Raw genomic sequence first — 144,179 nt, 5'->3', positions numbered from 1 at the left:
CATACTGAAGAGGAGAACTTAAAATGCAAAAACAGTATGTTCTAATGAAAATCAGTGAACATATTGTGATGAGGATTGTCCGCCAAAACAGAATGGCACGCAATCTGCTAAATACTAGAAACTGTCCCTGGAAAATGCTGGCTGATTTGCAAGTGCTTTAACAGACTATTAAATATATATATATATATATATATATATATATATATATATATATATATATATATATATATATATACACATTATATATGGAAGAGGTTCCTCTTCCATATATAGTTAGTTTATTGTAAATTTAAATCAAGTCAATTTTAGACACCTGCTCACAAGCAGAGGTTCGACAAGAAGGAATCCCAACTAAAGCACTTTAAGATGATTCAGGCAATCAGACCAAACTCCAAAGCTAGATTAACAAGGCAGCTGATGCTTCTGAAGCTACAGACAATCTTATAAGATAGGTCAGTGGTTCAAGTGGAAATTTAGAAGTGGCGGTGGAAAATGGAAGTGAATGGAATTTGAAAATTTTTCAATGAAGGCAGTAGGAGAAGTGGCAGTATGGTACAGGAGGGATGTCCTGAGAGTACATTATTTAGAGTATGAATCCTACATTCCTAAATTGGCATGTAGATATATACCATATTAGGTTTGACACTGTATTTGTAACCTAAGCCTATAACTTTAAATCTAGGATAGGAATATGAGAATTACACCCTTAATTCATATTTGCAGAGGGCAAGAATTGATATGTGTAATGATACAGTAGAAATTTGTTAGATATCATAGTAGCCATTTACTGTGTAGGAGCATGGTGGTAATTTGTTGTACAGCTAATGCCTTCATTAGCTATGTAGGAGCATAGGGTGACTTGTTGTGGAGGAGTGTAAGGTCCTGAGAGGAGATGTGCCTCACAGGGCGACTAACTCCTAGTACCTAAAGACGATTCGCGTGGATGACTGGATCCTACCTCGTTCCCGGATCGGGAAGTTCTCTGTACGCTCATGAATAACACCTAAGAGGAGAAACAGAGTTAAACCAAGCCTACCAGGAAAGGGCTGTCCGAGAATACGGCAATGAACAAGGACACTCTCAGTACAAGCCCACTTGCCGCCTCCTCACTTTGCTCTCGCCAAGGCACGGGGGACTACAGGCACTTGAGACCAGGACTAGTCCCGCCTCAAGTACCTCGCATACCTCCCGGTGAGGGCCTACCTGAAAGGGGGAATCGAGCGTGATACTCACCGGGACACTCCCACTTCGGATCCGGTTCTCCTGCACCTCCCTGACACCTGCGGATGACAAGGAACACACAGCCTCCCTCTGCGCTCTCAGTGGGACTAAGATGGGCACCCACAAAACTAAACTGACTAAAAAACAGCGACCCGACCCTAACAACGCTCTAATGGTCGGCAACGCAACTAAGTCAAACAACTATGACTAACTAGGTGTGGTGCACTATCGGAACTGCTCACTAACCACTACGGGGAACACCAGCCAGTGTGTACGGACTATACCGGAGGGCGGTTCCTAACCCCCTCACCCAGGTCTAACCAAGGAAACTGTCTCCTTACTATGGGGTCACCCACGGACCCTAAGGACCGGCTGCACCAGGCCCGACTGAGGCTCGCTGGAACAGCACATTAACCCGCGGGCCGACTGCCGCGCGGAACAGCCGATCAAAACTGAACCACCCGACTGCCTGTACTCGGGTATCCTTACACCCGGAACCACAGGATGACATGCACAGAACTCTGGCTTGGGGACCCTCAACCAGAACCACGGGCCACCCCTGGAACTGCCTCAAGGTGTGCTGCACTGCCACCGACTCACTCAGTCACCCCCTCTGGGAAACAGCGTGACCCCAGGGACGGGAAAACTATGCGTGTTCTTCCCTGACTATGTGTAAGCTGGTAACTACACCTGTCCCCACAGCACGGGTTAGCACAGGAAAACACAGGAAACAAGAGCCTACCTATAATGGGGGCCTGACGTCTTGCCCCTGGACACAATTGTGTAGCACACCCCAAAATACAGTAATACAAACAATACTCGCCGCATAGACAAAATAAATGCAGTATACAGTACTTTGTACGCTACTCACCAGAGCACACAGCTGCTAGCCAACCAGCCAGTTGCTACAGCACCACAGGAGCCTCCGCTCTACTGTACCTCCTAACTCCGTGTGCTCACCTCAGACAGGACAGCGCCTATACTCACAAGGCTCTCACGCCTCTAACACACCACCAGGGCCTTCTGCCCTTCACACCATGGGCCTCTCTGCCCAGCTACATACAGAGCCTTGTACTCTGTTTACGGGCCTTAGCCCCCTCTCTAACTCAGGGCTCTGAGCCCACTAACTAGGGCCTTATGCCCTGCTACCTAGGGGCACTAGCCCCTGCCTACTTAGGCCTTGAGGCCTCCCTCTCTAACTACTAGGGCCTTGTGCCCTTCCTCAACCTATGGGCTATCAGCCCCCTACTCAGGCCCTGTGACCTTCCTATGGCCTCTAGGCCACTAGCTACCTAAGGGCCTTGTGCCCTTGCACCTGGGCCCCTTACACCCCCTACATAGCTAACTAACAGGGTCTTGTGCCCTTTTACAACTATATGGCCTACTGGCCCACTACTTCATAAGGGCCTAGTGCCCAGTTCCTTGGGCCTTGCGCCCCTAATTTACTGCTGCACGGGCCTTGTGCCCAACCGTGGCCACGGGCCTAGTGCCCAAGTTTAGCAGATGTGCTGCGGGTGTGGGCCTGGAAGAGATGTTCCCCGGCAAGGGCCTTACCTGGTGCTGTCTTCGGGCAGCGTCTCCTGGACTCCTTCCCCTTCTGCCACCACTGCTGGTCTCCGCTGGCTTCTTGGCTTCTTATCTTGATCCCGCAGCTCTCCGCGACACATCCTGCTCCTTCTCTCTCCGCCGACGAACTAAAAATGGCGGTGCGCGCGCCGACTTAAATAGTCAGCGACGCGCTGACGTCATCACGTAGCGTCGACGCGACGCTACGCGATGACGTGGCGGGTCCTGATTGACCCGCCGCCGCGTAACTTCAAACGGCCGGGAGGTGAGCCCTGATTGGCTCACCGCCTCGGCCGAACAGAGGGGACCGCCGCCGCCCGAAGACGGACGACGACCCCATCCAGGTAAGTCCTCCACAGGAGCTTGGTGGTCATTTGCTGGGAAGAGCATGGTGGTCACTTGCTGTGGAGGAACATGACATTAATTTGCTGCAGGAGAGCAGGACAGTCGTTTGCTGTGGAGGAGCTTAGTGATCATGTGATATGGAGTAGGATGACTGTCACTTGCTGTGTAGGAATATGATGGCCTTTTGCTCTATAGGAGCATGATAGTTGTAGACTGTGTAGGAGAATGACAGTCACTTACCGTAGACATTTGTCATCAAATGCCACGACACTGCACATCATGATGGTCATCACACAGGGTGTGGGGTTCTATATGGTCATGCATGTATGGTGTAGCTCTTTGAAAAAAAAATTCATTCGGTGTGTATAACCATGCCCACTTCCAGAAAGCCACCCCTTATTTAGGTGCAGTGAATGAAAGGCCCATCATCATTTTCAACTCCGGGCCTAATAGAACCTTACTCCAACACTGTAAAACTCGTACAATTAAAGTACAAATAATCATTAAAAGTGCTGCATAAAAATCAGCAAGGTAACGACTTGTAGTCAGGAACAACCACTATAAGGTAAGTGAATCTACTCCCACGTCCACAAAGGCTCATCTAGTGGTAGGCATAAGAGAACATTTCACGTTCTTCCAAAGGCAGCTCTTCCACATAATGAGAAATGATCAGTCACAAAGAACCATCTGAATAGGGATCAAATTGTGCACTACCAACAAGACATGCAACTAGCACATTTTATCAAAACCTACAAGATAAACATAGCAGACACAGCAAATTAAAACCATCCACCATGGTCATAAAAATCTAACATCACAAATGTCCATCCTGGTTTCTCTAGTTCAAACTCATCTGAGGACATAAGAAAGAGAGTGTGGTTATCAGTGTCCTGTTCTGTTTACCACTAGATGAAACTATCGTACCTGTGTGGTCTGGTGAGTAGATTCACTTGCCTTTCTGGGGTTGTTCACGGCTGTCAGCCCAGGTATGACTGTTGATTTCTTGCATACTGTTAAAGTCTGTTTGTATCAATGAATTGGAACAGAAGGTTGAAATTTATGTTGAAATACAAACATGGAGCACAAAGTCCATCAACCTGGACCAGGAGATTAATATCTGTACAGTCAGATGTCATATATATTTGAATGAAAAAATCAGTAGAAGTCTAAAGTTAATTGTAAAAAGAATGTTAATCGCAAAGAATTAACCCAATGCTTATTGCATTTTGAAATAAGGTAGGTTAAACACAAGGCCATAGCACTAAGACACAGTGGAAATTGGTCATGTTGGCAAATCTGGGGTTTTATGAAAAAAAATGTTTATAATAATAATTGGAAAGCTGGGAAGAATGTCACATCCACTGATACATATGGCAAATAATGGGTGTTTTGAGGAGTTAACAGGCTGTTTAGTGGTTTTGAAACACTCTGCACATCCACAGGGTGGCCACGCTCACATTGTGATGTTGTCATGAGATGTTCCACCATCTGTCCCAATGCAAGGAACGACAAAGTTGGGAGGTAAGGGTAAGTGAATGGATTTGTAGACCAAGATGGCCACATCAACGTTTGCAAAGTTTGTGGGGAAATAGGTAGATTGGGGGGATATCCGTTGCTGACTGTCGCATGAGTGTGTTACTTTTGCATCCACATGCAAAACAAAATTGAGATAAAGTTGTGGAGAGGGAACATTAAGCTGGTGCTTCCTGCTGGGAATGGGTGAGCAAACCTTATTTCCCCTACAGGAGGACTTCATTTTTCTAGGTACCAGAGATGGGGCCTTGTCCTATATGCATTTTGCGCCATCCAGGTGTATGTTTGCAAAAAAGCACATTTCCAGGCACACCTGAATCGTGAGGGATTCATGTAACAAAGAGAGTCTTGGGGGTAAATGTATCAAGCTGAGAGTTTTCCGGCGAGTTTGAAAAACCAATCAGATTCTAGCTATCATTTATTTCGTACATTCTACAAAATGACAGCTAGAATCTGATTGGTTGCTATAGGCAACATCTCCACTTTTCAAACCCGCTGGCAAACTCTCAGCTTGATACATTTACCCCTTGATGTTCACTCACGTTATAATATAAGGTATAAATAAAGTAAATCCAGGCACTAGGTAAGAAGAAAAGTGTAAAGCTGACATTAATGAAGTGTGGTGGTCGAGTATTGATGGGAATCCTTCCCTTACCTTGTCCTCCAGACACGAGTCAGGTTCTTTTCTCTTTTGGATATCCGGTGGTCAGGAGATAAATACTTCAATGAAAGGGACAAAGTTGGTCAAACAACTTGATTTTATTGAGAATGCGGTAAGGATAGTTTTGGTAAGACACCGCGCCACTGACCCCTTCAGCTCAATAGTAATGACGAAATAATGCGTCTGATCAGCATAGAGCACAACAGCATTTAACATATAACATACACCTGGTGAGTATAAGGCAGAATAACGATAACATCTTCAATACACATTGTCTAATAAGGCACACTGGTAATCACAGTTACTACTTTCACGTTAACAGTATCTGACTGGTGATGATGCAATAACCATCAATAATAACCCATCAAGACTCTTACGGTCACTACCGCGCCCACTAGAGGGCTACTTCTTATTCAGGTGTTTGGGGTACCGTGATATTCCCTATGGCTCAGGCGCCCCACTTTTAGCATCTACTGCTGAGTTAACTTGAATTGCAGCGGTACCACTAACACTGAATGTCACACCTTCAATATTAATAAATCAATTCTTAGGTAAATCACATAACATTAACATCATCTAAAACATTTGGTGCACCAATATTATCCCCGGTAACGTTACCATATTTTCCACTTAGTCCTGGGCTGACCTGTGCACAGGAATTTGGGTAGTGTTCCAATGTCCTGCAGAGGTTTCCATCAAGGGTTAAGTATTATAGTAGAAAGCAGAGCTGTTGCTCATTTCAGCCACAAGATGGCGCTGTTCTCTCAACAGTCAATGAATCTCTATCAGCACATGTACTCTGCAGCAGGGTATAATGTCCAGATATCAGCACACACACACACAGGATATAGCTGAAACGACCGTCTTAATTGTTCCCTGCAGCCTGTGTATATGTATGATCTGGGGGGGAAAGCTCTCACAATCTTTCCTTGTACAAGAATGCAATGTCAGTTTTGGATAGATTCTCTCATCACTCTTCCTTCTGACACTGGGGTGTGTACAATACACTGCAGGCTAGGGTTTTACCTGGAGACGGTTCTGCAGTTAGTGGAGATTGTCTTTGGCGCCCCACTGCGTGTCCCCAGCTGTCCTCCGTCCGCTTTGTTGGCAATGTCACAGTTCTGGCAGCAGCTTATCTTCTCTCTGCTCGGCTGCACATCCTCCCCCTTGTTCCTTCTACCATGCTGCTCTCTCTCTCTCTCCTCCTTCCTGCACAACCTCTTCCTGTTACTCCCCCAGCCAATCAGGGCCTTCATCCTCCTCCTGTCAATCACTCCTGGGCACAAGTTTTCAGGAGCACAATTAACCCCTTGTAGCCCTGAATTTTAAAAGCGTTTATGCACTCCTCTGTGCTGTTCAACAGGGCTTTGGGGTACCACAGATGGCTGGACTACGAAGTGACACTTTCACTGTTTATACCATGGACATATTCTGCATCTACAAAACTAGGGGCAAACCGATCTTCCAGGCAGCAATACTAGGGCCGGAAATATATTATGTTACGTTGTTATTAACAAAATATGTCAGCAAATAAATCAGTAGATTTTAAAAAAACTGTTTCAAAAAGCTTGTACAATTTATTAAGAGTAACACATAGCACATCCATATAATATTGCTGAAATAAGAATTAATTAAAAAGGAAATAATATTTGTTAATGTTGGATGTAAATAAAGAATATTTTAACAATCTATTCCCATTATTTATCTTTTGTCAAATATGAGAGTAGTTTATCCTCTTAAGCTTCTAAATAGAGCTTCATGCTGGAAATACAGTGCATTTGTGAATTCTTTGCTAAAGGAAAATGCATTAAAACATATTGACGATTCAGAGAATTTCACTCAATCTATTTTTAATAACTCCCCACCTCACTCCATTTAATTTTGTTCCAGTATTCCTCTCTCTGCAGTTAAATTTACTTCTCCACAGGAAAGAGAACGTTACCTTACCACCACCTTCCTTACTCATTCAGAGGAGCTGGTCGCACTGTAATCACGTAGATCCCTGCATTCATGTGAACACAACTCTCGCTTCTAAGCATTTGCTCCATGACTACTGAAAGTTCAGACACACACTGACACATCCCCTGGCAGCTGTGTGGATGTCAGGATTCTTGCAGAGCTGAACAAGTTATTATATGTTTTAAACATTTCATCATTTTTAATGGAAACACATTTAAAAGCAAGGAATTTCCATGAAAATGTCAGGCTGCACTGCAATACCACTTGTCTGAGATAACATGTTGATTTAAAGGTGCTTCAGAGACCAAACTGTTTAACTACAATTTGAAATAAAGTATTTGGACATAGCATACATCACTCCCTAAAATATCCATCTATATTTTTGGCAACTCAAACATTCCCATATGAAGTTTGCAAATGTTCAAAAGAAGTCCTGGCCAGCAGCCGTTCTATGTGTATCATACACTCTTCAAGGAATAGGGATATAAAGCATGCGTGATACAAGGGAGATGGCTGGCAGCCAAGACTGATTTTAAACATCTGTGAATCATGGGGCATATTTAATTGTTTGCATTATATCCAAAATTAACGAGCTGTGCGCACCATTACCGTCATTACGGTAATAGTGACGGTAAATACCGGTATTACGGTACTTTTCTCGCTGGATTTCAGCTCGCTGAAATCCGGTTTACTATTACCGTAATACCAGTAATAGTTTTTCCGCGGCGGAAACCGCCGAGAATTGAATATGCCCCATGGAGTTCGATAGCAGAAAGCTCCTGCAGGTCCATCTAAACTTACCTTTTCTATGTGTTTTTAATTTAAGTCTTCACCAACACTGCTGGGAGACTATTGCATGGATACATCACCCTTTCCGCAAAACAGTTCTTCCTTAAGTCACTTTTCATTATTTCTCCCTAGAGATTACCAGGGATATATTAAGTGGCAATGTAACCTCCCTCTCCAGGCAATTAATACCTCTTCCATTACAATCAAGTATTCTACTGTCTTTTCCCACCACTGTTTTACCTTAATACCATCTGAAACTGTAACTCTAATGTCTCTTTCCTCTGCTGTTAGCATTACCTCACCATACATTCAGAATTATGCTATAAGAATTTGTGCTCCGTAAACACTATATGGACAAAAGTATTTGGCCACACCTGTTAATTATTGAATTGAGGTGTTTCAGTCAGACCCGTTGCCAGAGGTGTATAAAACCAAGCACCTAGCCATGCAGTCTCCATTTGCAAACATTTGTGAAACAAAATAGGTCGTTCTGAAGAGCTCAGTGACTTTAAGCGTGGTACTGTGATAGGATGCCACCTTTGCGATAAGACGGTTCGTGAAATTTCATCCCTGTGGGATATTCCACAGTCAACTGTAAGCAGGGCTGCCAAGAGGAATTCAGGGCCCCGGTACAGAAACCTCATGGGGCCCCCTGATGCAGGCCAGAAATTTTTTGCCGCAAAAATGGGGGCGTGGCTATGGTGGGAGTGGTTACACAATTGGGGCATGGCTATGCATAATTGTGTCCGGCCCCATGTCTACCAGGTTAAAAGCACTAGTCCACCTTCCTACCGAAAAAAACCTGCATTGCTGCGTACACCATTGGTGTAGCGCCCGCTTGCCGGAGCATGACATATGGGGGAGTATATGGGGGCACTTTTGTGTGACATAAAATGAATTTAGACTGTAAGCTCCAACAGGGCAGGGACTGATGTGGGGGAGTTCTCTGTACAGCGCTGCGGAATCAGTGGCGCTATATAAATAGATGATGATGATGATGATCTGTTTCTCTGACAGAGAAATTAAAACTTCTTGAAGCTCCCTATAATAAGGGACAAATCACGAGGACGATGGGAGGAATTGGAAAAGGACGCACAGTACTTCACCTACTGAACATTTTCTGATTAGAAAATGTTCAGTTAGAAAACGTCTCTTAAAAGTGTCTAGTTTCTGCACCATCCCCTCCCACAGTTCTCTCACACCTTAAACCACTCTCTGTGCTCCATCCCTATAATCCTCTGTTTTGGACACCTATCCTACCTATACTTGTAGTATTTTCAGCACAGTTCCCTTCAGAAGACACTGATGTCTAAGAATATGGTGGTAGAATATTCATTTCCAAAAAGTGTGGTCCACGAATTTATAGAGGAAACAAATAAGGAACATTAATCTTTGCTTTGGATGTGTTACACATAATAATTCTACTTACATTGTTGTTCCCTGTTCACTGCAGCCTGCTCCCTGCTCCCTGCTCCCTGCTCCCTGCTCCCTGCACAGAAAACAGCTTTGACTCGCGCTCCTTACAGGCACGGTCACAGGCTGTAAACAAGTTCCACAAAGTCACGCGAGAGCACAGTCTCACGTGACGTCATCGCATTGTCTGTGCGCCGCGGCCGGCACTACAGTAGCGCAACCCCGAGCCCGAACCCGGACCGAACCCTACCCCCCCCCAACATGGAAAAAGTTTTTTTTTATAAAAAAAAAAATTAAAAAAATCGGCAGTGCAGCCCCGGGCCCCCTGGCATACCCGGGCCCGGGTAAATAGTACCCGCTCCCCCCCCCTCTCGGCGGCCCTGACTGTAAGTCATATTATTAGAAAGTGGCAGCGTTTAGGAACAATTGCCACAAAGCGGAAGACCACATAACGTCACAAAACGGGGTCAGCGACTTCTAAGGCGCACAATTGTAAAGCGCTACGGAATTTGCTGGCGCTATATAAATAAATGATGATGATGATGATGATGATGGTGCGTAAAAGTCGCCAACACTCTGCTGATTCCATAGCTGAAGAGTTCCAAACTTCCACTGGCATTAATGTAAGTACAAAAATTGTGCAGCGGGAGCTTAATGAAATGGGTTTCCATTGCCGAGCAGCTGCATGTAAGCCTCACATCACCAAGACCAATGCCAAGCATTGGATAGAGTGGTGTAAAGCACACTGACACTTGACTGTGGAGCAGTGGAAACGTGTTCCGTGGAGAAACGAATCACACTTCTCAGTTTGGCTGTCAGATGGGCGAATCTGGGTTCGGCGGATGCTGGGAGAACGTTACCTGCCTAACTGCATCATGCCAACTGTGAAGGTTTGTGGTGGGGGGGGGGGGGTAATGGTATAGGGCTATTTTTCAGGATGTGGACCCCAGTGCACAAAGCAAGGACTACAAAGACATGGCTTGATGAGTTCGGTGTGGAAGAACTTGACTTCCCCGTACAGAGCCCTGACCTCAACCCCATCGAACACCTTTGGGATGAACTGGAACGGAGATTGGGAGCCAGGCCTCCTCATCCAACATCAGTGCCTGACCTAATAAATGCTCTACAGAATGAATGGGCACAAACTCCCACAGAAACACTCCAACATCTAGTGGAAAGCCTTCCAAGAAGAGTGACAGATGTTATCGCTGCAAAAGGGAGACCAACTCCATATTAAAGTATATGTGTTTGAATACAATGTCATTACAGTCCCTGTTGGTGTAATGGTCAAGCGTCCAAATACTTTTTTCCATATAGTGTATAGTTTTCACACTTTGCTAAATTTAAGATTCCTCACTTTAGTCCATTTCTCTATTTTGTTTTTGCATTTTCAATACACATTTATACACATTTATTTAACCACTTTGAGTCATCAGCAAAAACACGTATCTTCCCTTGTAGACCACAAATAACATAACCAATGCTTGCATTAAACAAAACAGGACCCAGGATTGCTTCACTGGTTACCAATCCCTTCATTTGTGATTACACCATTGACTACAACACCATCTCCTGTCCTTTAGCTTAATGTTTATCCATTTCATCAGTTAAATCAAACATTTTCTATATTGTGGCAAACTATATCAAGTGCCTTGATAAGATCTAAATAAGCTATATACACTAATCCACACTGATCTATCATTTTATTTGCCAATTAAAACAAATCCATTAGATTTCACAAGATCTCCCCGAAACAGATCCATGCTGCCTTGGATATTGTCATTTGCTTGACTAGCTGATGATATCTTTTTATTTTACATTTATTATGGGAATGTTTAATTTGCCAATATTTCAAATACTTTTTGGAGTGGTGATTGCTATGTTCAAATTCTTTGTTTAGATTGATGGAAATGTCTGACGGGAATAATATATATTAGAGATAATGGGAGGAGGTAGTGTTTGAGGATTAGATTTCTAACTGCTTTGTTGTAACTATTCCCATTTTTCTTCTCTCCCTGTTATACGGATGTCATTGTCAGTCAGATTCTTTCAGATCTTTTTGTTTTACATCAACATCTTTACCTATAGCTTTCATTTATTTGAAAAGGGCATTTTAACCATATACTGAGAATATATATAAATATATATGTATATATATATATATATATATATATATATATATATATATATACATACATATATATATATACAGATGGATATAGATATATATATATATATATATATATATATATATATATATATATATATATATATATTGGTCAAAGTGGGCTTGCATATGGTGCTGCTGCCTTCATTGTAATATATATTTATACATATACACACCAAAATAAAGCCAGAAGCTCAAACCTTTAGCTTGATTGAAAAATAAACCACCAGTAAACTCAAGTTATTTGGAAGAATGTTATAACTGACCAGAAGCATGTTAAATTCTTGAATACATTTAAGACAATAAGGAATTTACATTGGAACCAAGAAAAATCTTATTTCATGAGGACTCTTGAGTATCGCCTGCCTTGCCCAAAAACTCCCCTGTGGTCAGTACACCTTAGACATTCATTGCCTGTCCCAGACAAGTCTAATCCACTGTGCTTGTATAATAAACACATATTTACAGTGCTTTTAGTTTTGTCTCCGGAGGCATCTGGCCAAAAGCGTCAGGAAAGCATCTGTGGAAGGTTTTCACCAGTGGGTGTTTCTTCTTGTACAGAGTGGGGTCCCTGGCGTTGACAAACATATGACATTTTAAAACATGTTGGGGGTGGTGTAAAATAGATATATCTAGCTTTCATTGGTTTTAGGTTTTGCCCTGTAGCATAGTACATAAATCCTGTACTTACTGCAATAATCCAGTCTATTATAGTAATAGCAACATAATTAGTCTGTTCATTTTAGTAAAAACATTTCATTTCATACAAGAGGAAAATCATCTACAAATAGATTTTATATTTCATGCTGTGTGTTTGTGTTACAAACACATTATTATTCTTGGTTGCTGTTTTTTTATTTGCTTTCTCTAATAAAATTAAACATTTCAGATAGTGTGGAACTCATATTTCCTTGTGGCAAAATGAATGAAAATGCAACAGACTGTCTGTTTACTTAACGAGAATTTTCTTTTTCTAAGAAATTCTATACTGGCAGCTGCTGTAAATAGTACATGTTACATTGTGAAAATTTCAACCTATGTTGCCCACCGTGGGCTAATTTACACCGGCCCATGGAGCTGAGAGGGGATGAATGCAGATTGTTTCCATAGAAACCGTCAATACAAAAGTGAGAACAGAGGCAATACATAGTCGAGAATAAGCTTCGATTTTCTGAGTCATATGCTCTCCAGAAATCCTATGTTACATTTGTCCCAAAGGATCAGGTATGTACCAGAGAAGCCATGAATAAAACACCCCTCATGGTTCATTTTGGGAAATTGTTTGCACTGCCGGATCGGCACTGTTTCCAGAGCTTTTCCATAGTTCGCCTCCAACTACTGCTCGAAAGGACCTCCTGAACTCTTCATTCTTCCAGGTGTAGATGAAAGGGTTAAGCACAAACAGAAGACAAAGCAAGAGCCAGCTAACAGTCTCAATGCTTTGGGGTAGTGGTTGGAGCAGGCCATAGAGAACTGTCCATGCAAAGGGCTCTGTGGTCACTGTGAAAACACAGCAGACAATCAGGACGTAAAGCCCAAGACGTTTATCTTTGCGAGGGCATGAACAAGGGAGATTGTGAACTACTTGGAAGTTCAGAACGCTCACCCGCTTCAGGCTGACCTGCACTTTTCTGAAAATGCGGAAATAACAATGAAAAAGGATTATTGTTTGACTTAAAACTGTGACAGCAGAAAGGATGGCTGTATAGAAACTGGACACCGGGACCCCATGACCCCAAAATACATAAAGTTTAAGTGTTGGGCATGGCAGGGTAACTTCAAGTGGCCTCTGTCCAAAGAGCCAAGGAAGAAGAAATGCAAGAGGCAGTACCCAAGCCATGGCAATCATCCACTCCGTGTTCCTCTTCTGATACACAGTATGGTATACTGTCGGCACTTTGGTGATGAGCACAAAGCGATTCAATGCAATGAGAGAGTGCGAGAGGAGAGAAACTGTCATCCACAGGAAAAATACCCCCTCCATAAACACCCTGTAAGTGGGGTTCTCCAGGCGACCAGTGGAAATTAATATGGCTTCTTGAGGCATCCAAAAAGCGCAGACTAAAAGATCAGACACACATCCATTCACAATGAATGCATTACTAGTTGTTTTGAGCTTCTTGAAAGAGCAGACTAGGTAAATAACCAAAACGTTGGCCAAAGTCCCAGAGACAGAGTAAACAGAGTAAGCCGCAGCCACCAAGACACGTGTCCCCAGAAGTCTTTCACAATGGTCCAGGGGAGACGTGATGTTGGTCATCCTGCAGAAAATGGAGTGGCCATCCCCACAGCAGACGCACAGGAGGAGAAAAGTAAAAAGGACACAGAGGGAAGGTGGATGTGTGAGACAGAGCAAGAGAGTGAAGCAAGCAGCGAGAGAGGGAGAGCGAATATGAGATTGAGGAGGGAGGGGGTGACAGGGCTGTGACAGCTCTTAGTGTTATACTCTCAGCTCACTTTACGTCTTTGTGACATTATACTCTTAGAAAAAAAGCTTTTGTAATGGATTATTCAACAGGTTCTGAGGTAGAGAATGGGGAGTTGATTCTACAGTAAATGTAAAATGTTTCTGTTCTGTATCTTTCACAAGAGCAATGTGTTCAAATGTAGATGACAGGAAAGCAACTGATCCACAAAACATCCAACGATGCATTTTAAATAATGACATGAAAAAATCACTGAATAAAACATGACATTTATTTGATAATTATTGCACATATTAATAGTTTATTTTTTCTATATGTGCTATCCTCTTTCATTGAAAGATGTATTCTCATTAATCCTGTGGCTTTTCTATTACTTTTTTATTATAATGAAATACTTTAAACTGTAATAGCCTATTGTACATTTATACTCTTATAATTGATGAATATTTATGGCACAGGTTAGTGGTTGCTGAGCAGTGACATTACCGCTTCACTATTTAAACTCATTTAACTCTTTCAGTGCCACTTTAAAAGTAATAAAAAATAAACTAGTGAATAAAATAAATACACACACACATACACACACACACTGAACAGCCACAACATTAAAACCACTGACAAGTGAAGTGCATCATATTGGTCATTTTGTTACAATGACACCTGTCAAAGGGCAGCAAGTGAACAGTCGGTTCTTGAAGTTGATGTGATGGAAGCAGGAAAAATGAGTAAGTCTAAGAATATGAGCAACTTTGAAAAGGGCCAAATTGTGATGATTAGACGCGTGGGTCAGAGCCCAAAAGGGCAGGTCTTGTGGGATGTTCCCAGTATGCAGTGCGTAATACCTACCAAAAGTGGTCCAAGGAAGGACAACTAGTGAAACGGCAACAGGGTCATGGGAGTGAAGGCTAGCCCGTCTGGTCCAATCCCACTACAAGAGCTACTGTACTGTAGCACAAATTGCTGAAAAAAGTTAATGTTGGCTGTGATAGAAAGGTGTGAGAACACATAGTGCATCGCAGCTTGCTGCATATGGAGCTGCATAGCCACAGACCAGTCATGCACATGAGCACTAGAACTGAGCTATGGACCAATGGTAGAAAGCGGCCTGGTCTGATGAATCACAATTTTTTAACATCATGTGAACGGTCAGGTGCGTATGTGTCTTTTACCTGGGGAAGAGGCGGCACCAGGATGCACTTTGGGAAGAGGACAAGCTGGTGGAGGCAGTGTGATGCTCATGGCAATGTTCCGTTGGGTCCTGGCATTCATCTAGATGTTACTTTGACACGTACCACCTATCTGAACATTGCTGCAGGCCAAGTACACCCCTTAATGGCAATGGTATTTCCTGAGGGCATTGGCCTCTTTCAGCAGGTTAATGCGCCCAGCTACATTGCAAAAACTGTTCAGGAATGGTTTTAAGGAGCATGACAACTCGTTAAATGTGTTGACTTGGCCTCCAAATTGCCCAGATCTCAATTCATTTGAGCATCTGTGGGATATGTTGGAAAAACAAGTCAGAGCCAAGGAGGCCCCACCTCGTAACTTACAGGACTTAAAGGATGTGCTGCTAACGTCTTGATGCCAGACAGCACAGGACATCTGTGATTTCAAGCTTCCAGCTTCTGCTCCTCTGTGTTATATTGGGAGTCTGGCACTGGACTGTGACATCACAGGGCCACACTCCCAGCCTATCACGGTAATTGGAAACCACAAGCTTCACAGATGAGTAGCGCACAGGGTGTGCTCAAGTTGATATTAGTAATTAAACACACACCCTCTTCCTCATTGTCAACCAATGATGTCACTCATTTAGTGTTTTATATACCCATTGGAGTTCTAGTTGACTTCCTTAGGATGCCTAATGGTAGCATCAGCCCTGTATATTTCTATTTACTTCATTCACTATATAAGGTTTTTAATTTTAGATGGCAGGTACTTCTGAAAGTGCCAGGCAATTCTACATCAGTTTAGACATCATTCCTGTGAACATATCCTCTTTACACATTAGGATCCTGATTTAAAATTAAACATAACATTTTAACTTTATTTACAAGCAAAACTGTGTTCATATACTTACCTCCCTGCATCTGTATTGGGTTGCACCTATTTTATGATGCGTGCATTTTTAAATCGAGCTAAAAAATGTATAAGCTATCATCAGTAACTTTAAAACAAAGATACAAGTAAGTAAAAATCAGATGCATCCCTAGTGGGCGTGGTTAACTTGCATCTCCACGACCCTATTGTACGAAACTTACATGTGAACGCGCTTTCCAATTTTTCCAAGATGAAGTTGACGCAATCATGAGAAATACAGCCATGTGACAAATTTTAGACAAATCAGATGAATATTTCACAAACACTCTAATAGATCAAAAAAAATCCAACAAGATCTTAAATCACACATTGTTTTGAGTACCATATATATAATTTTACATGAGTATCCATCCTGTTAAATGGGCAAAAATTTAATGATACAGAATGTGGTAAGTGAAACAATGCGTCACATGGTGCACTCTTGCTGGCATGTAGGTGGCATAGGTTTTGTTGCAGGTCGCAGCTAGTCACTTGGGGAGCGTTTCCCACATGAAACAGTGGAAATCATTGCTTGGGGTTGGTGTCATGGTTGCAAGGTGTGTATATTTGACAGCCTCGCTGCTTGGGGCGGCAGCTGTGTTGCTCCGCCCCAATACGTGAAGAAACGTTAATTTAAATACCCCCTCACCCTTCTCTGCATTTGGGGAGACATAAACAGTTTGTTATTTTAATTCTAATGTACATTTATTTATTTTTCTGCACACTTTATAAAAACAAACAAAAAACATATATTTTCCTTAATTCGGAAGTGCTTCCATCCCCATTTTAGTGGACATGGTATGCCGTTTTTTTTAGTATTTCATCATAGAGATTTTTTCTCTGATTCACTCACCCCTAATGATACCGAGACCTATGATCAATTCCAACCAGCCCCTCACCTCCTCCTAATATACCTAGAATCCAGGGGTTGGCACTGCCAGGGTTATTAAAAGGAACATTACCAAATGAATCCCCTACCCGTTGAGTTGTATTACTGTAACAGGTCTATTTGTAATGCCGCATTTGTGCACTGTTAATGGGGAGCCACTAGGATATATTAAGTGTTGCTAATGTCATAAATAATTATTCCCCTGTAAAATAATATATTAACATTGCCCCATTAAGAAAATGATATGTTAAAATTGCCTCCTTAAAATATGTATCAATAATGTCCCCATAATAAAAGTATAAATTAATTTTCCCTCCATGTTGTCTGAAAGACCAGATGACACAACATGCTGTTCGACTATATCACCTAATAGAGCCCTGTCTAAAAAGTCATTTTTTTAGGTATTTGAGAAAGTTAGGGTCAGAATTCTGTTTTTTTTTAAAATGGGAGTAATCACTGCATGCTTGAATAGTGATGGAAAGTTACCAGTAGAAAGAGATAGATTACAGATTTTAATTAGAGAGGGAATGAGCACAGGAGACAGGGACCTACTAATTTGTGAGGGAATGGGATCAAGAGGACAGGAGGTAGAGTAGGAAGATGAGAAGAGAGTAGAAACTTTCTCTTAAAAAAAAAACATACTGGTAGTTTAATTGGCTGCTAACAAATTGACCCTAGTCTGTGTGTCAGTCTCTGTCTTTGGGCGTGTGTGTGTGTATGTTAGGGAATTTAGACTGTGAGCCCCAATGGGGCAGGGACTGATGTGAGTGAGTTCTCTGTACAGCGCTGCGGAATTAGTGGCGCTACATAAATAAATGGTGATGGTGATGATGATGATGACATTGTATGCAGAGTTTTCATCCTTAAAACCGCATTTCAGTAAATTGCAAATAAATGCACTTTTTTTAGTAAATTTCCCCCTTAATATGATCATTAATGTGTGGTATAAATGGTTCTGTACATCACTGATCCCTATATGGCTCCACTTTACGCACGTTTTCATAACGTGCGAATGATAATCTGACGATGCATTGTGCACCATTTTGTTCTGCTCACAATCTGCCACCAAGCTCCATGTGTAAGAACTATTTTCCCAGAGCAAAGTATGTAATGTGGTTTTGTATATTAAAAAAAAAATCACATTTTTAATGGTATATTCTGAACTCTTCTTGCTCTATTGCAGGCATCAATAGGTTAATATGTGAGGCAGCAGACATTAATTTGCTGTGAGAATGAAGTCTCTGATCACACAGGTGCATCCCTAGCAGTTATACGTGCTCTGTACACCACATATTGCTAGGTCCTCTGATCTGTACTGCTGAGGTGAAAATTAACCAGCTCTCGCTATGTGAAGTTGATTGAATAGAGTATTATTGAAACAGAGGCTTGTGCCTGTGCCTCTAATTATTTGTCTTGCTCTTTCATCATGATATCCTATGGTGGTGACTTAATTTCTTCACTTTAAACTTCAGTTGAAATCGGGCGCTGCCAGTCTGCAATACTGCCTCATCCCCCATTCACCGCAATGAAATTAGGTTTCTCGGTTATGGAGGAGATCTTGGTGAGAGACTCCAACTTCTAAACTGGCAGTAACAGGAACCAATACACCTGAAGGGCCTGATAAATTAATGAAAGTAAGGCAAAAAAAGGAGTAAATTTTCTCCTGGGCAAACCATGTTACAATGCAAGGGGACATTGCACATTAGTAAAATAGTGGCTGTTTGTTTTTCTTTTCATATAACATAACAATACTTGCTAACATTATGTTTACACTGAAATGTAAAATTGGCCAAGGACATGCCCTATCCCAACTATAAATCTGCCATTGCATTTTAAATTTACCTTCCCCTCCAACGCAACATAGTTTTGTCCAGGTGCTAAGTTACTCCTTTTTTTTCTTTTAACTTTCCTTAATGAATCAGGCCCCAAATGTCTATTTTTTTCTCCTACCTCTCAAGCTGTTTAATAGTCCTCATTGGTAGTAATGTGTCATCCCATTGAGCAACTATAAAGGGTCATCAAACCCCTCATAGAGAGCAGTAGTTGTGGTAGTAATTATATTTATTCCCCCTGAAACCTTCATGTGTTCTGGGACAGCCAGTGCTGTGTCATCTATTGAATTTACAAAACAAGAGTGTCAAATGTCCCCAAAACCTTTAGAAAATTCTCCCCCAATTGCACAAGGGTGGAAGATAATGGGGAATCCTGTATACTGGCACAATCAAGTATCTTGACAAAATGGAACACAAAACTGCCATAATATAAACCAATATTTTGTAGCGCTTGTATGTTCTCCCCGTGTTTGTGTGGGTTTTCTCCAGGTGCTGCAGTTTCCTCCCACACTCCAATAACATACTAATAGGTTAATTGACTGCTATGAAATTGACCTTAGTCTCTCTCAGTCTGTCTGTGTGTATGTTAGGGAATTTAGACTGTAAGCTCCTATGGGCAGGGGAGCCAAGAGCGGGGGAGTGGGTAGAATTTACCCGGGTCTGGGCCTGCCTAGGGGACCCGCGGGCCCTCTGGAGCTCCATAGTTATAAAAAAATATATTTTTTAAAAAAATAAAATTTCGACCGCGGGTTTCGCATGTGAGTGGGGGGAGGGGGACGACCATCTACCTTCCATAATCTTCTAATCATAATCATCCCCCCTCCCCTATGTGTGCCCTGTCAGTGAGAGCCCCTGGGTCACATGTGTGAATTGCTGCGGATTTAACAGGGTAAGGGAAGGGGGGGATGTTAATATAGAGTGTGTGTATTATGTTAATATAGTGTGTGTGTTTGGGGGGGCAGTATGTTAATATAGTGTGTGTTATGTTAATATAGTGTGTATTATGTTAATATAGTGTGTGTGTGAGCAGCAAGTTAATATATTATGTTGTCCCACTCCGAGGACAGTGGCAGGTGGGGAGTTTGACTGGGGCGGTACACCTGTCAAACCGTAATGAAGATGTCCTAAGGCGAGCTCAGGGAGGACAGAAACCTCCCGTGGGGGCAGTATGTTAATATAGTATGTGTGGGGGGGGGGCAGTATGTTAATATGGTGTGTGTTATGTTAATATAGTGTGTGGGGGGGAGGTATGTTAATATAGTGTGTGTGGGGGGGCAGTATGTTAATATAATAGGCGAGAAAAGGATGGGTATTAATATAGTGTGAGAGGTAGGCTATTTAATGGTGGAGTGAAGGTGGGGGCTAATTATTTAATGGGTGGTATTTTAACTGTCGGGTGATGGTGGGGCAATTTAATTTATTGGTGGAGATATTTAATTTAATAGTGGGGCCTATTAATTTAAGGTGAAGTGACGGGATCTTTAATTTAATGCTGGGGCAGTTTGGGACTATTAATTGAATATGGGGCTTATTTTGGGATGGAGGACTATTTATTAAATTTGAATATGAATTATTTAATGCTGGGGATGGTTTTGGGAAATGGCTATATTTGTTAAAGGTAAATGCCATTTAATTTATTGCTGGGGCTGTTTGGAGGGAGAGAAATAGTGTGAAGATACCGGGTTTATCTGGCCCAATGCCAGTGGCGGATCCAGGGGGGGGTGATCGGGGCAATCGCCCACCTACCATGGGCTTGCTGCCGACAGCTGCACACTGTGCAGGTCAGTTCGGCAGTAACAGTGTGCTGCCCGGCTGCTCTGATTATGTCTTAAACACCATCAGAGCAGCGGGGCAGCACACTGTCACTGCCAAGCGGACCTTCACATACTGTGCAGCCGCCAGCAGCCTTAGAAATCAGAAAGGGGGCGGGGCCTAAATTGCCTCCTCCCCCCCCCCCTAAAATCGCCCCGGGTAGGACAAATGTCTAGATCCGCCCCTGCCCAATGCTACCCACTTCACGCTGGCTGGCCACCCACGGGTGCCTTCCTATGCCAGGGAAGCCTACCCAGTACCTTCTGGGATTCGTATTGTCACTCAGGCAAATGCAGTTATAAAAATACAACAGTATATTTATTGTCATACAAATAACACTAGAATATTATGTACACACAGTAAATAAATGCCAGGCAGATTTACCACATCATCTCTCCCTTACCCCACTAATTTAAGGAATTATAGTCACCTGGCTGTCCAGACTTCACGACCCATGGATCTCTCTCAGCTGCATATATAGACTCTAGTTAGAGAACGACAACTCAAAACTCGATCTTGCATCTTCATGAATGAAATCCCAGAATGAACACCCCCTCCCCCTTGGAGTGGCTCCTTATATCTAGGGTCTAATTTCCACAGTGTTTTCCCCTCCCTAGGCAAACCCCTGGGTCTATTCTTCTTAACCATTGGTCAGTGCTGGAATAGGGGGGTTGGAGAGGGCAGTGAAGATGAGCTGTCCTTCCAGAGAACCTCCCCTGTTAGATAGCCTGTCTGTACTAGCCTGGTGTGAACAATGGACACTAATTAGTTTTCCTACTCCAGCACATGGCAACCTGATCCCTACCCATAATCCCCCTGGCTTCACTTTAAAAGACAATGAATAACCTTACTGCAAGTCATCAATATATAATACACAATATACATATTTACAAAGAGCTACAATGTCCCCTTAGCCACATGTAATTGGACAATGCAGTTGTAGTCTGGTAAGCTGGGGAACAAAAGCAAGGGCTATAAAAAGTACTTGCTATAATCCACATTATGTGAGAAATGAGAAACCGAATGCTCACAGGGTTATCACACTCATTTCATCACAAATAGGTTTATATATTAAATGAGAATACTATTAATTTAATGTTGGGGCTGCTTGGAGGGAAATAGGTCTATTTCTTAAATGTGTTTGCTATTATTTTATTCTCAGGGCTGGTGGGGGGGGCAATAGATTTATTTAGCAAATGTGAATATTATTATTCTAATGTTGGGGATGAAGGGAGGCATAATTATAAAACGTGGGTGCTACTGATTTAACACCAGGGCTGGTGGGAGCTTTCTAAATCTATCATGTACCCATTTTTTTCCAAATAGGGCATCCAACATTCCAGGATCACGACAAGCAGCCACAGAGCTAAAGATAGAACCAACAGCCACAAGTGGTGAAAGTGACAAGAACAGGAAGGAGAGAGTAGGACAGTCTACCAACTGTCCTGAATCTGGTGGGACAGTCCCGAATTTGGGTGACTGTCTCGCTTAGTCAGGATTTGGTCTGACAACAAGGACAGTTGGTAGATATGTCCCGCTTTACACTGTACTGCTCATAAAGGCAGAGCTGCGTGCCCCTAGCTAACAGTATAGCACATAGTATTGCCTGTGTATCGTATAAAATTTGTTTAAAATGATAACCATGTTACATTATTAAAGCCCCGTGTCTAAAGTGCCCCAGGCCCCCCAGAGCCCTAATCCAGCTCTGGGCCAGGGTGTCAGATTAACACCTAGTGCTCTTCCCAGTACCACCCCTCATATTATTTACTTCAGGTTAATCCTCTCACATCAATTGAATCTCTCTCAATATGTCATGCCTAAAGAAGTGCAGCTACGCCCCGTGTTGACCATGCCCCCAATATGAGGACATGCCTCTTTGGTGACGCTGAAGCTGCACGGCGGCATACAGCACTCTTACTTATCACCTGGGGGGGGGCAAAAAGTTGCTGTACCGGGGCACCAAATTCCTCTTGACAACCCTGCCTATGGGGCAGGGACTGATGTGGGTGAGCTTTCTGTACAGCGCTGCGGAATTAGTTGCGCTATATAAATATCTGATGATGATGTTGGCATGTCTGCAGGAATAGCAATTTTGATAACTTCAAATTTTTATTAAAATTCAACTATTTTAGGGAAAAAGTTTAGTATTATAATATGCAGTATATTGTTTATTTCACTGTAACCTGTTTTTAATTCACATATTTCCAAGCCAAATTTTTAATGAATATCAGTGATTTAATCAATGTGTCAACCATGCTCATGTACGTGATTAAGTACATTTATCTTAATTTAATCTGGGATATCTTTATAACATAAACTGGAGTAGTCCTAGAGTTGGGGAAGCTCCTCTTAATAGAAGATGAATAGAGATATCACAAAGCACCTGTTCCCCACTTAGTAGAATTACAGGGAATTAAGCAGCAGGAGAAAAACAGTACTTTACTGTGCAATGTTTGTGGCAGATTCATCCATTGTTCTGTTAGAACTACCGTTATTTAATCTCATTATATGGTAATCATAATCCATTAGACTAGATGCACATAAATGGAAGTGCAGAACTATTTCACGCCCACACTTAGGGAGATGAAAAAATGTCAAACATATATATACTGTGTGTGTGTGTGTGTGTGTGTGTGTGTGTATGTATGTATATATATATATATATATATATATATAAACATAAATATATATATATATATATATATATATATGTATGATTTTGCATAAATATATATTAGAGATCAGTGGGTAAATGTATCACGCTGAGAGATTTCCGTTGGGTTTGAAAATCCAATCAGATTCTAGCTATCATTTATTTAGTACATTCTACAAAATGATAGCTAAAATCTGATTGGTTACTGTAGGCAACATCTCCACTTTTCAAACCCGCCGGAAAACTCTCAGCTGATACATTTACCCCAAGAAGTTCAGATTCTGAGATATCCGACAGATCCAAGATTTGGGGTTCCAAGTACATACAAAACACGACTCGATTCTTTGCGGCAAAATGGGATTTGAAAACAAGGCAAAACATCATGTCCAGGAAAATATGGAAATATGGAACAAAAACTTGTGTTACACAGGAAGTACTTCATTGCTCTTCCGGTTAGTGTGTTCCCAGCTGGACCGCTTACCGCCAGAGTGTGCATTTGATAATGGAGGTGCGTTATTGTACTTCCTTGGTACATGTCTTAGGTACTCATGGGGGATACGCACCTGCTAGGCAGGTGTCCCAGTGACTCACTTAGGAATCGCTGAGTTTGGCTGTTATAGTGAAAATCCGTTTATGTTCTTCCGGCCTTGGTACTTCCAGTTATGCATTCCATGGTGGAATGCATATTGTTTGGAGTGACTCATAGAGAATACAATTGCCTCATATATGCAGGCTATCACCTTTTGATTATTATTATTATTATTATTATTATTATTATTATTATTAATATTTATTTATAAGGCGCCACAAGGCATCCACAGCGCCGTACAGAGACAAACAAAATCACAATACAATGGGAGACAGCACAGTACAGTAAACACAGCAACTCAGTACGCTCAATGCACAGCTAGAGAGGGCGGGGAAGGGGGAGGGAGGATCCGCAAACGACGGGGCTCAAGAAGGAGGGCGCGGAAGACAGGGAGACCCCCAGGGGGGAGGAGGGAGCGAGAATGGACGTGGGGTGGAGGACCCTCGAGGAGGAGGGCTAAGTAGCTGGAGAGCAGAGTTAGAAGTGGTGGAAACAGGAGGAGAGATGGCCCTGCTCAGAGGAGCGTACAATCTAAGGGATTTTATGATTTTGATGAATCATGAGCTGAAGACAATCTGGGAATGCATAAGAAGTCAGGTAACTATATGTTTTTTTTTTAATATCTGTCTTTTTGGTTGTTCTATGTGGTTGTTGGTCTTGAGAAAAGTTCAAATGTAGGACCAAAATGTTGACTTACAATGTTACATATGAAATTAAATATAAAGAAAATGAAAGCAGAACTGGTGATTGCATCTTTTAGTAAACTGCCATGTATTTTTGCCGCTACCCTGTTAGGAATTTTAGCCAGCCAGCTTGCTGCAATCTTTGGTCAAAATTACTGAAAATTTGGGCAGTTCTGTAGAGATCATTAGAAAATAGACTGTAAATGACTGTAAATCAATGTTAATGCTCTAAATAGTAATATAGGAGAAAAAACAGCAGAAAATCACATAATTTTACCTATTTTTCACCATTTTTAATTAAATCCAGATCCAAAACCAAAACCTTTCAGGATTTTTGGGCAAAACCTGTAGCAAAACCAAAACACGAAGACAGTTTAGAACTAGAGATACTCACTGACCCCCGTGAAGTAGTTTTGGTTTTGGCTTTGGATCTGGATTAGCTTCGTGTTTTGGATTTGGCAATACCACCCTCGTGTGTTTTGGTTTTGGTTTTGGTTTTGGATCTGTATTTTTTATAGAAAAATTGCTAAAATATGCTAAAATCACATAATTTCGGTCTTTTATTGATCCTACATTATTATTAACTTCAATAACATTAATTTCAAGTCATTTGCAGTCAATTTTGGCCACCTCACAGGTCACGTTATTATTTTTATACACTTTCGGACAAATACTGCAGCGACCTGGCTGGATGCTAAGCGACAGAGCAATGACTCAAACACACGGCAGTTCCTAGCACATCTAGGACACATTGACACAAAGCAGTGGCAGAAAATAAAAATGGTGCAAGATGGAATTGTCCTTGGGACCTCCCACCCACCCTTATTTTGGATCTTAAAAAGGACATGCACACTTTAACAAACCACACACTTCAGCCACAAAAGTTCCACTCCTTGTGGCTAAAGTGCTTGGTTTGTTTGGGCCCCCACACAACAAGGTAACAATGCCTTTAATCCACCTAAGGTAACAGTGGTGTTAATGAACTCTACTGTGGCAAGACGTTGTTGTCATCATCCTCGGCTTCAGTTGGTACATGGGTCTCCAAATTCCCCTTTTTTATCTCCCAGTATGTAAAGGGACTATCTGATGTGTCTATTTCTATGCTGTCGTAAAAATAATCCTCCACCATCCTTTAGATGTTGATAGTAGAATCAGGTGGAGTTACGGTAGAGGTTTCACGTTTTTTGGTCAGTTCTTTTAGACCAAACCAGATGTCAAAATTTGGTGCAGAGTCATCTGCATCATCCCTGGGTCTCTTGGGAAAGCTAAGCTTTTTCCGAGCAACAGTTGAGTGAGAACTGAAGGAGGAGACGCCGTCCTATCACGTCCCACTTGAGCTGTCATCTTGCTCACCAGGAGCTCCTTGCTTCTCTTCAGATCTGGGTCAGTTGGAAACAAAGAGAAGACATAGGTCTTAAACCGAGGATCAAGCACAGTCGCCAAAATGTAGTGATCCGATTTCAAGATTTTGATAACTCTTGGATCCTGGTGAAGCGAATAAAGTACTTGATCTACAAGTCCAACATACTTAGTGGAATTGCTTTGTTTAATCTCCTCCTTCAGTTTCTCAAGCTGCTTTTCCAAAAGTCTAATTAAGGGAAAAACTTGACTCAAGCTCGCAGTGTCTGAACTCACTTCACAGGTGACTACTTCAAATGGTTTCAGCATCTTGCACAACACGGAAAGCATTGTCCACTACGCTTGACTAAAATACATCCCTTGGCTTGTGGAGTAAGCGTGGATGGATTTTCGCTGTTCCTCCATCCGCAGAAGCATATACAGGGTAGAATCCCACCTTGTCACCACCTCTTGCTTCAGTTGGTGGCTAGGCAAATTTAATTGCTCTTGCAGATGCTGCAAACTCCTACATGCTGTTGCCGAATGTCGCAAATGTCCAGATATTTTACGGACCACAGACAGCATCTCCTGCACGTCCCTGTCATTTTTTTTTATATATATTCTTTATTTTCCTGCAATTAGTTAGATATATTAGATGGATGCCCACGAGAGCAAAATGGTAAGGCACAATGTGACAATTGAACAGATTGAACAGCCATTTGTTACAAAATCCATCATGACTCTTTTTGCATTATTTTTAAATGTCAAGATAAGCATAACATCAATTACACTCCCCAAAGAGAAGGGAGACACTTAGAGTGAGAGAAAGAAAGCCGATAAGTAAAGAAGGGACACATTAGGAAGAGGAGGAGGGGGGCGGGAAGGGGACTGTGACTTTAGACCAATGTTGAACTTACATATTTAAAGTCATCTGAATCTTTGAAATCTATCCAGGAAGACCAAGTGGCCGTAAATTCAGAGTATTTGTCATTAGCAGAGAAAATAATATCATCCATGGACATGTATTAATCAATTCTGTTGAACTACTCCATAATTGAAGGAGGGATTCGAGATGCGTTATTAAGGTGTTTTAATAAGGAATTGTTGTATTTAGAGGATTGGATTGAGGAAAAGGATAATATCCAAAAACCTGGGTCCGATGGCACTTCTTGCCCTACGATGATACTAGAGATTCTAATAACTTCACTCCAGAAGGGAGAAATAGTTGAGCATTCCCACCATATGTGTATTAATGATCGCACAGCATTGGAGCATCTCCAGCAGGAGGAAGACAGTTTAGGATTAAATTTGTGTAGAACTGTAGGGCATCTGTACCACCTTGTCAAAAGTTTATAGTGAGTCTCGATTACAGAAATGCTTAATGAACATGTGTGAGTGTTAGTGTATATCTTCTGCCACGGTGCTGAAGTTATATGTGGAGCTAAATCACGTTCCCACGCACTTACAAAGGGAGGCGGGAATCCAAACTGGTCCTCCATCAAAAGTTTATAAATCTCACATATAGCATGACTCGGAGCAGATTAACAGAGATTTTCAAAAGGAGAAGGAGGTCTATCGAGAGATCTGGGTCCACCAATAGAAGTTGAGGGCAAGGAGAATGCGGGCTGAAGATCTGTGAAGGGACGAAATTTACCATTCACCACCAGCTGGCCGAGGCCTATAATCCCTGCCCGGGACCACAATCTAAATCCCACCCCCGATAAACCAGGAGGGAGATCCGGATTGAAAACAAAGTGAGTGATAGGTGAGGGAAAAGCTGAGATACTTTCCCCCGAATCGAGTTTTCTTCCACATCTGCAAGGTAGGACCTATGGTGGGATGATGGATTCTGGGAATCTTTGGCAGCCAAGATATGACCCTCAGCGGAGTTGAATTAAAATCATTCTCAATCACCACCCACTGTTTTTTGTCACCCCCTCTGGTCCAATACAAAATCCTGCTTAGATAAATTGCCTGCAGATAACTCTGGAACTTTGGTAACTGAGCTCCACCTTGATGTTTTCGTCTAAATAAAATCGAGTGCTTAAAGCATGGTCTCCCCCCCCAAACAAAGTTTCGAATCAAGTGCTGGAGACTATCGAGGAACCTCTGAGGGATGGTTGCATAATATATAGGACCTTGTTTCAAGATATTAATTTTTATGATATTCACTTTGCCTAGCCAAGAGAATTTGGAGGAAGACCAGATAGACAAGTCCCTTTTAATTTTGGATAGTAGAGGGGAATAGTTTAAATGAAATAATTGGTCATTAGATCTCACAATGGAAACCCCTAGATATCTGATGTGTGACTCCTGCCATTTAAATGGGAACGCTGTTTTGAGACCCTATATCATTTGATCTGGGGTCGAGATATTAAGGGTAGTTGATTTAGAAAAATGTATTTTAAAGTTGGAGAGCGTGCCAAACTTAGTGAACTCTGCCATCAAATTAGGTAGTGAGGTAATTAAGTTGGTGATGATAGCTAGTAGGTCATCAGCAAATAGGGCAAGATGCAGTCTCCCTTACCAATCTGTAGACCTGTAATGTTAGGGTTAGAACGAATAGCCCTAGCCAGAGCCTCCATACACAGGACAAATATTAGGGGAGATAAGGGGCATCCTTGTCATGTGCCGTTAAAAATGGTAAAAGAGTCTGAGAGGGTGCCATTTGCTCTGATCTTGGCAGTTGGGGACTTATATAGGGCCACAATTCTCTGAAGGCATGACTGGCCAAGACTCATGTGAGAAAGAATCCCTTTAATAAAACCCCAATCCACACTGTCAAAAGCTTTCTCAGCATCGGTAGACAGAAGGACCGTGGGCATATCTAGAGAGGAGATGTGATGTATTAAATCTATGATCTTGGTAGTATTGTCCTTAGCCTCTCTGCCAGGAATAAACCCCACTTGGTCGTTTGAGATAAGCTATGGGAGAAGATACTTTAGTCTATTGGAGATCAGTTTTGCAAATAATTGAACATCTATGTTCAAAAGAGATATTGGGTGGTAACTAGGGCATAATGCTGGGTCCTTTCCCTCCTTAGGGATGACTGTTATATGCGCCTCCAGTGACTGGGATGAAAACCCAATCGTATTAGATACGTCATTAAAGGCGTCTAGTAGGATGGGGCATAGCTTCTCCATATATGTTTTATAATATGAGATGGAGAACCCATCCGGGCCCAAGCTCCTTCCAAGAGGGGAGGACTTGATAGCCTAATTAAGATCAGTAAGAGGAAAGGGGGAATCTAAAAGATCTCTTGCCTCTTGTGAGATTTTTGGAAAGTCAATGTCTCGTAAGTATTTTCCTATTTCTTTATCCGAGAGGGCTAAATCCTCTTCTGATACATGAGGGCGAATATGATAAAGATTTGCATAGTAAGAACGAAAGGCCTCAGCAATAGACCTGTCTGTGTGCTTAAAAGTTCCACTAGAATCCTGGATACTATGTATGTATGAGCAGGTACGTTGGGAGCGTAGGGCTCTGGCTAATAGACGTCCCGGTTTATTGCCCCATTGATTGAATTTGTTTTTACAAAAGCGCCAGGCCTTCTTCATCCGATCGTTTAATAGGGAATTAAGTGAAGACCGTTTCTTGTGTAATTCAACCAACGTTTCTGGGGACAAAGTGCTTTTATGAGTGGTTTTCAGTTTTTTAATGTCTGCTAGAAGAGCTTCACGAACCTCTTCTTTCTGCTTTTTAAGATATGAGCCTAATTGTATACGCTTCCCTCTTATTACACATTTGTGAGCCTCCCAGACTGACAATTTGGATGTCTCACAATTATCATTAATAGCTATATATTCGTCAATTGCCACACTCAATTGTCATTTGCAATAAGGGTCTTGTAATAATAATTCATTAAATTTCCAAGACCACTGTCTAGGAGAGGAGGAGACCAGTCTAATAGTCATATATACAGGAGCATGGGCTGAGTCAGTTTTTTGACCTATCCAAGTGTCATCTACAAGGTCAAGATACCTATGGTTTATAAAAAGATAGTCTATGCATGAGTAAGAGGAGTGAGGGTACGAGAAAAAAGTGTAATCCCTATCTGAGGGATGTAAAATTCGCCAGGCGTCGGTCAGCTGGTGGTCGTGCAATTACCTCCGAACATTGCACGCATCTCTAAGAGATGTCCTAAGTGCACCAGTAGAAGAATCAATTTGAGGAAGTCAGGCCCAATTCAGATCTCCGCTCAGCATTACCACCCCTTTAAGCTGATCCTCTATCTGAGATAGAGTTTTGGATAAAAAGGGAACTTGAGAATTGTTGGGGGCATATATACGTTAACCAATGAGAATTGTTGATCAGAGATCTTAACTTTAATAAGCAATACTCTACCCTCTATAATTACCCTCAAAGAAATTTCAGATAGGTGGAGGTGCTTAGCGAATAAAATTGCGACCCCCCTAGATTTCGTCATAGAATAGTGTATAACGTGTGTAAGAGACGAGAGCATTTTTGCGGAACATTTAAATCTCTAACATTGGTAGAAATAAATTTTAACTTAATCATTGAAGGTCTGTAACGGACTTACCCCGCCGCTCCGGAAGCCGCACTTCCGCATCCAAGACCACGTGACCGCACCCGGAGGCGGTCACATGACCTCAACCTGGAGGCGGAGATTTTGAATCCCTGTCAGGATAAAAACCTTACTCTGACACTCGCTGAGTCCACATATCTGTGGTTAAGTGTACAGTGGGTAGAATGGCATTTTTTCAGCCCAATAATAACTTTTTTACGAACCTGATGAATAGCTTTTCTACTGAAATGGTGTCGCGATGGAATTTGGTAACGGGGACATCTAATACGAGCATAGTCGCCATGGCGTCTGTGATCCGACTGAGTGACAGCTTTCATACTTGCTTCCTCTTGCAAAGGATTGTTTAACAGTCAATTGTTGTAAACTACTAGTAGTCTTCTTTTTTGGTCTGCTCCTGGGATGAAGATTCACCCCCAGCAGCAGCAAAAGCAGCAGCAGTGGGACTAATGCTCAAGAATTCTTATGAGGAATCCAGGATTGTGGAGGAGTCATCTAGCCTTAGCAACTTGGATGCAGGACTAACTCCGATCGCTACTGAGGATATTGATGAGAATGGTGTTGTGGGTGTAGATTGCAGGCGTCGGAAGGTAGGTGAGAGAAGGGTCTTAGCTGATGATGGACTGCTTGTTGTTATTTTTTTACCATAACTTTCTGATTTTCCCAACACCTTGCCATGAACTCGCGTCAAATGGCGTAAAATGGAGGATGAGTTTCCTAAATGGTCAAGGTCCCTCTCTCGTCTGACTGTGGCTTTACATACACTACAAATGGCTAGACAACTGTTGGCAGGATTTGGGTAGAAATAATTCCACACATAAGAAGTGGCTTTTTTGGTCTTATGCCTAGGCATGACAATGGCCTTTTTCTTATCACGTGCCAGAACTGCTGTCACTGGTGCAGGAATTACACAAACAACCTCATCAACATCCTCATTAGCGCCCTCATAGGCTACACAAATCTCCCCCTCATCCTCTTCTAATTCCAAAGTGGCTTTCTCAATTGGTGTATCACTGGCTACACTCAGGCTGTTCAGGCACACATCAGCAGAAATGCTGAAAAGGGCCTTCTTTAGGGGTACACTATCAGAATGGTCACGATTACACATACCACTCGTGGATGGACTCTCCTCGGGAATTGGTGTCATTTCTGATTCTGAGCATACATTTTCCTCTAATGCGTTACTGTTTTCTTGCAGCTCGGCTTTCACACGTAACAGTAGTTGTGCACCACTTTTGGACTGTGAATTACTTGGTCTTGCTTGGTCACGAGTGACCATACAAGAAGAAGCCTCAGTAACATTTTTAGATCTCGCACTAATAGAGAAAGGTGAAGGCCTCATTCTTTCTTTGTCACTGCGTGTGTAGAATGTTGGCAATTTATTTTTTTATCGGCAATTAACTTTTCCTCAATTACAGCTCTTTTTCTCTTCAATGCGGTAAAAGGGTTTTATTTGTGTGGTTTTTTTTCCCTTACTTAAAAAGACTATGTACTTTTACATAGGCTTTACCAGATGATGTACAGGGAAGACTACCATCAGGACTGGTGGCAGCAGTTGCTTGCTGATCCTGCTCATATGTGGACTGCTGTGAATCCATTTTAATGAGACCCAAAACACTTGTAGTGCAAATTCATAAATATATAGTGCTATTTTCTCTGCTAAATGTTGATGATGATGATGAGGATACTCTACTTTAACAAACTCACTCATAACTTTTAGGGGGGAATTCAGTTCCCTGCATTGTTCTTTAAAACAATGCAGGGTGCGCACAATTACCGTTAGTGTGGTAATTGCTGCACGTTATTACTGTTACTGAGCCGAGAGCAGAAATCCGTGTTGAAATTGCTGCACTAACGGTAATAACGTGCAGCAATTACCAGAACTATAATTGTGTGCACCCCGCGTTGTTCCTTAGAACAATGCAGGGAATTAAAGAGTTTGAACTCTTTTAGCACTGAACCTGAAGTAGCTGGTAAGTGTGTAAGAAAAATAATAAGCATCAAATGAAAGTGTATGGTTTACTTTTCTTGTAGCTACATGCACCAGATGGCATGGACAACATTCTGCAAAGACTAAAGGATTCTTTTCTTGAATTAAAGTATTTACACACGTGAGTCTTCCCATGTTGACAGAAGCATTATCCGAACACCAATGCAGTTTTTCCATGGAATAAGATGTCTTTGAAATATCCCATGAACTATGTTAACAATATTAATGCTCTTGGCATTGTTGCAGACAATAAGATCTAAAAGCTTGGGCTTTACTTTTCCATCAGTGTCAAAATAGGACACCAATATGGGAAAATTTTTCTCTTCGCATTCATTTCCACCATATAGCGCCAAAGTAAATTGTAAATGCTTTAATGCTTCTATAACCAGTTGGGTGCAGTGTGGAGCGAGAGCAAGATTAATAATTGCAGATAATTTTGTTCTACTGCAACCATATTTTTGCACTGCAGCCTCACTTGAATTTGGCATCAGAGCTCTCATCAGTTTTCCTCCATGAACCATGATCAGAAGCCAAAATAGAGATATTGGACTTTGTACCTTGGCAAAACCATGTTGCATTGGAGGGGGATTTCAATTTAAAATGTGATGGCAGATTTATAGTTGGGATAGGGCATGTCCTAGATCAACTTTACATTTCAGTGTACAAATAAAGCTATCAAGTATTTGTGTGCTACATGAAAAAGCAGCCAGTATTTAACTTATATGCAAAATAATAAACTAATTAGCACCCCTTGCATTGTAAATATGGTTTTGTCCAGGAGAAAACTTACTCAGTTTTTTGCTATACTTTCCTTAATGAATCAGGCCCATTATGGTCAATAAGAAATCCAGTAAAAAGCTGTTCCGCACGAATTACTGCATTTTCGTCATGTGAAGAATTAAGTAACTATGAATTTTTTGGCTTGTATTTTCACGAGCTTCTGATATTTGTCGTGTTTTGGAACTTCAGTATGGCGTTTACAGTCATTCAGATCACCATGCTTCTGTTATGGCTACCAGCTATTATCATAAGCTTACAGAACTATCAGCAGAGATCTTCTTCCTGTAGAGCTAGATATGCTCACAGGTACTCAGATGCCCCCAGGTCTTAAACTCAATGTAGTGCAAGCTTATGAGTAATGCACGGGAATAGGATGTGATGACAGCAGGCAACGTAGTCAGGAACAAGCCAGGGTCCAAAGGCAGGAGAAAACAGTGAAAACATGTTCAAGCAAAGATCAGGGCCGGCAGCAAACAAGGGTTTCCCCGTCACAAACAAAGGTCAGGGTTACGAGCAAATAATCAGAAATCCAGGAACAAAAGCCAAAGGTCATACACAGAAAGAAATCCAGGAAAACAGAGTAGAAAGAAGCAGGTCAGCAGCCAGGAACTGAACACTATAACCGGCAGGAAGGCTAAGCCATCCCTGCCTTATGTAGCGACATAGACCAATGAGAAACAAGAGGACCTGAATAGTATATGTCTCAGTACTTGTCTAATTAATTAGTACAATCCTTCTAATGCCCAGGAGCAGGCCAGACTGGGACAAAAATCAGCCCTGGCATTTAAAGTACACAGGCTCACCTCAGTTCCAGCAGGAAAGAAACTGTGCGCCGCCGCTGCATGATGGCACCAAAAAGGGCATGCCCACATTGTGCTGTGGGTGTGGCCAACATTGATACATACATTATAAAACATTACATTTATCACACCCTCTCAGCCACATCACACCATTTCCCCAGGCACACTATGCTTCTGGTGCTGCTGTCATCCATCAGGGTGATAACTTCCTATAGAGTGAGCAGGGAAGCTCTTAGTCTCACGAGATTACCAAATCTCATAAAATTTGGTAATCTGGTGAGACTAAGTAGCCGATAGCTGCTCCCAGTGCCTGGATAGTGTCCTATCCAGGCACTGGGAGCAGCTATCAGCTCCCTCCTGCTAACCAGAGCTGGATTAGCACTCGGGGGGTCCAGGGTATTTAAGACAGGGGGCTCCTATTATGTAGCATGGTTATCATTTTAGACAAATGTTAGACAAATACACAGGCAATACTGTGTGCACTACTGTTAGTTGCACGCAGCTCTGCCTTCACAAGCAGTACAGTGTGAAGAGAGACATACCTCCCAACTGTCCTTGCAGTTGGACCAAATCTCACTAAGCGAGACAATCACCCAAATTCGGTACTTCCCTACCAGATTCAGGACAGTTGGCAGACTGTCCTTGTCCCTCCTACCTGTCTTGTCACTTTCACCACCTGTGGCTGCTGGTGTCTTTAGTTGCTGCTTGTCTTGTACCTGGAATGTTGGAGGCCCTATTTGGAAAAAAAAATGGGTACATGTAATTTAGAAAACTCCAACCAGCCCTAGTATTTAATCAATGCAACCCATGTTTTATAATTAGGCCTCCCTCCAGCCCCAACATTAAAATACTAGTATTCACATTTAATATAAATAGCTGCTGCTGCTGATAAATAAACATATTCCCCTCCCTCCAAACAACCCCAGCAATAAATTAAATAGCATTTACGTTTAATAAATATACCTATTTCCCGCATCCATCACTGCCATTAAATTATTCATATTCACATTTAATAAATATACATTATTTTTTTCCCAAACAGCCCCACTTTCAATTAATAGCCGCCAAACCACCCCAGCATTAAATTAAAGGTCCAATCACCCCTTCTTACATTTCTAGGCCCCAATATTAAATTAAATTGACCCACATCACCCCACAAATAAAATAGCATTAATTAAATAATTAGCCCCCACCTAAACTCCACCATTAAATTAATAGCCTACCTCCCACATTATATTAACATTCTCCTCCTTCCCTCATGTCTGAGTATGTGCCCCCAATTGATATGAAGCCACCATAGAGCCCAAAATCATATTATGCCATACAGTTGTGCCTCAATATTATGCCACAATAGTGCCCCAGTTCATATTATGCCACAATAGTACCCCCAAATAATATTATGCCATACAGTAGTGACCCCAAATCATATTATGCCATACAGTAGTGACCCCAAATCATATTATGCCATACAGTAGTGACCCAAAATCATATTATGCTATACAGTAGTGCCCAAAAATCCTATTATGACACAATTGTGCCCCTAAATCATATTATGCCACAGAGTGAACCTATTAACAACACTAAACTATATTTGTATAACCTTTGAGTTTCTATAAATATTCATTAAGAATACTTATGGATTATACAGAAGAGCATACTAACTGCAATATATAAGTATACGTATTAAAAGTGAGCTTGGAGCTCTGTAACCTCATGGCTTGTGGCTCCTTTCATGTCATAGTAAGTCCCCCATTTTCTGTGTGGCATCCTTTCACCTCTCCCCCCCCCCTCCATTTTCTGTGTGGCATCCTTTCTCTTCTCCCCACCCCCTCTGTTTTCTGTGTGGCATCCTTTCTCCCCACCTCCCTCTCAGTTTTCTGTATGGCATCCTTTCCCTTCCCCCCCCTCCCCTCAGTTTTCTGTGGGCATCCTTTCTCTCCCCCTCCCCTCCGTTTTTCTGTGTGGCATCCTTTCTCTTCTCCCCCCCTCCGTTTTTCTGTGTGGCATCCTTTCTCTTCTTCCCCCCCTCCGTTTTTCTGTGTGGCATCCTTTCTCTTCTCCTCCCCCCCCCCCCTCCGTTTTCTGCGTGGCATCCTTCCCCCCCCCCCATGTTTTCTGTGTGGCATCCTTTCTCTCCCCCCCTCCATTTTCTGTGTGTGTGTGGCATCCTTTCTCTCCCCTCCCCCTCCGTTTTCTGTATGGTATCCTTCCTCTTCTCCCTCCTCCACTGGCTATGCAGCCCCATACATTGCAAGCTGTGATGCACTGTGTGTTCTGACACCTTCTATTATAGCCAGAATTACCTTTTACAGCAATTTATGCTACAGTAGCTCTTCTGTGGGATTGTACCAGACTGACTAACCTTCGCTCACCACGCACATTAATGAGCCTTGGGCGCCCATGACGCTGTCGCCAGTTCACCGGTTGTCCTTTTTTGGATCACTTTTGGTAGGTACTACGCACTACATACCAGAACATCCAACACAACCTGCCATTTTGGAAATGCTCTAACCCAGCGGTTTAGCCATCACAATTTGGCCCTTGTCAAAGTCACTCAGATCCTTACACTTGCCCATTTTTCCTGCTTCCAACACATCAACTTCAAGAACTGACTGTTCACTTGCTGCCTAATATATTCCACTCCTTAAAAGCTGCCATTGTAACAAGGTAATCAATGTTGTTTACTTCACTTGTCAGTGGTTTTAATGTTGTGACTGAACGGTGTATATTTAGCTACAGTTTAAATGGCTACTACAGAACTGATATATTGATCAGATACATAAAACCACACTTGGCTTATAAACAAGCTAAAATATTTATTACATCCAACAAAAATGTTCATTTATTAAGGTACATTGAAAATATTTGTTTAAATCACATAACCAGGGTTCCTGTGAGAAGGGATATGACAAGAGGTATACCATACCATGCACCTACAATGTGTCCTTCAAAAAAACGGCTCCCATACTAAAGGTAGACATGCTTGTAAGTGACCCGACAGTTTGAGTGAATATTGATTTACTGAAGCAGCAACCGGATTTGGCAATTTTTTGTGGTAAATAGTTCAGGTACCTGTGTAAATCTGTTATAAATGTAATTAAAATTAAATACATTGTTTTTGGGATCATGGTTGGAAGACATGACGTTTTTTTGAATAGGTGGAGGCCCCATCAACATGTTGCTACAAAACTCAAATATGTCTAGTTATGCTCCTGGTATAGTTATTGGTGAACCTATGCATCGTATGTAGTACTAATACACTGTATTCTTTGATGGGTAATTGCACAATTTGGCCTGCAATGTCTTCGTGAGATACAAAGTCATCCTCTGTAGTCAAAGCACAGTAAGTGGAACTCCACTGAAAGCAGATGATAATGTCGTCTCTGAGACAGTGAGATAATCAAGGTCTTCTGTACAGTGAAACCTCAAACCTCAAATATTGGATTAACAAAGTTGCTGTACCTTGTGCATCTAACCAATTTACCTTTCACAGCTTTGCCATGCAGCTTGTGCTTCATTGTGATATGATAATTACCTATATAGGATACAAAGCCCATGTTGTCCAAAGCAGACAAGGGGGTAAATGTATCATACTCCGGTTTCTTCAACTCGCAGGAGTTCGGCGAGATGACAGCTAAAATTTAAGGCGGTGCTGCCTTGTAAAGGGAAACTTGCCTTTACAAGTCAACGCCGCTTTAAATTTTAGCTGTCATCTCGCCGAACTCCTGCGAGTTGAAGAAACCGGAGTATGATACATTTACCCCAAGAACTAATTTTCTACTGCTTTATAAGTGAGCTCGACTGACACTTCCCTATATTAGATATATTGGAAACATGTCTAAATACTTTGGTGTCTGGGGCAATAATTATGTAACTCAGATATTTAAAAAAACTGTTAGCAAAAACAATTTATCTCACCTTGAAATAATGTGTCTACAATTTTAGTTTATCATCTGTAATAGTATAAAATAATCCTAACTAATAGAGTTTAAAAAGGTATATAAATGTGTCGTATATGTGAAGAGAGGTTGAAGACATATGTATTGTACTTAACTGCAGCTTATAAACTCAAACATTATTGTAGTTGACTATCTGAACCTGTACATTTGCAGATATTATCAGTATGTATGATCAGCTGTTTCTGACAGTGGTTCTCTAGCTAAACTCAGATGCACACAAACCCAGTGCATGACAAATAGAATTTTCAAATTAGCCAAGTAGTAATAGGCACAATAAAACTGCAGATAAGACATTAATTTACATGCAATAAGTTATGCTCAGTTTTTACAAGGTATATTTGTCATTTAAAACATTTTTCTTTTTGGGAAAATTAAAAGGGAAGAAAAACACATATTTTTCAGCCACGCAACAAAATCTATTAATCAGATTACATTTCCTGTTAATCCTGTATATTAATCATGGAAATTGTCAGCAATTTACTATATCCACTATATTGTATATAATTTTAGAGACAACGATCTAAAGATAGTCCAGAGCTGTCCAGCTTCAAAGGGCCCTGACTACTTGAGAATCTCTAGAGTCTATTATATAATATTACTGGTATCTGACCTGGATGTATGTATTTCTGACATATTGAGTTATTTAATAACACAGTAATGGGAGTCTGAACCCAACCAACAACCAGTCAGATGTCAGCCCTGCTTAGTTTTACTACATTAGACTACTAAAAGGTGATATCTGATTGGTTGCTATGGGTTACAGCAGATCACCGTTCTTTGTACCCTGTTATTATATAAACACAATGTAGCGCTTTACATGAAAAACTTGAACAGTGACATTGAAATATTCCATGCTAAATTTTTCCAATGGGGTTGTTTTCCTTATTATATAAATTACATTGCATACTACTTAAAAATCTTATGATTTATTTAATGGGGCCAGCTAAGCATGCATTCATTAATTTAACAGTTACTATGCAGTAAGAGTGCCACATCAATTCTTGCAAACAACCAGATTAATTGATATATTGCTTACAGGAGAGATAAAGATATTGTTCGCACCAGTGAACGGTATCCATGAAATCCCACATATTAGTTATTAAATTCAAATAGTAGTGTTCCATAGACCGCAATAAGTTCCCAGGGGTATATTTACTAAACTGCGGGTTTGAAATAGTGGAGAAATTGCCTATAGCAACCAATCAGATTCTAGTTGTCATTTTGTAGGATGTACTAAATAAATGATAACTAGCATCTGATTGGCTGCTATAGGCAACATCTCCACTTTTTCAAACCCGCAGTTTAGTAAATATACCCCCCAGTCTTTAATTAGAGAGATTATTCAACTTCAGAACGATTTTAAGTTTATTCTTTGTTCATGACCCCATATAATTTTTTACTAAACATCTTTATTTTTCATGTTTCTTTGTTTTTTATTCCAACAAATCCTATATGATCAAAAATAGAATTATTTATTTTAGTTGCCCTTGGATCCAACACAGAACTGTTCCGTGGATACACCTGCTTCTGTGTGTAGAGATGAGCATGGCCAACAAAAGATAGTTGAGAGAGATAGAGAAATGTACTTAGTAAAGGTTTCAGTAAGGCATCTACATATCAGTAAATTAAAGTTATTGAAAGGTTTAAAACCCCTTTAAATTGTAAAATTACCTTAGGTCATGTTACAATGTACAGATCTTCATATTATTTACATCATTTCCTATCAACCTAGCAAAATACCTACAAGCATTGAGGTGATTCATTGTAAGAGTACATTGAAAACAGCAAAAAACTCAAATATGTTTGAAATATAAGGAACAAGATTTATTAATATATTTTCATAAAATATGCTTAGTATTTGAGTGTCATGCTATGCTGTATGGAAATAATTTTTCAAAGACATCTCATTTGTGTTCACCTTATTATTGGTTATTACAAATTAAAACAAATGATAGTGAATTCATTTGTAAGAGCAAGTAATCAATTGATTGCAACAAATACATTAAATTTTAGCTTTATCTCTTCTTGGATTAAATGTAATAACATTGTGTGAACCGACCAAATGTGCTGTAACCAGTTACATCAGTTTTCACTGAACTAAGCTGTTCCAAAATGAAATGTAATTTTTATGCTATGACAGAGCCCATTTGCACCATGTTATGAATACATGTTGGGGTATATTTACTAAACTGCGGGTCTCAAAGAGTGGAGATGTTGCCTATAGCAACCAATCAGGTTCTAGCTGTCACTCTCCAAAAACATACTGGTAGATTAATTGGCTGCTATCAAAATTGACCCTAGTGTGTGTGTGTGTGTGTGTGTGTTAGGGAATTTAGACTGTAAGCTCCAATGGTGCAGGGAATTAGTGGCGCTATATAAATAACTGATGATGATTATTCTGTAGAATGTACAAAATAAATGATAACTAGCATCTGATTGGTTGCTATAGGCAACATCTCCACTTTTTCAAACCCGCAGTTTAGTATATATACCCCCTAGTCTTTTTAAGACAAAATTTTGTCAAAAATATAGCTGCAATGAAATGAAGCAGAGATTGGAACCACAGCATTTTACTGGACCACATCTCTCATGATGCTCATCAGAGATCTTGATCAGCAAAACCCTGGCTATCCAAGTGCCTAAGTCCATGAAATCCAAAATATAAATTCTGTTAGTAAATAAAGATTGCATATATATACCTCCTACCTCCCCTACAACAAGCAGTTTCTTTTTCAGTACAATTATGCAACAACCCCAAATTTCAGGTTATCCAAATATTCCACGTTTTATGTTTAGTTTGCACAAGAACACTCCCAGTAAGAAACAATCTGCCACGCAAACATTGTTACAAAAATATCATCCTAGACAGAAAAATATATCTTCTGATTTTTGGTTACAAAGAAATCCTAATGTGAAAATATATTCTGTAATATAACACATCCACGCAAAGTTATACATACATATATATATATATATATATATATATATATATATATATATATATATATATATATATATATATATATATATATATATATATACATAGCCATGCATACATACATGCATATATATGTGTATATATATATATATATATATATATATATATATATATATATATATACACACACACATACACACACATAAATATATATATATATATATATATATATATATACATACACACATAAATATATATATATATATATATATATATATATATATATATATATATATATATAAAGACAAACTTGTTCTTCTTTAAGACCTTCTATATATACAAATCAAGATGGATTTCTAGAAAAAAATAAATTCATTATAAAATTCTAATTTTTAAAATAAAAAATCATCAGAGATGATATCAATAGAAAAAGAATATTCAGTCAGTAGCAGAGCAGTTTATGTGAATAGTAAGTAGATATGCTTCGTCTGGGTTACAGCAGATTTCCTGGTTTGTGGATAGAAGAGGCTATCTGGACAATGGGTTCATTCTCTTTGTCTCTCCTCCATTTCTCCACGGTAAAGGATTTACGACCGGTAAAGGGTTAACAGGAGCGTGGTCACCTTTAGAACTCAGCAGTGTCAGACTGAAGGGACTGGAAGGAAACAAATGCATAATCATTTTCTAGAGCAGTACCACAAACAGTAATGATGGGGTCAGTACTTTTAGGTCATAATACTTTGGTGGAAAGGAGTGGAACAATGACAGACACTAACTTTATGAAATGTAAAGTGAAATTTCTACGTTAAACCTTGGGAAGACATTTTTAATTACAGAGGTTGATGGAACAAGAATAGGGGAACCTCTTCTCCTCTAATCTGACAAGTTATGATGTTATACGTAACATAGGTAGAACGAAAATAATTGAACCAATGACCAGTTTGATATAAGAACAAAGGTACATGTAATATTTCCACCACGTGACATAAAGTGGGGCTTGTGCATTTCTCCTTTGTTATTGTTTTAGACAAACGGAGAGGAAACACAACACAGGACTGCTCTGTGGATATAACGTTTTCCAGCATATAGAGATGAGATGAGTTTTGTCTTCAATGTGGGTAACAAAAATAAAACTCCTCCTCCATGTAGATATAAAGGCTATGACCAACAGAGCATAGCTGAGAAAGATAAAGAAATGTATTCAGCAAAGGTTGCAGTAGGGCATCTGCAGCAAGAGATCATTGATCCCTATAGGAAAGTAAAACAAGGCCATCTAACCAAACTGAAACGCTGAACAGGGAAAGAGGGAAATAGTATATGCACATTTGTCTACATATCGGACCTCCCGCCCCGGGAAGTCCTGAAGGTCTAATGGACCACGTGGATCCCCCCCGGGTTAAGAGAATATGCTCTCATTTATTTGGCACTTTGGCAAGTAGCTTTTTTTGCCCTCTACTAGCGACTCTCCATTGGAAGGCTGTGAGTCCTACCTAAATATATATCTCTCCATTGCTTAGCTGTCAAAAAGGGAATACTAGAGAGAAAGATTAAAAGATTCTTATGTGCACATTGGGGATAATTTTATAAAAGTGGAGGAAAACTATCTTCAAAATAGGTCTATTAACTCCATATTCTCTATATAACCATATTTTCCTCTAGTTTATACCACTCCTATTATAAACTGGAAGTACAACAGTGTTTTTATATTTTTGAATATGGAGTTGATTTACTTCCTCCAATTGTATAGAGTACTCCAATAGTCTTAGCATATTTACAGTGAAAAATCTTCTTTTGAGATCCCATGTGAAAAGAAATTTCACTTTTATCAATTCAGAGTAGAAGGTGTTGGTATTAGTGGAGGGGTGCCGCTGTCCGCTCTGGGTAGCTGGTTGCCAAGCAATCTTTCCCTTTGTTTTGCTAGCATCTAGTCCAGTGGATCCCAGACTTTCTCAGTTTAAGGCACCCCTATGGTCTCCATCATTTTTTCAAGGCACCCCTAAGTCAAAATATTTACCAAGTAGTCTCTTGCCTTGCTTACCACTGGCCCTGGCACCCCTGTGAGATCACCGCGGGACCCAAGGGAGTCGCGGCGAACAGTTTGGGAATCACTGGTCTAGTCAGTTGCTAGCAAATTTTGTTCATTAAAGTCTCTGTACCAGTGCAGTTAATAAGGCTGTGCTCCTCTCATTGGCTCCCAAGTAATTCAAAACTTCCTATCTATCACCGTTACTGGTGATAGTTTAGGCTTAGCTAGTGTGCTAGGAATATTCTGTTTGAGTTGATCTGCTGTTGTGACCCGGACAGTTATTTGACTTTGCCGTTTTGCTCCTACCCGTGACCATCGCTCCCTATCTGTATTTTGTTTTTGTCCTCAGCTTGTATTAGCGTTATTTCTATTGATCACAGCCAGTTCTCTGATCTCAGCTCATTTCTAGATTCCATTATACATCTCTTCCTTGACTTTTGGTCTGTGTAATGCACTGTACCTAGCTGCTCTCGCTACTATCTATAACTCCTTTCGTGTCCTTGTTCACCCCATTCAGCAATATTGTATTTAATAAGCCTCTGCTACCACGAGTTAAGACCTGGGAACAGCCGAGCGCTCGGGAACATAGCGCGTTCCTTGGAAGACTGGATGCTATAGGCAGATACTTTGTGAAGATGGTTCTATTATCTCTTCCGATATTGCCATAACAGAAAGTTGCTGAGAGAGCTCAGGCAAAGAAGTCTAAGAAAGGGTTTGGTCATATAAGAGTTGTAGAAACAAACACTATGAGAAAATCTTTTGTATAGCTCCTTATACAAGCATGGTGCCCACTATGAACCAGAGGCTGCAGTGCATCTTGGTAAAATAAAGTTCACTGAATTATCACAGATTGTCCTTCACTGGTCAAATGTGAGTGGTAATCAAGTAGATCTTTCACCCTTCTCCAATTGTTTATTCACCTATTGCTTACGGCTTTCATGGTTTTTCTTGCATAATTTACACCAGTCTATAAAATATGTTGTTTGATAATCAGGAAAGTCAGCACAGTTGTGGTAACTCAAACACACAAGACAGAAAACATTAAGATAAGCTTTTGCAGGAATGTGGAGAATCAAACTGTTAGCAGGCTGCAGTGTGCATTATGGTAGTTAGGGTGCAAACAATGTCAGGACACTTACAGGAATAGAGCGACTCAGGTAACGTGCAGTGGAGGTGAGGCTGGTGTATGAGGGTCGGTAGGATCCATATGAGTCATTGCCAGCAGCAGATACATTCCAGTTACGGTTGTTGTTGAGTTCGCCTTGGCTTCGGCCATGAGGACTGGAGGGGTACAGGCTGGAAGGGTTAACCGGGGAGTAGCTGGGGCGGGAGGGAGAGGAACTGCGGGTGCTGTCTAAATCTTCCAGAGCAGAGTTGAGATTCCCAAGCGAGCCAGCAAACCGCGTATTTACAGAGTAACTGAGAGGAAAAAACACGAGGGGGGATATGACAGACTCTGAGCACTGACAGAACTTATGTGCATGCAGGAAAATGATAAGCAACCCTCTAATAACATGCATATACAGTACATGCTGGAATGTGTAAACAAAGGATACATAAAGCATGTACAGATAGACGTTTACACACAACTGTATGTACAGCACAGAACATTTAACATGCAGAACCAGCATGCAATTCAGTTTTACTGAAACTTTACCCACAGCTTACAATAAAACCCACCACCCATATATTGCCTATCCAATCACTAGGAACTAGTGACATCACAGAGGCATGACACAATTCGCTAAACTGGCACTTTGCTGAACTAAGCTGAATTCTCAGGAATACTGACTCAGTTCACAAAATTGCTTTAATAAAGTTAACATATGAAATAAAATTGAAGGACTGTGTATATAATGAAACTGCAAGGTACATATGTTGGCATACAGTTACAGTTGTACACATCTACAATTGCTTCATTCCTTGCGGATAATAAATCAATGTGAGGTGAACTTGTGCTTATTTAGATACCAGATGCTGTAATAAAAAATCCCTAATCTGTGAGACTGAGCAGAGGTGGATTTTCCTAGTCATGTGGGAATTTCCAGTTAAAGGAAAGGAGTGAGGCAGAGAGCAGTCTGAGGCTTAGGAAGCATTGTCTTGCATGGCACAGACCCAAGTGATTGTTATGTGACCCCACTTCTACAGAGCACTGCCGGCTCTATCAGGTCACTCTGTTCAACACTATAGATGCCACAGTGCATGACTGTGAAATTGTTAAGCAGCTGTGCACTAAACAATTTTCAATTGCATTAAAGTATTCATTTGTAACCTGGAGGAAATATGGTAATCTAGTGCTATGACCAATTACAATACTACTACATAAGCTGTATGTACCGTTTGAAAATACAATGTAGGTGGTGCAGAGTGTTTGAACAGGTAGCAGATGTAGGGCTGCTGGTGAATCTACTCATGGAAGAGACTAACAAGGCAGAGCCTCCCCAATTAAAAAAGACCATGCACCAACTAAAGTGAGGTTTAGTCCTCTGCTTCTATGCAAGTAAAAAGTATGACAACATTGTGTGGACCTTCTGCTGTGAGGGTCTTAATGGGAATGTGCTGGTCTGGAGTATATTGGGGCAGTTTCTTTTTATTAATCCTGTATGATGTAAAATAAGATCCATTTATAGTCCCCTTCCCCCAGTGTATGAATGTGGCAGATTACACTGCTGACAGAGTCATTAGTACAATGACATAATAATGTTGTCACATACAATAATAGTACATTATCCTACGCAGAAATTCAGAAATCAGAATCCAGAGCGATAAAAGGTGTTAACACCTTCATTGCCAGCCACTAGTTGATGTTCTTTTTATTGCTTTTCTCTCTACCCAGATTGTGTATTACTTTTAATCTGACTGGGCATTTGTCTCCCATCTCCAAAAATCATCTCAACTATCTTTTGCAGTTCTTTCCATTTACATGAAATAAAACACACCCACATCTCGTTCTCAGACATATCTTATATCTCCCTTCATATGGCTTCAGCTTTTTATTCCATAGTTCTTGTGCCTTTATTCCAACCATCATAAATATACCCTATCCATAGCTTCTGTAATATCTATCCCCTATCTATATCTATCTGTGATAACCCCCTATGAATATCAATCTGTGATATTTCTCCCTAGCACTGTGAGACAGTAATTCTAACCACTGTGCCACCCAATATCTATTTATCTAATATCTATCTATCTGCCTCATATTTATCAATCTATTTATTTAATATCTATCTATCTCACATCTATCTATCTATCTATCTATCGCACATCTATCTATCTTACATCTATCTATCTTACATCTATCTATCTATCTCACATCCATCTGTGTCATATCTATCTATCTATCCATCTCACATCCATCTGTGTCATATCTATCTATCTCACATCTATCGGTGTCATATCTATCTATCTATCTCACATCTATCGGTGTCATATCTATCTATCTATCTATCTCTCTATCTATCTCACATCCATCTGTGTCATATCTATCCATCTATCTATCTCACATCTATCGGTGTCATATCTATCTATCTATCTATCTATCTATCTCACATCCATCTGTGTCATATCTATCCATCTATCTATCTCACATCTATCGGTGTCATATCTATCTATTTATCTATCTATCTATCTCACATCTATCTATCTATCTATCTCACATCTATCTGTGTCATATCTATCGATCTATCTCACATCTATAGGTGTCATATCTATCTATCTATCTATCTATCTATCTATCTATCTATCTTTCTATCTATCTATCTACCTATCTATCCAACATGTATCAATCTCATATGTATGTATGTATCTATCTATTTATCTATCAATCTCATATGTATATATCTCATATCTGTCTATCATGTACCTATCTATCATGTATCTATCTATATATCTATCTATCTATCTATCTCATGTCAATCTCATATCTATCTCATATCTATCAATCTATGTCATATCTATTTATTTATCTATCATGCGGGGATTTTCAGATAAACTAAATCTGTCTGTTCGTTACCATGGCACAGTAGTTAGCATTGCTGCCTCAAAAGGCTCAAGCCATGGAGTCTGACCAGGGTTTAATTTGTGTGAAGTATGTATGTTTTCCCTGTGTTTACAGTAGTAAACTGAGATTGCTATTCCTGACATATGTGTCCCTTAGCAATGGAACCATAGGTAGAATGGCAATGCATTTTATGTAGGAAAGAAATATTTTTTTAAAAATGTACTTTAATACAAAGTAATTGCTTTTAATGACAAGACCTTCATTATTTCACACCTGTCTCCATGTTAAGAGGAAGTGACAATAATTTGTAATAATTATTATGGTTTTATGATGAAGACTACATAGTGGCATGATTCACATTAGATACTTCTTTCCTCCCTGATTTATAATCAGGAGCCGCAGTGAATCTATGCAACCCCCTAATGTACTTTCTATGATTTTACTTTTACCAAACTTTATAATTTTCTTCATGAACTCTTCAATCCCTAATACATTTGGATGAACACATCTACCTCAACTTACACAACTCTCATTTTACAGATGACAAAATATTCATATACATTACATAGTACGTACATTAGTTCTTCTGTAGTTGTGTAATACTGCAAGTGTTCTGTACAGTAATGTGAAGGTACAACATATATAAATAAATGATGATGATGATGATGATGATGATGATGATGATGATGATACATACACTATATAAATATGGATATGTTTGCTAAGATAAGTTATTTATTTTCTCAAGTTAACTCTTTTACTGTTAATATATGATTTTGTTTATGTGCTGGAAACAAACTATTCAGCAAAACAATACAATGAGTTAAAAACATGCTTGGGTGTTTTTCCCTTTACTTTTGGGTTATTTTTAGACTTTTAATTCATTGTAAAGTTTCCCGGATTTTACACCAATATTTCCAGTCCCTTGAAAAATGTAAAACGGGAGTTTCACTGTTGAATCCAGAAGAACATGTCATTATATTCCACCCCTCTATATTCCTGGCACTCACCTTTTCACCTTGCTGCTTGAGGACCCCGAACTCTGCCCGACCCTCTTGGCCACTGCTGATGTAGATGCAGATACTCTAGAGGACTTTAGTGGGGACATGGAGCCCTGTGCGCTATTAGAGGCGATTATTCTACAAGGGACACAATAGGGTTTGTCATAAATCTGGACACATTACAGATCAGACAACTATTGTTTGCTATAGCATGCTTAATCTAGGACATTACAATTGTTACAGACATCCTGGACAATATCAATATCAACATCAATAAGAATATCATTCTTTAATATGTTTATGGACCACGTTGAGACTACAAATTCTTCCAATGAAGGAATGTGATAAGCAAATCACCTGAAAGGCTGTGACGTAGATCTCAAGTGAGGTTTCATTTCATCTAGCCTGCAATCAAAGATAGAATCTATCAGATTCAAACTGAGGGTCAGGGAAATGTACAGTAATTGATGAATGTTGGCAAAACAATGCTCTGTCCCTAGTCATTAATATTATTTATTTATATGTTACTAATCATACTGTACAGAGAATAAGTAGTCAATGACAACAGTCCCTGCCCCATTGGAGCTTACAGTATACAATTTCTGCCACACACACAGACAGACTAGGCTCCATTTAATCTACCACTATGTTTTTGGACTGAATAGAGCACCCAGAGGAAACCCACGCAAACACGGGGAGAACATTCCAACTCCACACAGAGAGAGCCCTGTTCGGAAGTGGAACAGGAAATACAGAAAGAAGGAGAGAATGCTTCAATTGGAGGTTAAGAAGAAATGAGAGCAGTCTAGGTCTGCCAAGTTTTCCCCCGGCAGAAGGAGTGGGAGAAGGACACTGCAAAACATAGTATGCCTGTTTGTTCAAAATACTTAAGTACTCTTACCGTAGTGCTCCTGTGGTAGCCGACCTTGGCTGTCTCCTGCTCTTTAAGGCACGTAGTTTGTCTCCCTGTGTCAAACCATTTCTCTGATCCAACTCATCCTCAGAATTATTCTGCAGGTGAAGACATATTTTACTGAAAACATATAGGGTAATACCAGTGCATAAGCTTGTAAGCCTGTAAACATGACAAAATAGCATCAAGAAAATTAACTGAGGAGAAGAAGCAAGCACAGTAAAGAAAATCGAGAAAGCAAGTAGAGAGAGATTGAGAAATAGGAAAGGAAGTTAAAATAGAAGAAAAGGAATAGAATGAAGTAAAGGAAGACAGAAGAAGATAGTAGAGTGAGTCAAGTGAAATAGCGAAGGGGTGCGCAAATAGTGAAATACTCAGTAAGAGAGGAGAAATAGTCAGTAAAATTAAATACAAAGCGAGGAGCGGTAAACTAGTAAATAAAAATAAAGGAAGAGAGGCGGGCAAGTAGAGGAAGACAGGTTGTGGGGTAAGCAGAGAATGGAGAAGGAAGAGGGGAAGATCTAAGAAGAACAATTAGAGGAGGAGTGGAGAGAAAAACAAATAGAGGAGTGGTGAGAAAAGCAAGAAAAGCAAATCAGCTAAGCAGAATGAGAAGGACAATGTAAGAAAAGAATGGAAGGATAGAGACGTAAGAAGAAAAGTGAGAAGAGGAAGTCATAGAGTACAGGAAACATACTAAAAGGAACAGCAAGAGGAGGAGAGATAGGAATAACTATAGGAATCATACTAAGGGGAACAACAAGAAGAATAGCAAGAGGAGGAGAAATAAGCAGGTACATGAAGCATGGTGAGTGGAACAAGAAGGGGAGAAGAAATAGGCAGGTACAGGAAGCATGCTGAGCGGAACAAGAAGAGGAGGAGAAATAGGCAGGTACAGGAAGCATGCTGAGCAGAACAAGAAGGGGAGAAGAAATAGGCAGGTACAGGAAGCATGCTGAGCGGAACAAGAAGGGGAGGAGAAATAAGCAGGTACAGGAAGCATGCTGAGCGGAACAAGAAAAGGAGAAATAAGCAGGTATAGGAAGCATGCTGAGCGGAACAAGAAAAGGAGGAGAAATAGGCAGGTACAGGAAGCATGCTGAGCAGAACAAGAAGGTGAGAAGAAATAAGCAGGAACAGGAAGCATGTTGAGTGTAACAAGAAGAGGAGGAATAATAAGCAGGTACAGGAAGCATGCTGAGCGGAACAAGAAGGGGAGAAGAAATAAGCAGGAACAGGAAGCATGTTGAGCGTAACAAGAAGAGGAGGAATAATAAGCAGGTACAGGAAGCATGCTGAGCGGAACAAGAAGGGGAGAAGAAATAGGCAGGTACAGGAAGCATGTTGAGCGGAACAAGAAGAGGAGAAATAAGCAGGAACAGGAAGCATGCTGAGCGGAACAAGAAGGGGAGGAGAAATAAGCAGGAACAGGAAGCATGCTGAGCGGAACAAGAAGAGGAGAAATAAGCAGGTACAGGAAGCATGCTGAGCGGAACAAGAAGAGGAGGAGAAATAGGCAGGTACAGGAAGCATGCTGAGCAGAACAAGAAGGTGAGAAGAAATAAGCAGGAACAGGAAGCATGTTGAGCGTAACAAGAAGAGGAGGAATAATAAGCAGGTACAGGAAGCATGCTGAGCGTAACAAGAAGGGGAGAAGAAATAGGCAGGTACAGGAAGCATGTTGAGCGGAACAAGAAGAGGAGAAATAAGCAGGAACAGGAAGCATGCTGAGCGGAACAAGAAGAGGAGGAGAAATAGGCAGGTACAGGAAGCATGCTGAGCAGAACAAGAAGGGGAGGAGAAATAAGCAGGAACAGGAAGCATGCTGAGCAGAACAAGAAGGGAAGAAGAAATAAGCAGGAACAGGAAGCATGCTGAGCAGAACAAGAAGGGGAGAAGAAATAAGCAGGTACAGGAAGCATGCTGAGCGGAACAAGAAGAGGAGGAGAAATAGGCAGGTACAGGAAGCATGCTGAGCGGAACAAGAAGAGGAGGAGAAATATGCAGGTACAGGAAGCATGCTGAGCGGAACAAGAAGGGGAGAAGAAATAGGCAGGTACAGGAAGCATGTTGAGCGGAACAAGAAGAGGAGGAATAATAAGCAGGTACAGGAAGCATGCTGAGCGGAACAAGAAGGGGAGAAGAAATAGGCAGGTACAGGAAGCATGCTGAGCGGAACAAGAAAAGGAGAAATAAGCAGGTACAGGAAGCATGCTGAGCATAACAAGAAGGGGAGAAGAAATAAGCAGGAACAGGAAGCATGCTGAGCGGAACAAGAAGGGAAGAAGAAATAAGCAGGTACAGGAAGCATGCTGAGCGGAACAAGAAGGGGAGAAGAAATAGGCAGGTACAGGAAGCATGCTGAGCGGAACAAGAAGAGGAGGAGAAATAGGCAGGTACAGGAAGCATGCTGAGAGGAAAAAGAAGAGGAGGAGAAATAAGCAGGTACAGGAAGCATGCTGAGCAGAACAAGAAGGGGAGAAGAAATAGGCAGGTACAGGAAGCATGTTGAGCAGAACAAGAAGAGGAGAAGAAATAGGCAGGTACAGGAACCATGCTGAGCAGAACAAGAAGAGGAGGAGAAATAAGCAGGTATAGGAAGCATGCTGAGCGGAACAAGAAGAGGAGAAATAAGCAGGTACAGGAAGCATGCTGAGCGGAACAAGAAGAGGAGAAATAAGCAGGTACAGGAAGCATGCTGAGCGGAACAAGAAGAGGAGGAGAAATAGGCAGGTACAGGAAGCATGCTGAGCATAACAAGGAGGGGAGAAGAAATAAGCAGGAACAGGAAGCATGCTGAGCAGAACAAGAAGAGGAGGAGAAATAAGCAGGAACAGGAAGCATGCTGAGCAGAACAAGAAGAGGAGGAGAAATAAGTAGGTATAGGAAGCATGCTGAGCGGAACAAGAAGAGGAGAAAATAAGCAGGTACAGGAAGCATGCTGAGTGGAACAAGAAGGGGAGAAGAAATAGGCAGGTACAGGAAGCATGCTGAGCAGAACAAGAAGAGGAGGAGAAATAAGCAGGTACATGAAGCATGCTGAGTGGAACAAGAAGAGGAGGAGAAATAAGCAGGTATAGGAAGCATGCTGAGCGGAACAAGAAGAGGAGAAATAAGCAGGTACAGGAAGCATGCTGAGCAGAACAAGAAGAGGAGAAGAAATAAGCAGGTACAGGAAGCATGCTGAGCGGAACAAGAAGGGGAGGAGAAATAAGCAGGAACAGGAAGCATGCTGAGCGGAACAAGAAGTGGAGAAGAAATAAGCAGGAACAGGAAGCATGTTGAGCGGAACAAGAAGAGGAGGAATAATAAGCAGGTACAGGAAGCATGCTGAGCGGAACAAGAAGGGGAGAAGAAATAGGCAGGTACAGGAAGCATGTTGAGCGGAATAAGAAGAGGAGGAATAATTAGCAGGTACAGGAAGCATGCCGAGCAGAACAAGAAGGGGAGGAGAAATAAGCAGGTATAGGAAGCATGCTGAGCGGAACAAGAAGAGGAGAAATAAGCAGGTACAGGAAGCATGCTGAGCAGAACAAGAAGAGGAGAAGAAATAAGCAGGTACAGGAAGCATGCTGAGCGGAACAAGAAGAGGAGGAGAAATAAGCAGGTACAGGAAGCATGCTGAGCGGAACAAGAAGAGGAGGAGAAATAAGCAGGAACAGGAAGCATGCTGAGCGGAACAAGAAGAGGAGGAGAAATAAGCAGGTATAGGAAGCATGCTGAGCGGAACAAGAAGAGGAGAAATAAGCAGGTATAGGAAGCATGCTGAGCAGAACAAGAAGAGGAGAAGAAATAAGCAGGAACAGGAAGCATGCTGTGCAGAACAAGAAGAGGAGGAGAAATAAGCAGGAACAGGAAGCATGCTGAGCGGAACAAGAAGAGGAGGAGAAATAAGCAGGAACAGGAAGCATGTTGAGCGGAACAAGAAGAGGAGGAATAATAAGCAGGTACAGGAAGCATGCTGAGCGGAACAAGAAGGGGAGAAGAAATAGGCAGGTACAGGAAGCATGTTGAGCGGAACAAGAAGAGGAGGAGTAATAAGCAGGTACAGGAAGCATGCTGAGCAGAACAAGAAGGGGAGGAGAAATAAGCAGGTATAGGAAGCATGCTGAGCGGAACAAGAAGAGGAGAAATAAGCAGGTACAGGAAGCATGCTGAGCGGAACAAGAAGAGGAGGAGAAATAAGCAGGTACAGGAAGCATGCTGAGCGGAACAAGAAGAGGAGGAGAAATAAGCAGGAACAGGAAGCATGCTGAGCGGAACAAGAAGAGGAGGAGAAATAAGCAGGAACAGGAAGCATGTTGAGCGGAACAAGAAGAGGAGGAATAATAAGCAGGTACAGGAAGCATGCTGAGCGGAACAAGAAGGGGAGAAGAAATAGGCAGGTACAGGAAGCATGTTGAGCGGAACAAGAAGAGGAGGAGTAATAAGCAGGTACAGGAAGCATGCTGAGCAGAACAAGAAGGGGAGAAGAAATAGGCAGGTACAGGAAGCATGCTGAGCGGAACAAGAAGAGGAGGGAAATGTAATAGGTACAGGAAGCAATACGGGAAAAATTAAATCCATGGCTTACACACTGTTTCATTTTTTGGTTCATTTGTACTTAAGAGTCAACCCTTGTTTCTACGGCTGTAAACAGGTCAGAGTTTAGTCTAAACCTCCTTGAGGCAAAATTAACCTGACATTATTGTACTTGTTTTGGTTATTCCCCCTACAGAAAAGCAGGGGTACAAACACTTACAAAAACTAGCAGCATAGAGGAAGAAACCAAAGGTTGAACCGGATCTGATCTAGCAGAACAAATCTTCAATGGGCAGAAAAGAAGACGAGTGCAGCGAGAGGAGAGATGGAGATAGCTCAATAATGGGAGGAAGGAAGGAAAACAGCTTTAAGAATCATAAAATGAGATCAACGAGAGGGCAAGATGTATATTTGCAAGAACGTCACAGGATCAGTCAGTAGAGCTCTGGGAATATCTGTCATTAATAAGGATAATGGCTCCATTATGTTACATCGGAAGGAAAACGCTGCTTGTCAGGACATAACACAAGTGATTTGTATAAGAGCATGGGGAACTTTCACAAAGAGTGTTCTCTGCCCCCGCAGAGAACAAGTGTGTGGAAGTCTGTTAGAAGGCAACAAATGCTGAAATAACTGCAGCATAACCTATGTCCTTTCTTAGCACATACATACTTCATCACTCAATATAACATATTTGCTGCTACTAACTGTAAAAAAATTGTTATTGTAGTTGTGTTATTAAGTTCTCAGTAAGTCAGCTTGTAAAATTTGCATGGCTTTAATTTGTCACAAATTATTGTGCTTTCAATGAAGAGGTTTTAAGGGGTAAATGTATCATACCCCGGTTTCTTCAACTCGCGGGAGTTTGACGTCTTCGTAGCTTAAATTTAAAGCGGCGCTGCCTTGTAAAGGGAAGTTTCCCTTTACGCCGCTTTTTAATGTAGCCAAAGCCCTACAATTGACTATAAAATAGGTACAGTATGTGCTATATACAGAGCCTCATAGAATGGTGCTGTCGTTGAAGCACATTCCCAAGGGCATTGAATAGCTATAATTGTAAGCTAAACTGCAAACTTATCACCAGTCTTTACAAATTATTTTGCTTCAAATGTCTGCTTGCATGGATAAACCTCTATTTGAATATGTTGGTTACATACATAAATATTAAATTGAGGAACTTTTCTCCTTTTTACTTGACACGGAGGCCAATAAATATTTAATTTGAATGAAAGTTGCATAACCCAGAATATAAATGATGAGTTCATAGAAATGGCTAATAATTCAATCTACTTATTTAACTCCTACCCTGGAAGCAGCTGCCATAGAGTGGACTCATTCCATAATGTTTATAATTGGTAGTAATAATTATAAGTATGTACTCAGAATGTTAGATGAACATATGTAGGGCAGGTGTGCCTGGCTGTGGAGGGCAGCACTCTTGTAGGTTTAGAAAGGTATAACAAATCTACAAGTGGTTTTAGGACCCTGACTGAACATTGATTGGCTCAGATAGGCTACACATCCAAGAGCAGCACTAAGAACCAATCAGAGGAGAACAGATTCTGTCATTTCAAATAGTCAGGTAATTCTCTCTCGCTCACTCTTTGTGTGGCTCTGAACGAACTCTGTAGAAACAAGATTCTATTATAACAGTCAGTTTTTCCAGGGGTATGTGTATGTTCACGGTCTGATAATTTTGCATCGAGATAAATACAGTTTGCATTATTTTGAAAGAATGCTTCATATATTTGGCCTTCCTGCACGTAGGTACAAAAAATATGGTCTATGCCAGGGTTTCCAAAAAATCAAGTCCTCAGGGAGCCCTAACATGACTCTAGTTCTCAGAGAGCCCTAACAGTGCATGTTTTCCATATCGCCTTGCTTGAGCACAGGTGTATTCATTACTGACTGACATAGGTGGCACTAATTATGTCACTTGTGACCTGGAAAACTGCACTGATAAGAATCTACACCTCTGGTTCTTCATGGGTTTTATATTAATAAAGCCAAGGCTGGGTGCCACTGAATTAAGCAGAAGTAAGAATGATTATCTCATTTTTCTACTTTGCAGTGGATAAGTCTATTTCTAAGCAGTAATCAAGCGCACCTTATTTTTAAATTCCTCAAACTCCAAGATGTTTATATCATATCACAGTACCACAGATTACCATCTGTCCTGACTTTGGTGTAAACCCCAGTCCTAATGCCCAGCTTTGCAAATAATGTAGCACTGGCCTTTCTGCAAAGGTCAAACTGGCACTGAAGTAAATATGTGTATGGATATTACTTGGCTTTAAATGTGTCTAGCTGGCCTCTAGACAGTTTTATAGTATATATCCTGTTTATGATTTGACATTGTAATCTTTGTAGCTATATAATAAGCTGTATTATTTGTAGGGATGTGCACCGGCCACTTTTCGTGTTTTGGGTTCTGATTACCTTCAGGTTTTGGGTTCTAATGGGTTTTGCCAAAACACCCCCCTCAAGGTTTTGGGTTTTGGGTTCTGATTTTTTTTTAAAAAGCATAAAAACTGCTAAAATCCAGATTTTTGTTTTTTTAGGGGTGTTTTTTCACTCCTACGCTTATTAACCTCAATAACATTCATTTCCACTCATTTCCAGTCTATTCTGAACACCTCACAATATTGTTTTTAGGCCAAAAGGTTGCACCGAGGTAGCTGGATGACTAAGCTAAGCGACACAAGTGGGCGGCACAAACACGTGGCCCATATTGGAGTGGCACTGCAGTGGCAGACAGGATGGCAGTTTGAAAAGCTAGGCCCCAAAGAGCACATAATGCCAAAAAGAGGTGCAAGATTGATTTGTCCTTGGGCCCTCCCACCCACCCTTATGTTGGTGAAATAGGACATGCGCACTTTAACAAACCAATAATTTCAGCGACAGAGCCTACAAAACTGTGGCTGAAATGATTGGTTCGTTTGGACCCCCACAAAACGAGCTGGCAAAGAAAAAAAAAAGAGGTGCAAGATGGAATTGTCCTTGGGCCCTCCCACCCACCCTTATGTTGCGGAAAAAGGACATGCAGACTTTAACAAACCAATCATTTCAGCGACAGGGCCTACCAAACTACTGTGGCTGAAATGATTGGTTTGTTTGGGCCCCCACACAAAAAAAGCTATTCATCTCTCCCTGTACAAACTAAACTGGCTCTACCGAGGCAAGATGTCGTCCTCATCCTCATCCTCTGATTCCTCGCCCCCTTCAGTGTGTACTTCCTCATCCTCACACATTATCAATTCGTCCCTGCTGGACTTCACAATCACAGGTCCCTCTGTAGTCTCTGGAGGCCATTGCTGGTCTTCATTGAAGAATTGATAATTCATTTTGATGAACATCATCTTCTCAACAGGAAGCAACCTCCTTCGCCGCTCACTGACCAGGTTCCCCGCTGCACTAAAAACTCTTTCGGAGTACACACTGGAGGGGGAACAACTCAGGTAAAATAGAGCCAGTTTGTACAGCGGCTTCCAAACTGCCTTTTTTTCCTGCCAGTACAATTAAGGACTGTCTGACATGTCTACTTGGATGCTGTCAGCAAAGTAATCCTCCACAATTTTTTCAATGGTGACAGAATCCAATGCAGCGACAGTAGATATGTCAGCAATCGTTGGCAGGTCCTTCAGTCCGGACCAGATGTTCTCTGCATCCCCGCCAGCGGGTCGTTTAGGAAATCTCAGCGGTTTCCTCGCAACCACAGGTGTGGAAGAAAATGAAGGAGGAGCTGTTGGCATGTCACGGTCCTCTTCAGATGACAATCTCCTGATCAGCAGGTCTTTGCACCGCTGTAGACTTGTGTCCGCCGGAAACAGAGACACAACATACGCTTTAAACCGAGAATCGAGCACGCTGGCCAGAATGTATTCCTCTGACTTTAAAAGACTGACCACCCCCGGATCCTGGCAAAGCGTACGAAGGGCTTCATCCACAAGAGCTACATGCTTTGCGGAATCGCAATGCTTTACCAGCTCCTCCCTCACTTTCTCCAGCTGCTTCTGCAACAGCTTGATCAAGGGAATCACCTGACTCAAGCTGGCAGTGTCGGAACTGACTTCTCGTGTGGCAAGTTCAAACGGCTGGAGAACCTTGCACAACACGGAAATCAGTCTCCACTGCGCTTGACTCACTCCTTTGCCTATGTCGTAGGTGGCTGTGTAGGCTTGAATGGCCTTTTGCTGCTCCTCTATCCTCTGCAGCATATAGAGGGTGGAGTTCCAGCACGTCACAACGTCTTGTTTGAGGTGATGGCAGGGCAGGTTCAGGCTTTTTTGATGGTGCTCCAGTCTTCGGTAGGCAGTGGCAGAATGCCGAAAGTGTCCCGCAATTTTGCGGGCCACCGCAAGCATATCCTGCACACCCCTGTCACTTTTAAGATAATGCTGCACCACCAAATTTACTGTGTGGGCAAAACATGCCACGTGCTGGAAAATGCCCATATGTAATGCCTGCAATATAATGTCAGCTTGAGATAATATTGAGCTGCAAAATCTGATTGAGCAGTATTAAATATCAGCAGGCTATAATATAAGAAGCTGTTGCCCAAGTAGGTAATGTCAGCTCAAGTTGATGTTAAGCTGCAAAGTCTAATTGAGCAATATAAAGTATCATCAGGCTATATTGATCTAAAGCGGAGGTAGCGAAAATTGGAGGAAACTGAGTAACAAGAATCGCTGGGGTTATGTGAAATACCCTACCTAGTAAAAACTGGTGAGCGATTCTTGATTGAAATAAGAGGCAATGAGGATAGGTGAAACAAAACGCCAACGCTTCTAGGCTTTTTCAAGGCAAAAGTCTGAAAGCTGTTTTCAATCCAAGCTCCAATGCCCGAGTGAAGATGGCGGTGGGCAGCGGGGAATAATATTAATCCGGATCTCGCGAGATCCGACGGCGGGATGATGAGGTTTTGCCTCGTTCTGAGTTTTGCGATCGGCGGGAATACCCGAACAGTGCTCGGATCAGGCTAGGATCGGCACTGTTCGGGGGTGTTCGGATTTCGGGAATCCGAGCCCGCTCAATCCTAATTATTTGTGTCTGAAAGCATGCATGTTTCTGGAAACATGAACAGACATTACATAAGGATGATACTTCACACAGGGCTGTAAAAAATGTAGCAGGTATGCAAACTATGTATATCGCCCACTGCTGTATCTTTCTAGGGGGTATCTTATATAGTATCTATAAACATATATTTCTTATAAACTATTCAATAAATGTTGCAAATATGCACAGATTAGGATGTTGCGTCTTCAAAATCTCAAGCCTGTGTTCATTTGCCATGCCTGCCAGCACTAGTAAACAGATTGACTATTTTCTCTATTTGGATCATTCCTCCAGTGATAACTCATCTGAACATATGCTACAACATTTTATTTCATTACTCATTTCTGTGTATACATTGATAAAGGGGCGTCATGGTGTAATAGTGTTCAGTTCCAGAATCTTGTACGCTTTTATTGCAATAATTAAAGGATAATTGCATCTTGAAATAATATCTGTAATAAAGCTAATATTTACCCAAGAATACTATCTGTGGTTTTCTTTTTATTATTATGTCCCCAGAAATACATTTCTGTGAATCCCAGTAGCAGGTTCTGGATTTGTATCTTTTAAAAATGCAGCCTTATAAGGGGGAGGGCAGTCTATAAGAGATTAACAGCTCTGCTTGCAATAAACTACAATTCCCATCAACCATTACATGCATGCTTCCAACAATAACACTAAATACATACCTCCCAACATTTAGAATCCTGAAAGCGGGACAAAATGCACCCACCCCCGATCCGCCTAACTGTTGTGAGGTATGTTAAATATGATCTTTATCTCCCATGAGACATCACCAAGCAGCCTGTTGTCTGGGTGCATTATCAAGTGTTTGGAAGTTGCATAAAATTAATAGCTGCAGAGACAGAAACATAAAACAGTTTGGGGCATATTCAATTAGCTGCAATGCTGCACCCATTTGCAGGTACTACAGTACCTCAACTTCGCAGATTTTTTACTCGCACCTCCATAGAGAGGCGAAGATAAATCCGCCACGGAGTGCCTTTTCGCGATCGCTCCGGAAGCACTCCGCGGCTAATTGTATATGCCTCTTTGATTCTAATATATTTAGTGGAAGCTACTATAAACATATCCTTTACATGTGCTGTGGTTTTTAAGGTGTGCCTAAGAAATGGTGGAAGCAAAAGAGTGTGCAAATGTGGCTATGCGATTTGTGCCCACTGGCAAAGGAAAGTTGTGTTTTAAAAAGAGTAAGGCAGATAATGACAATAATAGGTTATAGGGCTATTGAATATTGAAATAAAACAAATGTGCAGGATCTATTTCAATAACCGTCAGTGTAAAACTATTTATTGTATTTAGCATTAGCACACTTACCTCTCCTGATCTATCCAAACTGTGGTGACGACTTAGTCTGCTGCCCACAGACAAATCCTCAAATTCAGATAGGATCCGGTTCACTGTTCCGTCTTCCAGCCGAATCTGTTTCTGTTTACTTCTGTGGAGATCACCCTGTAGCCACAACCAGGTCTGTTTCCTAGGAAGAAAGACACATAAGACATATATGATTTTGTATTACACTCAGTTTAGCGTAATGAATAAAAAAAATGCAACTTGCTCCCTTTTTACAGCAAAGAAGGTAGAACTGAAGATTTGGATCTGGCTTGTGGTAAGCCATGCACTCCTCATGCACTCCACGTCTATAGAAATGTATTACACAATTTATCTTTATGATGGTTCATTGTGAATATTCCCCAAAACAAATCAGGAAATTTGGTATAAATTAAAGTTGCTTATATACTTGAATATATTTCCCAAAGCATATCATTTGCTCAATTAGGTAGTCATGTATTGGCTCATCGTTCAATGTCCCTGTGTATGGATCTACATCAGTGGTGGGCACATTGTCTTTGTGGATAAGCATCAGATAATTTTTTGAGAACAGAGCATACAGCTTTGAGCATTGTCAGGCGCCGTCCCCGCTGTTCCTCTATGAAGAGGGGGCGGCCGCCTGATAGTTCCGGTTGGGGACGTGCTGTTGCTAAGCAATAGGCATACAGCATCCTCGGCTGTCCTCACGCTGTCAGGCGCATGCGCACTAACACGTCCCGTTGCTAGGCAATGTGACATTTCCTTGCTCCGGCATTCAGCCCCTCTCCCCCTCCAATCACAGCTCGGCTGCGTCTATTTAAAACCTGCTCTGGCACCATTTGGGTGCAGAGTAATAGGTCTCCTGTTCTCCAGCATTATTGTATGTTCCTGCTCCCGTTTTGGCTCTGACCTGGTTCCTCTGACTTCTCTTCTGAAATGTGCCTGTTTGTCTCTGTTGTGACACCGGCTTGTGGACCATTCGTCTGGATTTTGCTATTTTTCCTATCCTTGTAACCTCGGCCTGTCTGACTTCTCTGTGGATCTCTCTTCAGTACAGCTTGTTCCTGTATGGTTTGACCCAGACCGTTGTGACCACTCTCTATCACTCCTCTGGTAACTGTCTAGGAGGACCTCAACCTGCTTACCCTTTGCAGCTAAGCCCAAACCTCCTTGTGGGGGTGCCTGGTGAACACCGGGGGTACATTAGTCTCCACACCTCCTAGCTTAGTGGCGCTAATACCAGTTAGCGGTTTCTGAGCATCCTGAGTCCACAGCGCTATTCGAAGCCTGACAAGCATACAGCTTAAACAAATGTATTATTATTATTAATTCTTATTATAGGGCACCACAAAGTATCCGTAGCTCCGTACAGGAACAAACAATAGGGGTAAAACAGAACGGTATAATAAACAATAAACACTATAACTTAGGTAGCTCAAAGCATAGCTAAAGAGAAAGGCTGAAAGTGTGAGACTGAGGGATATTCAGCACAGGCTGGAACCTGTGCCCAAGAGGGTGAGCGAGGCTGACAGGTTAAGAGATACTGAAATGTGCAGAGAAAAGCGAGAGAGAAGTCAGAGGGCAGAAGACCCAAGAAGGAGGTGGACTGAGTAGCTGGAGAGCAAAGTTAAAAGTGGTGGAAACAGGAGGAGAGAAGTCCCTGCTCAAAGGAGCTTACAATCTAAAGGGAGACCAGTCAAACCGCTGTGAAGACATCACCATTACCATGGACTAACCTGCTACATAGGTTGTATGGTTACACCAATCTCATTTTTGACATCAGAATCACTAATTGGAGGAGCAAAACCAAGACATTACTCTGGTGAAGAGGACCTAAGTGACAGCTGTTTGTTGCCCACAAATGACCTAAAGTTAGCATATAAGACTCAGCAAGCAGAATTTTACATTGAGCCTTTGTAATAATACCACCTACACATGACAGTACATTAATCACGTAAAAAACAGAAGACAGAAGCTTCCTTCCTTTATGGCCGAGACACTGTTTTTTAAGTTAAGGGTGCGTCCACTTTGTCGGAAATTACTATTCTTTTTTTTTATTTAACCAAGTAAGTCTTTTTTTGTTATATGTATATACAACAATCCTATGGTTAACGATTTACTGTCCTAGCCTAAAAACAGTAAATAAACTATACCATGTATTAATATTTGTTCATATATACAATGTAGAAAGTCTAAATATTAATAAAAGTCTAAATATATCAAAAGAGTGACAGCTATTTGCTAAGCCAGTGTTTTGGAGAGTTTTAATCTAGCATTCCATCTGAAGTGGATCCTTTTCTGTACAAGGCCATTTGTACTATTAAAATGTTGGGTCGTGTTAAGCAAAGATCTGTCAATCATCTAGCTAGGACGGCTTTATCAGCTCTGGTCCTCAAGTATTGTAAGCAGGTCATCTTTGCAGCCATGGGACACTGGCATTTTAGAATCTTGTGGCTTTCTAGTTACACTGGATGAGAAATTAAGTTCCCATGGGATACAGGAGTATGTTCACAGTGTTTCAGCTCTCATACGACTCATTGGGGGATACTTGATGACCACAGTTGAGATAGGTCATTGAAGATATAAAAATATGATCAGCTGATTTTAGAAATTTGTACATAGGACTATTACATTATAGCAGGGGCGGATCTAGGCAACTGCTCTACCCGGGGCGATTTTAGGGGGGGGGGGGGGTTTAGGCCCCACCCCCTTTCTAATTTCTATGGCTGCTGACGGCTGCACAGTATGTGCAGGTCCGTTCAGCATTGGCAGTGTGCTGTCCCGCTGCTCTGATTGTGTTTAAAACACAATCAGAGCAGCCGGGCAGCACACTGTCAATGCTGAACGGACCTGCACAGTGTGCAGCCGTCAGCAGCAAGCCCCTGCTAGGGTAGGCGATCGCCCCGATCGCCCCCCCCCCCCCCCCCCCCCCCCCCTGGATCCGCCACTGCATTATAGTGGACATAGATTTTCAACTAAGACATTTTTGACTATTTTGCAATTATTTATGGCACTAAATGTGTAATAATTTTAAATAATCAAACGTCTGATTAAAAAGACTTTTTGTTATATTGCTTATTCAATGCTAAAACACTTTGCTGTGAACAAGCCTTATATTCATGGATTTAATCTAACATTTTTATTCAGTAGCCTGAATTTGTGTTATGTCATTGGCCATCACCTGTACATGGCTTTGTCTTGTACTAACCGCCATCACTTGAATGTGCCTGACTGACAAGGAGCAGGACTATGACAGACTGGAGAATGGAATGCGGTCAGGATAAAAGCAAGTACACATTCCATCCCTTCAAATCACCATGACCTTCACAGTACAACTGATGATGACAACCCATGCTAGCTGGAAGGATGGTATAAGCAAATCACTGCAGCTCATAATAGACAAACAGAAATACACTTAACAACAAAGTAGAACAACTTTTAGTAGGAGCCAAACTGAACAAGCAAAGGATGATGCACAAATAGGATTAACTGGGAATCCAGGGTATAATGAACAGTGTTCTCCACAGCAGCTATTTCCTGGGTGCTCCACCCGGTTGTTATTACTTGCCACCCGGCTCTTGAAGCACAACAGGCTCCTATTATAGTAGAATAAACCATTGTTTCTCCTATTAGAACAGGCACTATATGAGCACTACAGCCAGCAGTGTGTGTTAGATCACGGACTACCAGTCCTGGCAGGTGAGTGCAATAAACTCCAACATTTTTGAATATTATTACAAAGTATTACAACTGTCCCCACCCACCCGGCTACTTCTTAACGTCACCCAGCTGGCAAAATCTTCTGGGGAGAACACTGATGGACAGGACCTGTCACTGTTCTTCTTTTTCCATAGATGCTGTAAAGCTATGAAGGAATTCCACTGATAAGCAGAGTGTGTTTTACTGTACAAAGGTGAGTCAGAGAAATGTTACTTACTCCTCTAGAAAGTGTTGCTGGGGCCCGATGATGGAACCAGGTCGGCATATTCTTATCCACGCTATGGCCTCCGAGTGCGTGAACCTGTAGTGCTTCATGATGTAACAAGCGATCAGGGTACCGGTTCTGCCTAGGCCAGCTATAGCAGACAAGATAAGGAGATTTGTAAGAAGTCTTCAGGGTACGAGAGTGTTAAAGGTTTATGATACAGAATTCTATATACTGCTTACTGTTTTATTATGCAGACAAAAATTACAGCTGTATGTGTGCAGTTGGGCACATTCAGGTTATGTACTCACAGGTAGTTGACTATGTGTGTATGGTATATTGTTCTGCACACAAAACGTTGGTGTATATTTACTAAACTGCGGGTTTTACAAAGTGGAGATGTTGCCTATAGCAACCAATCAGACTCTAACTGTCATTCTGTAGAATGTACTAAATAAATGATAACTAGAATCTGATTGTTTGCTATAAGCAACATCTCCCCTTTTTAAAACCCGCAGTTTAGTAAATATACCCCTTTATCTATACATACTGCGTGCTGGATAGACATAAAATAAGCTGCTTTTAGGCCCCATCAAGATTTCACTGAGTATAGACAAACCATCCCTTATTGTAATAACTAGTATTTGGAGGTACAGCTTCCAGTGAACACAGTCCAGAGCAACACACCTCAGGTGCATATACAAACACCAGTGAGTACAAGCACTAAATTATTATAGGTTAGCTAAATTAATGTGGATTAAGTGGGACTACATAAAACAAAATTAGGAGTTAACTAAACACAACACTGGTATATCTTGCACTACTCCCAGTTGCTAAGCAAACCTGACTTCCAATTTGTTTTCCATGTTTGCCCACCATTCATATCAGCTAAACAGACTACTGTGGGCATTCCTTAATCTTGTTTTTGCTTGCACAATCCATAAAGCAATTCTGAGCACAAGGTCTAATATAGTGGTAACAGAATTTTTAAAAAGAGTAAGCCATTGCACTCAATACAGGCACAATATCACATTACAAGAATAAACAGAAACACAAATAGGTAAAAAATGTGGTGGAACAGGACAGTATAACACTAAAAAAGTTGAAGTTATCTAAATAAGGAGTATAGACAATTGTGCATCACAGATGCGGTGCCAATCATGACACCTTAAGCCCAAAGTTAACTGTGACTACCAAGGCCCAAGTGGCAGAATTGTAGGGGCTGCAGAGTGCCCTATTAGTTTCTGTAGGTAGTTTGCCATTCAAAATTCTTTATTAAGTTATTGTTAATTTTGCTGTTGAAGCAAGTGAGCTGGGGCATCATGCATAAAAACCTAACACTATTTTTAAGTCATGGTAGACTAAATTTGGGGTGGTGTAGAAGGGAGGGCAGTAAAAGGGTAAGAAAACATTAACTCAACAATACAGCTACTGTTTTCACAATAAGTAAATAAAATATGTATTTTGTCTTTATGGTTTATCCATTTTCTGCATTAGAGATCCACTTAATCTTAACCATAAAAAACGGTCAAAAATATTTGATTTGCTTTGATTGTCACTGGAGAGCAATTCATTGCTTAGCAGCTAAGGAATTACAGAAGAGTTCTCTGTTCCAGGGAGATTCTAAAATAACATACACATTTACTCTCCAATGGTTATAATTACATGACTCCGAGCCATGGAGAGTTAAAAGCACATTAATTACTGTAGTATAAATAGAAATATTTACATGAACGGTCTCTGGAGTCAACTAATAGAATGATATGTGTTTGCATTTGTATAGTGAGGGTAAGCAGCACTTCCTGGTGGACACAGGTGGTATAACGGCATGTAAGAAAGTGATTTGAAGGTGCTATGAAGGTAATATTCAAGTGTGCGATACATTTACATTTGCTCAAGTGCTCCTAAAAGTCTGATTCGTGCATAACAAAGACCACGTCAACAAAACATCTACAGTCATGTAGATATGTTGAGTTACTACTGATCTAATAATACTCAGTGACATTACGTACCATGGTTATCTCATGCTTACACTAACTTGTTAACTCACATTCAGTGGAGTAAAGACAAAACTCATTTCTTTTCAAGCTGCTTACAAACGGACATCAACTAAAGATGAACAAATACAATAAGCATGCCTACAAAGGGGAGACTAGTACTGTTGCATTATAAAATATCTATTTAAACAGAAAAATATCTAGGCCAAGTATAAATTAAGTTACTATTGTACATAACTAGCCCAGGGTAAGTATGACAAATGGAAACTACCTGAAGATATAGGACTACCTCTTTGACTAACTTAATTTTTGTTATATGTAGTTTTAAGTGATATTGTATTCTACACCAGTTTCTGTTTTCAGTTTATGCTTGCTTTTTATACAGAGTAAGTATACCATTAATGAGTGACACAGTGTCTACTTACCAGTATTGTATTAATGCTGCCTCAGGACAGTATTGTCCACTTTGGGATTAATACTTTCTAGTCTTTGTTTTTCAACAGTGTTGTGTTGTTGCAGCTTCAAAGCTAACTCTGGCTGTTAATACCTCTGTATGGTTAATTTACACCAGTAAAGGTATTATTTTCTAAGATCTTACCTAGTTACTGTAGCCACTCAAGATGCTGACACTTTTAGTTCTGTGTAAAGTAGCTCTATGGTTGAATTTGGCTTTCCTTGGTTTCCACACAATGTACCGAATGTCCCTCTCTGCCCTCTGACACACCATTCAGCAGGTGTCAGGATAACTGTCAGCGCTGGAATTCTGAATCCTGGTGACCTCGGATGGTTGATGTGCGATGAGTTCCAGGCTACATTTATACCAGCCATCAGAATGCTTTCTTCTGGAATTGGCAGATCAAATTCATCCACAGAGCCTTTGCACAGAACTAATAAAGGCAGGATCTTGAGAAGTACAACATCCAGACAAGTGCTTTAGTTAAAATTACCTTTAATTCTGAGTTTTGTACAACTTTTTTTTTAAACAAATAAAAAAAGCACTTTACTTACTATCAGTGTAATTGGGGGCTCACATTCCTGTGTGCTGCTTTCACCAGGATGAAATAAATCACCCCACACATTATTGCTTCGATTCTGCCTGATAACTAATAACATATGTGCCAATAGCAGATATGTTAGGTCTTTAACATGCCATAATGTTGGCAGGTAGAAGTGGCAGTTACACTGTGAAGCCTGGAACAATGTATTGCTGGGCTACTAACACCGCAGATTGCCTTGTGGAGTCTTAATTTCATCATAGATCAGTGTCCCAGTAAAGGGACCCCCACAAACTGGAACAGCAGGCTGGTAAGTACAAAACTGGAATTATCCTTTAACAAGTCACGAGCCAGATGTAACAAAAAAATGGCTTTGAAAAATACGTGTTATCCCAGCAATGCTCTCAGGTAGCATCTCTGCCACGGTTACATGTCAGCTCAATGTCCCCATGTGTAACCATACCTTTGCAGTGAACAGCAATAGCTCCGTCCGTGTTCTCACACAGATTCAGGAACCGTCGTACTATGCCATCACTGGGTGTGCTCCCATCCACGAAGAACAGGTCGTAGTGATCAAACCCTGCATCTGTAAACCGCTTGGCATCGTAAATCTTCTTGTTGAGCCGGATGACAGCAGTGATATTGTTTTTTCTAAAATATGGGAAGTAAGCTTCTGGTGCATGGAGTGGGTAACCTTCAGGGAAAGATGGCAAAAAAAAGTGAATGAAACATTTGACAGTGGTGTAAAAAAACAGCTAAAATGATCTGAAATAAAAGTTGCCTATGATAAAACAGATACTATTTATAATTACAGATGCACGTTATTGGGGAGCTTATCGGAATTGAATTTGATTGAGATAAAGTGAGGGCTATCTGTCACTGTACATGGTATAGTTCATCTTATGATATGACCGTTTCCGATAAAATGTCAGATATTGTCCTATGTAAGAATAACAAATGATCAACTCCTTATTATAAAACTTATCTCTGAAATTGATAGGGGAATATGGAACATTTGCACTTGGAAACCAATGGGATAGATGTATGTAAATGGGAATGATCAAGTACTGTGCATTTGTACTGAAGGAAGTCTCTGGTGGTAAGTGGTCTACCAGAGAACAATTGTACTTTGTATGGGGTTTAACATTCGGTTTTAGATGCATGATCATCATCACATTGTACAAACTTTATTTAACAATGTACGGTGACATTAGGATCACCTAGATGGGATCTTTGTATATTTTGTAGGGGAACCTTAAAATGACTGTACAGCCTACCTGAGTGTAAAATGACTAATAACAGGACAACAGCTTGCAGTAACATACATAACAAGATTATATACACAGTCATTGTAAAGGCACACTAATTACTACTTGTATTTTGCCTTTCGATTTGTCTATGTGAATATTGAGAACTGATTGTATAATAATACACACATCACATGTATTCTCCCAGATTCTATAAATGTTTTACTAAATTAACATGCACAGTTTAGATTGCTTAGAGAATCTGTGTGCTATAATCTACTTATCTTCTCCTAAAACCCTTCTGTCAGTCTTATCCATGTGTGATACCAATATAACAGCCAGGGGTCGTGACCTACTGGCAGAGGAAGGACTGTTGTCATTGGGGCATTGTATGATGTCATCTTGGAAGTTAAAAGGACTACAAAAACATAAGCTGGAAAACGTAAAGCATAAAATCCTAAACTTGCCCAGAGCTTCTACAAAAAGATAATAATAAAAAAAAAATGCATATATATTACATTACAATAAGTATACTTATGCAGAGAACATATTTAAGATTAGAGCACTTATAATACCTGTCATAGTATAGAAGCTTTTTCAATTAATTAAATGTCACACTGCGCTTTTTCACCTTGATCTTAGGTGTAGTTTACTTTACTTAGTGTTGTTCTCTGTATATTACCGATTTAGGATCTTGATGTGTACAATGGAGTATGTAAAAGAGCCTTTCACAGTAGTTAGCACCATGTAGTGATCTCTCTTCCTCTCGTCACACAAAGGTAGGGCCACAAACTCTGGCTTAAGGACATCACTCTAAGCTTATTATATGGAAAATGCTACAGAGAGAATTAAGCAAACAGTAAAATAACTGTAGACATAAGCACAATTTAATTTCACTTAATCAACAGATGTCTACGTAGTTATTGATATCTTTCATATGAACTAAGTCCCATACTACTGTAATTTGCAGTAACTTACAGGATAATAGTGTTGTGAATATAGTGTTGAAGTGATAATGTGATGACATTTTACGGACTTACTAACCCTTACCATTTTCAATTTTGCTTTTCGGATGAGGGCCGCTGAATGCCAGAAACTTCCCTGGGACGATCCAGTTGAAATCTCCATTTTCCACCCTCTGTGAACAGAAGAAATGTTCTAAGAAGTCTGAGTGCGCCACCTAGTGTCCCACCCAAGTACATCTAGATGTGTCAAAAAGGGCCTTGCCACAAGACACGACACATACTTGTGTAAATGCCGTGGTTAATCACACATGTCCACCTGATTGAGTCTTTATATTGCTTTTACAAGGTATTACCCACCTCGTAATGTTCATATTCATCCACATCAAAGCTTTCAAAGTTAAAGAACCCGAGGTGCAGAGCCTGTAAAAGAGACAAATATATCAGACCTTATGAAAGGTACATTATGGGATTATTCAAATGTTGTTTAGGAGTGTATTTACTTGTAACTGACCTATCTGACAACAACATGAACCAGTGTGAAATGAGTCACTGGTATGTGGTATCTATGGTATGTATAGTACGATTAGCAACACATAAATAATACTCATCGGCTTTTGAATGTCAGGTCACATGCAGGGTTCTATTAGAACCCAATAAGACTCGATTATATTTTTACACGTTAATGTCTGATTTATTCAATACATTTTTAATAAATATTTTCTCTGGCACCTGAAGTGTACCCAAAGTAAGACAAATATGGACAAACACAAAGGGGGGAATTCAATTGGCCGCGTTACTGTAAAAAGTAACACAGCCTGCGCACTATTACCGACGTTACGGTAATAGTGTGCGTAATTACTGTTAATACAGTAATTTCAACGCCTGCTATTTGCTTGCGGCTCAGGGAGCGCGAGCAAAAAGCAGGGTTATAATTAGCGTATTAACAGTAATAGATTTAGTGCCGCGTTACTCGCGGCACAATTAAATTCCCCCCAAAGGGCACTACAGGCGTCCGGAAGATCCCCCTTCCCCTTTAGACTATAAATACTGACCAGGTTATTTAAAACATGAGAAAGCAAAAGCCCTCCACTGCTAGCACCTGAGAGGTACCTGCACATGCTCTTGTATGCAGTGCAGGGCAGTGTAATTTGTAGACTTGGCCAGGTAAAGTAAATGTAATGCTTCACTACTATATATATTTGTTTAACATCTGCAATCTGAGCAATGTGACCAATAATGTTTCTGGCAATGTAATTTACAATGAAGGTGTCATTCTCAGTATCGGCTTCTTCTGTAAATATGGACAACAGCATAGTGTATACAACACTCCTATACAACATTTATAAATGATTTATTATACTATAGTGGTCATATGGGTGACAGAAAAAGGGAATGTTTCCTAAAATTTTGCAGGAGGGCAGGGGAAGACGTACAAACTCCTAGTTACATCTCTGTGTGGCTTCAATCTGTACAGTAAATATGATAATATGGGTAAATATCAGAAGTAGACACTCCATGGGACAATCCTACACTTGCTGATGTCTGTAGATGCTGCAAGTGTGTGAATATATCACAGTAGTAGTAGCCTACGGGGCAGATTCAATTCTAAAACAAATCACTGCGATGTGTCCCGGGACAGTACGCGGCGATTTTGTTTTAATGAAACTATCACTCACTTTTGCTGGCGCCCCATTGAGGTGCGAGCAAAAGTGAGTGTTACTTTTTACTGTATAAACGGCAATAAAGAGTGGCCAATTAAATCACTCCTATTTCTCATGTCTGTACTATATGTCTCATGTCTGCCCACTCCTTGCCCCTGTATTGACTTGTGCTGTATTGTTTGTATGCCATGCAATTTGTTCTGTTAAATTTATTATTCTGCTCATCTATAGACATTGTTCTTATCTGTATGTACTTAGGTAATTTTGCTGTGTGTTGTAACCTCCTATGCACAGCGCTGCGAAAGCTTTGTGGCGCTTATAAATAAAAGATAATAATAAGAAGAAAAATAGTTATGTTCTGCTTGGCCAGTTCAGATGGTTACAGTTTGCCACCATCGTCAATTGCAAATAAGCAGACTGGCTTTACACATGCTGCGGAAAACTGTATGGCAAATTAAAGCTAGCGCCATATTCACTATTAATGTAGTGGCAATTCAGAAGCATCAAAATAGTTAATATACAGTATGCAAAAAAAAAAGATGCCTGTCTGCACGTAGACTTAGGGTTAGATTTACTAAGCTGCGAGTTTGAAAAAGTGGGGATGTTGCCTATAGCAGCCAATCAGATTCTAGCTTTCATTTATTTAGTACCTTCTACAAAATGACAGCTAGAATCTGATTGGTTGCTATAATAAGAAACATCATCACTTTTTCAAACCCGCAGCTTCGTAAATCTAGCCCTTAGTGTGAGTTACAGACACATACCCTGCTGACTGAAACACTGGCCACACTTTAAAAATCACGCAGGCATCAGGATCATTGATCAGTGTCTGTAGCCCTCCCTGCTCATCTGAACCAACTCTTATACCCGACTGAACACCACAGAGTGTGAGTTAGAGGTTAGGAAATGTAATATGCACTGTGGTGTTCTCAGGCAACCCAGCGCTGGCATCCAAGAGACAAAGAAAGAACACAATGTGTTAAACACACAACAACCAATCAAATACCAATTTTTATCAGGGTGGTGAGGATAAAGAAAATTAACATGTGGCTAGCATACTTACCTACTTTCTTCAGCTCCCTTCCGGGAGCCAGCCAGTGGAGGGGGGCGTGAAGGGGCGGGGTGGCCGAAATCGCGTCATTTCGGCCCCGCCCCCTGTGACGTCATGTCGCAAATTGCGTCATTTGACAGCGGGGGCGGGGCCAAACGCCGCGATTCACCGGGAATCGCGGCGTTTGGGATCTAATTCTGCCCACTTCACTAGGAAGTGGGGCACTTCCTAGTGAAGTGGGCAGAATTCGGGAGATTGCCACACTCGCCCAGGAGTCCGGGAGACTCTCACAAAATGCGGGAGTCTCCCGGACATTCCGGGAGAGTTGGCAAGTATGGTGGCTAGTGGGCACAGCATGTGTGTTATTTGCACTATTTTATTCAATAAGCTCTGTAGAAGGAATAACCTTGCTCGGCTTTCAACAGAAGTACAACACTTTGGTATAGGCTTGCCTGACACAGATAAATCAAGATAATATGTCTTGTTATTCAGAGACATATACACCCAAGCTATCTCAAGTATGAATATCACTGTTTGTTTCCAAAACTATATGCAAATTGCTGGAGGAAGCAATTCTGGGAATTACATTTAAACAGCAATCCTCCGAGTCAGTGCTTAATCCTAAGAGTATTCAGAGCATGTCATGAACAAGTGCTGAGACAGAATACCATCAGTAACATACCTTCCAATATTTTTAGGGGGACAAAAATAGACAGACTGTTTTGGTCTGTATGGGGCTCAGTCGTTGCAGAAGTCCTCAGCATGTACAGACATCTTTGCTGAAACATGGATTAGGGAGCCTACAGCCAAGGCACTATTCGCTCCAGTTTATATATTATATTGTATACAAACAGGGTAATGTGACTTTAGCATTTACTCCAAACACTGTCTCTACACTAGGAGTAAGTATACACACTTGAATGCCTGGCGCAAATACTAATGTTTTTTAGTTGGATGCAACTTGAGATGCTTCTGATTCAACATATACATGTACATATGCTGTGTACATTCCGTGGAACTCACGTTTGCGACCAAGATAATCCTAACACCACTGACATCGGCAGTAAAATTCTGAATGTTGTAATACAGACCTGCACTCAATTCCAACTAAAACTAAAAAAATGACTGTGAACAATTCCAGCATGAGAACACAGCGTCAGTGACATTCATGTCACTTGGAAGCTCGACTGTTACATTTATGCTTTTAAGGGGGCAATGCGAGGACCCGATGGGTGTCTAATGCAGAAAGTGGCATGGGGTCACAATGCAAATCCGTGGCTTGAGGTGTACTTGGCCTGATTTATGTTACTTTCACGCAAAAGTGTCTGGTCTTTATTCATAGTTTTTTATCTTTACATGGTTATCTACCTTTAACTTGCTTTCATAGAGAGATAGTGTTTGCAGTGTATGCTTTTAAGGGGGCAATGCAAGGACCCGACGGGTGTGTAATTTGTTTTAGGAAGGGCTGGACAGGAGACACCCGTCGGGCCCTCCCATTGCCCCCTTAATAGCATAAATGTAACAATCGGGCTTCCAAGTGACATGAATGTCCCTGACGCTATGTTCTCATGCCGGAATTGTTCACAGACATATTTTTAGCAAGTCGGAATTGAGTGCAGGTCTGCATTACAGTATTCAGAATTTTAGTGCTGATGTCAGTGGTGTCGGGATTATCTTGGTCGCCAACTCCTAGCCCACCCATGTACATTCACTGTGCAAATATGTCTAATGGACAGTGCAGTGGCACAGTGGTTAGCATTGCTGTCTCACAACGGTGTGGGGTCATGGGTTCAATTCTGATCAAGGTCCTGCCTGTGTGGAGTTTGTATGTTCTCCACATGTTTGCATGGGTTTCCTCCAGTTGCTCCTGTTTATTTCCACCGTCCAAAAACATATTGGTAGTTTAAATGACGGCTGATAAATGGACACTAGTGTATGTGTATTTGTACACGGTATGGATTTTAGACTGCAAAGTCCAATAAGACAGAGACTTACATATTGTCTGTACAGCGCTGCATAATATGATTGGTGCTATATAAATAATAATAAGTATAAATGCGGCCATTTGTGTGTAGGCTGACTTCTACCACAGTGCGCGCCAGGTTCTGGTACTCAGTGGGTAATTATGGATTAGTGCTTTAGAAAAAATAATTCCAGGATTTGCAGTAACAAAACATTAATCGGAAGAAACATTTGGAAACTGTGTTAGGAATAATGATAAAAAAATACATGCAGTATACCATGTGTTAACAAATATCTTTATTATATTTGTATATTAGTTACCTTGCGTATCCCCTGCAAACAGTCCTGTATGGTAAGGTTATAAGTGCAGTTCCCAAATGAAGCATCTCTGAAAAGAGGGAGAAAATATGATTTATTTTAACAACTCTTTTGAGAGAAGGTAGTGTTACAATTGTACTACAGAAATCCTAATGACAACAAACAAGTATTCACTTTACTTAAATTACTTAAAAACACTATCCATGCATGCCAAAATATTTGGGAATGCTGTTAGAGGCAAAGTATAGTAGATGCATGAAAGCAAGTTAAAGGTAGATAGAGACACATATACAGATAAAAAAAAACAACTATAAATAAAGACCAGACACTTTTGTGTGAAAGTAACACATTTCAGGCCACGGACACCACAGGCCACGGATTTGCATGACACTTTATTATATATATTATTATATATATGGTGAGTATGAAGCCAGAGGGCGTGACAGCAAGACCATGCATGTGACCCCATGCCACTCTCTGCATTAGACACCAACAAAATGGAAGCAAACAGATAAAGCTGACATTAATAACACCAGTCTCACTGTGTTCCCAGCTGGCGGCAGGAAGAGGCATTGCAGTGATATGATGTTAGCATAGGAAACAGCTCAGGAAATAGGAGAGGAAGTAATATTGTTGTGTTAGAGTAAATATTACATGGTGCAGAGGAAGCAGTGACATAAACATCCTTTGTGGCACATGTAATATTTCATAACTTACTCATTTCAATGCACATTTACAACCTGTTAACCTGCACTCACTATGGAAAATGAAACAGCCCACATACATATAGATTGTGTTATGACATTCCTAATACCAGTATGCTAACTTAAAACTAAAATATAATCCTTCTTCGAGTATAGGTATCTATGTTCCACTGTGAAATATACGTGAGAGGGTTTCAATGTATCGTAGTCCATATTCCACATTTTTACAGACACGTCATTAGGTTTATTCTGATACATTAGGTTATTTATGGCCAAATCACAGCCAAGCAAGATGAGACAAGCTGCACAGGCAGAACAGCTTTACACTGCAATGCTTGTTAGAGGCTGGGAGCTAGGCTGGCCGCAGGTGGAGACTTATGAAGCACGAGTCAGGGGTGATGATAAGGAAACCGATATAACCTCGAAAACAAGAATACTGAGTGACACCGGAGATTAGTAATCCTTATGGAGGGTAAGGGATCCCCTGTTGTACAGAAGGAATCCCCTGTTGTAGGCTGCTCATGGCCTACCTATTTGCATACTTGCCAACACCTCCCGGAATGTCCGGGAGTACTCCCGAAATTCGGGTAGGTCTCCCGGGCGAACAGGCAAATATCCCGCATATGGCATCTGCTCCTCAAAATGACGTGATTTGTGTCATTTTGGCCCCGCCCCCGTGACAAAATCGTCATTTTGTTGTGGGGGCGGAGCCAAAATGATGCGCATTACTGCACCCCGCCCCTCCCGCCCACCAACCACGCCCCCCCTGCCTGGGATCTCCCGGAAGGAACTTAGCAAAGGTTGGTAAGTATGCTAGCAAATATAGATAGAATAAACAGCGCAGGCTCTTAGTTTCAAAGCTGCCTATGTATGGTAACTCCTATCCACAACGGAGTTAAATCAAAGATACAATGGTTAAAACATAAATACCACACATCAGACGGCGCTAAAAAACAATCCTAATTTAAAGTAAGTAATCACATATATTGTAGTATGTAATTCCCTTTCTAGAATCAACATGGAAGTCCAAATTATCGGTATATTAAGAACCGAGCTAGCTACAATATTCAAAGATAGAGCAGCAATATAACTCCCACAATAGTAGTCACTTTCAAATAGTACGTGGATCAATTCTTCAAAACATCACGGTGTCCCCTTAGGGAATGCACTCACCAGACCTCCGTGATCAAACTGCAGGAAATCTTTCCACGATGACGGCTTCACTCCAGAGTTCACTCTCCAATGCTGTCACTGTTATCCGAGCTGTCCCGCTACTTCCAGGACACGATCTGAACGGACACACTCACCAAGCGGAGATGAGGCTCCCCCAATCAGTGATTAATCAATATCGCAAAAAGCTCCTGATGTATAAGAGCTGACCGGAGAGCGCCGCCCGGAGTAACCTACAGCTGATCAGCATGGTCCTAGTGATCCGGTGCTAGGTGCTTCCTATATAAGACAGAGACTACACCGAGGATCATCAGCAACATTTATAGAGCGCCAGCAAGTTCCGTAGCGATCATATAGATTGCGGAACTTATATATGTGGATTTGAGGAAATACAGACCGAGAAAGTGGTTACAAGAAGAATCATATGGTCGGATACTAGCTCTTATACATCAGGAGCTTTTTGCGATATTGATTAATCACTGATTGGTGGAGCCTCATCTCCGCTTGGTGAGTGTGTCCATTCAGATCGTGTCCTGGAAGTAGCGGGGCAGCTCAGATAACAGTGACAACATTGGAGAGTGAACTCCAGAGTGAAGCCGTCATCGTGGAAAGATTTCCCGCAGTTTGATCACGGAGGTCTGGTGAGTGCATTCCCTAAGGGGACACCGTGATGTTTTGAAGAATTGATCCACGTACTATTTGAAAGTGACTACTATTGTGGGAGTTATATTGCTGCTCTATCTTTGAATATTGTAGCTAGCTCGGTTCTTAATATACCGATAATTTGGACTTCCATGTTGATTCTAGAAAGGGAATTACATACTACAATATATGTGATTACTTACTTTAAATTAGGATTGTTTTTTAGCGCCGTCTGATGTGTGGTATTTATGGTAAGTATGCTGTTGCCTAGATCAGGGACTGTCAACTTTTTATTTAACATGTACCACCTTGTGATGGTAAATACTTCTAACACACACCACACCTCCAAAATGTGTTAGCTTATACATTGCACCCCATAATGTGTGTAAATATATATTATTATTTTTTGTATTTAATGGTTTAGTAATACCCCTTCTGATGAGTTTTGTATATTTTGCATTCTTTACTTATAAATTAATGTAATTTTCAGTCACATTAACCCTGAATCTGTGTGACGTAGCCTTTGGAGTATCCTAGGTTGATAACCTGTGGTCTAGTATTATTCCTAGTGTAAGAAGGTGTACGAGTATACAAGTGCTGACAGAATATTGCAGTGGATTGTGGGTACCCCCAAGCACAGCTCCTGACTCATATAAAACTTCTCATCTTCCCCATCCACATATCTCACATTCTAGATGCACGAGTTGAAAAGTTCATGTGTTCAGACAAAGCTAGGGAGGGAAATGTGATCTGTATAAGCTGAACCCATGCAGTACCACAAGGCAATGAAAAACATAGAAGGCTACATTTAAACTGGATCTGTCCTAAACAAAAACCTGAACCATTGTCTTTACTGTCATCAAAGGCACAGGCAACGCCATTGTTTCAGAGGTAACTTACCAACATGGACCAAAGTAGCAAATATGCATTAGGCCACAGCAACCAATCAGAATAAGCTTTATCTACCTAGTTCAAGGCAGACAATGAAAGCAAACTCCTGATTGGTTACCAAGGGTTTCTGAAGATTTCCACTATTACAAAATCTTTGTATATTAGCCCCAGTGCATTAAAAATATTTGCAATTATTCATATCATTGTCTTTATATCATCAAAGCAATGGGAGAAAATTTATTTTTAAATTGCTTGAATGCAGGTTGTTATTACTGTAGTGCACAATGTGTATGATGTGTATGATTTACATGAAAAAATATATTTTTGAAATGACTAGAATGTCTGTTGAATGTGTCTCCTGCTTTTCATTAGCAAGTAAGGCCACTGACAGTATAACAAGGGAGATATAAGGTCTGAGCCTTTAGGGAGAGCAAAGCAAAATAAAGGAGTAACTTTGCACCTTGACAAACTCATGTTGCATTCGAGGGTGAGGTAAATTTAAAATGTGGGGACAGATTTATGGTTGGGGTAGGGCATGTCCTAGATCAACTTTAAATGTCAATGTAAAAATAAAGTTATCATGCATTTGTGTGCTACATTGAAAAACAGCCAGTGTTTTCCTTACATGCAAAATAATAATCTAATTTGCACCCCTTGCATTGTAACATGGTTTGTTCAAGATCAAATTTACTCCTTTTTTTCCCTTGCGCTGCTTAATAACTCAGGCCCATACTGTATATCATTTTTTGAAGATATGTATAATTGGGTACGCAGATCATTTGAATTCACGTTGACACATTTTATGAATTAGGACATTTCTCATTCAAATCTAAATAAAACATGATCTAACATAAGAGAGATTTGAAGAAAAAAGACAATAAAATGTAGAGATAATAGTGTTGTATCATCATATACTGATGCATATTCACACATAGATAAATTTAGAAGTTTCAATGGAACAATAAGCAGTCTGTTCAGATAGTCAGAGTAGCATGGGAAAGAAACCGCACATTCACGGGTGTTATAAACACTGATTTTATACAAGAAGAAAATATGTGTATTAGCAAGAGTGAACAAGTTGCCAATGTATTGCATGATTTGGATACATGGAACAGTTAACTTGTGGTAAAGAATCCGCCTGCAGTGTAAAAGACACGTGGATAGAAATCTTTGTGTAAAGCTGGGAGCAAGCATTGCCTGTAGTATCTGCCTGTCAAAGCCAGTGGTAGAGAATGCATGCACAGAATGAGGAACAACTATAGGCCAACTAAAAAACCTTAGACGGTACATAATCAGCTTAATTCAAGCCAAGTTTAAAATCAAAACATATACAGAGAGATTACAATGTCTTTAGTATACTGGGTCGTCAGCAAGACTACTTACCTAAAAGGGAGATACTGAGGGCTTGAGCCACTTAGCAGTGCTCTGTACGCTTCTTCTGGAATATTCTTCAAATAGATCACCTAGATGCAAGACAGAAGGGAGCATAATTACATTCATTTTTTAGTAATATTGAAACCGATCCCAGTGGCATAGTAGTATTGACAGGCAGTGCTGACTGACCAGCAGAAGAGCAGTGATTAGTGAGCAGGTCACAGTATCTGTGAAACATAAAGGGTCTGATTCATCAAGGCACACATACTGAGCGCAACGTGCGTTTGTTTTAAAATGCACATAAATCAGCTCTACGCACTCCCGAATTCAACAAGGAGTGGATCTGCAGATCTGTGCACTGATGAACTTGGGTGTAGGTCTACTCAACTATAGATGACACTGCAGGATACATCCAATACCTATGTGGGATATACATTCTCAAAAGAACCAACATGAAAAAATAAAGAGACTTTAAAAAAGATATATATTTTTTTCCCCATGAAATACATTTATTATTTATAGGATGTTCTTAATGTCTACTAAAATATATTTTTACAGTTGCTCCTGATTGCAAACACATGTTATAGCATACATACGAGACTGTCATCACTAGTACTCAGGACTTAGACTAGCCCTGTAGCTGGAGCAAGAGATACGGCATAAAAACAAGTAACTCTGAGATGCCCAAAGCTCGATTTAGACATGGCTGTATGCACTTGAGTTTGCACGCCCTTACTGTACATTGACTACAGACAAACGCCACTTCCCCGCCCTGTTCACTCCCAGAAATTGTAGGCTGTAGTAAGTGTTCTTTGTGTACGTAGACGCAGTGAACATTGCTGGATTTATTGGCGCATGTCCCAGATTGTGATGATTATGTAGTATATCTAATGACTGATTGTTATTTCTGTTGAATTCATGTATGACAATGTGAATATTTTATATAACCTCTCAAGAGTATGCTTTGCTGACTGACCTAAGTGCCCTGTGCAATTGACCTAGAGTCTTTTGAAACTAGCCAGGGCCAGAGAGATAAGCATCTCGGAGGAGTTTGAAGGCCCAAAGTTGTAAACCAACTAGCTACTCAAGCAGAGCAGAGGTGAGAGATTCTCTGAGGTGCCAACATATATCTTAGTGATAGATACATTTACTTTGAAAGCTCGGTGTTATTTTGGGAATCAATGTGACTTAATCTAAAATGTAATTCCTAAGGTAGGGGTGAAGAGCCTGTAATAAGGGTTTAAAATCTTCTGCTTTAGACATTACAATGTGCATTTTCATGAGGGGGACTATCAAGACTTAAATGTCCCATATTTCATAAATGTGTTCCCTCACACACACTAAGGGGTAAATGTATCAAGCTGAGAGTTTTCCGGCGAGTTTGAAAAACCAATCAGATTCTAGCTATCATTTATTTAGTACATTCTACAAAATGACAGCTAGAATCTGATTGGTTGCTATAGGCAACATCTCCACTTTTCAAACCCACCGGAAAACTCTCAGCTTCATACATTTACCCCCAAGTCTTAACTAGTAAGTAGTGACTCTGGTTTTATTTCCTATTTTCTTTTTGAAACTTATTTGTGCAACTTAGTGTATGCCTTGTTATTAACTTTTTTGTAACTAAGCCTTGAAAACATTTTTCAGATTAAATAAATTTAATTTAGTGTATTCTCCGTGATTCTCTGTGAACTTACCAAGCCCAGGGAGGCTCATGCTACATGTGTATGTGATTAAAGTGTGAAACATTAATAAGTGGTTTGGTGAACGTAAGGACGCCATAGTAACTCCTTTGTGGTGGCAGAAAAACTGTATTCATTAGTAAGTGACTAAGGTGACGCCAGTCACGGCCAGCTGTTCAGATTGCTGTATCTGAGACAGGCTGGGTGTTCGTGGCACAGATAAACAGGTTAATTTGCACAAATTGATGCAGTGTGGGGATGCAATTTTTTCAGTTCAGAAATGACCCCCATTGTTATAAAGTCTTCCGTCTTTCTGGTAAAGTAACTGTATAGGAAATAGCACAAATGTATTTGGCAACACTTTGAGGAACAGGAACAGGAATGCATGCCCAGAAGGACTCTGCACTGACCTGGGGAACGGTAAGACTCTTTGGCCAGTCAGTGTCGCCGAGGAGCTGATAGGCAGCGACAGGAAATCTTCACTTTAGAAGGGTCTTGTTAAATAGACCCCATAACATAATGGGGTACCGTTTTTTTACTCCACATTTAGACATAAATACAGTATTTTACCACTCTGACAGCTCTTGTGCATATTTTTTAGCATATTATATGCAAATATAGGCCTTGTCATTCTGTTGCCCTTTTTATATGTTACTATACAATTGATTTAAAAAATGAAAAGAACAACATTTATATTGTTTAAATTATTCCTACATTTGGCTCCCCTAATATGCACCTATATCAGCTGAACCAGACTGAGCCCACCACTAACCAAATTTAAACCCTGCTAAGGAAGAACTGTATAGGTAGAAAGCAAATGTATACTACAAACATCTTCCTCTAAAACAGGTATAATTTGCAACATTACTTACGTGGCACCCTGGCAGAGTGATTTACATTACGGAGTAAGATTTTGGAGTATTTTTTCTATAGGTTTAATAAGAGCTATTTTGGAAAGATTTTAACTCAATGACATTTGTGCCAATCTGCACTTTTATATGCTTAGATGCAGACAAATAGGGGCCCCAGACTCCCAGACTACTAGGGCTTATTGATTTTCTGTAATACAACCTCTTCAACATTATAGTCATGGAATAGTCTGACATGTCTTTGAAACCACTATCTGTAAGCTCCAGGCATTAAATATAACAGAACTTGTTCAGCCAAACTACAGCTCGTAATGTAGAATCTGGGTCCAGATAGTTCCAGTTGTCTCTATTGACAAACTAACACTGGCTAAACAGCAGACAGTACTCTCAGAAACTGCTTTGTTTGCTGCACACGGCATGATGTGCACCTGAAGTTCACAAAGGCTGAGCCGGACCCTGACATATGAGATCCGCTCTATTTATTTCTGTCCTGTCATAAAATATTAACAAGGCAGAATTAGAACCTGTCAGACAATGAGAGGGTAAGATCAGAAAAGAAGCTGCAGCAGGTCAGGAACTTAACACTCTGCTCACACACGCAGGAGACAAAAGACAACCTCATCTCAGATCCAAGTAGACTGTGAACAGTAGCCTTCATCATCATCATCATCATCATCTATTTATACCCTTTTCTGTTCACCATTAATAAACACTCACCGCATATGCTCCAATCAGGAAAGCAGCATTGGCTCTTTTTCTTTGATCATAGCTGGTATAGTGAACTATCTTCTTTCTTGACAAACTGAAAGACTGAAAAACACAAAGAAATAAATAATAGTAAACATATCGCCCTTCATTCAACAATTTGCACATGGAGTCACATTTGTAAATCACAATTATAAGTAAAACACGAGCTTATTCTCAAAGATAAAGCATTTCATAACTTTAAAAATAGAATTTATAATAGTCTTCCGGTCATCTTATCTTGAAAGTAAAACAAATTTTGCATGTGAATTAAAAAGCTATTTTGTTTCAGACTTATTATAATGAAACCCATGAGCATGAAGGAGGAAACAGCACTAAGCACTGAGTGGTGCTTACACCACGAGGTTACCCTAGGTGGAAGAACCATGAGATTTGGTCCAGAATTCCTGAAATATCCCTGAAAACCCTGAGCCACACATTCAAACTCTGACAGTTACCAGACAGCCAGCCACCCTTATCAAGCTGTGGAAGTCAAATAATTGGATGTGATCATTTCAAATTAATATGTCAATCTGATTGTCTATGTCTGAAATTATGCGAATAGCACGCTACGGCGTGGTGGAGCGTAATAAACCGCAACACGTGCGAACACTTATACACACATTTACACAAACACATACACTTGTATTTAGATCATATAAAAATAGTTTCAACACATAGTTATTTGTAATGAAATGTAGTAGGCAGTGTCGCACGCAGGGGGGGTTTCTGGTTCTCCAGAAACCCCTCCCCTCTGGGAACCAACGATACTGTACAGCAGCCGCGGCGCTGTCAAAGAAGCCCCTGCGGTAGTGCTGTATTGTAGTATAATACAGCACTGCCGCGGATGCTGCTTGACAGCGCCGCGGCTGCTGTAGAATTCGGACTCGCTGAAATGGAGCTGCTCTCTCTCGCTTTATCTTTAGTTTTTTCGGGAAGGGGGGGGGGGGGCGGAAACCCCCCTTTCTAAACCCTGCATTCGCCCCTGGCAGGGTTTATAGTTAAATAATATAGTTATATACACTTTAGTGAGATCTAAGGTTCAGGACACAGGAAACATATAATGTCTGGTATCATTCTAATACCCTATTTATCCGCAGACATCCAGTTCAATCGCCTAAAGGATCGCTCCTTGGGTATGCTAGATATGGGTTATAGGGAATAAATAATAATCATGAATGGTATTGTGTGTGTAATGTAAATAGACCAGTTTGAACTAGTTTTAAGCGGGAAGATTAGTATGCATCTTCTGGAGAGCTAACCCCCACCCTTTGAGGGCATCGTTTGAACTGGCCAATGACCTGCATTAGACTGGACCTTACTGAAGTCTGAACCTATGGAAACATGCCAAATCATCTGTATTGTTTTCACTGCATCACTGACTGTATATAAGCAGGGGTTCTGGGATCAGCAGACAGTCTCTTTGACCACAGACTTCAGGACTGAATGACTGTATGCTGGATCCAGGGCGCCTGCGAACGTAACGACTGTACTTATTTTATTTAAATTGTCACTCTGCTGCTTTTTGCTATTAAATCGCATTGTACTTTGGAACCACATAACTGGAGGTGGACAATCGTTATTGGATAGCGACTAGACGTACATAACAGAACCTATAGGCAGCTGGCTCTACATAATATTTTATATAAATGAAACTCATTTTAATGAGACAAAAGGCAATGATCACCATTCGCATGTAATCCCACCCCACTTGCGTTGAAATATAATGGAGGGGCAGCGCTAAAGTCGGTTCTGGGATCAGTGGTTGAAACACAAATTTGTATAATATTAGGAAACTCACTGATCATAGTGGTACTACCAGCAATTAGAAGAACAATTGAAGTAGAGTTTATGAAGCCGATTAGGTGTAAGATAACTTCTGGACACCAACTTATTAAATGATTTCATGTGGGAGGAGGGCTGTGAGAAGGTGCACAACTGAGTAAATAAATTTGACCCAACCTCTGGGCTAAAGCCACACTTTCCTTTTCTCCCAGAATGCCTGGGACTCACAAATTTTAGTGAGTGCTCCAGCAGAGTAGGCCACCCTCCCAGATCCTACCTCACTTTCAAGTGGGTGGGTCCTTGAAGACACGAAATGCATAATTACGGTAAGTCCCCTATGCTTGTCCCTTGGATCTTCCCTCCAGGATCTCCCACAGCGGAGGTCCATAAAGCAGGCAAGTATATCTAAAACTACAGGTCAAATCTAATTCCTACATCTGAATAGAGTGAGTCGTCTGAAGAGAGGGTGGGTCAATCAAAAAATTATACTGTGTAGAGATTGCAACCCTCATAGGGGGCTTGGTTATTAGTTTATGAATGGTGAGGGAAAGGACATTAGGTGTGGGGTGAGGCACAAGAATTGAGTTTAGGCAATGTCTGAACTGAAAGATATTTGTAAAAATCATATGCGCAATCATATGTGTAGATTCGAGAACAAGGTTACAACGGACACGTTGCCAATGTCACTCAATTTATATAAACCTTTTTAACCCAGTCTGAGAATGCTATGTCGGTATTAGACATTAAAAGGTTGTGATTGGAAGGTATGAGAACAGAAACTGGTAGAAACATTTCTCATGGTTTAAGCAGTCTTAGGGGTATATTTACTAAACTGCAGGTTTGAAAAAGTGGAGATGTTGCCTATAGCAACCAATCAGATTCTAGTTATCATTTACTTAGCACATTCTACAAAATGACTATAATCTGATTAGTTGCCATAGGCAACATCTCCACTTTTTTAAACCCACAGTTTAGTAAACATACCCCTTAGACTTTCAATAAACTAGGTAGAGAATGTGGGGGGCTCGGTTGTAGGCTTACTGTATTGATGTAGTAGCTTGTGGAGTGCCTGGAGGAAAGACTCCAACTTTGTAACCATAATCGAGATGATGTCAGCCAAGAGTTTGTGTAGATGGTTCTGAAAGCTGATGCCGTAAATGTCCCGATTGGCTCAAATTGCTGATGCTGTGGGTTCCAAGGTTAGTGTGAAACTAAGGTGGGGGCATCCCTGTCTGGTACTGTTAGTAATTGGAAAACTATAGGAAGGACTGGACACTCTGGAAGTTGTGTACAGAGTACAACACTAAAATAGATGTTAGGATATGGCTTCGAAACCCAATGTATACAGAACTACCATCATATTAGACTAGGCTCATTCCATATCAAATCAACACAATTTTAGAAAAAATTCTACCTTACATTCTCTAATTTAAATTAAATTTGGTATAATAAATGCTGCCATGGGTGTAAAGAAAACCCCCAAATCTTAGGCTGATATGTACACTGGATTTGAAGTTATAATTATAGTTGAAGTCTTTAAAGCTGCAATTTTTAATGAAAAATTTGCTTTTAACATTTTTTTAAATTGCATTTGTAGCGCACCTGATTGAGCTAGAGAGTTGGACAAGGTCTCATCTTTTTATGGGCCTTCATAGGATATAACACAGGATTATATTTCAATAAAAATTTAAATTGTACAATTTTCAAAATCAAAATTTAGATTTTCTCAAAAAGTTATGTTTTTTTTATTTTTGAAAAACATTTCAAAACTTGTTCATACTGTTGTTAATAAATCCCCACAGTTTTGTTTTGGGATCATCTGCTACAAGAGCTTTCATTTTCGAGTGTATTTATTGTATTTACTGTATTTATTGAGGCACTATACATCTGAGAAAATCAGCAAAATATTATTTTTCCCAGTTCACTTTATTAGAGGAATGCACTTTCCCCTTCAGGTGTGTTTAGGGACAAGATTTTACAAACAGCACCTGCTTCCACTTGTGCACAAGCGTGCAAACTTAAGTGGAAAGATACTCCTTGTGGAAATACACTTCAATCGTGTTGAATAGGCTTGAATTTTACAGGGACAGGTTAGGTTTGGGTGAGCTTTAATAAGTGATGAAAAGCCTCTAGGTCACTAATTGTAGCCCACCCAACCCTGGACCGTTTCTGTCACATTTGAAAAAGCGGAGCGTTTAATTACAGTAGTAGTAGTTACAGTAGTAGTTACTGAAACTGATCAAATGCCTAAGCGGAGTACAGTGAAAAGAAAAGTAATGGAGTGGAAGTGGACGACAAATGCACTAGGAGGTTAGAGATACTGTTGTCTAGAACTTTGTGACTATTGATAAATCCCATCTAGTTAAGGTGTATAAATTTGGGTAGTAGAGACTGGAGTCTAGGCTATTAATTTAGAGAATATGTCAGGGTGAGTGTCTAACAGGGCTATTGGTCAGTAATTGGAACACATTTCTGTGTCTTTCCCCGGGTTTAGAATACTTCTGTGGGGAAAGCCATTGTTAAACACCTTCAATATGTTTAAAGTTATTTCTTCAGCGAAGAATTTGTAAAATGTGCTCTGAAGTCCATAAGGTCCAGGAGACTTCCCTGCAGACAAGATGTTTACAGCAATTAAAACTTTAATCGTAGACCACAAACAATTCACAAAAATGTTTATTGGGGTAAAGTTCAAATCTGTACTTGCCAGCTTCTTTTTACTTCACTCCGGGAGATCTCAGAGTGTAGGCGAAGTGAAAGTACTGAGGGAACGGGTTGCTGTATAATGTGCCATTTTTACCCCATGACGCAATGCCGATATTGCAATATTTCACCTTGGGGCTGAGCCAAAATCAGGAGACTATGACTAATAAATTGAGTATTTGAAGCCCTGATCCCACCCACTTTACTAGGAACTAGGCAGGATGCGGGAGAACGGCCTGCTCCCCTGGGAGAACTACCCAGATTTCAGGGGGTCTCCTGGACATTCCAGAAGAGTAGGCAAAGGTTGAAGAAATTTGTCAAACAGTTCAGGGGATGGTTAATGCACAAGTCCATCATTCCCAGGTTATATATCCAGCATAGAGGTCTGCAAGACATCTATTATTATGGTAGGATTGGTTTCCATCCCTACTAGTTTATTTCAAATTGAACATGTTTTGAGTTAGAAAGCATATTCCCCAGCTTGTTGTTAAGCTATTGATATAGCTCCACTAATTCAGCAGCGCTTTACAGAGAACTCAAAGGTCGGTAATCTAATTCATGACCCCCGTGCTGTGAAGCAGAAGTGCTAACCATTAACCACTGTGCTGCCCCTATGGCACTGTCAATGTAATAAAATTGTAATGTGTTTAATTCACCTCTAAGCTTATTATGAGGTGTTTTTTTTATTTTGTTGGTAGAAGTTTGTAGGCAGTCTCCAGAGTATGTACTTGAGATAACAGGATTTTATTTTTTCTCCCTCAGCCTCTATACCATTGTGCAGCGATTTTTATAAAACTTCCCCACTAAAAAATTATTTGAAAATACACTTCATATCCCCCCGAAAATTATATAAATTGAACAGAACATAGCAGGACCCTTGCTACTCTCAGTTAAATTGCTGACTGCACATAACTTTCCTGGAGAAGATTGCCAGAACTCTATACTATTGCATACTTGCCAACTCTCCCGGAATGTCCGGGTCAGTCTCACGGACTCCCAGGAGAGCAGGCAAATCTCCCGCATCCCGCTACTGTCGTCCCTAAATGACGCGATTCGCTGTGAATCGCGTCATTTTGGCCCCACCCCCGCATCAAAATGTCATTTCGACACGGGGGTCAGGGAAAAATGCTGCGGTTGGCCACGCCCCACCCTCCCGCCACGCCGCTCTCCCGGAAAGAACTTGCCCAAAGTAGGCAAGTATGCACTATTGTGAAATGAAAACTTATTATGTTAATCTTCCCCCATGAAAAGCTTTGGACCTCTGAATCAGAACATATAGGGATATGACACATGCTACTGTTTGTATAAGTGTAAATACTTCATGGGCAATACTTGTACCCGGACCCTCCCCTCCTTCTTTTGTTTGTGTTCCTTTTACCATACAATATAAATGAATACAAAATAAATGAATAAAAAAAGCAATATAACAGAGGAGCAGATTTATTTCTGTGCCATTTGTGACATGAGAACGTGCTACAGCTGTATATAATTATAATATATATGTAAAGAGAAAGAAGACAAAATAGAAATACATTTATTGCAGAGCTTGAACCCTACCACAAGTTTCACTCTGTACAGCAGCACAGAAATCAGATCATTTTCCATGATTGCTAGCACTGATTCTGTGTCTTCCAATGGTCCAGTTTTAGGTATGATGAAAAGTTAAACTCCTCCATTAGTTCCTAAAATAGTCTACATGACTATTGCACCTCATTTACAACAATGTGCACTTAATGCTCAGAGCAAAACATTTGCTTTGTACACGTGAGCCTAGATGGTCCGCCCCGTGGACAGGAATGTGCTGGGCTACTCCCCAATCTCAGGAGATGCCTCTGTACTGCCTAGATGTGAAACATTATGAAGAAGCCAACTCTGCAAAAGTCACCAAAGCACCAACTTCCTATCACTTTAAACCCACTACTTGGATTGTATAACACTTTACCTTCTATATGCTAAAGTACTTCTAGGATTAGATTAATTCATGGCTTAAATTAATCATTACAGAGAGGAAACAAAGGGGACGGTCTTTATTACATAGGGTTATTTGTGACTAAAATGTGCTTCCCCATCAAAGAGCAACCAGAAGTTGCAAAATACCATTGTAATAATTTCTGAACTACGGAATATTTTGTTTGTAAATTAAATCATCTGGAGTTTACTCCATTTTTCAAACACACTATTAATTAATCTATTTACTATTATTTTATCGTGATTCTAGCTTACTTTATTGCAATATGTAACCCCTTCATCGATGAGACTTTTCTCACTCACTGCTGAGCCTATTTTGGCATTTTCAGCATTTTTGGGCTAATAACATTCCAACATCAATTATCAGTCATTTGTTTATGCAGTAACCCCACAAATTAAAACTTGATTATTATTTTTTTTCAAAAGACTTTGAATCTTCAAAAAATTCCATTAGTTTGCTTATACTCCGACAGGGCAAAGAAAATGTACCCAAAATCGTCAAATAATTTTATTTATTTTTTATATTGATCACCAAGAAATACATCGGGGTCCTTGCTTTGGCATCAATTCACCTTTCCAATACAGGAGCCAGGATGTGGGAGATCTGCGCTATCCTTCCCTGTGCTGCTTAGTGTTAGCGACACCAAACAATTACTACTAAGGGGCCACATCTATTGAAAGAATAGACTCCCCACTGTCAAGTGAGGGCACCCCTGAGTTTGCTGAAGCCAGAATGGGGAATATCCTCCCCTATCCCTGGATTTCTTAATGATTTCTGTAGTATAGGGTGATAGTGATAGTGTAGTATAGGTGTCTGGTGATCACACATGATCAACAGACAATAACTTCTAAGGGGCCACATCTTTTGAAAGAGTCCCTCTCGTCCTTCGTACTGAAGAGGTTAAACATTGGTATTTCAGAAAAATAATTTTGGCCATCTGTGTTACCACACAAAGAGGCTGGGAACCCTGTTACAGAAGTTAAATAGCAACATTGGGACCTCTGGAGTGGTAACTGTGATATTCCAGGGGCCCCAGTATAGTGAATCTCTATCCCTAAGACACCTGCCATTACACCAAAAAGAAGATGGAAAAAAAAACATAAGCACACATACATAATATTGAAATAAACTAACTGAATTAAAAAAAAACTTTTGGTCACCACTTTATCATATAAAAATCCACATAAAAAAGACACCACCACCCACACACAAGAACCGCCACTACCAAATAGTCAAAATGTGATTCCCCAAGACTTCCCTTCACCATTAGCCAATCACAAGCATTTTCCAATACTATCCGCTTGTGACTGACTGGCGATGAGGGGAGCCTCGGTTACTTTCTTATAGTCTACTGCTTGTGAGATCGTGTGGGCCATTTTTGGTGGATTTTTTGAGAAGAGAACTTCTCGCTTTAGAAACTATTAATCCATATTTATGAAAGTAGTGAACAATGGTTTTGCTGAGTTGTTTATTCATTTTATAATAGAAAAAGTTTATTTGAAATTCCTGTGTGTTTTTTTACGCTTTTGGTATTATGAGCAGTGGTCTGTCTATTATACGGTGACCACTAGGGTGGTACAGTTGCTGTTCCAGGTGTTCTAATCTTGTTAATTATCCTGGCAGCCAACATCTCAGGAGAGCCAGGTAGAGCCCTAACAGCCTGAGGGAAGGCAGCATACAATTCCCCCCAAACCCTAAGCGGCACTAGCCTGGGGCTAGCTTTCTCTATAGCAGGGGGATCCCACGCTTGTAGAACTCAAACTTTATTGACAGAACTGCACACCTCTGTAAGATGGACTATTCCACTGTAAAACACGATTTGCCCACGATTTTGACACAAGTTCACTCATCTATAGATAGACACTTTATCTGATCAGTCACTACACTGTAAGCTCACTCATGAGCACGGCCCACCCTACATTTTATTTTCACATCTACATTTATTCAGTCTACTTTGTATGTCCCTGTTTTATGTATGCTTTGTTTTCCACATTGTCAGGCACTGCGGAGTACTGTGGCTCCTTGTAAATCAACGACAATAATAACAATCTAATCATATTTACAAAAAGAAATTTATACAAAAACACACCTGTGCTTCCATATGAACATACCCAAAGTTATGTGTGTATACACAATCACAGAACACCAAATCATCTTATAGATGTTTACATATGAAAAGTTTACATTTTCATTAAACAGGATACCGGGCTATAGTGTTTATATAGCTTTTATTTATCTTTATTCAGATGTGATGTGTCGCTCGCTCTTGGTATTTCCTCTGATAGAAGACTCTTCTTCCTCTATTTGTTCATGAACGTACAGGTCTCTGTGTCCTGACAAATAAGTGCCTAATGTCTCTTATGATTTACATATTTCCTCAAATTGTATTGTTAGCATTGCTACCACTAACTTCTTGTAGGGTGTACTTGGTACTATCTGCTAGTCTTGTGTTACAGTAATGGCCACTGCCATGTATATCATTAGGCCCATACCTATAAAACACCTCCGTTGTACTAGACCACCAATAATACATTGGAACTAAACCTCCAACAAATATTTTAATTTGCTGTAAAAGAAAGAGAACTTACTGTACTAACTTGTCTTACCTTAGGTGCTAGGACATTGTGCTCCCGGAGATGATCATCTAGAAGTTGCTCAATGCACATATTACTTGTATAAATAGATGCACACATTACTTGTATAAATAGATGCACACATTACTTGTATAAATAGATGCACACATTACTTGTATAAATAGATGCACATGTACAAATAGATGCACATATTACATGTACAAATAGATGCACACATTACGGACCCAATTTAGAGTCGGACGCAAAGTCTATTTAAGAAGTGCAGGAGTGGGAGTGCGCCGCAGCTTGGTAGGGTATTATGAGTGGCAAGCAACCCCAGTTACATCCCACTCGTAATACCCTATCGAGCTGCGAGCAGTTCCGGCAGGAAGCTAACGCTTGCGCCACCTAATTCCTGCCGCACAGCTTTAGCCCTGTTTTGACGTGTGTTGCGTCTGCGCCTCACTGCGACTAGGATGTATTTACATGGTCACGCCTTCACAAATCCATGTTCACCCCATTCTCTCGTAGTGAGTCGCAAGCTGTCGCAAGTGTTAAGTGTTTCCAAGATGCAGGCGGATTTGGGGCTTTCTGCACATGCGTGGTAGTGTTTTTTGTTGGATCCGCCTAAAACGAACTATGCGTCCGACTCTAAATGAGGTCCTACATGTACAAATAGATGCACACATCACATGTACAAATAGATGCACACATCACATGTACAAATAGATGCACACATCACATGTACAAATAGATGCACACATCACATGTACAAATAGATGCACACATCACATGTACAAATAGATGCACATATTACATGTATAAATAGATGCACATATTACATGTATAAATAGATGCACATATTACATGTACAAATAGATGCACATATTACATGTATAAATAGATGCACATATTACATGTATAAATAGATGCACATATTACATGTATAAATAGATGCACAGTGCTGTCAGATATATCAGACATTTTAATTATTTCAATCATATAGAACAGTAATTATGTACAGCACTCAGTCAAGAAAATCTGACTTTGTAAAAACTACCATCAGTGAGTATAAAATATCTGTTTCATATTTTTACTTTCCTTTCCACTAAGCTTCAATGGTATGGAAAGAGAAATAAAGTATATACTGTATATACTGAACAAACCAAAATATCGAATATTATATATTCCATGTCCATCATACACAGCCCTATGTCCATAAAATGTAATCCCCTGCCCAGAGGGCCGGCGTTGGCATTTCCAGCTCCCCCCTCCGGCAATTTGTGTATGCACCATAACATATTCCGACTTTTGCTTATCTCCCATCTCCGTCATCTGCAATGTGCAATGTCACAGCAGTGATGGCGTCATCCAGGCCCCCCACTAGGGAAGTGAGCAGTATGCGGGAGATCTGGGAGACTACGCAAGTATGACAGTACTGTAGGAGACAAAATGTGATGTGTGAGATTTTTACTCTTTCCTCCTATTTTGGACTCCGGCACAATGGCTTTACAGGTGCAATTTACTGGAATGTGTTCATGCACCTTGTTATGTGTGAGGCATAAAATGAGACATATTTGCACAAGATGAAATACTCTGTGACCCCACGTTTTGCAGTTTGTAAATGACCTTTGTGTGAATGCTGTAACTGCGTAACATACACTATCTGTTGTCCCCCCACACACCACCCAAGCTACAAGTACCAAATGTGAGAATATATATACAATATACAAACATCATGTTTATAAATCATGATTGTATACTACATAACGTAGCACTTGGAATTCTTTTGTTTTCAATATATTAAAGGGTTTTTCACGGGGAGGGTGTATTTATATGACAACTACACCTTACTCTGGGAACTTTGTTGTTTTTTTTTGCTTTTTTTTTTTTAAACTCACCTTGATGCTTACAAAGCTATGCAGCTGACGCAGTGGTTGAAACAATAGGTGCCCTCCAACTGAACAAATCTCATGGCCATCCAAGAAATTGCCACATTTAAACCATTCGGTTACCAAATACGGTTACCAAATGTCGTGCCAATCACACAATAAACAACCCTTAGGCCCGATATAGTAATAGTGTGTATGCTCCCACGATCATGTTTTATCGTACACATCATATCGCTTGATTTGATTTTATAAACAGATTAAAAATCTCTATAAATGTTGGAACAATGGCAGGCAAATTTTGCAGTGTGTCTGCGCTCACGACCAGCAGTGTAGGCAGATCTCTATAGAGTCACAATCTTTTCAGCCGATGATATGCCAGCTGAAGAGCACAGATCTGAAGGTAAATCCTGTAAAACGTGTAGTGTGTGCACATGAATCAACATGCTGATCGGGACTCTCAGTCATTGGTAAAATCATTAAACATAATGCATACTTGTCAACTCCCCTGGAATGTCTGGTAGACTCAGGGATTCCGGGTAGGTCTCCCCGACTCCCGGAAGAGTTTGGCAGCCTCCCGCATCTGCCCGCTTCACTAAGTGGGCAGAATTAGATCATTACGTCGCGGGGACCGGGCCAAAATGGCGTGATCTGCATAGCCCCGCCCCCAAAATGCTCACCTCCCCCATGCAGCTCCCGGACGCCGACGTTTGAAAGTCGACAAGTATGAGATGCTGCATGGGCAGAAATTTTCTGTAATGTGTATCCAGCCTAAGATATAACTGTGTAGACCCCATGACTGCCACAATGGCGGAAATTCAAAGACATACAATCCAAAAGGTTTTCTGATGAATCTCATCTAGAAGACTGTTCAGTTCTACATAGTAAATATTTTGTCACATTCTCGGTAGAGATTAAAATTTCAGGAATTTGTGACATAACTGCTGTACGCTGGTCTGTAACACTTACTGCTGCACTATTGTTCTCACTGTAAATATAAATATTTATAGTACAACAGACATAAAAATGACTTACATTGTCCATGCCAAATCAATCACAGTAAAATGAAAGAGATATATAACAAGCCCATAAAACAAGGTGATGGATGAATAAACAGCCGCTCTCACTGTTAGAGACGATTATGAATTTTTTAAATTGAGCAATTATAGTTTACTGGGCTACCTGCTCTTTGATGCAATATAAATGCTTCACAAAGTTATAAATGAATAAAAGTATTTACAATATGTGATAGGAGTCTTTGTGAAACTAAGAGTGTAGCAACCAATCAAAGATTGTTTTGGATCTACCGCTATCAGATATGTCCTTGGCTGTTTACCCAGTCCCAGAATCAGGAATAGCAAGAGGTAACCTTAAAGCGTACCCATTATGTCAGCCCACAATGGAGGCAGCATTTTTAAGCATGTTGCCTAGTAATTGACAAGGATCTAGTGACATCATTCAGATGTGAAGTGATGTCACTGATTTTTTACAGATTTTAAAGTGCAGCCATAATGGACAAAAGCTTTATTACCCCATAATTTATTTGCAGCTTTAAGGCTTGTAGCGGCATTAGAGATATTAACAATAAGAGATTACTTTACTGAGCAGACAAGAGCTGCCAGTCTGTATATACACAAAGCATGCCCAGTGTAAAGGGACAACACCACTGTCACGCAGCATGCTAAGGGCACATAAGCAATCACACATGAGGCATGCTTAAACCGGAGATATATTCCGGATGTCTGTACACAACCCAGATTGCAGCACAAACAAACATGACTGATGTCAATTACTACAGACGGGGAATTGTGTGCAAGCTTAAAATCCCAAACAGTTCCCTAGGCACTGCATGCAGAGGACTCTTATCAGCGGCTGCGCTTCCTCCCACCCCTCAGGGTTGTGACCACACTCTGCCCCATTTCCTTGGTGATCTCCAGGCAACACACAGAAGCCAAGCAGCTTTCAGAACAGAAACTTTACCTTAAACTTCCTGATCAAAGAGCAGCCTCCCCAAACACTCTGCACAATAAGATAGAGGATCACACACTGCTGCTTTCTATATCAGTCATCAATCTGCTGTCATTCTGTTACTTCTTACACCATGTCATTACAGCTTTTTGGTTTTGCCTGAATTCACATTTTTATAATCAACAATAGTGTCGTCCTTCTTTTGCTTAGAGATCCTCACTGACCCCCGTGTTTTGGTTTTGTTTTTGGATCTGGATTACCGTCGTGTTTTGGTTTTGCCAAACAGCCATTGCGTGTTTCGGTTTTGGTTTTGTTTGGTTTTGTTTTGCTATTTTGTTGAAAAATCAATGTTTTTGGGCATAAAGTAACCAAATTTAGTGCTCCACCTGTTTCTTGGATAAGTAATGTAATTGTAAAGCTAAGAAATTATCCAAAAAAACTGTTTAATTCCTGGTAGGTAGGCCTTCATTAATTCTACACACAAACCAGATTGTCTTCCTCTCCATCTATGCATATTGGCAATGCAGCCATCGTCTTTGGGTGTATATTACACCCTACACTTATAGTTAAATATGTAAAGAAATGGACAAAGGCAGTTTGGTTTCTGTCTCTAAAGCCCCCCCCCCTCCTCCCTCCACTTGTAGTTGAATAGAAAAATAGCCGACTGCATAGACTGAATAATATACAAAATAAATGGACCAAGGTAGTTTGGTGGCTGTCTGTGATACCCCCGCCCTCCACTTGTAGTTGAATAGAAAAAAAGCAGCCTGGATAGACTGAACAATATAAAAAATAAATGGACCAAGGTAGTTTGGTATCTGTCTGCATCATAATCATCAACATCATCATTAGCGCCCTCGTCGCCTACACAAATCTCCCCCTCATCCTCTTCTAATTCCAAAGTGTCATCCTCACTTGGTGGATCACCGGCTACACTCAGGCTGTTCAGGTACACATCAGCAGAACTGCTGAAAGGGCCCTTCTTTATGGATACACTACCAGAATGCTCACGATTACACATACCACTGTTGGATGGACTTTCCACAGGGATTGGTGTCATTTCTGATTCAGAGCAAACATTATCCTCTAATGCCTTACTGTGTTCTTGCATCTCGGCTTTCCCGCGTAACAGTAGTTGTGCACCACTTTTAGACTGCAAATTACTTGGTCTTGCTTGCTCACGAGTGACCTTACAAGAAGAAGGCTCAGTAATATTTTTAGATCTGGCAGTAATAGAGAAAGGCGAAGGCCTCATTCTTTCTTTGCCACTGCGTGTGTAGAATGGCATGTTGGCATTTTTATTTTTTTTTAATCGACAGTTAACTTTTCCTAAGTTACACTTCTTTTTCGCTTGAACACGGTACATTTTTTATGGGTGTGTGTTTTTTTCCTTGATTTAAAAAGACTATGTACTTTTACATCAGATTTCCCCGATGACGTACTGGGAACACTACCATCAGGACTGGTGACAGAACCTGGTTGCTGATTCTGCTCATATGTGGACTGCTTTGAATCCATTTTAATGAGCCCAAAGTACTTGTAGTGCAAAATATTGTATTAGATAGATATTGCTGACAAAGATTACTTTTTTTGACAGCCAGAAAAATTCAGTGTAAAACACTGGGGAATATGAGACACCCCCAAAAGCTCTTGGAGTGCCCAAAAAAATAATAAAAACCTCCTCTATCCTCCTCTAATAATTGCAAATGGTATTAATATTGTAATTGTAGAGATTAGGATAGAAACAGTTATGTGTACACTAATTGCTCTGTCCCTGTGCTAATACAGCCTGTGACCTAACCCTGCTCTCTCCCTCTGTCAAATGGCGATGGATTGCTGTGGAGGCTGGTATTTATTCTTTTCAAGTCTCGCGAGAACCGAGCTCAGAAATACGAATACGTCACAATGACGTTTTGCCTCGATATCGATTCCGAATGGGCGGGAGAGTACCGAGCGGTACTCGGATAGGCTAAATTTGGATGGATTCGGATCTCGGGGAACCGAGTCCGTCCATCTCTAGCTCTAACAGATATTGCCCAAAAACTATCATCACTCAACTATGGGGCAAGAGTGATTAAATTGGCTAGCCATGCTCCATATTAAGTTAATATTGAGCATTGCTAGCCCATTCAATCGCTCTTGCCTCATAGTTGAGCGATGATAGCTTTTTACATTCTTCAGCACACTGAACGTTCATTAGAAGCAACAGATGCTGACAAACTGAGGAAAATGTGCAAATAAACTCTGATGTTGGGAAACACCCCAGAAAGTTCTAGGATTTCTGTAAGAAGTTACTTTGGCTTGCTTTCCAACTTAAAGTTTCTACTATAAGATCACTTCAGGAAAGTGAGTGTGCCACTGAAATCTTGGGCAATATCTTTCTTGTATTGTTGCTGAAAGTTTTCAGCTGCAGAGCACAGGTCTTCAATACTTATTTTGTTGAACTCCTAAAGAAACTTAAACAAGTCACAAATTACTTCCAATGAAGTAAATGGAGGATGAAAACCAGAGAGAATGGAGTCTACAGCTACATAGAAAACGTTGACCATATAGTGCTTTTTGGCATCGGATTGAGTGGGTAGGTGACGAATGGTGGGTAAATCTATGATGATCTCATCCCATTTATCTCATATCTGTTCAATGTTTTTGAGAAGACATTAGATGTTGTCCTGCTCAATGTCCAATGGAGCATCATTGCATGCTACAATACCGAGGGTAGTGGGGAACCTATACCCAGTGATGGTTACTCAGTGAACCCGTAGGCTGTGGAGGCAAGTCGTTGGCATCTTACCACCTCACTTCACAGAGGAGTACTTACTCTACATGCCTGTATTTCATCAAGTGGAGGTAAGTGTACATCCACACATCGATTGGGGAATATATGCGAATTTGAAGCTTGGCTCGTTTTAGTGTTTTTATCCAGCTGTCATCAGGTAATAAATAATATGATTTTACTTTGATTTGTGTTATGTCACATACAAAAAGAGTGCTTCCATTATCAATACATATGGATATGGTTTTCTGGATTAAGAGAAGACTAATGATTAAGCATAATCACCTGTAAGAAATTATTGTGATCAATTTATTTTCATCTCATGGTCTGTTTTTTTTCTGACATTTACTTTTGTTATTGACTGGTAGCAAATTCAGTTATTTTAGTGTCAATAAATTTACTGACAGCTGGAAACCCTGGCTGTACTTAATAACCCTCCCACTACGTGTAGGTCTATTTAAACTGTTTTTCACACCGTTTCCAAACATATGTGATTGTGTTGACAAACCAAATATAAAGCTTGCTTCTTTCTTCTCCTGGAACATATATTTCAGTCACCTGTTTTATTGTTGCTGTGAACGCAGATGTTAATGTTTAGTGTGACCCTTATGACTGGTTAATTGGCCACACCCACATGACAAATTGACAATGTCACAAAAATTGGCCAGACCACACCCAGACCCCACCCATATGACATCATAAGTAGTCTCAGGGTATAAAAGTGGGGGCTGGGAGCCCACAAGTCATCTGCTCCTGGCTGAAGGCAAATTGGACACCACAATGGCCTATCAAAGAAAACAAAAGAAGGGCCACCTGCCCAAAACTCGGGCAGTGACTTCCCGGAAGAGGAGACGGTACACAAGGCAGAAGAAGCAGGTGACCGTTACTAAAGGCACAAGGAGAGGTAAATATATATGTTCCAACTAATGTATAAATTACAGTCTAGACCAGTGTTGTACAAGATTTCCTCAACAAATTCTGTCTACCATGAAAAAGTGAATCTTTAACTTAATAAGCTGTTATTTTTCATTGTTACAGGTTACAGACGTAATCGTCTGACGTTTTAGAGGCATAAGACGTGACGATGACGGTGACCTGCTCCACCTGCCGGAGTCACCTCACCCTAAAGAGCATTCAGAAAATGCAAAAAAAAAAAGAAAAAAAGAAGAAAAGGAAAAACAAATAAGTTAGGTTTAGACAAGGTGCAAGGTTTAGACACGCTGACAATGGTAATGGTCCCAATGCAGAAGAATTCGGGTCAATCTAAGTGCAAAATGGTAATGGTCCCATGCAGAAGAATTAAGGTTAATCTAAGTGCAAAATGGTAATGGTCCCAATGCAGAAGAATTAAAGTTAATCTAAGTGCAATTAAGAAGCATTACACCAAGTTGTTTAGCATTTAGGTTAATCTAAGTACAATTAAGAAGCATGAAATAAAAAAATAAGACGAATTTGGTCTCCTGTGATCTTTTAAGTATTAAGGGGATTAATGTACATGTTACATGCACGCTGCACAAATGGTGCAGAATGAACACACCTTTAAAAGCCTTAAGGCAAGAAGACTAAAGTTTAAAGATAAATAAGGAATACATAAAATATATAATTATTAGAGATGCTCACTGACCCCCGTGTTTTGGTTTTGTTTTTGGATCTGGATTACCGTCGTGTTTTGGTTTTGGTTTTGCAAAACCACCATTGCGTGTTTTGGGGGTTTTTTTGGTTGGTTTTGTTTTGCTATTTTGTTGGAAAATGAATGTTTTTGTGCATAAAATAACCAAATTTAGTGCTCCACCTGTTTCTTGGATAAGTAATGTAATTGTAAAGCTAATAAATTATCAAAAAAACAGTTTAATTCCTGGTAGGTAGGCCTTCATTAATTCTACACACAAACGAGATTGTCTTCCTCTCCATCTATGCATATTGGCAATGCAGCCATCGTCTTTGGATGTATATTACACCCTACACTTAAAGTTAAATATGTAAAGAAATGGACAAAGGCAGTTTGGTTTCTGTCTCTATAGGCCCCCTCCACTTGTCGAAAATACCCAAAAATTCAGCCATTATAGACTGTACAATATTAATAGAAATGGACAAAGCCATTTTGGGGTCACTGTGTGTATGACACCCTACCCTTAAGGATAAATTGCCCAAACAGCAGCCTTTCAAGACGGTATGTGATATGGAAATGCCCCAAGTCCCTTTCCTCTTTGGGGGTAGATTGCATCCTAGACTTAAATAGAAAGTTTTAAAAAGATGTTATCGTCATCATCTGGAGCTTCATCCTCACCCTCATCAGTGTGTACGTCATCATCACAGACTATCAATTCATCACCGCTTGAATCCGCCATTAGAGAACAGTCAGTGCTTGGATGTCTTTGATGGTGAAGGCCTTCCTCGTGGAAGATGTAGATCATTTTTATAAACATCATTTTCTCCACATTTTTGGGAAGTAACCTTCTACAGCGATCACTGACTAAGTTCCCGGCTGTGCTAAACACTCGTTCAGAGTACACACTGGATGGTGGGCAGCTAAGCTATTGCAAAGCAAGTTTGTACATGGGTTTCCAAATGGCCTGCTTTTCCTCCCAGTAAGGAAAGGGACTGTCTGACATTTCCATATCAATTACCTCTTGAAAATAATCCTCCACCATCCTTTGCATGTTTATACTCGAATTGGATGGAGTTATGGGCAAGGTGGCACATTTTTTTGAAAAATCCTTCAAACCAGCCCAGATGTTAAATTGTTCGGGTCTGCCCCCTGCGTCTTCCCTGCTTCTTTTTGGGAAATTAAATTTTTTACGAGCAGCAGCAGCTTGAGAAAGTGAAGGAGGACACGTCGTCAAGCCGAGTTCAGTTCAGCAGCCAACTTGCTGAGCAATAGCTCCTTGCAAGAGTTGACATCTCGTTCATTTTGAAGCAAAGACTCAATGTAGGTCTTAAACCTTGGATCAAGCACAGTGGCCAAAACGTAGTGATCCGAGTTCAAGATCTTAATAACTCGAGGATCATTGTGAAGCGAATGAAGTACTTGATCGATAAGGCCAACATACTTTGCGGAATTGATTTCATCTCCTCCTTCATTTTTTCAAGCTGCTTTTCCAATAGTCTAATTAAAGGAATGATTTGGCTCAAACTAGCAGAATCTGCACTCACTTCACACGTCACAACTTCAAATGGTTTCAGCAACTTGCACAGGACTGAAAGGATTCCCCACTGTGCAAGAGTGAAATACATGCCCCCTCCTTTCCCAATGTCATGGCTTGTGCAATACGCTTGGATGGCTTTGCACTGTTCCTCCATCCTCTGCAGCATGTACAGGGTTGAATTCCACCTAGTTACCACCTCCTGCTTAAGTTGGTGGCAGGGCAAGTTAAACTGCTCTTGGAGCTGCTGCAATCTCCTACATGCTGTGGCCGAATGCCTGAAATCTTACGGGCCACCGAAACCATCTCCTGCACCTCACAGTTATTTAGTAGGAAGCTCTGCACCACCAAGTTGATGGTGTGAGCAAAACAGGGAATGTGCTGGAAATCACCCAGCTGTAATGCTCGCACTATATTGTTGGCGTTATCAGAAATGACATATCCTTGGGAGAGTCCAAGTGACATAAGCCATGTATCAATCACATCTCTTAGTTTGCGTAACAAATTGTCAGCTGTATGCCTGTTAGTGAAACCGGTGATGCAAAGAGTGGCCTGGCTGTGACAAATGTTACGTAGTGGTGTACATGCTGCTGCTGTTCCTGCTGGTGAAGGTGAATGACCAACCCAGTGGGCTGTCACAGTAATATAGTCTTTGGTTTGACCACTTCCACTTGTCCACATATCTGTGGTTAAGTGGACAGTGGGCAGAATGGCATTTTTCAGCGCAATCTCTACATTTGTACACACTTTTTGGTATAGTTGTGGAATAGCTTTACGGGAAAAATGGTGTCGCGATGGAATTCTGTAACGCGGACACAAAACCTCAATTAACTGTGAAAAACCAGCTGCGTTTATTGTGGATATTGGACGCAGATCTAACACTAACATGGCAGCCATGGCGTCTGTGATTCGCTTGGCGACAGGGTGACTGTTGTCATATTTGCTTTCATTAGCAAATGATTGTTTCACAGTTAATTGTTGAAATGTAGGACTGCTCTTTTTCTGGGACTTCCTCTGGGCTGACGATTCACCACCAGCAGCAGCAGGACTAACGCTTTCTTCAGAGGAATCAATAATAGTGCAGGAGTCATCCAACCTTAATAAGTGGGATGCAGGGCTAACTCCGAGCGCTACTGAGGATATTGATGAGGATGGTGTGGTGGGTGTATTTTGCAGCCGTCGGGATGTCGGTGACCGGAGGGTCCTAGCTGATGATGGAGTGCTTGTAATTTTTTTCGAAGAACTTTCAGCTTTTCCTAACACTTTGCCATGAACTCTCGTCAAATGGCATAACATAGACGAGGTTCCAAGATGGTTAAGGTCCCTCCCTCGACTGACTGTGGCTTGACATACACTACAAATGGCTATACAGTTGTTGTCTGGATTGGGGTAGAAATAATTCCACATATAAGAAGTGGATTTTTTAGTTTTATGGCCTGGCATGACAATGGCCTTTTTCTTGTCACGTGCCAGAACTGCTGCCACTGGTGCAGGACTTACACAAACAACCTCATCCTCATCAACATTCTCATTAGCGCCCTCGTCGCCTACACAAATCTCCCCCTCATCCTCTTCTATTTCCATAGTGGCATCCTCAATTTGTGTATCACCGGCTACACTCGGGCTGTTCAGGCACACATCAGCAGAACTGCTGAAAGGGTCACTCTTTCTGGGTACACTAACAGAATGCTCACGATTAGACATCCCACTGTTGGATGGACTCTCCACAGGGATTGGTGTCATTTCTGATTCAGAGCAAACATTATCCTCTAATGCCTTACTGTTATCTTGCAGCTCGGCTTTGACGCGTAACAGTAGTTGTGCACCAATTGTAGGCTCGGTAACTTTTTGGGATCTGCCACTAATAGAGAAAGGTGAAGGCCTCATTCTCTCTTTGCCACTGCATGTGTAGAATGGCATGTTGGCAATTTTTTTTTTTATCGTCAGTTAACTTTTCCTCAGTTACACTTTTTTTTCGCTTTAACACAGTAAAAAAAATTTTTGGTGTGTGTTTTTTGGATTGATTTTAAAACACCGTGTAGTTTGACATCGCCTTGCCCAGATGACGTACTGGGAACACTACCATCAGCACTGGTGACAGAACCTGGTTGCTCATTCTGCTCATATGTGGACTGCTTTTAATCCATTCTGAGCCCAAAGCACTTGTAGTGTTACAAATTGTTTTAGATACTGCTGACAAATATGACTTTTGACAGCCAGAAATATTAATGCAAAAGAATGGGGGACACCCAAAAAGCACTTGGAGTGCCAAATATTGAAAAAAAAAAGACTCCTCTATCCTCCTCTCTTTATCGATTGTTATCACAATTGGAATCAGAATTGTATTGTCTGTCCCTGCTCTAATTAGCCTGTGACTACACCCTGCTCTCTCCCTCTGTCAAATGGTGATGGATTGCTGTGGAGGCAGGTATTTATAATTTTCAATAAAAATGTTGCATGAACACTGTGTGGTTTATTCTGGGTACTTCACAATTATAAGTTAATAAAGGTTAATAGAACTTTAATAGGTTATAAAGGTTAAAGTTTATAAAGAGTAAATATGAATACATTGCCAACATAGACGCAAAGGGTAATAACACACGTGCTTTATACAAGTGTAAAGGTCTGCAGCCAGACAGGTGCAATACACATCGATACAAAACACAAGTCAGTGATGTGCGGATTCCGCACCACGTGGGACTGGGACAGACATAAAAAAGTTTACATACACACGCCCCCCAGGTCGAGGAAGTATCGGAGGATTGTCGTGGATCGGTCGGAAGTTTATACACACTACACAGCGGAAACGAGATTGTAACGAAAATTTTAAACGGTACGACCAACCAAATGAGGCGACAATTGTCCATTTAGGGCAGACTTTCGACCATCGTGTCACTGCACACACTGACCCGACTTTTGAACGAGCGGTCGTATGTCGGCTGATTGAGCCGATTATTGGACGAAAACCGTGTAGTGTGTTCCCAGCTTAACTAAACTTTTGTGACATGGCTGTTTGTACACAGCCCTACAAAAAAGCAAATTAGTAATCCATACTAATGGCTGGCAGTGTTCTGTGTGATACATATCAAAGTGATGCACTGTAGTTAGCAGATTAAGAACAGAATTACACAAGTGAAGCTTTACATATAAATGGTTCCCTACAACAGTTTCCAGGGACATTCTGTTGCTGACCCAAAGCCAAAAAGCACTGTCTTTCTGAAGACTACAATCACCATCACGTCGCCTTTACTCAGTGTCAATACAACATACGTTTTTGCATGTTATAAGTTACTATTTATTGAAAATAAATATCTAAAGTCCATACCAATCTTAAAATTAGGGGCATTTCCATGGACAGATTTCTTTAAAACGAGAGTATATTTACTAAAGTGCAGGTTTGAAAAAGTGGAGATGTTGCCTATAGCAACCAATCAGATTCTAGCTGTCATTTTGCAGAATGTTCTAAATAAATGACAGCTAGAATCTGATTGGTTGCTATAGGCAACATCTCCACTTTTTCAAACCCGCAGTTTAGTAAATATACCCCTTGGACTGTCCCTGAAAATGAAGGACAGTTGGCAACTAAGCACATGACCCAAGGGCAATTACTGTCACACTGGCAACGGCTGATGAAGAAGTAATGAGGTATGTCCTAAAACTAAGTGTATAATAAATGTACAATTCTCGAAATGGAATATCATTGTCTTGCAGTCTGTGGTGGTAATTTACTAACATAATTGCAAAGTGCAGAACTGCAGTAAGTATACAGAACACCGATGCTCAACCAAGATAGATCTTACACCAGAGTAAATGGGAATAACGTAATGTATTGTCAGATATGGACCTCAGAGTGATTGATTTTATTTGAAGAGTGCTAGAGTTGGAAACTCTCTAGTTCCATGTCACAAGTGCAAAATCCAGGCTACAGTCCAAAAACATAATGGCCGGTTAACTGGCTGTGTGTGTGGTAGGAATTTAGATTGTAAGCTCCAATGGGGCAGTGACTTATGTGAGCAACTACATATTCTCTGTACAGCGCTGTGTAATATGAATGGCGCTATCATCATCATCATTTATTTATATAGCGCCACTAATTCCGCAGCGCTGTACAGAGAACTCATTCACATAAGTCCCTGCCCCATTGGAGCTTACAGTCTAAATTCCCTAATATAGACACACACTCACACACAGACTCAGACAGACAGGGAGACAGACTAGGGTCAATTTTGATAGCAGCCAATTAACCTACCAGTATGTTTTTGGAGTGTGGGAGGAAACCGGAGCACCCGGAGGAAACCCACGCAAACACAGGGAGAACATACAAACTCCACACAGATAAGGCCATGTTTGGGAATTGAACTCATGACCCCAGTTCTGTGAGGCAGAAGTGCTAATCACTACGCCATAGACAATAATAATAATAATAATGATATGGGGAGCCTGTGTATGATAGACAATGACTGCACTCACAAGCCAACCACATTGTTGGGCATGTCCCAAAAAAATCCAACTTATTTCAATCAGATCGTTGTTAGGCATCCCTACCTTTTTGGGACATCACATTCAGCTATACAGATCCAGTTTGCCGACCTATCTGCATGTGTAGCCAGCATTTTTTATTGTTGCTATGTATTATTAAATTTATGTACTTTTACATTATTATGCCAATCTCAGCTAAGCCATATTGAAAACTGGGGTTTATTGGGCATTTACTGGTCATTATTCTGCATAGGGAACCTTATTTCTCTTCATATTTACATTAATTCTTATAAGTAGGCGCTGCTATCTCACTTGCTCTGAAGATGTAACATTTACTGCACATAGACCAGTACATACCACACTGTGACCATATTATCATGGGCCAGGAAATACATTTTGAACACCGATCTTACAGGTATTGTCTTTGTATTACTCAGCAGTAAGCCATACAAAACATAGTTGGTTTCCTAAACTCTTATAAATCCATTTCAGAGGCTGCTTGTTATCGTAAGTACCTGGTCAAGAAAGACGGGGCCCCTGACAGGACAACGGGCGGGAAGGCGATGTATTCAGAAATATTTACAAGCTGGTTGTAGTAAGCTTGTTAAAGGGATTCTCCTCAAATTTCCTAGCTCCGACGCAGAGATTTGTCTTTTGTGTAGAGCACACGGATCTCAGATTCCTTGCACAATCAGAGCGAAACAAGGAGGGGACAGATTATACAATGGGGGAAGGGGAATTCTAACACTGGCTCATTTCATTCCAAGAGAGTGGCCACCTTATTCGCACTTCATCTCCTGGATACAGTCTGACAGACTCATTAATAGGAAATGCTGTACACTATGTACAGTGAGGCAAGTCTGATCAGGTGTGCAGAAAGTTAATGTCAGGTCACTGAATTGTGAATCTAGAGTCTGCAAGCAGCTCTCTTTAACCTTGTACACTGATCATCAGAAATCAACTGCAAGCTCCTCAGGTCATGTGTACATTAATTAGCATATGCCTTAAAAGGTTATTAAAAATATAACACTGACGTTTTATCATCAGAGTAAGGAACACCCCTCCAAATGTGCCAATTTGCGGTTGGATGGGGGTTACCTGCCAGGGACTGTACATAACAGATGGCTGCATGTGAAAAGGGCATTTCACTTTAAAAAATGTCAGTTATAACATGAGAGAAAACCAAGCATTACCAGTAAGAGTTTGAGCCATATTAGGCTAAGGTACACACTGGCGTTAAAATTCTGCATTTAAGCGTTTATGTGTTTCCTAAGCAAGTTAATCACATTTAAACAGATGTGAAAACAAAAATCATTGCACCAAATGGGACGGTACATATTTGGGTTTTTACATGAATTTAACTCATACTTGCCAACTTTGGAGATCTCCTCCTGCCGAGTCCTGGGGTCGTGGCCACGCGAATAGTCATCCTGGCCCCGCCCCTCTGTCAAACTATACCAATTTCAGCCTATTACAGCAGGTGGCGGGGCCAGGATGACGTGGTTAGCTACGCCCCCACCCATTTCACAAATTGGACAGGATGCAGGAGGTTGCCCTACCCTCCCGGGAGACCTCTCAAAAATTTGTGAGTCTCCCAGACATTGCGAGAGAGTAGGCAACTATGATTTAACTTGTGTTGCACTATTTCTTGTTCCAGTTCAGTGCCTCCAATGCAGGTCGATGCAATTGAAAACTTACATTCATCTCAATGGGAGCGCATTTTAAATGCAATGATATGCAGTTAAGAAGAGTTCACCTAAGCATTTCTACATGCAATTGGCTTGAACAAGATAACAGGTTCCTGTTTTGTCAGATGCTTGTTTACGCAAATTGAACACTAAATGCATACCAAATGCATATAAAACATATACACAACGCTGTTTATATGCATTTTTTACTTACATTTTAACATGTGATAAAAAAGGCATTACACACGCCAGTGTATATATTGCCTAACTAACATGTCAGCAGAATAACATTGGAACTATATTATAGGATGCCCACATAGTGAAAGAGTATTCACTCACCTTGAGCTTCTTGTTGAGTTTGCAGCAGTACCTGTAGAGCAATGCAAGGTTCAGGGGACCAAAATCTGCATAGAAACTGAAAAAAAAAACTGTAATTAAACACTATGCGCCAGAGTTTTTTCAAATGTAGTGCTCTCACATTACTGTAACATTAGGGACACTGTTCATACAGATGTTATCCTACAGGCATCTCTTGCCTTGACATCAATATACATTCACCTCCACCTCTCCTGCAACTCAACAGATTGGCATCAATACAACTCTTACACATTATTGTCATGAAAAACAAACTGGACAACATTACTGGATTTAGGGATTATGGGGTCTATTTATGACCCTTCGTTTTTTTTACTTGATACTTTTCAATCCTTATCTCCTTGATAAGGATTGAAAAGTAACGGCTATGTAATAAAAAACTTCTAGGGATAGCAGTGTCGATAATCTGCTGTCCCTGAGAAGTGACTCACCTGATCATCGCAGTCTTTTCTAATTTTTCAAGGCTGCGGTGATCTTCTCTTTTTTTTACTTTTCTTTTTTTTGTTAGTGCGCATGCACCGACCGAATAGATGGTGCATGCGCAGTAACATCCTGGCCGGCAAACTGCAGGATGATTGACAGGGAGGGATCACATGATCCCTCCACACATGCGCTGTCCAGCTCTGCTCTTCAGAGCAGAGCTGGACAGCGCAAAAGTTTTCAGATATGTTAATGTACGCCAGCTTCAGATGGCGCCAGCTTCAGATGGCGTACATTAACATGTAAAAAAAGAGAAAAGTTTCTCTAGTTGAACTTTCATACATAGCGGTTCTGAGCACTTCCCATACACTGTTATGGTGAGTGCTCAGAAAACCGATAGGAAATGCAAAGCAGCAGATATCTGCTGCGATGCTTCAATGGTACATAGTGTTGTTTTCGGGTGTTTACCACAGGAAAAATGCTTGGTAAATAGACCCCTATGTGAGCTAAAAAAAAATAGTAACTTCAGATGGCTTAAATACGTAAAGGAATAAAAAAATGAACCAAAATAAAGAATTGTTTCAGATGAATTTTCATCATCCTCTTCATCAGTTACAGTACATAGTGCCACCAATTCCGTAGCACTGTACAAAGAATATTTGTTTTTCACATCAATAATTTATCCACAAATACTAACCTGCCCACAATATATCACTGGGGAAAAAGAAGGTTTAAAGCTTGATAGAAAAAGAACAAATTACTAGTGGAGAAAGCCCAGTAATTCATGGGTTCCTCAAACAGCACAATGAAAAGCTGTATAGAACATTTACACTAAATGCTATGTGTAAGAGACTACGGTTACCTGACCAGCTAAGTATTATAAGTGTTACTAATTACTCCACAGAAAATCCAGATGCTCATCTGAAAATCAGCAAATGACTTATGTACTTGTAGGTAATGGAGAATTCCTGTAACATTCCATTTCCTCTAATGCAGTCATTTCAAATTCAAATGAAACAAAGGGAAAATATTAGTGGGTAAATCCCAATGAGGTCTACACATTCTCCTGTTACACATTTTATTATAGGCTGCATTCATACTTTCAACACCTACATTATAATCTGCTACACCCCCCATAGAACTGCTACACAATCTACAAAATAACAAGGAAAGGAACAGGATGCTTCATTAAAAGTCATAGCAGAGGCCAAGGGCTCCTAACTAGATGGGTGATAGACACATGTGGAACATATGATATTAGTTTAGACGCAGGAGAGGAAATGGGGAATTAATAGAGGTTTGGAAAAGGGGAGGGATAGATGAATGGGAGTTTGGGAAGTGGAGAATAGGAAGTATTATAAGATCAGAGGTGGGTAGGATCTGCTACCTATTGTGCAGTTTTGGTTAACCATCATTTGTTCCACTATTCACTGCCCAGGAATGCATTCCCAAGGGTCCCTCACACAGACTTGTCACTGTGTTACAGAGGCACAATGAAAACCTGTGGATAGGAGAGCTGCAGCTAAAGTACACGGTACACCTCTAGTCCAGCCTTCAATGTGTAAATTAAAGTGGATAGGAGAGCTGCAGCATAAGTATACGGTACACCTCTAGTCCAGCCTTTAATGTATAAATGAAAGTAGAATCCCAATCATGTGACCCGGATGACCACATGATCCGTTTGGCTAATCAGGATACAGCTCAGTAAGCTGTAGATACAATCTACACTAGAAGATATAAGAAACTTTACTGCACATATAAAACAAGTTACCAGACTCATAAATCTCAGTCTTACTGGCAGTAAAGCAGTTACTTTACATCTGTGGGTCTTTATAAAACACAAGTGACCATATGGTGACATGGGGATCTTTCAAAGTCATTGTTTCACTGTCAGGGCCCCTAATTCCTAAACCACACTATTTCTCAAAAGTATTTATGTCTCCAGCTGCATTGATTTGAAACAACTGGTAAGCAGGGCCTAGTTCCCATCCCTGAACATCGGTCTCTTTTTTGCATTTATATCATCATCATCATCACCATTTATTTATATAGCGCCACTGATTCCGCAGCGCTGTATAGAGAACTCATTCACATCTATCCCTGCCCCATTGGAGCTTACAGTCTAAATTCCCTAATATAGACACACACACACTCACACACACAGACAGACAGACAGGTAGAGACTAGGGTCAATTTTGATAGTAGCCAATTAACCTACTAGTATGTTTTTTGGAGTGTGGGAGGAAACCGGAGCACCCGGAGGAAACCCACGCAAACACAGGGAGAACATACAAACTCCACACAGATAAGGCCATGAAACACACAAACCATTTACCATCCAAAGCTCAAATACTTTGGTGGCAATATATAAAATTATTATTATTATAAAAAAAACAGTACTTGTACACACAAATATGTTAAATGCATATGTGTTCATACAGTAAAGCAAGACAGTAACGGTATACCTAATACACCCAAAATACTTCAGGGGCCAGAAAACAGTTATAAATAATACCTCCTCATACAATTTTAAAAAAAGTTTAATACCCCAAGTATCTGCATATGTCTAACATAATATCAACAAATTTACATCTAAATGCATGTCTTTATAGGAATCTGTATATATAAGTACGGAAGTTGCTTTTTTATGCAATTCCTGTGAATGTCTTAAGTTATTAGACATTTTGTGGCTTATTATCAAATTACATCTGCTACTAAAATAACAGGCTGTTTAGTAACTGTAGAGTTTCCACTGGCTCTCTTCTGATTACTTCTTCCTGTCTGTGCTCTGTTATTTATGTTCCTAGACTATTTCTCAGCCTCCACAGGACAATGAGATCTGTGCCCAATGACAGCAACCAATTGTGTTTCCAATATCCATTGTACTTGGCACCATTTCAACTTGATATCACAATGCATGCTGGGAGATAACAACAACCCTGACATCAGACTCCCTGAAATGTATTGGAGCCTGCATTTCTGAAACAAAACAGTCAATGATAGTTTTCGGATCAGAATATAATCAATTGGATTGTTTCCATAGGTGACTGTATTTGCAGTGGGTGACTGTATATTTATTTACTGACTGCACTACATGGAGCTCACATGATCTGATTTTTCGGTCCAACTGCCGGATGACCAGATTAGTGCAATTGGTCAAGGCCATGAGTGGCCAAACAGGCCAAAGATTTGCTCATTCAGGGTCTGATATAGAGTCAGATGCAATTTACACTAAATTCGTAAGTGTAAATAGCATCCCGTAATTTACATAGTATTGAGAGTGGCACAGACGTTCTTTAAAGTGAAATGCCCTTTTCACATGCAGCCATCTGCTATGTACAGTCCCTGGCAGGTAACCACCATCCAGCCGAAATTGGCACATTTGTAGGGGTGTTCCTTACTCGGACGATAAAATCTTTAGGGCAACACAGTGGCCTAGTGGTTAACACTTCTGCCTTACAGCACTGGGGTCATGATTTCGATTCCCGACCATGGCCTTATCTGTGTGGAGTTTGTATGTTCTCCCCGTGTTTGCGTGGGTTTCCTCCCACATTCCAAAAACATACTAGTAGGTTAATTGGCTGCTAACAAAATCACCCTAGTCTGTGTGTGTGTGTGTGTGTGTGTTGGGGAATTTAGACTGTAAGCTCCAATGGGGCAGGGACTGATGTGAGTGAGTTCTCTGTACAGCGCTGCGGAATCAGTGGCCTATATAAATAAATGCTGATGATGACGATATCACCAGTGCTGGGGGAGTCTCACAATGCATTGCCTTACTTTAACAAACCAGGTTTTCTCTGCCAACCACAGGGCAGATGTGCCGACATCACTGTTTACGAGAGATACCAATTGAGATTAGGTTTTAGCATTGATCTGTAATTATTTATTTTGTACTTATAAGAACGGCTTACACAAACTGTCAGCCTGTACAGGTCTCTCAAACATTATGAAGTCAAACATTTATACACTGATCAAATGATGAGCAGTATGGTCTCAATATCATAACTCATGTAAATGAGTAGAGTCTTCTATGGTTTCCAATATCAAAGCTGTTCATATTTCAATGTCTTTACAGGCAAATGAGACACAAACTCCCTTTTTTTATACATCATACTAAAATGAATATAGAACATGGGATAAATGTTGTTCATTTGCATTCAACATTCTGTTTCTACTATAGAACTATATACTAAAATGGCATAATATGAAAATCTTTGGAAAAGCAACTTCTTTTTAATTCTTATAGGTGACAGAAGTATGTTTTTCTTTTATTAGGTAGAGTAGCATTCCCTATTTGTAACTCAGTTAATCTTAGAGGGATAACAAAAGCCAATGAAGTAACAATGATGAGGACTTCTTCAGAAAAGTAGGCTATGTATGGCATCAACTATGTTTCCAGAGATAACTCCAAGTACCTCATTACGGCTGAATATTTACAAAGTTCCCCATCCCATATCTACAACAGTGTATCCTTCTGTGCAGTGGTCGAAGTGGAAATTTAGAAGTGGCGGCATGGAAAATGTAAGCAAATGAAATTTGATAGTGTTACAATGAAGGCAGTAAGAGAAGAGGCGGTATGGCATACTACCATATACCAGCCTAATTCATCATCATCATCATTTATTTATATAGTGCCACTAATTCCGCAGCGCTGTACAGAGAACACACTCACATCAGTCCCTGCCCCATTGGAGCTTACACTCTAAATTCCCTAACAAACACACACACAGAATAGGGACAGTTTGATAGCAGCCAATTAACCTTCCAGTATGTTTTTGGAGTGTGGGAGGAAACCGGAGCACCCAGAGGAAACCCATGCAAACACAGGAGGGAGAACATACTTCTATCACTGCTTATGTGTACAAACTTGAACAAAAAATCATTAACTCGTATAGTAAGTTAAATGAAATGGTTGAATTCCCCTAGATTCCATCTGAGTTTCCCCCAAGGGCAATCCTGCACTAGACCACAATATAGTCTTAGTTGAGTGACCAAATTGTCTTAACCACTGCCAAATAGATATTACACCAAGCCCAAGTTACATTATGCAATTTTCAAGTATTTAGAACGAATATCAAAATGACTAAAACTAAAATTACGGAGGAAACAATGACAGTAATCTTACACTTACTCCTTAATGCTCCCATCTAGACCTACCCCATGTACTATGTAACATTATAAACGTTAATTTTTTTTGTCTGTTTTACAACTATGTGTCAGTGTGTAACCTAAAATAGCTAAATACATTATTTAAAATAGTAAATCTACAACAAGCTTGACATGTGACTGTAATTTACTGTAGTGTTCCCTTTACACGAAAGATTGGTTCATAACACACAGTGTAGGAACAAAGGAGTGTACTGTGATAAAAAGAACTAATATAATATCTGGGCAATATCTGTCAGACTGGCTTAATAGGCAGTTAGCTAGGGTTCGTAGTTCATTCAGTAGAACTATTTGGTTATGCTGTGGGTGTTATTTCCAAGGTTAGCGCGAGTTTCTTTTATGTAGTGTGTTAAATATCTTTTATCTTTGTAAACTCCGTCAGTGCTATTAAATACAGTATTGTTCAAAAATCTATGTGTGAATTACTACCTGTGGCAATACCCAGCCCTTAGTTCCTTGAAGGGGTCTATCTCGGTGAGGGCACCGTTTAGCAAACTCTGAGAGTGGCCATAACTATAGTTGGACCCCAAGAGAGGCCTCTACCCCTGGTTATCGTGACAGGGTGATATTAGGAAACTGGAATGACATAACACCTTGGGTGGTCCCAGAACCACTGTGATGCCAACTGGTCATGCCAAATGAACTTAACATGTTGGTAATTCAGTTGGAAGATGACTGCTTATCATTTGTATTGTATTAGTGCTCATAAAAGGTGACTCCACTCAAAAATAAGACGTTCGTTTTGGATGGAGAAGAAAAAGAAGGAGGTACAAATTTTACTTACCTTTCTTCCAGTTTATCCTGATCCAGAGGATCCTCCTGAAGGCTCCAATTGTCCAGGACTGCAATCCTCTCTCCTGCTAAGTGAGCAGTGTTGTCAAATGTGTAATTTACGGAGGCGTAGCGTTTACTACACAGTTGCCTGTTCAGATCAGGCAAGCAGTAGCAGGAGAGAGAAGCAAAGTGCTAGACCATTGTAGCCGTCAAGGGGAGCCACCAAATCGCAGTAACGTTACGCAGGAGGTTAGCTAACTCCATATTTTCTGTTATCTTGGTGAACTCCACAAAAACTACATTTATATTTCTCACAACTGTTCCTCTGAGAAGTGTTCCTAATGTTTGTAATTTTGCAGATATTTCTAGGTATTTTTTCAACTTGTGTATTATATTTAATTTGTATGATATAAACTAACTAAAAATATATATTTTTTTATTTATTATATTTATTTGTTTGGCTGAATTAGAACATGCATAACACACAGCTGCATATAGAACTGCACAAAAAGAATACAAAATAGAAATAAATCCACACTTACTTCTCATAAACAAGTTCTTCATCAGTACAAAAATAATGAGTATTTACTGTACTTTTTGGTTTGTTCCTCAAGGTTGCAAAATATAAGCGATCTAAAAGGAAGAACAGATCATTACACAAACTTACAATACTAGTATGCAACTGTCCCTTGTACTGGGAAATGTAAAGTACAGTTTTCTGCTATATTATTACCATATACGCATTAATAACACACACACACACACACACATTTAAACCATACTTGCCTCCTACTAAAAGACTATGGAGTATATTAACTAAACTGCGGGTTTGAAAAACTGGAGATGTTGCCTATAGCAACCAATCAGATTCTAGCTGGCATTTTATAGAATGTACTAAACAAATGATTACTAGAAGCTGATTGGTTGCTATAGGCAATGTCTCCACTTTTTCAAACCTGCAGTTTAATAAACATACCCCTATGCCTTGAAACTGTTGTATTGGGAGAAGATGATAACACCTCAATAAGGCTACTTAGCCACGTGCGTTAAACACCACTAGTAACAGCATGATTTTTAATGCAAGTGGTTAAGGGGCATAAGACAGACAGGGGTGCTTTGAATATGGACAACATCCAAAATAATAAAGAAATAGGATTTTATTGATTATCCAAAAATGTAAAAGCACCATATCAAAAGTTGAACAATAGAAGATAAAATGAGTCAATTAATAACCATCGGTATATGACGAGCATACAAAAAATAGTATAGGGGCAGTGATACAGAACATAATTCCACATACAACACGAGGGTCACAAAAACATGAAGTGTTCATGCTGAAACATTATTTTCTGACAGAAAAATTGTTTATATTTTGTCAGTTTCTTTCCAATTATACAATTTGTAGGTTTTTGTAACATTTTTAATGTAGTATGGTAAACTTAAAATGTTAGTTTTTAGAAGTTGTGGTGTATAGTCACTTTAAATATTTGTTGTGCAAACAACTATAGACTATTACCATGCCATTTGAGTCATGTGTGTGAGTTGTTAACTTTAACATTAACTTGTCCCAAGCAGCTTTATTATCTTTTGGATTAAATATTTTTGTGACTAACATTCTTGTATTGTATGAGGTAATATATCATTGCCATTAAACTCCCTTTTGTGTGGTGATTACATACTTATGGTGATCAATCAGCTATTAAACTTATATTGTTCCACTTTCTATGTTTATATTTTGTATATAATTAATGAAACTTTGTCTTATAAAACTGGATGTTTGAAGTGCGTACCTTTAGTTTTCTTTAGGTATTTCACATTTTATTTTGAGTACTCCCCATTTTTACACACAAATATATCTGACACTAAGACTTATTTTTGGTTCTGCTCCTTGCATAAATTGTGGTAAATTCAAATATAATTATATAGTCATCTGTTATTATTTATATTAGACAAGTATAGAGAGATTTAAAAAAAAATAGAGTTAGTGTGCCTTTAGTGCTGAGTATTTTTGGCTCTGTAAAGTAAACGGTGCATTATATTAATTTGAATCTGAAAATCTAGCATGGTTCTTGAAGAATCTAACATCACAAGAAAAAGTGTGTCACTTTACACAATCCTAATTGTGCCTCATAGGCTATGGTTCAAGAAACTAGGTGCATTTCCGCAAGGGAAGCCTTCGCTGCACCCAATTTAGCCTATTGGCCAATGCAAGCTCCACCATCTTGTCCCACACTTTGGTGAAAAACTAGGTGCACCAGCAGAAATGATGACATCTGATCTTGCCATACACAGTTTTTGAGCACTGTAATTAACCTAAGTATTCAAGTTAACATATTTCAAGAGAGTTCTACTGAAAAATGTTAGAATTACTACTGAAAAATGGTATTTGCAGTTTCGACTTGTCACTGAATATTAATTTGTTCCAAATCAATTTAATATACCTGTTATAAGAACAGTACATTTTCTACATAGGTCACCTATTGTTATTGTGAGTGACTCTTGTGGGGGAGTAAATTCAGGGGTAATCGATGATTTTCGGGGACAAGTAACTGCATTTTTGGAAAAAATATTTCACCAGCAGCACTGACAATACAGTACACTATAACATGGGTTAGAAAGCCAAAAATTGCATTTTGCACCAAAAAATACATTTTAGCAAATACACCACTTGAGATCCAAATGAATGGCCTGTGTTTTCTACACTAATGACAAGTACAGAAACGGTGAGTGTGTTGTAGGTGTAAAATGTGTAAGAAAACAAAAAGGGAACAGTTAAATCAGACAGACAATACTGCAGTACTGTTTTACACAGCTATGTAGCAAATGCAGTGCACACATGAGTGGACAGTACCCTGACAGTCTGGTTAAATAATGGTTACAGGGAACATCCACAGATGCTTTCCCCTAGTACAATGTAGGAAGAATGAGTGCTGTGAGACTACAAGCTCCGTTTATAAGGCTGTAGATGTGTGACATTTGTTGATGACTACTGATTGGTTCTTTATATTCCAGGTCCTGTAGTTGGCATGATTCTCCACTGTTATCTGTTCAGTGAATCTTCACAAGCAACCAAAATGATTTGTCTTATCTCTAGTTCTTTGAAGGTGGTTGTAAGGAAAGAGATAATTTTGTAATACCAAGGGTGTAGTGTTTTTTTCATGAACAAAAATACAGAAAAAATATTCTTATGTTTTGGTAAAATGAACTCCATTCACTTTAATTTATTAAATCACCAGCACCGTTATGTAATGTAATTTTATGGTAACTAAGAGCCCACTTCTTTCCCTCACTACAAAATCACAAAACAAAAAAACCATCAGAAGGTGCCGGCATTTGGAGTTCAGGCGATGCCTTAGGCTGGTTACCCACTGGCATTGAGACACTGCATGTGAAATGCGATTGACATGTGGTGAGTAAGCAGCGCTTGCATTTGTGGTGAGCACAAGAAATTACAGTAGGCGATGTCCAAAAGACGCAGACACCGCCGCAGACTGCACGTGTGAGTGGGCATGGGGTCATTGGAATGAATAGCTTTCATCCCCATACTTGTTTGCATTTAGAACCACTAATAAAAGCATGATTTTAAATGCCTGTGGGCAATTGGCCTTAATAGGCTGACCAATGTTGATTAGAGCAGGTACGTTAATCAAAGGGAACCCTGTTCCATAGGTGTCACACAATTTTGGTGGTTATGAATTATGTGAATAGAAAAATCCCCAAATTTTGTTTTATGATTATCGTAGATTTGTAAGGCGCCACAGTGCTCTGCAGCATCGTACAGTAGGGAAAACAGGACAAACATAAAACAGGGACATACAAGGTAGACAAAATAAATGCAGACATGAAAACAAAGAGTATGAAGGGCCCTGATCATTAGAGAGTTTACATTCTAAATGGAAGAGGGCACAGCTGAAACAAGAGGAGCTAGTGTGGCTTAGAGTGGAGATTCTGATAGTTGTGAGGGTGCATTAATGTGAATAGCGTTATCAAGGATAAGGTCTTCGATGAGCCTAGTCTGGAAATTTACATGTGAGCATTTAGAATGACTCCTGAATAGACTTCTAATAGCTTTATATTTCACAGTAGCAGGTGCATTATCCAATATCTACATTTATAAACTAGAACTTTATGCCTATAGGCAGTTTATAAAGATACTGACTCAGCAGAGTAGGCCCTCATCAACTTTAAAACAGTCTTTATTAAAAAAAAAAATATTTAACCCAATAAATACCTTGCATCATCCAGCACTACAAACAATATTAGCTGAAACTATGCATGCAATAAATAATAGTATAATTAGTATAAAGGGGATTTTATTACAAAAGTTGTTTCTGTTTTTCTGTAACATTTTGTGTATAATAATAATGTGTCATCCTTAAATGCAAAACAGAAGACAGGTGTTAGGGACACGAACTCTGAACTATCAGCCATATTTCAAGCAACTGTGATATTGCAGCCGCATTAAAAAGCAACAGTGTTCTACATGAGCGACTGACATGCTGCGATATGAGCATTTAAATATCAGTTGCATTGTAGGCAGAGGTAATGCAGAAGCAGAGACAGTTTTCTTCATTGATTTTTACTAAACTGGACAATAATGGCAACACAGGATTTAACTTGCAATCAGCAATTATACAACTAATACCTTGTTTGTGACAAGGACAGGATGTTACATGACCTCATTCATAAGTTGTAGGTTACACACCAAAAATGATAGTGTACAACGGAGATATTATGTTGGGGGTGGTTTAGTGTACCACCTAGAGCCATACTTGCCAACTCTCCCGGAATGTCCGGGAGACTCCCGAAATTCGGGTCGGTCTCACGGACTCCCAGGAGAGCTGGCAAGTCTCCCGCATCCCGCAATTGCGGGACTAAAATGCTGCGATTCGCGTCATTTTGGCCCCGCCCTGCTACAAAACAGCATATTTGTCGCAGGGGCAGGACCAAAGTGATGCGTTTGGCCGCACCCCGCCCCCTCCCACCCTCTAGATATGCCCCTCTCCTGGACAGACCTTGCTAGAAGTCAGTAAGTATGCCTAGAGCATGCCATGTTTTATATGCATCTGCCCAAAAGCAATGTGTTTTGTTGGCCTATTAAACAAGCCCCTAATCCCCTGAAAACAGTATTCGAGGGACCAGTACAAATTTAAGCATCCCCTCTATTTATAACTAGGGGATTGCAGCAGATATCTGGTGTGGTTCCACTGTTATCGTATGGGGACTGCTATTTTTCTAATTCAACAAGTCCTGAAAAACAAAGATTTTCAGAACTTGTGCCGATGGCCATCTGAAGATGCCGTTAGCCATTTAAGCCTAAGGGGAGAGCATTTTGGTAGAGGGATCTTCGGATTCCTCACCACATCTTACCTGCTCTCCCCTCTGGTGACTATGGCAAAGGTGGCCACTGTGCGATAGTGACCACAGAAGAGAAAGGAGAAAGGTGTTCGCCTGGACAGTCATTTATCGTAACAGCTGTCCCGGCAGAACACTTTTAATAAATGGTCATGATCTTTTATTCCGTATCATGGTGATAAGGAATGAAAATGACAGTGTCACAAAAATGTTAATTGTTAAATGCGCCCCTTGGAAACCAATCAAATGTTGGCAACTGTGTTTTATGCAGGTTGGTTCGAGATACCATTGTGTTGTTACGTACACTATCATCATCATCATCATTTATTTATATAGCGCCGGCAAATTCCGTAGCGTTTAACAATTGGGAACAAACTAACAAAACAATACTGGGTAATACATACAGACAGAGAGGTAAGAGGGCCCTGCTTGCAAGTTTACAAACTATGGGACAAATTACATTGTGAAATGATGTTACTTGTCACTCAACCATGTCTGTGTAATAAAATAATAATTAAGGTCTGCTTAGGATATGGGCTAGTCTGGAAGCTATCATTTACAACAGAGACATACTCTCAAATGTAATAGTAAGGATGACTACACAGTGCTTTGTATTTAGACTTGAAGCTATTTGTATTTGTTTTGACTTTGCACAAGTTCTACCACAATTCATTGTTATTTTATATGGCTGAGCAAATTTATTGCATTTTAAAGACAAACTTAATATCTGTGCTCATGAAAGAGTGTACACTTTGACTGACCACAGGCGGTGACGAGGTTAGGTTTGAGACACCCTTCTGTGTTGCATTACTATGGTAACAAAGAAAGTATGAGGCTACAAGACACAAAATATAGGAAGTGGACCCAATGAACAATTCAATCTAAAAGAAAATTCAGAAACTTTATTGGTCACATAATATATCTGCTTCATAATGATCTCTACTTAAAAATAAAAAATATATTGTATTTAACAAAATAAAAAAAGTTACCAAAAAGTCACAGCAAATACCAATGAGATACTTCAGTCTGAAGTTTTCCACTCTGTGAAGTGTTGACTAGGGCTGAATAATAGACAATCTCTGTTATTTGTTTACTTCTGATGTTTGTGATATTAGTTTGACATTAACAACTTTAGCTATAAACATTATTTAACTTAGGCTTGTGAGTATGTAGTATTAGGACTGGAGTGCAAAAAGCCAGTTTAAGATGTCAGATTTTAAAAACCAAAATTTGGGGTGAAGGGAAATTCTGTGTAATGTTCTTGGTCTAACAATTCTGCTGCGATTGGTCATAAGAGATCTCTCATGTTGGGTACAGTGACAAGGTATTAGGGACAGTTAATACGGATCTGGGTGAGTCAGCATGGGGCATGGTCTCTACGCATTCTGGCTAAAGCTTGATATAATGACTTCAAAGACTAAGGAAGGTTTATATAGAGTGTGTGTCATTTAAATAGACTTATGGCATGAGGCACTGTGCAAATAGAATACAAAGGATCACAGCTTACCCTAGTACATATACCATTGTATGGACTATACAGCGTGAATATAATGCACTGCAGACAATGTATAAGGGAAGGACAGAAGTACAGCAGTGCACGCACACAGATATAATATATAAAGTACGCAGCCGCTCACCCTTGATAATCTCCGCTGCGCTTATCAGCTCCTGATTCTCCATCCCCAGTTCACAGGGAGATCGCTCCTACTCCTGGCATTGCCCCCAGATCATCCAGCTGTCCCGTTACACTCTCAGATTACTCCTCCTGTCCCATCGTCTCCCTCCCGTCCTCTCCCCCTGCCTCGATCTCTGCCGTTCTCGCCCCCCGGGTCTCTCAGCCTCTCCCCCAGCCTCTTCTACTAGCTCTCCGCTGTCTTAAAGTCGCACGTCTTGGTAACCGCCAGCCAATCCCCGGCCGGGCTCCGTTACTAAGGCTTTGTCTCGTCTGACCAATCAGGGAGGGGCAGGGCGTTCTAAGGCTTAACCTCTACAGTACTGCGCAGCAGTCAGCGAGTGGCTCATAGTAATAACTCAGCATCCGGGAGGTGTAATTAGTGGTAATACAGAGGGAATTCTGTTTGTTATTAGTCACAAGATATTAGTAAAAAATACCTGATCATTCCATCTGTCACTTCACATTAATATGTAGTTACCTGCACATCTATGTATAATATAGAAGCAAACTGGGCAATTATGTATAAGTTTATAGGGGACAGTTGCAAGAAGAATAGCACTGTACATTATTGATGGTGCTTATTTTAAAGTACTGCACATATTGTCATCAGTTTTAAGATAGGCCCGGATTTGTTGAAATTCCAAATAGGCATGGTCCCAGGCTGGCTCATCAGACTGTGCCACTCATTTAATTATCTTACCATATTTTTATGTTCTTTGTGCCTGCTAATATAAATGTGAAGCAAACGCAAACTGCTAGGAAATAATCCGGTCGTATCCCAAAGAGTAACTTTTGGGGCTTCTGTACGTTGGATGCCATGATTGATGCTTGCTAATTGCAGATTTTTTTTTACAAATGTACAGGTTATACAAAACGGAAGGATCAGAGCCGGATTTAGACCTCATGGGGTCCTAGGCAAGATACTGGTTGGGGGCCCACTCCCTGAAACATTCCAGAGCACTATGTTTTTTTAGCATACCATATACCCCTATAGCTAGAGTAGAAGGAAAGCTATGTTCTGCCGCGCATCAGCAGCTTGCAGTCAAAGGAGGTGTGGCCATATCATTGGGGGGTGTGGCTTGCATCGTTGGGGGCGTACCTAGCAGCAACAACCTTGGGTACCTAGAAGCAACCTAGCAGTTGTCACTTTTGTCCCTCCATCATCACATGTGCCCCTTCACAATCTTGACCTGTGCCCCTTCATTATCACTTTTGTCCCTCTATCATCACACTATGCCCCTTCATTGTCACTTTTGACCCTTCACATCACCTCTGTGCCCTTCATATCAACTTTGTCCCCCTTGACATCAACTCTGAGCCCCTTCACATCACCTCTGTGCCCCTTCACATCAAGTCTGTGCCCCTTCACAAGTCTGTCCCCCTTCATAATTTTTTGGGAACAATTTGTTTCCCCTTTTTCATAGTGTGCCATTGTGCCTCCGTTAGTTTGCTTACCTTTCTATTGCTTTCTTCTCTTCTGTTTTCCTCTTTCTGGTTTCTCATTTTCTGTTCTGTTTTCTTTCTTGCCCCGTCGCACACGCTACTCTTCTCCGCTTCTCTGAGTCTTCACTGAATATGCCGTCAGGCGTGATGACGTCACGCCAGACATTCAGAGAAACGCAACTGAGCAGGAAGGAGGAGAGGAGGCTGCCGGGGGCCGCTGCAATAATGTGATTTTTTTATTTATTTTTTTAAATTTCCTCCCTCGGACACAATATTTTATTTTCTTTGCTGGCGCCCCAACCCCCAGCCGTGCCCTTTGGGGACCGTTGGGCCCTAGGCAAGCTCCTAGGTTCCCTAGCGGTAAATCCAGCACTCAGAAGGATGCAGTTCAAGGCACAGACTACTGTCGCATTTGGATCATACCGCATACTGCTTGCATGACCCTAATTTACGTAATATAATTCCACAACAAAAGTGGGCATCCACTGACTGCCTTTATTTCCAGTGGCATATTTTAAGGTTTAAATACCTTTGTTTATATATTTAGAACTATGCTGCAGTAATGAATGTGAAAATAAGTTCAAAAATTGGAAAATCCCCCCTTAACTCTAGGTAAATGTATTATACTTCGATTTGTGCTACTCGCGACTTTGCAAGCTAAATTTAAAACGTGTTTAAAGGCAAAACTGCCCTCCAAATTAAAGACTGCTATTACAGTCCATAATTGCAGCTGTGTCACATATCACTGTGCCATTGTCCTATTCACACAAGTTGCGACACTGTAGGCCACAGAAAATTACAAGGATCTACTCTTAGCACATTGATTAGACAGACATGCTTAAGGGGTATATCCTATTAAGTTAGTTTGAAAGGATATATTAATTAACAAAACGATATGCTTTAACTATGGACCCCACGCCACAAACTTTTTTCTTGCTTGTCCACACACTTAATGCCCCATCATTTTTTTATATGCCATTCTAGAATACTTTTCACTTAAATATTAAATGATGATACAAAGCAGACTAGCTTTAGTGGATTAATATTAGTACACTAAACATGAATTTATTTCAAAATAATCCAAATATTTTGCAGTAGAGAGCTGAAATATCAAGTTTATTTGGATATACACAGGGCCATCTTAACAACATTATGGGCCCCCGGGTAAAGCAGTGCACCGGGGCCCCTACATATATATATATATATATATATATATATATATATGTATAGAGATATAGATATATAGAGATAGATAGATGGACTTGCTCAGTGACCCTTGAAGGTTTTTTTTGCAGGCTTTTTTTTCAGGATTATTTATTCTAATTAAGAGCCCTGCCTATGGGGCCCCCTTGTCCGTGGGGCTCCCGGGCACCTGCCCATCGTGCCCAATGGAAAAGATGGCCCTGGATATACATTCATCATCATGACCATTTATTTATATAGCGCTACTAATTCCGCAGCGCTGTACAGAGTACTCACATCATTCTTACCTTCGTTTAATTAAGACAGACCTCTAAAACAATAATGTTCAGGCTCCATTCATTGTAGCCTGTTCCACAGTTATGGGAGGGAAGATATGCTGATATGGATGGACACTAGGAAAAGAAAGATACAGTAAGTATTTTGAATTAAAAAATTGACAGATTTTCTGGTCAAACACAGGGCCGTAACGAGGGTGATGCGGGCGGTGCCGTCGCCCAGGGCACAAAGCCAAGTGGGCGCAGCAGCCGCCCGCTACCTGCCTTCATACTTTCAGCCCTTAAGTTCCACTTAAGGGCTGAAGAAGAGAGAGAGGGAGAGATTAACTAACCAGAGTTTGATGCCTCACTCCTTAACTTCCGCCCTGGAATGCATGTGCGTTCCACTGCCAGGAAGTTCGGCATTTGGAATGCAAACTTGCGTTCCACGGCGGAAGTTAAGGACAAGCATCAAACTCTGGTAAATTAATCTCTCTCTCTCTCCTCTCCCTCCCTCCTCCCCCTCCTTAGATGGGGGGCGCTGGTGCCCTGTCTCGCTCAGGGCACCAAAATGTGTAGTTACGCCACTGGTCGAACAACAGGATTTATTGGTAGAACATGGAACGTAAGACCTACTTTCTGAAGATAGACTCCAAAGTAATAGCACAGCTCCCAACGTATGAAGTGTCAAAGCTGGGACAAGGACACACTTCCTCTGAAAAGGGGGTATGATGTGTCCACACCCTCAGGGGCATGTCTAGCACTTCTGAAGTGCTGCACTACCCCCTACCTCCTGCACCCCCGCTTACCATGTTGAGCAGAGTCATACCTCCCAACTTCCTGCAAGTCAGGACAAATGTACTGATCGCGATACAGTTCCCTCAAATCGGGACTGTTGCAAAAATCGGCACAGTTTGGAGGTATGCAGTAGCAGCTTATAATGTTCTAGAACAGTGTTAAACTTAGCCCAATTATTTTTCCTACAGATATTCCAGAGAAACACATTTACAAAGATGTGTCCACTCCCTTTGTTGATTGGGCTCCAACTTCTGATGAAAGATCTTTCTCTGTCAGTTTGTATCAGAGATTAATCATCTGAAAGTTAGTAGCAATTGTTTTCAAAGAAGCTATTGGATCCTTTCTTGACAGCAAAGATTTTCTTCTGCCTTCTGTCATCTCTAGCTATGTCCAGGGCCGCTGAGAGAAATTTTGAGCACCGGTATGGTCACTTCTTGGAGCTTTGCCAAGGTGTAAATGCAGCATAGTGTATAGGCAGGCAGCTTTGGGAAAAGCGAGCATTCAAGAAGGGTTGTGATTGCTATTGCTCCACCCAGTCACTTTTATAGGACCGCACAGTCACTTTTATAGGACAGCACAGTCACTTTCTCTGACCATAATCTGGCTCAGCTGGGGCTGTGGTAAGGCGGATGGGGTCCCCATCATAACTGGCACTTTCAGGTCCCCAATAGAAGACCCATTATTTTTTTACCAATACTGCACCAGTCTTAGGGGGGAATTTCGGCAGTAACGCAGCCTGCGCACTAATACCGATATTACGGTTAATACGGTAATTTCAGCGCTGGCTTTTTGCAGAAAGCAGGGTAAAATTTACCGTATTAAAGGTAATAGGTTTAGCGCAGCGTAACTCTGTGGGAAATTGAATTCCCCCTTAGAATCACTTTGTCTGGAAAAAATGTATTGATAGGGGCAGATTCAATTCAGCCACAACTAACATTATAGCTTATACAGTTAGTACAGGGAGCAGAAAGCTGGCTTGATATTACCATATTAACAGTAAATGCAGATTCTAAAATGTCTGCATTAGACTCTTGACTGCGAATAGGCTATAATGGATCTATGCTACAAACTTTTTTGCACTGCACTATATAAATAGATGATGATGAGTATTTCTCAGATCCTGTAATATTTTATAGTCGTAGACTTTCTTATTGCTTTTAAAGGAATGTCTATCCATCCGTTACAGCTTGGGCACCATGACTTTAACAGAAAATGAGGAGCCTTGTTATTCTGTGGGCAGCACAGTGGCCTAGTGGTTAGCACTTCTGCCTCACAGCACTGGGGTCATAAGTTCAATTCCTAACCATGGCCTTATCTGTGTGCAGTTTGTATGTTCTTCCTGTCTTTGCGTGGGTTTCCTCCGGGTGCTTCGGTTTTCTCCCAAAAACATACTAGTAGGTTAATTGGCTGCTATCAAAATTGACCCTAGTCTGTCTGTGTGTGTATGTTAGGGAATTTAGACTGTAAGCCCCAATGGGGCAGGGACTGATGTGAGTGAGTTCTCTACAGCGCTGTGGAATTAGTGACGCTATATAAATAACTTGACGATGATGATTCTGTTTTGTTGCCTTCATGTCTATTTCCAGCATCTCCCATCCCTTCAGGATATGTTTGAGTCCTCTAAATTCTGTCTGACACTGTCTCTGTGAGCTTATGCTGCTTGTACCACCTTGTTTTTTTATATTCTCAACTGCATCTGGAGTTTTGACCCTTCAACAAATGGAAAAAAAATTCTACAATGAGCCCCCTGGTCTTTCATACTAGTAATTGATGTAAATAAAATCCATTCCTGCAGCCGAATATCTGCAGTACTTCTAATTGTATTCTTCCCTTCTGCAGCCATCTTTATCATTTTTTCCACAGGAATTTTTTGACAAATAAACATGGCTCCATTTTTTCAGAAAACAAGCGTGTACTCTTCTGTGGTGTCATCTGCCTTATTTGACCTTTAGGATGATGTCTTAAAGATATCTCACCATTTCTTACCTCACAGACATCTGTAGCCTCCTCTGCACTTCTCTTGTCTTCTACTCAGACTTTTCTGTTAGGAAGTCATTTTTTTGTAACTGATTCACCAGAAAAGTATGTACTGCGAAGTGTTACATTGGTCTAACAGCACTACAGTGAGATTGAAGACAGTTTCATTAGAGAAAATCAAATGAATGTCATTCAAGTAATAATCAGTTTGGAACCCCTTTTGCTGAATTAACAAAATTGGTAATGGTGGAGTCCCAATGCTCTACTTTTTTTACTGTAATTCTTTAGTACAGGTCTGTAATCTCTCTTTAACTATCATAAATATAAGCTAATAAAATATCTTGTTTTAGAACCAACTGAATAGCTTGATTGGTTTAAATACTGGATCATAACATCCTTCCTTTCTATTACTTTTGGAGGGGAAAATTGAACCAGATTTATTTAATGGGGGAAATCATGGTAAAGGTTTCTGACGTTTTATCGCCAGAAGCCACAAAGGGGCAGCTTGTAAACATTCGGGATCTTCTGAAGGTCTTTAAATCTTTTCCTGATCTGGATTAATATGAGATCCAGACCTCTTTCCGATATATTTTTAAACTCTGAGGGGTATATTTGCTAAACTGAGTATATTTATTAAACTAAAGTGGAGATGTTGCCTATTAGCAACCAATCAGATTCTAGTTAGCATTTATTTAGTACATTCTACAAAATGACAGCTAGAATCTGATTGGTTGCTATAGGCAACATCTTCAACCCCACAGTTTAGTAAATATACCCCTGAGAGTTCCTTAATCCACAACCTGAAATTCTGTCTCTATTACCTCTTTTAAGGCATTTGACACAAACTAATTTCGAGGGCAATACCTAACTGCCATATGCTGAATAACATCTGCAAGCAGTTCTACCATATCTAGGATTTATATATGTCTCTGTGCTCATTGGAACTGGAACCATGTTTTGAAGACTATTTTGACTTTTGTCTTCACCTCTTTACTTATTACTGCACCCTAGTATCTGCCTAACACCACTAAAGTCTTACTTCCTTTTTGGAGCTGTTGCTCACATGATGGGCAATGGATATTCATGGCCGAAGAAGGCCAAAAGTAAAAGCAACCTGCTATTAAAGCATTGTCCCATTCGACTACAATAATAATCACTAAAATGTCATAAAATAAAAACAAACTCATATAAATAGTAAGAAAGCAGCAAGTATATCCCAATTGTAAAGCGCTACGGAATCTGCTGGCACTATATAAAAAAATGATGTTGTTGATATCTGGGCAATATTATAGAAGACATTAGCCAGATTAAGGCAAAATAAACGATTTCCACAGTACCAAAAATTGATAGCAGGAGATGTCAACAGTGCAAACTCTGAACAATGATAAAACGTGGAAGCACCTCCTTCGGTACACCGAGAAGCCACATGCTTAGTGTTGCACTTAGATGAGATAATACTTAAGCATAAGAAATAAATAATTTTAATAATTCCATATTAAGTACTGTTCATACTACTCAGAATTTCACAAGTTTACAAAATTGGTTAGAGTTCAGGAAAACCACATAGCTGTAATGATCTGGCTTCACCTCAATGCTTTCAGTTCTATGAACTATTTGAGGCACTCCCAAAGTTCTGGCACTGCAATTAATACTCTGCCTACATAGCAGTGCTAGTTGCAAAATTATATGGCTGCACGAGGCCATTCTCCTCCCCACATTAATATGTTTTGCTGACCCTCCTACAACTGCTGCTATTTTTGGCCTTGCACCCTGCCCTCTCCAGCCCATCTATTGATTTTCCAGTGTCTTCAAAGTAGGAGGATCATGTTATGCAAGGCAGTAGGCATTTAAATAGTTAAATATAAAACCAATGATTATAATTACAGCTGATTATGCAGCATGTGTCATCCTCCCTGTGCACTATATAGTTTATTAATTTACTATATTCCATATAATGCAGTGCTGTCAATATGGGGTCTTTAATGTATTTTGTGGTACTTAACATCCCATTAATCCTCCTTCGCCTATACTTTCACTTTGTGTTTTTTTAACTTTATATTTTTTTAAATTTAGAACTTATATGGGCCAACTCCTTGAAAAACTTAAACAGCACTTGTACAATAGATACAATGCAAAAAACTTTCAATGAATAAAACTTTTGACTGCAAATTACACTGAATGATACAACAATGGGTCCAGAAAGTTAACTAGAGCATAACAACAGCTTTCTGCAAACTGCTGGGATTTTACTGAGCGTTATACTGCTGCACAGAAGGCAGCATCTTTTCAAAGTATGGTGTTATGTGGCATGAGAACATCATAAAGTGTTCTCCTATGTATTTATGTATCTATATGTATCACCCATTTCTTCATGATTAGGGAACAGTATTATGGTGCATAGTGTTTATTTGTGTTTGCTTCTCTTACTCACAGATGGTGCCTCCACCCAAGTCTTCTTCAGCTGTTCTGTGGGGATGTGGAGACCACCAGGGACGACTTCGGAGATCCCTTGTAGCAACACAGACTCACCAACAAAATTCTGAGCACACACATGCTAGCTGCAGAAACCACCTATGTGGCATATCAGAGCTGTAACTTAGAATTCTAGTGCCCTGGGCGAGAAAGACAAATGCCGCCCCCCTAGCCCTCAATTTTAACCAAATTAACCTAAAATATTCCTAAATTGCGCCCCCTTCAGCGCTGCGCCCTGGGCGGTCGCCCCTATGGCACAGCCCTAGTTACGGCCCTGTGGCATATTATGAATTGGGTGCACATCTATGTGGCATACTATAAATTGGGGGCACATCTATGTGGCATATTATGAATTGGGGGCACATCTATGTGGCATACTATGAATTGGGGGCACATCTATGTGGCATATTATGAATTGGGGGCACATCTATGTGGCATACTATGAATTGGGGACACATCTATGTGGCATATTATGAATTGAGGGCACATATATGTAGCATATTGTGAATTGTGGACACAACTATGTGGCATATTGTGATTTGGGGGCACAAATATGTGGTATACTATGCATCGGGGGCATAAATATGTGGCTTACTATGAATCGGGGGTACAATTATGTGGCATGATATGAATTGGGGCACTGCTTAACATGAATGTTTATTTGTCGGTCCCATTACTATTAATATTATGATATTAGCATCAGAGGCGGGCTGGCGAATCTCAGCCCGGGGGGGCGCACAGGCGGCCGCATCATGTTTTGCGATGCGGCCGCAGGTAAGTATTAAAAAAAAGTGCATTCACGGGAGGGGGGGGGGGGGAGCCGTCCCGAACATGGGTCAGACGGAGCGGCCCGGGGGACCGATGCCCTTTGGGCCAGCCCACCCCTGATTAGCATCATAAAGTAAAACATAATTAAATGTAATATATATATATATATATATATATATATATATATATTTATATATATATATATTACATTTAATTATGTTTTATACACACGCAGACCTGGACTTGACTAGATTTTATCCGGCACACTGATAGAAAAAGGTTGCCAATTCCTGCTGTATATCTTAGTGTTACAATAGGTACTTGTTAGATATAAATGCACCAGTGTAAAAACTCAACAACTCCACTTCCACTTGTACAACTCTCCCACTTAACCTGAACTGCTGTTTCAGATGAATGAGGAGGCGTAGAGGTGACAGGGACAGGTAGCAGCAGCCACTCCTGGGACTGACCTCAAACTCCAGCGCTCAGACCGATCATACCTGCACTGTTTATCCTCCACCATGTCAATAGGCACTCATATAATTAGCAATAAGCAATATGTGCCAAATAGAAACAAAGAACAAGGAAACCAAAGATAGTGTAGTACAGTCATGGTCAAAAGTTTTGAGAATGACACAAATATTATTCTTCACAAAGTCTGCTTCCTCAGTTTTCATGATGCCAATTTGCATATACTCCAGAATGCGGGTTTGTCCACCCGCCTCAAGAGGCGGGTGGACAAACAAAAACCAACAAATTCTGACAAACTCCAAGTATTGATTAGGCAATAATGGGTGGCCATCAGTCAGTATGTGGCCCATAAGTTGATTGACAGCATGTCAGGGCGAATTGCAGAGGTCTTCAAAAACACTGCAAATATTGACTCTTTGCATAAACCTAATGGAGTTGTCAATATAAACACTTACACTTCAGTATACCATAGCAACATCTGACAAATAAGGTCTAAAAACAATGAAGCAGCAAACTTTGTGAAAACCAATACTTGTGTCATTCTCAAAACTTACGGCCATGACTGTACTTTTAAATCCATTAGTGGATCGGCACCGTTGTACCTCTGTTCCCTATTTTCTCTAGATGTTCGCTTTGCTTGGACTAACCACTCGGTACATTGAAGGAAGCAATCGTCTTTTAAAAAGGCAGTGGTGTTTGGTGTAAATGGACAATATACATTGATATCATTGTCAATATTGCATTGAGCACCGGTATGCATTGGGTATATATATATATATAGTTATATATTTATTTGAAGTTTGTATGTTTGTTTGTTCGTGAATATCTTCCACAGCTCTCAAAGTAAAGCTGCCGAATGTTACATAGTTATTTCGTAGCGAAAAAGTAAGCTATTAGACCACATAGTGACAAAGCGACAGAACAGCAAATATTGAATATATCATTTTTGGGTTGTAAATAATTATTTGTCTGCTGGAAGGAAAGCTTGCGACAACACAACATTTTCTAAATAGCATTTTTGGTTTATTTACTGAATAATTTGCTAAATTATAGAAACTGCTACACATTACAGATTGGACCCACATAATGCCAGATGACCCTGCTTGCATCTCATATTTAAAAATCAATGGTCTGTTTGTTTGTCTGTCCAATTATGCATTTGGACACCCCATGTACCGATTGGCATAAAACCCAACTCAAGGTGGTCCAGTTGGATCCTGGCCAGATTTTAGGGTGGGGTTAGGGTCCCTGACGAACCTCACGTTGCTGTATGTTGTGCAGAAGTTTGAGCCTGTTCTGAGCCTTCCACTGGATGGATTTGAACGACAACTAGAGAGTGGTAACAATGGATCCCTGAAGACATACTATGGGGTTCAGGTCCCGCTCAGACCTCACATTGGTGTATGCTGGGCAGAATGTTGACCCGGGGATCCTGTTCTGGGCCTTCCACTGGATGGATTTGGACGAAAACTTGAGAGTGGTAACAATGGATCCCTGAAGACATACTAGGGTGTTCAGGTCCCACTCGGACCTCACATTGTTGTACGCTGGGTATAACGTTGACCAGGGGATCCTGTTCTGGGCCTTCCACTGGATGGATTTGGATGAAAACCTCACAGAGTGGTGGCAATTGGTCTGGGAAGCCTAATGGAGTGGTTGGGGTCCCAGTCGGACTTCCTGTTGCTGTATGCTTGGCAGAATTTTGACACAGGTAGCCTGTTCTGGACCTTCCACTGGATGGATTTAGATGACAGCTTAGATGCTAATTATTTTTAAAATGTTGACAGTTAAATCCAACTCATTGATAACTTAATAGCTTGAAGATTTAAACCCGAGCAACAACCCAGGTTGTTCAGCCCGATTTACTGCTCGGAAAAGGAAATCGATAAATAAGAAACTCAGACGCTAATCTAGTGTCTATAAAAACGCTAAGCGCAGATACATAAACCTTTAGAGTGGTGTGTGCAAGGTCCTTGTTGAAGGCAGCATGAAGAAAATCAAGATTATACATAATGCTAGCAGAAGCAGGATTATCAACTTTGGACTTGCACCAAGTAATGAATTTCCTCCAAATCCTATAATAAATAGAAGAAGAGTTTTATTTTCTAGCTTGAAGAAATTCTTCAGTCACCTTGTCCGAGATTTCCTTGCATCTCAACTGCAACTGCTCAATCTCTAAAAAAAAGGGCATCCAGATTTGGATACTGAGCTTGTCCTTGGTGCTGTAGAACTGATCACAGTGTCTAAAACCTAAGCTACTGCAAACCACAGATGACCACCATTGATGTTCTGAGTTGTTGTCATTAAACTTGTTCTGGACGATAATTTAAACAACTTGTTTGTGCAATAAATATTCCCCTGGATGTACTGTGAACTTTCTCTACCACATTGTCTTCTGCCCTCATACCCAGAATGTTTGTGCGCAGCTGCTTTTATTCTGTAGTCATGTGAGCAGAACCAGCTGAAGGTATCTCATATGCCACCTCACCCATGACCGGATCGGACTGGCCCGCCTTGGAGCCGGGGTATTCCCCGGTGGGCCCAACACCTGATAGCTGCCCTCTTCATTGGTGGGGTGGACGGGTACTTAAAAAAAATAATACATGACCGCGGTGCCGGCGCCCCTCCTTCCTCCTCTCTGCTCCGTTCGCACTGAATGACGGGCATGAAGACATCACATCACGTCCGACATTCAAGTAGGAGTGGCGCAGAGAGCAACAAGCAAGAAAGAAGTCAGAAGACAAGACAAGAAGAGAAGAAAAGAGAGGAGAGGAAAGAAGCAAATAGGAAGGTAAGAAAAGGAACAGAGGCATGGGGAGTAAAGCAGGATGATGCATAGTGATAATGGGAGGGGGGGGTAGGAAAGCAGGATGGCACATAGTGATAAAGGGAGAGGGGGAGGAAAGCAGGATGGCACATAGTGATGAAAGGGGGGGGGAGCAGCATGGCACAAAGTGATGAAAAGGGGAAGCAGGATAGCACAGAGTGATGAAGGGGGGGTAGGATGGCATAGAGTGATGAAGAGGAGGAGTAGGATGGCACAGAGTGATGAAGGGGGGTAAAGCAAGATGGCACAGAGTGATGAAAGGGGAAAGCAGCATGGCAAAGAGTGATGAAAGGGAGGGAAGCAGGATAGCACAGAGTGATGAAGGGGGGGAAGCAGGATGGCACAGAGTGATGATATGGGGGGGAAAGCAAGATGGCACAGAGTGATGAAGGGTGGGAAATAGCATGGCACAGAGTGATTAAAGGGGGGGATGCAGCATGGCACAGAGTGATGAAAGGGGGGGAAGCAGGATAGCACAGTGATGAAAGAGGGGGGTGCAGGATGGCGCAGAGTGATGAAAAGGGGGGAAGCAGGATGGCACAAAGTGAAAGGGGGGGGCAGGATGGACAGTGTGATGAAGGGGGAAGCAGGATGGTACAGTGTGATGAAGGGAGCAAAAGCAGCATGGCACAGGGTGATGAAGAGGGGGGAAAGTAGGATGGCATCGAGTGATGAAAGGGGGGAAGCAGCATGGCACAGAGATGAAAGGGGGAGGAAAGCAGCATGGAATAGAGTGATGAAAGGGGGGAGCAGCATGGTACAGAGTGATGAAAGGGGGGGCAGGATAGCACAGAGTGATGAAAGGGGGAAGCAGCTTGGCACAGAGTGATGAAATGTGGGGGGGGGGGAAGCAGCATGGCACAGAGTGATGAATGGGGAGGAAGCAGGATAGCACAGAGTGATGAAAGAGGGGGAGCAGGATGGCACAGAGTGATGAAAGGAGGGGGAAGCAGGATGGCACAGAGTGAAGGGGGAGCAGGATGGCACAGTGTGATGAAGTGGGAAGCAGGATGGTACAGTGTGATGAAGGGGGTAGCAAAAGCAGCATGGCACAGTGTGATGAAGGGGCGCAAAAGCAGCATGGCACAGTGTGATGAAGAGGGGCAGGTGAAGGGGGGAGCAAAAGCAACATAGAAGGCGCAGTGTGATCATAAGGGGGCACAGCATGGTGACGAAGGGGCACAGTAATGTGTGTGATGGCACAAAGGGCTTATGGCACTGTAATGTGTGTGATCGAACAGGAGTCTTGTGGCAATGTAGTATGTGTGTGTAATGGCACAGGGGGCTTTTGGCAATGTAGTGTATGTGATGGCACAGGAGGCTTGTGGAAATGTAGTGTGTGTGTGTGATGGCACAGGGGGCTTGTGGCAATGTAGTGTGTGTGTGTGTGGTAGGTGGTGGCTAATTAATGGGTGCTATTTTGTTTGTGGGGTGACGGTGGGGCAATTTAATTTTATAGTGGGGACTATTAATTTAAGATGGGGGGGTTTAGGGGCTATTAATTGAATGTGAGGCTGAGTTTGAGGAGCACAAGCTCTTTTTATTTAATGTGAATATGATTTATTTAATGCCAGTGACGGTTGCGGGAAATAGGTATATTTATTATATGTAAATGCTATTAATTTATTGCTGGGGCTGTTTGGAGGGAGGGAAATAGGTTTATTTATTAAATGGGAATACTATTACTTTAATGTTGGGGTTGATTGGAGGGATATAGACCTATTTATTAAATGGGAATACTATTATTTTAATGTTGGGGCTGGAGAAAGGCCTAAGTATTAATCGTGGGTCCTATTGATTTAGAGCCACGGCTGGTTGTAATTTTCTTAATTTTTTCCCAAATAAGGCCCCTAACATTCCAGGATACTGACAAGCCGCAAATAAAGAAACCAGCAGCCACAGGTGGTGAAAGTGACAAGAACAGGTAGGAGAGAGCAGGATAGTCTATCAAATGTTCAGATTCTGGTTGGACAATCCCGATTTTTAGTGAGTGTTCTGCCCAATCTAAGGGGCAGGTCAAGACTGTGTACTCTTTATATACACACTGCATTCTTTATATACTACACTATGGTGCTAGCTGTCCTTCGTGGGCTTACCCTACCCCCTCTAGTGGTTTGGTTATGCCCCTCTGGTGAGCCTCTACCATTGTATTCCCCCTGTGTGCCCTTCATGCCCCAGTCCAACACTGTGTAACAACCTGCCTCCTGGACTTTTGGACTCTATTATTTGTATTTCTATTTTGTGTTCCAGCAGTACCTCTTTTCACCAGAGGTGCTGCTATTGTGCATTATTCTTGTGCTTAAGGAGTTAACCTGTGTGTTCACTAATTATCTCATGCACCTGGGTGTGTCTCATTTCCCTTATATATACCTGTTCCTCCCAGCAGTCATTGCTGGTTATTGTTGTCCCATCCTGTGTTGTCCTTTCCTGTTGTCCAATCCTGATGTAATTTCCTGTTGTCCTTACCTGATTGTTTCTGGACATTCATGCTACTTTCTGCATCAGCTGGAACCTGGTATTTATCACTGCTCCTTATTACTTGTTGTCAATACCTCTCTGCAAATAAACACAGAGTGTTTTCACCTATCCATGACTCCTAGCTGTACTTCTGTTTGAGATCCGTGACACACTGCCCATGGCAGCCAGAGACTGACTCTGTGACAAAGGGAGTGGTTTGCCACAGACCTCAAAGGAGTTAGATATCCAGCTGACATTCTGCAGGTCAGGGCTGTAGACAGAGTTACACATTTGTACAACAGTGCATCTAGTTTAAAGATACACAGATGCAGGACATATGTGTGGCAAAATAATAGTATAGAGTGTGATTTAACTTACATATTTTGCAGTGGTTTAGTGGTACCTTTTTCCACAGGTAAGAACGGCTGAAATGGTGTGTCTGCAGTAAGTCTAATCAAATAGAGCACCTGAAGAGATCTCCTCTTTAAAGGCTATGTAGGAGTGTCACCTGTCCATCAAGCTAGGGCTGTGGGAGGAGTGTAAAGTGTTTAAGCCAGAGTTGTATCTTATGCAGTGTGACTGATGCTGAACAAGTTGGCCGGTGACTAGGGATACAGATATATCTCTGTTAACTTAGCCTCAGGGTCACAAGAAAGTGGAACTTTGTGTTATACTTTACTTTGCTATTCTAACAATTAAAGCAAAGTACAAAGCATGAAGTTTTTAGTGTGTGTACCATCAGAAGGTTATTATTATCCTTTATTTATTACTCTCCACAAGTGGTCTGCAGCATCGTACTGAGAATATACAGTAAGACATAACATAGAAGTACAGAGCAAAACATTAAAGACAAATCACTACAATGACAATAAAGGCACAGTACTACGATATGGACAGAACAAAGTAACCAGCACTGAGGAGGTAGGTGGGATAACCTCTCCCAAAAGTATAAAGCATGGGCAGAAGGTGAAATATAAAACAGCACTAGCTGAGCCTGTGTCCAATATAGAGGATGCAGCAAATAGGATCATAGGCCTTCAATAAGAAGGTGTGGGAGGGCATAGGCATATTGATAATGAAAGTGGAGGTAGGAGAACACAAAGGAAGAGGGCTCTGCTTGCAAGAACGTATAATCTAAAGTAAGGGACAAACAAATGGGGGTTAAACAGAGGGTGAGGCAGGGGGAGTAGGTGTGAGTTAGGAGGAGAGCTGATAAGATTTGGTGAAGTGGTGGATTTTAAGAGCCCACTTGAAGCTTTGGAGGGAGGTAAAAAGCATGACTGGGATAGGGAGTGAGTTCAAAAGGAGGGGAGATGTCTTATAGAGAGTGTGAGGAGAAGAGGCAACAGTCATTGGCAGAACGAAGAGGGTGGAATGGAGTGTGGAGGGAGATGAGGTTTGAGTTGTAGCGGGGAGAGGTTTGGGTTAGGGTTTAATAGGTGAGGGTAAGAAGTTTCAACTGGACACAATAGCGGAGAGGGAGCCAGTGAAGAGTCTGACTGAGAGGGGAGGCAGATGTGGAATAAGATGAGAGTCCTTGGAAATGTAAACAGGCTGAATTGAGGTTGAGCTTCCTCTAAATTTATGGAAGTTAGGAAGTCTTGCTTCTTCATCATGTGAAGCATGGACTTCAATGGTTCCATATGATCCTGAGTGGTAAATGTCTAAACCTCTGCCTAAATTGAAATCCTGCCACCCACAGAACGTATTGGAGGTTAAGACAAGAAAGAGTCATTGAGAGGGTTTCACCCCACTTGTCTGTACTTTACACCTGAAAGGATGTAAAGTTTGTCTAGTAGTTCCTGCTCCATACCGCCTAGAATACTGCTTTCACAGCTGATTGCTCCATGCTATTTGAACCAATCTGGCCATTCCCCTCTGACCTCTCTCATTGAAAGGTGTTTTTGCCCACAGAACTGCTGCTCATTGAGGACCTCATTTAGAGTCGGACACAAAGTCTGTTTTAGGCGCAAGTGTCCAAGATGCAGGCGGATACGGTGCTTTCTTTTTTGTTGGATGCGCCTAAAACGGACTTTGCGTCCGACTCTAAATGAGGTCCTGGATGTCTTTTGTTTTGCACACCATTCTTTATAAAATCTAGAGACTGCTATGCATGAAAATCCAAGGACATCAGCAGTTTCTCAAAACACCTCATCTAGCACCAACAATCATTCCATGGTCAGAGTCACTTAGATCGCATTTCTTTCCAATCCTGTTGTTTGATCTGAACAACTGAACCTCTTTACCACATCTACATGCTTTTATGAATTGAGGTGGACTGATTAAATATTTGCATAAATGGCTGGTGTAGCTAATAAAGGGGCCACTGAGTGAGTGCGTTTGTATATATATCTATCAAAAGTAGCAACAGCAGCATGAGGACCACGCACAGAACCATGAGCTATGGATGAAATTTTATGATCCTGAGCATCTATGGCCTCATTGTAATATTATTATTATCATCCTTTATTTATTAGGCGCCACAAGATTTCCGCAGCGCCGAACACAGTACAAACAGTAGACTATACAGGGTGAAACAGTACTGAACAATAAACAATACCAAGACTTCGGAAACTCCAGCCATGGCTATTGTAGTGAAGTTGGAGCAGAATAATAGATATAGAGACAGGAGGGAAGAGGGTCTTGCTCATAAGAGTTTGCATCCTAATAGGGAGTGGCTGCTGCTGTTAGGGGGCCTGCCCGACTGTCGCCTAGGATCCAGCAAGGGGTGGAGAGCAGGAGCATTGGAGCGGGAGAGAACAAGCAAAGATTCTCCCCCTCAGAATAGGTAGCAGGCAGAGACCAGTGCCGCAAGAAATAGAACTAGGGCTCAGATAGGCTCCGAATTCAACAGGAGGGGTGATAATCTGACTGCATCTGTGCCCTCCTCAGCACTTGCCCTGGCTGTATTATTGTGATTAAAGTGGAAATGTAGAAGTGGCAGTATGATAACATAACTGAATGGCTGGTGAGCCACCTTGCCCTTTAGAGCTTTTAATAGGGATAACAAATTAATGATAATAAATTATTTTAATACTACCTGCTTGTGTTCTGTGATAGATATAGGTAATGGTGTTGAGTAATGAATAAATAAATAGTAGAACTCAAAGTTTGTTTATTGTGCTAATGGGAAATTCCTAACTAAGGTTTTGCTAAAACATCAGTTTCAGGTGAATTAACTTCTATTGTACAGTTTGTCTGTACTACTCATTAAGTTATACAAGTGCAGCCAATCTTCTGGAGACCAAAAGGCACTGAGGCCTATGTAAATAGTTCAACCACTGTGGCTTCTGCATTGAAGATAAATTTGATTGTGACAATTGATCATCAAGTGGTGAGTTAGACTAAGCGGTAATGAGAAGTCACCTCCTGACTTGCTGAATCCTGGCCACTCAGCCTGACAATCTCTCCTCTATCAGCATAGTAGGAGTCTAGCCCTTGGTCTCCCTGTCAGGCTCACCAAATAACAAGAGCCACAGTGTTCTTCTAAACTGCACATGTCCCAGCAGGATGCTCAGTCCATCAGAAGCCTAGACTTCAATGCTGGAGTTCTTCCCAGGATGAAAGCAACAAGATCAACAAACTCCCCTGGCTCTCATTCTTTCCTCTATACCCTGCAGTTTAACCAAACTCCAGGGGTTGGGTCAGGGGTGGCCTTAGATAGTGGGATCCTCTGAGAATGGCTGTCTGTCAAAAGGGGCTGTTACAGGGCTGTCCTTTCTCAACTTAATACATCCCTTGGTCCTCTGCTGGACTGACTCCAAGGTGCCTGGCTGAATACAACCTGAGATAATGGGGACATACTAAGGTTAATTAAGGTGCAAGACCAAGATGATTAATTGACACTCCCAGTATTAACACCTTTCAGGCTTTTCAGCCAGAACTAGCTTCCAGCTGATCTGGACTTCCTGTAGAGAAAGAAGGGGGGATTAATGGAGCTTCAGTCCCCACCTGTATCCTGGATCTGGACCCCCCCCCCCCCCCCCGATCCTTACCCATAACCCTCCTGGCTTCAATTTAAAAACAATGGATGACAATATTACTGCAATATCACCTCAAGCGATCCAGACCTGGTGGATACACACATGTGATACAAACAGCATCCCTGATCTGTGCTCAAGTGTTTGGAAAGCTAGTGTATACTGACAAGTGTCACTGGTGCAAAACAAACTCTCATGTGTATCCACCCGCAATCATGTTTTGAAACTATTCATAGTTGACCATCTTCAGACAATTTAAATTTACTGGCTTGCAAACTCTGTAATATTTACAAAATGTCCCTACTTTCTGATACTCAGCCATGTATTTATATCGCAAAGTTGATTATTTAATTGGCTTCACCTGCAGCCTCAGTTCTGTGCGACCTATCTGATTTTTTTTCTATGCTTTGTTATAAAGCAGAGAATAAGACTGAACATGAGCAGCAGGTGGTAGAGTCCTGACTGCCATGTGGGGAGTCTAAGAGACATGAGGTGTGGTCTGTGGGCATCTGGAGATGTGTGAATGACATGTGAGGAGGTCCGAGTGATGTGGGGAGGTCTGGTTGGCATGTTAAGAAGTCTGGGGGGCATGTGTAGGAATTTTGGAGTACATGTAGAGTCTGAAGGCCTAAGTTTGAGGGCATTTAGGGCAATTTAGGATAAAGTGGGAGGTCTGAGTGGCATGTGGTGAAATATTTGAGCAAGTGAGGAGCATGTGGGGGCATCTTGTCATGAGTGATGTGAATGTGCAGAGGTTGAGGATGTTTCTTCAGTTAAGGGTAAAGTTTGGCTCTTCAGAAGGTTGGAGGGCTGCATACGTGGCCCTTGAAGTATATCAGGTTGCCCATCACTGATCTACTCAAATATTATGTGTGAATTGTCATGTGATATATCTAGTCCTGCCAGGCAGCTAAAAGGAGAGGAGTCAGCTCAGAAATGCACCACCATTGCTTAGTGTCTTCAAGTGAGCACTGACCTGAATGATGTAGAAAGAGGGGTGTGGTCATCAGCTACATAAAGCTTCTGCTTTCACCAGGGCATTTTTCCTAACTTTTTACTCTACCACTCCGGGAGATCCCAGTGGGTATGTGAAGTGTGAGGATGGAGGAGGGCTCGGCTCACTGAATCGCGTAATTTTGGCCCCATCCCCAAGGGCCAAAATTATGCAATTTGCTGTGCATCCCGTCAAGGAGATTTCCATCCTGCCCACTTCACTAGGAAGTGAGCAGGATGCGGGAGAATGGTCTGCACTCCCAGGAGTCTCCGAGACCTACCCGGAATTCGGGAGTCTCCAGGACATTCCGGGAGAGTGGGCAAGTATGCACTATGGTCCATCCAGAAGCAGAACAAATTCAAATTGTGGCAGTATAACTCTTGGTGCAGGGGCCCCCTAGACTCACTGGCCTGAGTGCACTACACACCCTGCACCTATTGTAGATACACCACTGGTCAAAGGGTAATTGGAGCAAGGCACAGGTATACATATCATTCATGAAATCATTAGGGCTTCCCGCAAAATGAAACTATGATAATTTAGAGTTTATCGACTGATACAGTCTCTACCTTTAAGGAAAAAATAAAACTGAATTTTCATTTCCTCCATGGCTGACAGGCTGTATAATGACTGCAGCTTTATATGCATTACTCCCAGACTAGAAAATAGGAATGCCTCTCAGTACTAATTTCAAAGATGAGTGAATCTTGAAGTATACAGCTGTCACCAACGAGACCTCCACATGTGAAAAGTACAGGAGATGACATTGCAGGAAAAAAGAGCATCCAAGAATCATATTTAAAAACTATGCTATGTACAGTACAGCATAGCATAAAACATTTTTAAATTGGTAACCACTTAGGCTAAATAAACCTACACAAGAGTGCACCTGTTGTCTACTCAGTTAAAACAGAATCTTGTGGGCATAACTAATGTTCATAAGAATGCAGACTAATAATTCACTAGGAGTAGAAAAAGTGAACTCCATGAGACACAAAGTACCTCATACACATCAGAGTTGTCACTTGTTCCTAGTGTCTCCAATATGTGTAGACGAATACTCTGAATATATTCATGGAGCAATTCTCAATAGAGCCTAATTAAAATTTGCTGCTCACTGTTAGGAACCCCTCCAGCCGGCACAACACAACCCGGAGTCTACTCTGCCAGTCAGGTGTTCACTGGAGCCCCTGATGGTGGGGACAGACTGGGCTGCAGACTGACAGAGGGTCGTGAAGTGTGTACCGGCTGGGGAGAACCCAGGCAAGAAGAGTCAGGTCCACGCAGAGGTCAAAGGCCGGCAGCAGGTAACAGTAATGATGAACAAGCTGAGGTCAGAGGTCACAGGCAAAGTAGCAGAACGGGTAAACAAGCCAAGGATCAGGGTCACAGGAAACACAAGCGAAGTCCAATACGAAGCCAAGGGTCATACACGGGAAGTCAAACGTAGATACAGGATACAGGAACTGGAACAAGCAGGTCAGCAGACTGGAGCACAGAAGCTATAACCGGCAATGAGGCAGCAGACCTCATTGCCTTAAATACCCAGCTGAACCAATCACAGGTTGAACACACTCCTGCAGGTTAATAGAGCAGTCACTAATAGAGCCAATCAGGGCTTGCCCCTGGCCTGCACAGTTGCAGGCTAATGCCTGTAATTGCCTCCTATGATCTGCCCCTATTAATTAGCCCACAGGCTGTAGAATCGCTGCGCCCGGCTTCCTCCTATTGCCGGGACGCAGCTCTGAAGCGTCTGCTGGTTGCCCCGGCAACGGCCGGGTTATGGCCGGAAATGACGTCCCGGTCGCCATGGCGACGGCCGGGACGCGGGTGAGTGAGTCGCGGCGGCTGGGCACTGCCGCGGCTCGTAACAGTACCCCCCCCTTGAGGAGGGGTCGAGGGACCCCGACATCCTGGTTTCCTAGGGAATTTTTTGAAGAACTCCTTCAGTTTCTTTGGGGCATGGAGTTGTCTCCGCGGAACCCAAGATCGCTCTTCTAATCCGCGATTCCTCCATTGTATAAGGAAATGCACCTGTCCTTGAACATTTTTAGAATCAAGGACCTTTTGAATCACGAATTTTTGTGGCCCACTGGAACCTCTCCCAGGCACACTTGAAGACTGGGCTTGACCAGGATAAAGCACTGGCTTCAATAGAGAACAATGAAAGGTGTTTGGAATTCTTAACGAGCCTGGAATTTTTAACCTAAATGCGACGGAGTTCACCTGCTTGATGATAAGAAACGGCCCGATGAACTTAGGGCCCAATTTCTTGCAAGGTTGTCTGAGCCTGATATTTTTTGTAGACAGCCAGACTTTCTGGCCAACCTTAAGGGAGCAGGGGGTACGGTGTCGGTCCGAATTTTTTTTTGCAATAAGTGAGGCTTGTTTTAAAGATGAATGTACTTTCTTCCAGACAACTCTGAGATCCCTGGCAGTGGAACGGATCTCCTGGATACCAACGGACTGGAGTGAATACAAAGAGTTAGATCTGGGGTGGAAACCATAATTGCAAAAGAACGGAGAGGTTTTCGTGGATGAGTGACAGGAGTTGTTACAGGCAAATTCTGCCCAGGGCAACAAGGAGGACCAGTTGTCATGGAACTCTGATATGTAGCATCGCAAGAACTTCTCCAAGGACTGGTTAACCCTTTCAGTCTGCCCATTTGACTGAGGGTGGTATGCAGATGATAAACTGACCTTGATTCCCAGGAGGGTACAGAATGATCTCCAGAACTGCGCTATGAACTGGGAACCCCGATCGGAGACGATGTCTGTAGGGAGTCCATGGAGGCGGAAAATGTGTTGAATGAACAAAACTGCCAAATCTCGAGCAGTAGGCAGCCTAGTGAGTGGAATGAAATGTGCCATCTTGCTGAACCGGTCTACCACGACCCAAATGGTATTGTGTCCCGCAGAGGGTGGCAGATCGACTATAAAGTCCATGGACAGATGGGTCCAGGGTTTACCAGGGGCGGTCAACGGAACTAACTGACCTACCGGGCGAGTCCTGGGAACTTTGTTCCTGGCACAAACTTCACAGGACCGGACGTGACTCTTGACGTCAGCAGACAGAGACGGCCACCATACAGTACGGGAAAGGATTTCCAGTGTTTTGTAGACTCCAGGATGCCCAGCAGTCCGACTGTTGTGTGCCTCAGCAAGGACTGTCTTCCTTAGATGAACTGGGACAAACAAACATCCTGCCGGAGTGTTATCAGGAGCCAACCTCTGGAACCTTTGTAAGGTACAGCTCAAATCTTGAGTTAATCCGGCATGAATCATAGACACAGGAACAATAGGCTCTGAGCAGGTGACCGGAGCATGATGTGCCAGGAAACTTCTAGACAGGGCGTCCGCTTGAATATTTTTGGAACCAGGACGATAGGTGATAATAAAGTTGAACCGAGTGAAGAACAGCGACCACCGAGCCTGTCGGGGGTTCAGACGTTTGGCTGACTGTATATACTGTAAGTTCTTATGATCCGTTATAACGGAGATCTGGTGTGCAGCGCCTTCCAACCAGTGTCGCCATTCCTCAAAGGCCCATTTAATTGCCAGCAATTCTCGGTTTCCCACGTCATAGTTGGTTTCCGCTGATGAGAACTGACGGGAAAAAAAGGCACATGGATGTAAGCGGTGGGTCTGGGGGTCCTTTTGTGACAAGACAGCCCCAGCACCGACGTCAGAAGCATCTACCTCAAGAACAAACGGTACCCTAGGATCCGGATGTCTGAGAACCTGAGCAGACACAAAAGCTTTCTTCAGGGTTTTGAATGCATTTATT

At 41.0% G+C, this 144,179-nt stretch overlaps 2 protein-coding genes and 1 long non-coding RNA gene across 7 annotated transcripts; 1 reads left to right on the top strand and 2 right to left on the bottom strand.

Annotated features, from left to right (window-relative positions):
* Window positions 1–11,894: 11,894 nt before the first annotated feature.
* Window positions 11,895–14,084, bottom strand: GPR88 (G protein-coupled receptor 88). Its single transcript, XM_075184057.1, has one exon. The coding sequence runs from the start codon at window positions 13,912–13,914 to the stop codon at window positions 12,913–12,915; it is 1,002 nt and encodes a 333-aa protein (XP_075040158.1). The 5' UTR covers window positions 13,915–14,084; the 3' UTR covers window positions 11,895–12,912.
* Window positions 14,085–41,262: 27,178 nt separating this feature from the next.
* CDC14A (cell division cycle 14A) lies at window positions 41,263–120,913 on the bottom strand. 5 transcript variants are annotated; one of them, XM_075182539.1, is made up of 16 exons: window positions 120,711–120,913; window positions 114,261–114,351; window positions 107,323–107,398; window positions 81,990–82,082; window positions 78,731–78,810; window positions 73,944–74,010; window positions 69,306–69,368; window positions 69,028–69,121; window positions 67,200–67,430; window positions 63,757–63,895; window positions 59,826–59,985; window positions 48,897–49,006; window positions 48,353–48,400; window positions 48,005–48,133; window positions 44,131–44,410; window positions 41,263–41,620 (listed from the first exon to the last, which is right to left on the bottom strand). In XM_075182539.1, exons 1-16 carry the CDS (start codon window positions 120,751–120,753, stop codon window positions 41,591–41,593), a joined length of 1,734 nt encoding a protein of 577 aa, XP_075038640.1. In that variant the 5' UTR covers window positions 120,754–120,913; the 3' UTR covers window positions 41,263–41,590. The 5 variants fall into 5 exon arrangements, with proteins under 5 accessions (XP_075038640.1, XP_075038643.1, XP_075038641.1 ...); XM_075182540.1 differs by having other exon boundaries at window positions 41,264–41,620; window positions 69,034–69,121; window positions 120,711–120,912; XM_075182542.1 differs by lacking the exon at window positions 44,131–44,410.
* LOC142100072 (uncharacterized) lies at window positions 98,421–99,124 on the top strand. The gene is made up of 2 exons (XR_012678685.1): window positions 98,421–98,577; window positions 98,712–99,124. It is a non-coding gene; the product is annotated as an uncharacterized LOC142100072 (long non-coding RNA).
* Window positions 120,914–144,179: the final 23,266 nt, after the last annotated feature.

The sequence above is a fragment of the Mixophyes fleayi genome, chromosome 8 (assembly GCF_038048845.1).
Source record: "Mixophyes fleayi isolate aMixFle1 chromosome 8, aMixFle1.hap1, whole genome shotgun sequence".
Classification (NCBI taxonomy): domain Eukaryota; kingdom Metazoa; phylum Chordata; class Amphibia; order Anura; family Limnodynastidae; genus Mixophyes; species Mixophyes fleayi.
The sequence above is the reverse complement of the archived record's forward strand: the minus strand, read 5'-3'. Positions and strand labels throughout refer to the sequence as shown.

Coding starts and splice junctions, on each gene's coding strand:
- GPR88 (XM_075184057.1), bottom strand. CDS start 13,914: ATGACCAACATCACGTCTCCCCTGGACCATTGTGAAAGACTTCTGGGG.
- CDC14A (XM_075182539.1), bottom strand. CDS start 120,753: ATGGAGAATCAGGAGCTGATAAGCGCAGCGGAGATTATCAAGG. Junction 59,986..63,756: donor CAGCAACACTTTCTAGAGGA/GTAAGTAACATT, acceptor CTTTCTTCCTAG/GAAACAGACCTGGTTGTGGC. Junction 48,134..48,352: donor TCTACGTCACAGCCTTTCAG/GTGATTTGCTTA, acceptor TGTCCCTTGTAG/AATAATCGCCTCTAATAGCG.